The sequence below is a fragment of the Vitis riparia genome, chromosome 17 (assembly GCF_004353265.1).
Source record: "Vitis riparia cultivar Riparia Gloire de Montpellier isolate 1030 chromosome 17, EGFV_Vit.rip_1.0, whole genome shotgun sequence".
Lineage (NCBI taxonomy): Eukaryota > Viridiplantae > Streptophyta > Magnoliopsida > Vitales > Vitaceae > Vitis > Vitis riparia.
In genome coordinates, this window is record NC_048447.1 from 10,628,390 (window position 1) to 10,739,864 (window position 111,475).

Sequence of the window (111,475 nt, forward strand, 5' to 3'; positions counted from 1 at the left end):
AATAATCAAACTAATTGTAATGATAGATCAATAATTTTTATTCAAATATTATTATTATCTAAATCAACGTGCAAAAATTAATTCGTAAATCAAAATTTCAAGAGAATATATCATGATTTAAAGCATCTTGTAATTTTTTCATGTCTCAAAATTTTAATTGAAACACCACAAATCTATCTAAATATAAATATAAAGATATAACAAAATATATTGAAAACAATAGTCGAATTTATTGTGATTGAAAAATTATTCTTGGATAATGAAATTATTGCATTAATAAAAATAACACATATGATAACATGCAATAATATACATTATTTTATATAACTCAAAATTTTCCAATCATAAAAAACGACATGCCTTAAAGAAATATTAATTGACATATAAAAATCAAAATTTTAATCATATGATTGAATCATATATTTCACATTTATCCAAAACAAAATATGTAATAAAAAATTTCAACACATAATTTTAGTATTAAATTCTCAACAAGTAAATTCAAACCTTTTTGACATAAAGAGAAATTCTTATGCATGTTTTTTAAAGCATTAAAAATTGAAATCATATACAACCAAATAAAAAAAAATTATCCAAAAATCTCAACTTTCTATATAAATAACAAACATATTTTACATTAGATATCAAAAAATAAAGATTAAGATTAACCTCAACTATCATATCAAAAGATTATTGTATATTAAACAGTAAGAATAAAAAATATTTGAAAATATCACCTTTAATACAAGAATATTAAAATATAAATATCATACTTTCATGTATCACAAAATTTCACATCTATATGTAAATATTTTTACTAATGATGGTATAACTTCTAATAATAGGAGTTCATAAAAAAATTATCAAACACTTATCTATTTGTATAACTTGATATATAAAATATTAATCATTTGATAATATGTAAATATTATCTACATATTTGTTATTATAGTTTCAGACTATAATATATTTTATTATAACTTTTAGTTATATAAATTTTATAAAGTTGTACAAAATTATTAGTTAATAATTTTGTTTTCTATAACTTCTAATTATAAGAAAATACATATTAACAACTTTGACATAACTTTTGATTACAAGGAATATTAATTTTCTAATTTTCCTAACTTTAAGTTATGAATAATAATATGTATATAACTTACTATATAGTATAATTTTATAAAAAAAACATATTTTTTATATAGCTTCTACCTATATGAGTTTTAATAATTATTAATTTACTAACTTTTTTTTCATAACTTTAGACTATGAATAATTAAAATTTGAGTAATGTTATAATAATTATATTAAAAAAATTGACAATTATGTTATGATATAACTTCTTATTATATAACAAAATTAAAAATTGTCTTTGTACCTTCTAACAACATAATTGTTAATTGACATTTTTGTTTTGTATAACTTCTGATTGTATAAGAAAATTATAAATTGTGTGTAACTTTTGGCTATGAAATAATTGTTAATAAGGATTGTTTTCATAATTTCTAGTTATGAAAAATGTGTGAATATGAAAAAAAAAAAAAAACAATATTTTTCATAGTTTTAGGTTATAATTATTTTGTCAGAACAAAAAATGTGCAAATTTGTACATAGCTTTGGGCTATTATTCATTGTGCAAATTTGTATATAGCTTCAAGCTTTAAACTATTTATCGTGCAAATTCATATATAGTTTCAAACTATGAATTATTCATTTTATAAATTTGTAAATAACTTTAGGCTATGAACTATTTATTGTGCAAATTTGCACATAGCTTCAAGCTATGGACTATTCATTTTATAACTTCTAGTTATATAATGTTGTTTGGTATAACTTCCAATTATATAATATTATTAAAAAGCAATTTGGAATCATATGCATAGCTTCCGATTATGTATTTGTAATTTTGTAATTTACTTCATAACATCTAGTTACGAGAATTGTACATATTTTTCATAACTTCTAATTATGAAATTTTTTTGTATGTAACTTGTGGTTATTCATTAATTAAAATACCTACAATTACAAACTTTTAACTTGATTATATGAACTATGATTTACATAGGTTTTGGCTATGAGATAAAGTAAATAAAAATTATAACAATAAAATACAATGCATAGCATTTTTCATATTTTGTTTGAAGAAAACAAGGCTACATACATATAAAAAAATTTGTAGATGAATTTTTTTTTTTTTTTCTAACTCGAGCATTCTTCTATTTTTTCTATATACTCAGAGTGTTGTGTTGATAACATGTAAAATAAGAGAATGAAAAAAAGAAAAGAGAGAATAAACAAAAATACTCGAAGAAAAATAGAATATAATTTCATTAGCAAATCTTCTCCTTTTATAGGGATTAATGAAGAGATTTACGTCAATATGGATGATCATCTATAAGTTTCCACAATCCAATAAATTCTCATATTTAAAAGCAAAAAAGTATTTTTAGATGCACAATTGATGATAATTAAATATATTAAATCAAGGCCTTACTCCAATGCTTTTGGCTAACATCGACACTTACATGGGTTAATTAAAGAGAATTAACATAGACAAAAATGCTAAAATGTGAGATAAATCTCCCTCATTTTTTATTTTATTTTATTTTTATTTCATCTTCATTTGAAATTACAGCTGAATAAATGTTCCAAAGATTTTTTTTTAAAAAAAAAAACAAAAATGAAATGAAAATAAGACAAAGTAAAATAAAATTTAAGATGTGAAACGGGAAAATTTAAACGCTAACATGATCACATCCTAGAAAGTTCAACCTTGGACGACCTATTCTCTTCATCCTCATCTTTTAGGTTAGATTTGTAATAGATAGCAAAGAAGGTAAACTGAATTGCACCAAACAAAATGCTCAAGGCATTGGGAATCTACCAAAAACATAAGAAAAATGTTGTTAATTATTTTATATTAGTTAGAAATGTATCATTAATTTCCAAAATTCAAACTAATTTTTTTAGAATTACCAAAATGTAGAGATCAAATTCAATAAGTGCATAATCCAACTGAAGAAGTTGTCAAGTGACAAACGACAAGTTAAATGGCACATATTTGATACTTTTCCTCTTGATGATTTAGCGTTGTAGAAAAAAATTTAATAAATAAAATTCCTAGCAATAGTAGAAAACAAAATTTGTAGTCTTGATGCCATGAGAAAAGAAAAAAGAAAATTCCTAGCAATATTCTTCATACATAAACAATAGAAGATATTTGTAGTCTTCAAGCTACAAAAAAAAATTAATAATAAAAAAAAAATTCCAACAATATTCTTCATACATAGACAATAGAATATATTTGCAGTCTTGATGATGCAAAAAAAAAAAAAAAAAAAAAAAAAAAAAAAATCCCAACAATATTCTTCATGCATACATAGGAGAAAGATTTGCAGTATTACCATAATAGTAAGCGGTGCGGTGTACATTGTAATATTGAATACAACACAAAATAATCCAATGAATAGTGATCTCTTAAGGGTTCCATGGAAGAACAACATGGTAATGGTAGCTAGAATGCCAATGAAGATCATTCCAATCACAAGCCACAAAACTATTTTTTTTTTCCTGAAATTAACAAAAAATAAAAAATAAAAAAATAAAGTAAGAAACAATTAAAAAAATATATATTATTCCTTTCGTTTAGATGAAAGAACTTACATGTTTTTGTGCATCGACATATATAAAGAAGATGGTCACATAGATGACCTCAATGACAAAGCCACCACCATTGATTGTGATGATAAGAAGGCTGTTGGGATGGATGAATGGGATATATAATACAAAATCCATATGAGGCAGCTCATTGTGGTGGTGAAGTAAGAGTCAGTTTTAAATTATTCCACAATTTTTTTCTTAATAATTTGTCTAAACCTTAGGCTAGGTGAGGTAGATAGCTCGAATAAGATGACATTTCTTGCGTACACGTAAAGAAAAGAAAAGAAAAGAAAATTATAGATTTAATCGATTGAAATGAGATTGATTGATGATAAGAGATATGTACATGTATGATACCGATAATGCCGATGATAGTTCTTATTGTATCTATGCTCACCATCTTTCTTGCTATGAGAATCAAGAAAAGAAGAGAAATATGTGGGTGAGTAGAAGAACCAACATTAGTAGAAGAAAAACCAATAGTAATAGAAGAAGAACCAACAACAATAGAAGAACCAGCAACAATAGAAAAACTAATAGTAGAAGAAGAACCAACAATAGTAAAGAAGAACCAACAATAGTAGAAGAACCAACAACAATAGAAGAACTAGCAATAAGGAGACAAGGACACAAGTGGGGACATGGTTGAGACTTGAGAGAGATGATTCACAAATATTTTAATTAATTTTATTTTCCAATGTTTAACTTTTTTCTTTGAGAGATATTACAAATAATTTTTGAACTTTTTAAAAATATTTTTCAATTTTTATAAAATGTTTTGATTCTTTTTCAACAATACTACTAAACAAACTCTCAATACCATATCAAATTATCTAGTGATTCTTTACACTTATACTGGACTAGTAGCATTATTGCATTAGGTATAGATTTTTTGAAAATTCTATAGAATTGTGGGCAATACTGTAATGTGTTGCAATTGTTGGATGGAAGATTTTGAATCTCAACCATCCAAATAGTAAGACATATATATAAACTGAAAATTGAAACAGGTAGTTAATTGCTACTTGCACAACATGAATGAGAACGCCATATTCCTATCATTTCTCTCTCTTCTCCATATTTGGTAATTGGTTTAGGAGTTGCATTTCTAGTGAGAAATCGTTTGTTTTACGAGCCTCATTTTCGATGAGAAATCTTTTAGTTTACAAGCTCCATTTTTGGTGAGAAATCCTCTTACCCATTTCCAATAAGAAATTCGTCCATCTTTCCCATGAGAAATCTCTATATTTCTAGTGAGAAATCCCTCTATTTGTATATTAGTGTTATTTTATAGTGTTCTTATGAGAAATTCATCTTCCATTTCGACGACACTTAATCTTTGTGAGGGAAGAGGTGTTGAAGACCTATTTCCAGTTGCGAGGAAGGAGATGTTCAAGACCCGGATTGAAGACGAACCTAGAAGAAGAAGATCCAAAGTGATAATGGAAGAGAAAAAAGAAGAAAACGAGTTAGAGTTAAGATTCCAACGAAACAAGAAGAAGAAAAATACTGAAAGTTTATAATTTGTTGTGAATCCAAAGACACTTGTATTGTAATTATTTGACTAGTTCTATTTTAATAAAAAAAAAAGTGAGTATTATTGATGTTTTTTTTTAAATATCTCCATTGTAACATATATATTTCAAAAAAATAGAATAAGAATACAAATTTACATGGAAAACTCTAGATGGAAAAAACCACGAGCAAATGAGAAAGAAATCCATTATATCAAAAAATTGATACAAATGAGGAAAGTTACGAGCGACTACAATAAAAACATAATCATCATAACCCTAAAACTATATATATATATATATATATATATATATATATATATATATATATATATATATATATATATATATTGTTGTAACAAAGTGGAAGAAGAAGAAAAAAACAAGAAAGAAATGATGGAATGCATGGGAAAACTAAATAGATTTTCATTATGAGTCTCTCCCTTTTATAGAGAGTCACAAAAGATATATGGATGATCATCCACAAGTATTATTCCTTTCATGTAGACATGATCATGATTTCTTCAACTCTTCAATTGGTAGATCTCCCATTCTTCGTATTCCGATGTCATACCTTAACCTTTTCAATGTGGTTGAAGGTAATGTCTTTGTGAATGGATTTGCTAGATTATTGCATGACATATCTATTGAACATCAATTTCACCTTTCTCTTAGAGCTCGTGGGTATAAAATAATTTAGGGAAGATATGCTTAGTTCTATCACCTTTTATGAATTCTCATTTAATTTGTGCAATATAAGCAACATTATTTTTATGTAATTTGGTTGCATTGCCTCTAATGGAAGGTAGTCCACATTTTTATTGAATATATTGAATCTTTGACCTTCATCATACATATTCACAACTTGCTTCATGAATTGCAAAAATTTATGAATGATTTGAAGAAGTGGCTACCATTGTTTACTTGACTAATCTCCAAGATATTGTTGTACTACCATAAGTAAAGATATATCCCATTTGAGATCAAGTTTTATAAGGATCTAAAAGATATCTTGCATCTGCATACTCAATCAATTGCAATTTTGATTCTTTTTAATAATATAACCCTATGTCACTTGTTCCATGAAGGTATTGCAATATATGTTTAATCCCATTCCAATGACTTCAAGATGAGGCAAAATTGTATCTTGCTAGTAAGTTGATAGAAGATGCTATGTCTGGTTTAGTACAATTTGCAAGATACATTAGTGCACCAATTGCACTGAGATATGGTACATTTGGACTAAGCACTTCTTAATTTTTTTAGGACGAAACGGGTCTTTGTTCACTTTATATGAAGGAACAACCATAGGGGAATTGAGAAAATGTGATTTGTCCATATAAAATCGTTTTAATACTTTCTCTATATATGTCGATTGATGGATTAATATACCATTTGAACACTGCTCGATTTGCAAGCCAAGACAATATCTTGTTTTCCCTAAATCTTTCATTTCAAATTCATTCTTTAAATAATTAGCTGTTTTGGGGAGCTTTTTAGGAGTCCCTATAAGGTTCAAATCATTCAAATATATTGTAATTACTGTAAGCCCAATTTCCAATTTCTTGATAAAAACACATAGGCAAATTGGATTATTCACATATCTTTCTTTTAACAAATATTCACTCAAATGATTATACCACATGCATCCAAATTTCTTTAATTCAAATAAAAGTATTTGTAGTTTGATTGAGTACATGTTTCAAAGTTTTGAATTAGTTGCTTCAATCAATTTGAATCCTTTAAGGAGTTTCATATATATATATATATGTCAATATCTATAGCCACATATAAATAAGTTGTACTAATATCCATGAGACGCATATCTAGTTCTTCAAAGACTGTTAAACTTATCAAGTATTGAAATGTAATTGCGTCCATTACAAGGGAATAAGTTGCCTCATAGTCTATATCAGGTCTTTGAAAGAAACCTCAAGAAATAAGTCATGCTTTATATCTTATGATTTCATCATTTTCATTTCGCTTTCTCACAAAGACCCATTTATATCCAACAAGCTTTATGTTTCCAAAGGTTTGAACTACAGGTCCAAATATCTCTCGTTTTGCTAATGAGTTTAACTTTGTTTAGATTATTTTTTTTCCATTTTGGCCAATCATTCTTTTTTCGACATTCATCCACAGTTTATGGTTCTTGATCTTTATAATTTCTCATGATGTCCATAGCCACTTAGAATGTAAATATATTGTCTATGATAATGCCACTATGGTTATTTGTTTCATCCACGTGACTCATTGAGATCTCTTCAATTCTAAATACTGGTATTTGATCAATTTATGCCTCTTTAGGGGCTAACTATTTATCAAGTCGAGTTTCATCGTTTAACCCTTTCATATTTGTAAGCTCTTGAACAAGAGTACCAAGCTTTTCATATGTTGTTCATTTTTTTTCTAAGAATTGAATCATTTTAGCTAATAGGCTTACCACGCTTCAAACGTGTCTTAGATTCACTTGTTATGACATTCTCTAATTGTTCTTTAGGGACATTAATATGTGTTGAGGCATTCACAACTAGTATGTGTAACTTTGTTACTTTCTTTATATCTTTGAAAACATCAAGTAATTGATTTGCAAGTCCTTACAAATGAATAATCCTCTAAACTTCTAGTTCACATTGCCTTGAATGAGGATCAAGATGAGACAAAGAGGATACATACCATGTAATGTCTTGTCATTCTTCTGGAATTGAATTACCTCTCTCTAATGGTAGGAAAACATTTTCATCAAAATGGCAATCTGCAAAGCGGACAGTAAAAATATCACTTGTTAAAGGTTCAAGATAATAGATAATGGATGGAGAATTAAAACCAACATATATACCAAGTTGACATTGAGGACCTAACTTAGAACATTGAGGTGAAACTATGAGAATATTGACAACACAACCAAAAATATGTAAATGTGAAACATTTCGTTAGGAGCCTAAAACAAGCTATAAAGGTGAGCATTCATGATTAGCTATAGGATGAATTCGAATTAAAGTAGTTGTATGAAGAATAACATGCTCCCAAGTAGACAAAGACAATTTTGTTCTTAGGAGTAATGGTCTTTCAATCAGTTACAAACACTTAATAAGAGATTTAGCTAATTCATTCTGAGTGTGGGTATGAACAACAAGATGCTCAACATCAATACCAATTAACATACAATAATCAAGAAATGTTTGAGAGGAGAATTCACCAAGACTATCAAGACAAATTGTCTTCATTGGGTGATTAGGGAATTGTGCCTTGAGTCGAATTATTTGAGAAAATAACCAGACAAAGGCAACATTTCAAGTTAAAAGAAGATAAACATGGGACTAACGAGTAGATGCATCAATTAAAACCATAAAATAACGAAAATGTCCACTAGGTGGATGAATAGGCCCACAAATATCTCTTTGAATGTGTTCTAAGGAGGTTGGAGATTCATATTCAATCTTGGTAAATGACGGTCTAGTAATTAATTTGCCTTGTGAGCAAGCAACACAATTATAATTATTAGGCATCAAAATCTTCTAGTTCTTCAAGGAATGCCTAAAAGAATTGTTGATGATACGACACATCATAGATAACCCTGGATAACCAAGGCATTCATGCCAAATCATAAAAGTTTTTAAGTCACATAACTTCTAGTTCATGACAACATATGACTTAATGGGTTTAATGATTGTTTGATATAATCCCCATGAATAAGAAGAAAGTTTTTCCAAGATATGTTTTTTTTTTTTTTTTTTTCTAGAAATAACTGAAGTAGTGAGAAGGTATTCATTACTACCATTATTCATAGTTTCAATGTGATATTTTTTTTTTATGAATATCCTTGAAACTAAGAAGATTTCACTTGGATTTAGCAGAGTAAAGAGCATCCTTAATGTGAATTTTAGTTTCACTAAATAAAATAATAGTTGTGTTTCTAGAGCCTTGAATCAAGTCTATAGGACCTAATATTGTATTAACATTAAACTTAACTAACGGTAAGTTGGAAAAATATTTTTTATCACAAATGATTGTGTGTGTTGAGGCACAATCTACAAGACATGCATCTACATTGGATGTTATATGATGTATCAAGGTATGAGAGAGATCCATGTATTTTCAAGTATAAATAAAGAAAAGAATTTAGATAAGAAATAATAAAATGTGAAATAAACTATAAAAGATGAATAATAAACAATGTGTAACTACTTGCAAAGAATAACATTTAATCATACAAATGTTTCCATCACCAATTAAATGGTCAATTTTCCCATTAGGATCCTCAATGAAGTCTAAAACATTTAAATAGGTTAAATCTACTAGACCATCACCATCAATGAAGTTCATTTCAAATCCTTTTCCTTTTGCTTTTATTAAGGCTTGATAAAGGTCAACTAAATGTTTTGAAGTATGACAAGTACGTGACCAGTATCCTTTCATACTGCATCTATAACATTCATTCTCACAAACATGTTTACCTTGTGGTTCTAACCCATTTTCAGGTTGTGCCTCTGAATTATTCCACTTTTGATGGTTTGAATTTTTATTTTTACTTTGAAAACCACTACAATGAGAAGAATTATGTCTACCACGACCTCGACTATGATCGCAACCATGTCTTCTACCTCCGCCTCATCCATATCCGTGTTTTTGCCCATGTCTAAGAGTTTAGATAGATGTGGCATTGGCTTTAGGCAATGACATAAGCCTAATAGGATGAGATTGATGGTTTTTCAATAAAAGCTCATTATTTTGTTCAACCACAAGAAGATATGAGATTAATTTTGAATATTTAGTGAAACAATGCTCTCGATATTGCTACTGCAAAAGCACATTCGAAGCATGAAAAGTCATAAATGTTTTTTCAAGCATATTGTTTTCAGTAACTTTTTCTCCACATAATTTTAATCAAGAGCTAATTTTGAATAAAGCCAAGTTGTAGTCACTAACAAACTTAAAATATTGTAATCTCAAGTGCATCCAATCATAGTGTGATTTTGGAAGGATTACAGTTTTTCGATGGTCATATCGTTCCTTTAGATTATTCCAAAAGATGAGGGGATCTTTGACTATAAGGTATTCACCTTTTAATCCTTCATCAATGTGATGACGAAGGAATATTAAAGCTTGGGCACAATCTTGTAGGAATGCTGTATTTCCTTATTTAATCTTATTTTCAAGATTCGTCATATTTAGATGAATTTTAGCATCCAGAACTCAAGATAAGTAATTCTTGCCCATAATATCGAGTACAACAAAGCTTTGCAATGTTTGATATTAATTGAAAAACTATATGTGGAATAATATTAATAAGAAAATATTTCAATTTATTGGAATAAACTATGAATAAATTAATAAAATGTTTTAACATTATTTCAAGTTTATGCCTTGAGTATAGAAAGTATGGCTTATATAGCTTTTGGCTGTGAAAACATTTTCTGTACAGTTTCTACTAACATTCCATGTAACAAGAATGTATAAATTTATACATAACTTCAAGTTATGAAATATTTATTGTATAGCTTCTGCATTTAAAATTTTATTTTGTATAACTTTGAGTTAAATAATCTAATTAAAAGAAATTAAAAGCTAATATCTTTCATGACTTCGAGCTATGATTATTTTATAAGGAAAAAAAAAGTGAAAATTTGTACATATCTTCAGGTTATGAACTATTCATTGTGTAGATTTATACATAGTTTCAAGTTATGAATTTTCATTGTGTAGATTTGTACGTAACTTCAGACTATGGACTATTCATTTTATAGCTTTTGGTTATATAATATTGTTTTGTATAACTTCCAATTATACCGTATAATTAAAAACAAAGCATTAGAAATCATATATATAGCTTTTGGCTATGTATTTGTAATTTTATATTTGTCGCATAATTTCTGGTTGTAAGGATTATACATATTTTTCATAACTTCTGGTTATAGTTTTTTTTTTTTTCATGATTTCTTATTAGAAAGAAAAACATATTCTCTAAATAATATTTGTACACATTTATGTATTCAAATAAGCGAAATGCAAAATCAAAAGGTAATTTTATTACATATATAAATAAAGTAGAAAATCATGATATAAGTTTAAGACATAGATTTTTGTGAAAAAGAAGAGAGAGAAGTCTTTCGATTTCTTTTGTAGAGACTATTTCTATTGATAGCGTGTTATAACAAAGTGAAAGAAGAAGAAAAAAAAAACAAGAAAGAGAAAATGGAATGCACGAGAAAAATTGAATAGATTTTCATTAAGGGTCCCTCCATTTTATAAGGAGTCACAAAAGATATACATAGATGATCATCCACAAGTTACCATAGTGGTATAAAATCTCATATTACATATGCGAGAATAATTAACAAAGTAAGCCCGCATCGCAAGGGCTATGCCCCCACACCCCCAATAGGCTCAATCCTTCTACTACCACCACACACTCTTAAAAAAAATATCATAATTATAGTTTCACCACATAAGTCACACCGCAAACTTTTCGAATTGAACCAAATAAAATTCGGATTACCAAATTCTAACACTTAATTTTGTACTTGCCTATTTAGAAGGCTTCTATTTGATTTATCGTTTCAATTTCTTGTAAAGAATATAACCATTATAGACCCTAAAATCAAATTAAGAATTAGCAATTTCCTTCGCAATTTTAACAAAATAATTAATTGCATCATCAATAATATTGCCTCCATGGGAAGTAACATCATCCTTATTATTATTATCTATAATTTTGTCTTATAAATTGTAAGTCATAGGCTTCCACACTTCCACTCTAAAGAAATTCTAGACTTTGGTTATCTTCTTGTGGCATTAGAACAAGGGGTAGTTGTTCTTATTTGTCTCTATCTTTTCCATTTCTTATTCTCATTTGAAATATATATATATATATATTTCAATATTAGAAGCCCTAGAGGGCCAAACAAATCCATTCACAAGGAGAATAATAATGGTCTAGAAATTGAAACAAAGTTTTTTTTTTTTTTGTTACATGCAACATTTAATATTTTCCTCTAACATTAGAGATCTTAGAGACAAAAAATAAAAATATATCCAACATTACTTTTTGTTTGCTTGGTTAATGATAATTAAGGCCCTTTGGTAAATGTTTTTTATAACTATTTTTTGTTTTCCAAAACAAGAAAATAAGAAAACACATTTGACAAATAAAAAAGGAAAACTATTTTTTGTTCTTAAAAATAAAAAATTATATATAAACTATTTTAAAAGAACATTTTTTAATTTTTTTTTATGATTGTTTTCACTTGTTTTATAACTATTTTAAAAAATAATCATATAAAATATGAAAAATAATTAAAAATAAAATAATACATATAAAAGTTGTTTTTAAATATACTTAAAAATATGGAAAACAAGTTAAGAATATTTTAGTTCTTGTTATAGTTTGGTGATTCGAATTTTATTTGGTCTAACCCAAAAATCTCGCAATGCGACATATGTAATGTAGTTATAATTTTGAGGTCTATGATGTATTATATTCATGTTGTAATATCTCTCAATTCTTTCTTTTTATACCAATTTTTTGATATAATGATTTTTTTTCTTCTCTACTCGTGATTTTTCCCTTTTAAAGTTTTCTACATAAATTTGCATGTTCTTGTTATTTTTTTTTTCATTGCTTATTTTCGTTATTTTGTAATTGTAAACCTTTTGTTCTATAAAGCATTGTAATATGATTTTTTAAAATTATTATCAAATTAAACAAAGCTCTACCACCACGCTTTTGGATGCATACGGGTAGTACGATGCGTCAATTTAAGAGTGTTAACATTCGGACAAAACTACTAAAATAGCAGATTTATCTCCCCCTCCCCCTTTTTTTTTCCTTGTTTTTTTTTTTAAATTTTTTTGTTGTCATTTTCCTTTCAAATCATGGCTGAATACATGCACCAAAGAGGAGAAAAATGAGGAAGAATGAATTGAAAATAAAACAAATCAAAATGAAATACAAGATCCGGAAACTAAAGGCCTGCATGATCACATCCCGGAGAGTTGAACCTCGGGTGGCTTCTTATCGTCCTCGTCCTTTGGGGTGGACTTGTAGTAGGTTGCGTATAGGATCAGTTGGACTGCGCCAGACAAAGATCCCAAGCCATTGGGAATCTACCAAATAACACAACAAAATTGTGGGTAATTATTCTATTTTCATTAGAAATTAGCATTAATTTCCAAAATTCTGGTTAGTTTTTTGAAGATTACCAAGATGTAGGGATCAAATTTAATGAGTGCATAGATAGACCAAACAATCCCATTGGCGAAGTTGGCCAACGACAAGGTGAATGGCATGTACTTGACGCTCTTCGTCCGGATGACTTGACGCTGTAAAATAAAAAATAAAATAAAAGTTCTCAACAATATTCTTCATGCAGACATGGAAGAATAGATTTTCATACTTACCATGACGGTGAGCGGGGAAGCGTACATAATAACATTGAACACAACACACAATAACCCCACGAACAATGATCTATTTTTGGTTCCATGGAAGAGCAGCATGGTAATGGCAGCTATAATGGCCATGAAGATCACTTCAAACAGAAGCCACAAAGCTATCTTTTTCTGAAATTAACCAAAAAAGAAAAAATATATATATATAAAACCCTTTGAAGTGAGAAATAATTGAGGAAAAATGTTCTTCCCTTCATGAGATGAAATAGCTTACGCGCTTTAGTGAATCAGCATACACAAAGAAGATGGTGACGTAGATGAGCTCAATGACAAGACCACCGCCATTGATCGTGATGACCAAAAGGCTGTCTGGACGGACGAATGGGAGGCCGTACAGGACCCACATCATGCAGTTCAGTACAGTTGCTAGGTAGGGATCTGGCTTGAATTCTCCCACGGTTTTTTTCTTAACAATTTGTATGAAAGTTGGGCTGCATTCAAAGTTCAAATATCCATGATGTTATTAACAACTAGGTTGATAATTAATTCACACCATGACAGAATAGGTTTTACTTACATAGGCGAGGCAAATAGCCCGAAAGAGATGACATTTCCTGCATAAACGTAAAGAAAAGAAAGAAATTATATGTGTATATATATATACATGATTGGAGATGACTGAAATGAGATTGATGATAGGGCATGAAGGGGAAGATATAGATATGTATATGATACCAATAATGCCGACGATGGTTCTCATTGTGTCTGGGTTCACCATCTTTCCTAGCTGCTGCAAGAACCAAGAAAAGGAGAGGGTAGAGATGTGGGCGAGAAGAAAAGAAGAACCGCTAACAATGAGAGGAGGCAGGTGGGATCTGGTTGAGAGGGGCCAAGGTGATGTGTTCACAACGAGACCCCTAACGTTCCCAATTCATGATTCCACAATTTATAGTTACTTCCAATGCCTAAATTTGGATATTGACATTTAATTTTTGGATCTGGTCATTGTGGATCGGGAGAAAAAAAGGGCTTCAAATGCTCCCTTTTTCTTGGCTATTCGCTAATTGAGATGCTGCAGTTGCCCGTCCTGGCTTTTCTCTCCATCCACGCATGCATGCGAGAAATTGATGGTTCGTGAAAGTCGGTAGTATAAGACTTGCCCTATTACTTCTATTCCTATTTGATGGATTATCTGTAATTTGATTTTATAAATTGTAAGTTGCAAACTTTCACACTTCCACTTAGGAATGATAACGGGTCGGGACCGTTTATTCAAAATAATTCTCATCCCCGTCTCATTTAAAAAGTTAAAAGAGGTTGGGCAGGAATGATAATTTTTTTATAAAAAATTAAATGTCTCATTTAATTTTTTTTTTTATAAAAAGTTAAATGTCCTGCCCGTTTAACTTTTTTTTTTTTTAATTTTATTTTTTTTAAATTACTTTTAAAATTTTTAATTACATTAACATAAATATATTTTATAAATAATTAAATTATTATATTTTTATAACTTATTTTATTAAAAATATTTTTTATTATTTATATATTAAAAATATAAAAATAAAAAATAAATTAAATTAATTTTAAAAATTAATTTTATATATAATCGGGGCAGGGTTGGGCGGGATGGGGCAGTACCCAAACCCGCCTCGGGTTTAAAAAAAATTTCAAACTCATCTCAAACTCATTTATTAAAATTGAACCCTGTCTCATTTAGGAATGACAACGGGGCAAGTTCGGGACGGATCGCCCCCATCCCAACCCCGCCCCGTTTAGCAAAAACAATTCTCATCCTCGTCCCGTTTAAAAAATTAAACGGGATGGGTATAGGAAATTCTCATACCCGCCCCGCCCCGCCCCGTTTAGCATTTTTTTTTAAAAAAAAATTAAATTACTTTAAAAAATTTTAATTACATTAAAATAAATATATTTTATAAATAATAAAATTATTATATTTTTTATAACTTATTTTATTAAAAAAATTATTATTAACTATATATTAAAAATAGTAAAATAAACTTTTAAATTAAATTAATTTTAAAATTAATTTTATATGTAAACGGAGTGGGGCAGGATGGGGCAATACCTGAACCCGCCTTGGGTTTAAAAAAAAAAAATCCTATACCCGTCTCAAACCTGTTTAATAAATTTAAACCCCGTCCCATTAGGGGCGGGGCGGGACGGGATGGGTAGCCGAAAAAATCTGCCTCATTACCATCCCTACTTCCACTCTTAAGAAATTCTAGACTTTGGTCATCTCCTTATGGGCACCGCAGATAATTGTTCTTTATTTGTCTCTCTTTTCCATTTCCTAATGTTATTGGGTTTCATTAATCTTCAATTTATACAAGTTATCTTTCAAATCTATTTCATCACCAACCTTTACGCCTTCTAGAAGATTCAATTAATCACATAACATGAATCTATTCCTCCACTAAGAGTTCTTTTATCGATATCTCCCTTATAAGGGTTCTTTTATTGAAAATTCTATGAGTCATGTTAGAAGATGAATAATCAAGAGATAAATTCTAATATCTAATTATAAGAAAAATATTTATAAATTACTTTGGTGTTAAAGATAAAATATTTGTACTCAAAGACATTAAAATAACTAATGTTTTATTATTTTGCTTTTCTAGAACTCTTATAAAGTTCCTTTTAGAGTATGATGCATCAATACTCTATTTAAAACATAACATATGCATTAACTACTTCAATCCAAAAATATTTTGGCAATTCATTAATTTTCATTAAGCATACTTCTTTCCATTTTTGCTAAAGTCATATTTTCCCTCTCAATAGCTTTATTTTGTTGAAGTGTGCTAGTAGTCAAAACATTGTGTTCAATTCCATACTTATTGTAAAATATTTTAAACTTGTCATAATTTTTAATTTCTCTTTCATGATTAATTTTAATAGAAGTGGTAATAAACTTTTTTTATATATATAAAACTTTCAAAATTCAAGCAATGTTTCATTCTTGTGACTTAAGAAGAGAACTCAAGTAGATCTAGAGTAGTTATCCACAATTACATAAATAGAATGTTTTTCTCTAAGACTAAAAGTCTTAAGAGGGGCCAAACAAATCCACATGGAGAAGTACTAATAGCTTAGAAATTGAGAAGATGTTTTTGTTATATGCAACAAAATAGCTTAAAAATCAATTTAGAACCTTAATCACAAAGTAATGCTAAGATATTATACTTAAAACCACCAACTAATAAACCATCACATGGACCGATTGCTTATAAAGAAAATTTTTGTTTGTAAGTATTATTCAAATGTTTGATGACCAAGGGTATTATTCAATATTTTATATCTTATGCGTCAACAACACACAATATATGGCTTTTAGCCCATTAGCAGGTTCATCTCTCTCTCTTTATATCTAGTCTTATTTGTTTGTACCATTTTACTTTGATCCCATTCATTTATGCTCTTGTTTAATAACTTAAATCTCATAATCTATATTCAATAGTTTGGATTAAGAGTTGAGTAGGTACAAGTATGGTATTTTAGCATTTTCCATATCATACTAAATTTTTTTTGTTTTATCAAAAAAGAAAAAGCATTCTTATCAATAGAGTAAAACTAAGAAGGACAATAAAATCAACCTCATGATACAATTGGTTTAATTCTTAGTTGTTCAAAATAAAAATCCTACTCAATTATGTAAATTGTACTTGAATTATAAAATCATTTATTGGGGCTGAAATTTTGGATCAAATTAAAAAATCTCCTAATCAACCAACCTAATTCTTTAATTTTCTTTTCTAAAATCATTCACCCTATATATTTTTTGACACAAAAATGATAGCCCTAAGAAGATAGTCCATCTCTCCCACATGCCCCCAGCCAACTTATCTCTCTAAATAATTCATCAAAATGGGCAGGCTTGAAAAAAATTAAAGCAATACCATCATTGTCACCATAAAATTCTCAATAAATCTAACACTTGCAACTCCACTTGTACTTATATATGACAAACATTTAGGCGCACAAAAGATGAATTTATACAACAATAATCCATTAATCTCAACCATCCAAATTTCCATTTACTCCAATCACAAGCCATATGATTTGATGGCCCATCACATCAAATGGCTCATATTTGTGGAATCATCTAGGGTTCATGGAATTACTTTATCATAGTTCCATATTCAAATGTTTAATACAGCTGGACTTCTTAAACACTGTGCTATATTCCTTACAAGTTGTACTTTGACATTTTGGGTTTAGACAAAAGAATAAATTTATGAATGATGTTGATCTATCATCCTCCCATCTCCATAAAAGAAACATGTCTTATCTTCTTTTTGCATAATTAAAGTTTGTTCTTCTAGTCAATTTACAAATTTATTATAGTATTTAAGAATTATTAGATGTAATAATAATTTTTTACCAAAAATAAAATAAATTTGAAATAAAAACCTATAATTTGCCAGACAATTATAGAATTCCAGGCTAAATCCAGGTGTTTTTTCTTTTTTTTTTCTCTCTCTCGTACTTTCCCGAGAATCAAAAAGCCATGAACCACGAGGGTTCACTTGTAATTTTTCCAGGTTTCTTCGATATCATTAGGCAGGCATGATAGATGCTTTCAGAAGTTTAATAATAGAAAAAGACAAAGCAGGCATGCCATAGCTTCAATTTCTGTTTACCCCACCCACCAAACTCCTCATGCAGAGACCACCAAGAATTCATCTAAGTACAGTTTTTTTCCCCAAAGATTCTTCTGTTTCAGCTTTTTTTTTGAAAGCTGAAGACAACTGCAACAACTGGGTTTTGGTGAAATCAATGATCTGAAGCGTCCATGCATTACTATTGCCTGCACAACCGTTTCAGCTTCTGGGTTTGTTTGTGTTACTGGAAAAGGAGGAGAGTTCTGTGATTTGATTTTGGGGTGTTTGGCATGCTAGAAAATCCGGGTATTTTTCAGAAAACTGTTTCTGGGTTTTTTCAGCGCAGATTATGGTCATGGAAATTGTGGTATCTTTGGTATTGTTGTTTGTGGGTATTGCTGTTTTGATCGTAATTCATGTGTGTATTGTTGGGAGGGCTTTTAGGAGAGCGTATGGAAATGGGGCTATGGTTCAAAGGGGTGGCAGTGGAGGCCTAGGGATGTCCCAAGATGAACTGAAGAAGCTTCCTTGCTTTGAATACAAGGCGGTAGCACTAGAGAAAGCGAGTAACAGCCCAGTGGATTGTGCCGTTTGCTTAGAGAATTTCAGGAAGGGGGATAAGTGCAGGTTATTGCCAAACTGTAAGCACTTCTTCCATTCTCAATGCATAGATTCATGGCTGTTGAAGACACCCATTTGCCCTATCTGTCGAACATGCGCTAGCACTCCCAAGATCAGCACGTTTTCGGGCCAGGGGAGTGGCATTTCGAGAGATGTTGGAGCTGAATTGACATAAGAGTTCAGCGCTTCTCTTCATGGCTGATTTCATCTCTGCTTGCTTTTTCTGGCCCTCTCCCTCTGTTTTTCCCCTCCCCATTTTTGAACCTGTGGTTTAAGTTTTCTTTTATGTGAAATTTAGTAATGTTTTTGTTTGTCCTCCACCATACAATTACATAGAAGGAGAAAGTTTTCTCTTCCTTTTTCTTGTTCTGAATATTTCTCAAGCTCAAGTAATTGAGATTACAGGGCTTTGTTGAATATTGCGCATTACTTATTTTTATATGCATATATTCGTAGAAATGACTGTTTCTGTTAAACAGCTGAGCATAACCTCATTCCAGAATCAAAGATACAAATGTTGAAATATGGACTCACATATTTAACAATGATTCATGATTAAGCTATTCAAATTATGGACATTTTGATTTAATGTTCATTTTAAGAGTATGGGCCACCTTATGTGTAGAGCCCAACGCAATCACGGGCTTTAGATGATGGGCCTAAGGCCCGTGAGGCCCAATAACCAATGGGTATGGTCCCTAAGGCAGGAGGGTATAAAAGGTGAGGCTTATGTCTTTTCAATGCATCACATCTTTTGAAAGAACTGAACCGCTCTCTCTCCCGCTCCCATTGCCTGAGAGAATCAGAGAAAGGTGGTGCCCTCCATCAGCCTTAGAAGATCCATACTGTCTTCAAATTCACACATGGATTCAGGTTGGTACAATTTTAATAGTAATTATGGCATAATTTCTTCATGTGATTCAACATACGATCCTGTATGATCATTAAATATATAAATTGAAATCTCACAACAAACCCTTGCAATTCATTGGGATTCAGGTTTACTGCATCTGCATTTGGTTGGTGGGATAAAAGTTATAGGATTGAGATCTGATCCAAGGAAATACTATTCCCTAGAAAAGCATGGTTGGCGATTTGAATTTCAGCAGTTGGGCAATAGTCCTGGAATGGAGTTCTCTGCTGACTGAAGACTTCACCAAGGGACCCTTTCCAACAAGGTTGTCTAATTTTTCCACAATGGGGTCCTTGCGTCTCTGGTTCAAATAATGAATTTTGAGAAATGGTGCTGTGGACAGGGTGTCTTGGATTCTACTCAATCACATTAGAATTGAACTGTATACCTTTTACGTATGAATGATGGGGTTTCGGTGTCTCTAGCCGGTGGGGCTTGTGGATGGAGGGGAAGGAACCTGTACCTGCCCCCTGTATACTGAATGTGTCCAAAAGTAGATATCAGTCTCCATCAGTCATTTTGTGCATAATTAGATCACTGGATGTGGTGACGAGAAAGTTGTTCCAGTTCAACATGCTGACTAGTTCGGGAAGTTTTATGGGATTGTTTGTGTGAAGTATGAAGCTGAAAAAGTCATTGTAGAACAATATAATTGTTACTACCGCTTGGATCTCGGAATAGTATTCTTGTTGTCAACTAGTTCCCAAGCTCAAGGACTTGAAAATTATAATACCTGGAAAGTATCCCAATAGTTAAACCCAAAGGAAGTGACCGATGAATTAGTTCAAGAAGGAGATGAAAGGGGAGTTCTTTATATTTTTTACATTGAATTTGAAAGGTATGAGAGCTGAAAATTCAAGAAATTAAATAAATAGAAAATGGCTAAAGTTTGAGTTTATTTTATGCAATTTTCCCTTATGACCCTGTCTTAGATAGGTACCACACCATAGAGCTTTTGCTCTCTCCGCCCATTTTTCTTTCAAAACACTAAAACCTAATTTGAGCTAAGTTTTGTGTTTACAAAGTTTGTGGCCCATGCCTATGACTAATGCCACTAGAAGAGTTCCCACCCCTTCGCTTAATCCTACGACACAAGATTGATAAAGTCTTATGAGGGCTCTACAGTACTATAGTCATCACTCCACCAACTATCGTTTGCTTAAGACATTTTCAAGTAATGATAACAAGTGGTGACAATAATGAAGGTGTTGATCTTTGCCCTAACTTGCCTTAACTAACATTTGATGAATTGAATGGGAGCCTAAGCTAGACAAAATAATAAAATTGAAAATTAAACATTTGAAAACATAAATAAAGATGTAAGATTACAACTACACTTTGAAGAAATAGAGTTCTTCCCCTTTATTTTTCACATTCACTTACTCCTACATTGTTCTCGACCATGCTTCTCCTTTCCACTTCTTTTATAGTTGACTATTTATAAAAGGTGAAGTGATATTCAAAAGCCTTCAACTTGGAGGCAAATGGAATGTCTCTTCGTTGAACAACTTGTAAAATGAGGTGACTTCCTAAGATTATTAGGTAATGATAGCTTTGAATCACCTCCTAAGGCATTGACGATGGTTCTAGAGAGCTTTGGTGAAGGGTGAGAATGGGAAGAAGTGAGTGAGATTTGGCGATTTTAAGTTCAAGTCTCCACTAAAGAGAAGAGATGAAGAGTAATAAATGAAGAAAGAGGGATTCGGGAAGGTCACAGGATTGCTTGGGCTTGAAAAATAGCTTAAAATTACAAAGAAGGGTTGTCCTAGCTACTAGGCCTCCAACCTAGTGAGCCCAATGTTTGCTAGGCTACCCTAGTGGGCAGCCTAAAGAGCCTTTAAGGTTGCTAGGCTAAACCTACGAGGTTGACCTGTTTTATGCATTTTTTTTTCTTTTGTAGTTTCTTAAAAGGAATCATTAGAGCATCACATCATTTTCCTTCTAAGGTTACTAGCCCTTCCAAAGTGCTCTGTTTAAGTCAATTTTTGCGTTTTATTTTTGTTTTTTGTTTTTTGTTTTTTTTGCAAAACTCATAAAATGATCCAAGCACCTTATATGAGAAAACATGATACATTGAGTGTTATTGTGCGTGCAGTGTCATGAGTTTGCATTATTTAATTATGATAATAATGAGCAATTCCACACTGCTCGCCTATTTTAAAATGACATTAACAAATAGGGGAAAAAGTTTTTGGGTAATCACGGCTAAAAAGAGATTGATACTTCTTAGCCATGAACACTAAGGGCACTAGCTTGTTAATTGCAAATATGCCATTTTGTCTAGAAGTTGCACTTGAGCATGAGCCAAGTTGACCCTAAGTATGGTTATCTAGATGAATTCCCTAAATTGATGAGCTCTCATGCGCCACACTCTTTGTATTTGGATAAGCCCCAATATCTAGGCCTTTTTATGCCCAAGCTTGCGCGAAAGTCAATCTCAAGTACAATGGGTTAGGCACACGATTCGATCTTACCAATCTCCCTTAAACAATAAAGTTAGCCTAGTTAGCACCTATCAGGCTTGACATTCCTAAGATGCCACCATTGCTAGTATAAATGTCATCACTATAGAGGTTGTTGGTCATTTGCCCTTATGTAGTACTATATAAGGGGCATAGTAATCAAGGTGAAAGGAAAGTGCTACTACTCCCAAAAACCCTATTACATTTTTTTCTTCCCAATTAGACATTAACTTCACTATTGGAAGGCAATCTCTAGGAACCTCCTTTAAATATTCCTTAATTTGCAGGTCACCATAAAAAATGGAAAGAATGAGATATTGTTTGAACTAAGGTAGTTGTGAAGCATCTAGATTGTAACTTTAACTCAAATTATTTAATTATTTTCAAGAACGTCTTATTTATAGAGTTTAGGTTTGGATAAATTACCTTTTTAAGTTTGAGTAGGATTGGAAAACTTATTATTTATGGTCAGCTTTGAAGACTCTATATACTTGGTTTTGTAAAGGATTTTATGAGATAGTGAAAAAGTGAATGGTCAAAAAAGTGACAGGAAATAAGCAAATGGGGAATTGGGCTTTGGATAGAAAGAGGATGAGAGAGTTTGTGTCTCTATTTCTATATATATTTTTGAAGTTTATTAGTGAATTTTATCTCTTTCTTTGATAAGCATAGTTAATTGCATCGAATCACATAAATATTTTGTTTTCTTTATTTCACTTTTTTTGTACTATGTTTGGATGTTGTGATTTCCAAAAAATTGTTTCAAAGTTGTGATGTGAAGATCCTAGGAAAAAATTTTTGAAGATGATTTGGTGTAAAATATGATATTAAACATTTTGATGAGAAAAATAATTTCAATTTCCAATAAATATTATTAAAATGTTTTGATGGAATAAAGACTTCTCAAAACATTATAAAACAAGAAACCAGAGAGCATGAAGGATGAAAATTAGAGAAAATTATATGCAAGAGCAGTAAGCACTATTCGTTTAAGTTTAACTCATATAGTAAAATACATTGTTCTAAATGTTAAATCTCTTTTTGATTTATAAAAGAAAAGTTTAGAAAAATTTATACAATCAAAATTTTTTACAAATAGATTATATTTGAAAAAACAATTATATAAGTTGAAGATGGATAAAGGAACTAATGCTAGAGATCATGTAAGTAAATTTAATATGTGCATAACTCAATTATTGGGTGTAGAAATCAAGATTGATGAAGAAGATCAAACGCTTATTTTATTAACATCCTTATCAAAATCATATGAGACATTGATGACTATACTTTCAGTTGAAAGATAATGTTAGAAATCATATAAGTAAATTTAATAAGTGCATAACTCAATTATTATTGTAGAGATCAAGACGGATGAAGAAAATGAAATGATTATTTTATTGACATCCCTATCGAAATCATATGAGACATTGATGACTACACTTTTAGTTGAAATATGACATTGACCATAGATAAGGGGCCAATTGCTTTTTTAGAAATAGAATATATTAAGCAACCAAATAATTTATTTCATATTGAACAAGTTCCTATGGTGAAGTTTGAATCATGTCATGGTAAGAGTTTGCAAGAGATATATTATGATAAGAGATTATTGTTCTCAATCACATTTTGGAGGGATGTATAGAGTTGTTACTATTGCCACAAAAAATGACTTATTAGAAAGTATTGTGAGGCTACTAGAAACAAAGAAAAAACTTGAATCTTAAAAGACTTCATATTCTACTAATGATATTAATATTGGAATTGTGAAAGTGAAGATGTTTGATAGTGTTGGGAGGATATTAACTAATATTAAGTATGTTTCTGAATTGAGGAGTTTAATTTCTTTCTAGGCTGTGATTTTTCTATGAATGACAATATTATGAATGTTAACAAAGGTGCTTTAATAGTTATAGAAGGGGAAAATGCAAAAATTGTACATTTTGATTGAGAAGATAATTTTAGGTCAAACTATGATGGTAAAGTCATGCCATAAAGAGTTATATGCTAGTGTTAAAGAAGTTGCTAGAATAGAAGAAGGAAAAGATTTTGATATTAGATGAAACATATAAAGATAAGATGATCAAAACTTTGCTTTCAACTAAGAGGAACCATTAGCAAAATGATGAGACTAATCACAAAAGGAACAAAGTTGTAAATAAGACAAAGATGATTTCTCTACATGTTTATTCTTATTGATTATAAGATGATGACAACCTACCCTTAAGGGATGCAAAAGTGTGGATATAAAGGAGAAATAACCACACATATGAATTGAGGAAATTTGAGTGACTCAAATTATTATTTTTATATTTTTTGGAAAAGTCGATATTTATAGAGTTTAGGTATGAGTAAAAGCTCAAAAGGCTCTATATATATGTGGCTTTATATAAGAATATATGAAAGATTCAAAAAGTGGATAGTTAGAGAGATAGGCAAAAGGTATGTCAATTTTGGATAAAAAGAGGTTGAGAGATCTGAAATTTATGAGTGAATTTGATCTCTTCCATGTACGTAAGCAATTATGTCTAACTACATAAATATTGTTTTCTTAATTCATTTTTTTTTTAAGTTGGGCTTAGGTATTGCAATTTTCATGAACAAACCATTAGTTGTTGCCCCCAAGGTTCTAAGTATTGACTAAGTCCAATACAATTCAATCAACTTGGACATTTAAACCAAATACCATCTTCAACATAGACTTAACACAAAAATTGATTGAACTCAATTGACTGAGTCAAGATTCCTAATTAACTTAGTTGAATTGTTTGAGTTATTAAAATATTCTCTAATTAAATCCAAAAAATATTTTATTCCCCTTTTAAATCATAACAAAGAGCAACCAAAACCAAGAAATCTCTAAAAATCAAAGATTCTCTTCAAAATGATTTTTTTTTTTTTTTTGGAGACCATGACTTTACCCATGATGAAGAAGAAAAGAAAGAAACATCCTTCATGCCAACAATGATGTTGTAGTGGCTTCCTTACTGGTGAGATACATCATATGTTTCCATTGGTGGCAATCTTCGCATGTTGGTGTTGCCTCTTCTCCTCCATCTCTGTAGTATTTGTGGTGTGTGCTGTAAAGGAGGCTCTTTGCCTCTGCAAACTGGGTACCCTCTCTTGCAGTGTAGGTAAGTGGTGTTTGGGATTGGGAATTTGGAAAAAATGGCCAAATCTATTGTTTTATATGTGAATGATTTTTACTTCACATGATCATGTATGTGCATCAATTTTCCTTATATGCCAATAGTGTTCGGGATTGTGAATTTCAAAACTATTATTTTATATGTTAAGTATGGTATGAATTGTTTTAATTTAGTTAATATATTGTTTTATAAGGTAATGATATTATGTATGGTGTATTATTTTATATGCTAATTTATTATTAACAATTTAATAAATCATATCATTTATTATTATGTTAATATATTTTAAAATTTATTAGTTTCTTAATTTATTTAATTATATTATTTTTAAAAATCATTTTTTTAACTTTATTAACTTCTTAACTATCTTACTTTGCGCATTGGCCAATACCAACCAACCTAAGATGCCGAGTCTGATGTGTCTCAAAACCCTACAAGTCAATAATTGATACCGCAATTTTGAACCATGGTTGCCCGAACAAACACCAACCCATGAGTCATCAGATACGAAGGCCCACACTGAAGCCTGAAGCAGCTGTTCCTTCTGGGCTTATCAGATATGTTCTCTTTGTTTAGAAGGTTCAATTATTGTCCGATTACAATGTGCCAAGCCCAAACTTAAAATGGGCTCAGGAATGCAAGTAGAAGCAGAAGAAGAAATGAGACTGAGGCTTCCCAGGCTTCCAGCAGTGGAGAAGATGCACCACTCAAAGTGCCCAAGGGTGCTGCATCTCTGCTGCTATGAAGAAAGTTTCCAAATGAATGCATATTTGAAATGTCTATAACAGAAAATGGCTGCTGGTAAAGTCTTTGGAAGCTCTCCTGTAGGGATGGGTTGGAGTCCCATCAAATATTTATTTGTAACTTTTCTTTAATATTTTCTTTTTACTATTTTTAATCTGAAATATTTAATTAGAGTCATATCTCTCTAAAGAGAACTGCCTCAAGCATCCTAGATGGCACCATTGTTGTTACGTCTGCAACTTCTAATTCTCTTGTCTAAGGGTATGATCTAATTGATTATGTAGACGGCTAACTTTCTTGTTCTCCAACCACTTTCCAGGCCACAGCAACATCACCACCCGAACCAAACCCGACTTACAAGTTGTGGATAAGAGAAGATTATCTCCTCTGCCTTGCAACTATTTGGTCTGTTGATCCCAACATTGTTCCCCTTGTCACAGGAACTAAATCCTTTATAGAAGCTTGGTCTTGTCTTGAAAGGACCTATGCTAATGCCTCAAGAAGCCATGAACTCAACCTAAAAACCACTCTTGCAAGGATCAACATGGACATTATGTCAGTCAATGATTATTTACTAACCCATCAAGTACATGGTTAATGACCTTGCATTGATTGGTTCTCTGGTTAGTGAAGATGAACTCCTCCTCCATGTCCTCAGTGATCTCAATCTTGAATTCAAAAAACTAGGTGTTGTCATGTGTGCAAAGGAAAATCCTATTTCTTTTAGGCTATGTTTGTTCTCATAAAATTTGAAAGAAAATACAAAGGAAAAATAGGAAAAAAGAAAAAGTTAAAAAAAATAAAAAAAATAGATTAAAAGTCGATTAATTATTTTTTTTGTTACTCAAACAATTTTCTTTATTTTAACTTATCAATATAAATATTAAATAATTTAAAAATATATAAAAATTTTAATTAGTTTTAATTATATTTGATTTTCTTTGATATTTTTCATAGGACAACCCAACATAAAAAAATTATTTTCCTTTACATTTTTTTTTCTTTTTTTAGTATTTTTCGGGAACCAAACATAAGCTTAAGAAATTACACCACAAGTTGATTCATCATGATATCTCAAGAGAAATAAAGGAAGGCAAGAAAGTTTTTGATGCTACTTCACAACATAAGTTCCAAAACTTCCTTAAGTCTCAAACAAATAACAAAAATTATAATTATGGAAGTAACTCCAACAACAATAGGAACTACAACCCATAAGCCAATCACCCTTCATCCAATCAGCCATGAGTGTAGTGCCAACTATGTGATCGTGTAAGTCATAGTGCCAAAACTTGTCGTTCAAGACCTCCAACCAGTTTGTTGACACCACATTACTCAAATTTGCAATTAAAACTTGGCTATTCATTCAGAATGTGGTGGCAATGAAGACATAACCATGTGTGATAGTAATGGTATACCCATCACCCACGTGAATTGTACTACTCTCTCTACACCTACTCATAACTTTATATTGAATGATGTTTTATGTGCACCGTCCATTCATAAAAATCTTCTATCTATTTCTCAATTTTGCAAACATAATCAAGCTTTTATTGAATTTTTTCCATTCATTTTCTTGTGAAGAACTTGAACACAAGGGCATCAATTGCACAAGGACAAAGTAGTGGCAACGTATATGAATGGCCATCACCAACCATTTGATCAACATCTTCTCCACACACTCTCATTACTACCAAAGTATCTCTTAACCATTAGAATCAACATTTGGGTCATCATGCTCTGAAAATTCTAAAATATGTTGTGTTTTTGGATTATTTCATAAAATACACTTGGTATTACAATCTTAAATTTAAATCTGAAATTCCACAAGTCTTTGACTGTTGAGATATTAGGAATGCTTTCCTTATATCATTATTTCCTTATATCATTTAGTGTTGAGATATTAGGAATGTTTAGATATTAGGAAAGTTGAGATATTATGAATATTGAGATATTAGGAATATTGAGATACTAGGAATATTAAGATATTAGGAATATTGAGATATTAGGAAAGTTGAGATATTAGGATATTAGTTGTTATTTCCTTATATCATTATTTCCTTGTATCATTCTTTCCCATTCTTAGAATGGTGATTACCCTCTATATATACTCTGTACATGAACGAATGAAAAAATGAATGAAAAAACTACAATTTATCAATTTGAAGATGGTATCAGAGCCATGGAACTGAAATCCTGGATATTTTGTCGCTATGGTAGTCCGACAGCGATCAACCATCCTAAGACAAGCCCTAATATTGATAAGTCAACCTTCAAATGCACTCACTGCAATAAGACTGGTCCCACCAGTCTGGATATCCCACAATTTCAAAGCAACGACTCTTGGTATGACCAGGAAAACAATAAGGAACCGAGGGTTTGAACCATGGACCTTTAGACCATGTTTAGGCTATCAACACTTTGTTATTAATTATAATAATCGTGATCAACGGAAGAAGGATTCCAAGAAAACCTCGACTGCAATTGTTGCCGAAATAAAACAGAGGCTAATGTTGCTGAGAAAGCCTCTGCATTGGTAGCTGCTACTGATCATGGTGGTAAGTTTTTAAATACTTTTACACCTGTTATTAATAGTACATGGATAATTGATTTTGGTGCTACAGATCATATGACTTTTGATTCTAGACAGGTTTCACCCCTTAGACCTTCCTCACAAAAAATTGTTTCCACAGCCAATGGTAACACAACCCCAGTTATTGGGGAAGGATCCTTAACTCTTACTGATACTTTGAATTTGGATTCTGTTTTAGTTGTTCCATCTTTAGATTATAATCTTTTGTCAGTTTCTCAAATCACTACAGCCTTATCTTGTATTGTCATTTTTTGGCCTGAATTTTGTGTGATTAAGGACATCCAAACAAGACAGACGATTGGTTGTGGTATTAAACGGGGAAAACTCTATTACTTGGACTTGCAGTCAAAGGATTCAAATAAGTTGCAACAAGCCTTGATGGCAGATGGATCTGAGGGGGAGAAGAAAAAGTCTGAAATTTGGTTGTGGCATCGACGTCTGGGACATGCTTCCTTTGGTTATTTAAAAAAATTGTTTCCTAGTTTGTTTGCAAAGAGTGATATTTCTGGTTTCCGTTGTGATATTTGTGAATTGGCTAAAAGTCATCATGCTTCGTTTCCATTAATTTTGAATAAAAGTCCGTTTCCTTTTATGGTTATACATTCTGATGTTTGGGGCCCATCCAAAGTCCCAACTTTGAGTGGCTCACGTTGGTTTGTTACTTTTATTGATGATTGTACCAGAATGACATGGTTATGCTTGATAAAGACCAAAGATGAAGTGAACTTGTTGTTTCAAAAATTTCATAAAATGATTGAAACTCAATACAATGCAAAGGTTCGGGTTTTGCGTAGTGATAATGGTGGAGAATATCAAAGTTCTGATCTTCAAAAGTATTTGGAAGGACATGGCATCATTCATCAGACTACTTGTTCCAATACACCCCAGCAAAATGGAGTCGCTGAACGAAAAAATCGACACTTGTTAGAGGTTGTTCGTGCTTCCTTGATAGCAGCAAAAACACCAATATCTTATTGGGGAGAAGCAATCACATCTGCCGCATACTTGATCAATCGGGTACCTTCTAGCTCAATTAACTTTCAAACACCTCTCCAAGCTCTTACTAATGCCGTAGTTGCCCCAACCGTCCCAAATCTACCTCCTCGTGTTTTTGGTTGCGTGGCATTTGTGCATCTACACAAGCACCAACGCACCAAGTTAACTTCCCATGCATTGCAATGTGTGTTTGTTGGATATGCATTGCACAAAAAGGGATATCGATGTTACCATCCTCCAACTCAACATATGTATATTACAATGGATGTGGTGTTTCATGAAGATTCAATGTATTTTTCATCCGAGTCTGAACTTCAGGGGGAGTACCATAAGGAAATTCAGACTCTCGATTATGATTATCATATTTCTGAGGAAGATGAATCTGGACAATCTGAACTAGTGAACCAAGAAGTGGGTGAGTTGGATATGAGTGGTCAACAATTTGGGTCCGAAGATGTCTTCATTGAAATACCAAACCAATCGTCGTCTGTTGAGGGTGTTCTTAATTTGGAGCCTGATCCATTCATGAAACGGTTACCACATCGTCATAATAGAGGTATTCCTAAACCCACATATGAACCTGAATTGTCTACTAAAGTCAAATAACCCATGAGCAACTATGTGTCTACCCATCGTTTGTCTGAATCAAATAAGTCATTTGTAAATCAATTATCTACTGTAGCTATTCCTAACAGTGTGCAGGAAGCCTTAGCTGATCCAAGGTGGAAAGCAGCCATGAATGAAGAGATGAAATCATTGCAGAAGAATGAAACATGGGAACTCGTAGAATGTCCACCAGGAAAGAAGCCAGTTGGGTGTCATTGGATCTATACTGTGAAGTACAAGGCAGATGGTAGTATTGAACGATTTAAAGCAAGACTGGTAGCAAAAGGGTACACTCAAACTTATGGAATTGACTACACAGAGACATTTGCACCTGTAGCTAAGATCAACACAATTCGAGTATTACTGTCTTTAGCTGCAAACCTAGATTGGCCATTACAACAATTTGATGTGAAAAATGCCTTTTTGCATGGCGAGTTATCTGAAGAAGTATATATGTATCTTCCACCAGGACGCATGGTGTCAGAAAAGCAATGTTAGAAGGTGTGCAAATTGAAGAAGTCATTGTATGGGTTGAAGCAATCCCCGAGAGCATGGTTTGGAAGGTTCACAAAGTCAATGAGAGCTTTTGGCTATCGTCAAAGTAATTCAGATCACACTTTGTTCCTAAAAAAACAACATGGTAAGATTACGGCACTCATCGTATATGTGGATGACATGGTAGTTACAGGAAATGATCCTGAAGAAAGAAAAGCTCTACAAAATTATCTATCTAGAGAATTCGAAATGAAAGATCTAGGTCCTCTGAAATACTTTCTTGGGATTGAAGTTTCTCGATCAAGTGAAGGAATTTTTATGTCTCAAAGAAAGTATGCCTTAGATCTTTTACAGGAGACTGGAATGTCGGGATGTCAACCTATTAATACACCAATAGAAGAAGGTCTGAAATTGTGTGTTGAGCCTAATCAAGTATCAACCGATAAGGAAGATACCAAAGACTTGTGGGGAGATTAATGTACTTAGCTCATACAAGACCAGATCTTGCTTATGCATTGAGTGTAGTGAGTCAATACATGCATAATCCTGGAGAACAACATATGAATGCAATCATGCGTATTTTGAGGTATTTGAAGAATGCTCCTGGGAAGGGAATTTTATTCGCAAAAAATGTTGATCATCAGAATATAGAAGTATATACTGATGCTGATTGGGCTGGTGCAGTGGATGATAGGCGATCTACATCTGGTTACTTTACCTTTGTAGGTGGTAATCTTGTGACATGGAAAAGTAAGAAACAGAATGTCGTCGCTCGTTCAAGTGCAGAAGTGGAATTTAGAGGTATGGCTCTAGGACTTTGTGAGGCATTATGGCTAAGACTCCTCTTACAGGATTTAGGTTACCTATCTAGGCAACCAATCCGATTGTTTTGTGACAATAAAACCGCATGTGATATTGCTCATAATCCAGTACAACATGATCGTACAAAGCATGTCGAGGTGGATAGATTCTTCATTAAGGAAAAGTTGGATGATAAGATTGTGGAATTGCCTAAGATTCGATCAGAAGATCAATTGGCCGATATCCTTACCAAAGCTGTCTCAAGTCAAGTGTTCTCAAAATTTTTAGACAAGTTGGGCATGTGTGACATCTATGCACCAACTTGAGGGGAGTGTTGAGATATTAGGAATGCTTTCCTTATATCATTATTTCCTTATATCATTTAGTGTTGAGATATTAGGAATGTTTAGATATTAGGAAAGTTGAGATATTATGAATATTGAGATATTAGGAATATTGAGATACTAGGAATATTAAGATATTAGGAATATTGAGATATTAGGAAAGTTGAGATATTAGGATATTAGTTGTTATTTCCTTATATCATTATTTCCTTGTATCATTCTTTCTCATTCTTAGAATGGTGATTACCCTCTATATATACTCTGTACATGAACGAATGAAAAAATGAATGAAAAAACTACAATTTATCAATTTGAAGATTGACAATTTTAAAAAATTGGTTGAGCTTTTTTTTTTTTTAATTATACAATTTATTTTGATAGAGTGGTTGACTATCAAGCTTTTCATTCCCTTTTAGTTGATTATTGTATTCAACATTTCACCTCACCACTTCATACTCCACAACTTGTTGGGATGGTTGAACGTAGACATTAGTGCATTATCAAAATTGATCTCATACTGTTGCATTAAGCCCTTATTCCTCTTAGTTATTGGTCTTCTACCTTTTTTTTTTATTGTAGTTTACCTTATCAACTATTTCCCAATTCCAATCCTCCAACACTAATCCCTATTTTCCAAGTTGTTTTCTACTAATCTTAATTATCTTAAGTTTAGGATTTTTGGTTCATTGTGTTATTTATGGCTAAAACCCTACACAACTCATAAGCTAGACCCCAAGTCACGACCATGTGTTTTCATTGGCTATTCCATTGTTCCTAATACTTATCATTGCCTTAATTTTCACACCATAAAGGTTTTCACATCCAAACATGTAGTGTTTGTTGAGAGTAAGTTTCCTTTTTAAAAAAATCAAGTCCAAGAATTAAGGGTAACTAAAAATGGGTACATTGATTGGTTAGGCATGAACCCTTCGACACATTCCTCACTTCCCTTAAATCAAGGGACTTCTACTCTAAATCCTTCATCAACTCCTTCTTCCTTCAATTCTCTTGTAAACATGTCATTTCCATCCCTTTTTTGTTAACATCAACATCCTAATCCTCGCCTGCTTCCTTAGTAGACCAAGGAATTATGCAACCATCTAGTATGAGAAACATTCATGCACCAACCTCATCTATGTGCTCTCTAGTGATGGCTCTCAATCTCAAGTAAATGAACTCTTTCCTTCATCTACCTCACCATCCAATCTAATATATATCTTCAATTGGAGAAATATTGACCAATATATATATATATATATATATATATATATATATATATATAAATTGCTTGATCAGAACTCTATGGAGGTAGATAAATGGAGTTCGGCATTCTCCAACCACAGCCTCGGAGGGAATCAAAGGATGGAAACCGTTTTTCCTAGACACTTTGTCATGTTTCCTTTCATGTAACAAGGCCAAACCATCCCCATCCTCCACCACCGCCTCCTCTCTGTCACTATAACGACCCGCACCCAACCATGTAGATATTGTCTGCTTTGGGCCCAAAGGGGCCCTCACGGCATTAAAATGCATATACTTGGTTAAAATGAGTCTCTACATATATAGCGTCAGGAACTTTTTCCCCTATCTAATGTGGGATGTCACAAACACCCCTCATGTAAACACAACGTCCTCGTTGTATCCCATAGGATTGTGGGGCCAAACAGACAAATACCCCTTACAGGGTTAAACAAACCCCCACACCAGGGTCGGGGATAAACTTTAATGTCATTTATAACGACCTGCACCCAACTATGTAGATATTGTCCACTTTTGGCCCAAAGGGGTCCTCACGGCCTTAAAACACGTTTACTTGGTTAAGAGAAGCCTCTACATATATAGCGTCAAAAACTTTCTCCTCTATCCAATGTGGTATGTCACATCACTGTCCTTACTACTCCCGCTAACTCTCCTTCAATCTGTTCCTCTCTCCTTGACACCACCATCTCCGTTGTTGATCTCCCCTTCTCGGTGAACATCCCTAGTGTTCCTCCTGGGATCGAAAGCACTGATAAACTACCTTCCATGTATTTCTTTGTTCCCTTTGTCAACGCCACCAAGCTCATCCAACCCCACTTCAAATAGGTAATCGAGTATCTCCCGATTGTTCACTACATCATCTGGGATGGGTTTCTAGGCTGGACTCAGCAGTCTGTGGACAAACTAGGAATTCCTAGACTCCTTTTTTATGGTAAGAGCAACTATGCTTTGACCTTGTCTTCAATAATGCATCGAGAAAAGCCACATGCGATGGTGAGTTCGGTTGACGAGGTCTTCTCTGTTCTGAGGCTCCCTTGGGTGAAGCTCACAACCAACGACTTTGAGCGGCCCCTCAGTGAACTTGAACCCAAAGGTGCACTCTTCGACTTAGTGGTGGAAACAAGCGCAACTGCGTTTAAGAGTCATGGCATACTGGTCAACGGCTTCTACGAGCTAGAACCAAGGTTCAACGATTACCGAAACCAAAATATTAGACCTAAAGCTTGGTGCATCAGACCACTCTGCCTAGCAGAGCCACCAAGAGTCCAGACCCTATAAAAGCCGACGTGAGTGCAGTGGTTGGATGAGAAGTCGGCTCAATGGAAGTCGGTGTTGTACATGGCCTTCGGATCTCAAGCGGAGATGGCACTTGAGCAGTTGCATGAAATTGTGATGGGCTTGAAAAGATCAGACGTGGAATTTTAGGGGTTTCGAGATCAAAAGTGTTGGACAAACACATATTTGTAAAAGGGTTTGAAGAGAGGCTGAAAAAGAGAGCACTGATAGTGATAGAATGGGTGGACCAAAGGGAGTTACTGGCACACCAGAGCGTCAAGGGGTTTCTTAGTCACTGTGGGTGGAACTTAGTGATGGAGATGTTAAAGTATTCGTTTTAGGTAGTTTGTTAGTGATTTGTTAGTATTTCCTATTGATAAGGGATGTGTTGTTTAGGTTGATCTATTCTTTAGTTATAAACCACGAGGACCGTTACCTGGATTACTTTTAATTCTATTTGAGTTATCTTGTAAGGCTATCTATAAGTCAGTAAGTTTCTTATTCAATAACAAAATTTATTAACATTTGGTATCAGAGCAGAAGGAGCAGATACCAGCAATCATTGGGCCTGATCAATACCTAAGAAGCAATAGTCTTCTAAGAGTGTAGCAGTCAGGATGGCAACTGAAAGTAACTTTGTGCAACCAACAATTCCAAAACTTGATGCACACTATGATCACTGGTGTATGCTTATAGAGAATTTTCTGCTCGAAGGAATATTGGAACCTGATAGAACAAGGGATCCCTACAGTAGAAACAGGGGCAGAACTCACTGAAGGACAAAAAAAGATGATTGAAGATGCAAAACTGAAGGATTTGAAAGTTAAAAATTATCTCTTCTGAGCCATTGATCGATCAGTCCTAGAAACCATTCTGAACAAAGATACAACAAAGAGCATTAAGGTTCTTAGATATCTTAAAAATACACTTCTTCATGGCTTACTCATTCATCATTATTCTACTTCCACTCGATTTGCATGCATTCTCAGATGTGCTTAGAACCCGAATCATAGAACCTTAACTTCTACTTACATTGTTTTCCTTGGCTCCAATCCTATTAGTTAAAATTCAAAAGAACAACAAATCATTAATCGATCATTAATAGAAGCTAAATACAAGTTAGATGCATCTACTGTTATTGAACTGAATTAGGTGCACAACCTATTTTGCGAGCTTCAATACTCATTAATAATGCCTTCAATCATCTATTGTGATAGTATAAGTGCTACCTACATTTGTGCAAATCCTATTTGTCACTCTAGAATGAAGCATATCATAATAAATTTTCACTTTATTAGAGATCAGGTTGCCAAGAAAGAGTTATGTGTTGCCCATGTTCACGCCTCTGATCAACTCATTGATTCACTTACAAAGCCTTTAACTTGTGCCACATTCCAAGCTTGGTGTTATCAACAAAACCCCAATCTTGTGGGGACATAAAAATGAAAGAACATCTTCCCACCATTTGACATAATCAATAAGTGAATTCATTCCCTTGACAACTATGATTGTTTGCATATTTTTGGAATGCATTATACAACTTAGACTTAGCTCACAATTTTATTAGAATATTTGATTTTATTTCCTTACTCCATTATTTTGTAACTTGATTTTATTTTTTTATTTTGTTCTATAACTTGTATATATTACACAAGTTATACATAAATCAAAGATAATTTTTCTCTTTTATCTCTCAATATGATGAACCAGAGGTGACACAAGAACACATAAACAATTTGGTGAATTATAGAAAAAATAAATAAATAAAGGCTTATTTTTACATCTATCAATCGCTAGAACTACCTACTTTTGAGAAGATTACAAACTCAACCACATAAAAGGTGCATTAAAGATCCTAATGAAAACTCTTACAAAGGAGTAAAAGAGGTGTAATAGAGATCCTAATAAACACTTACAAAGAAGTAAAAAAAATAAATAAATAAGGAAGATTCAAGCTACAACTTTAAGAAAACAATTTGAGTTTTCTTGTATTGAAAAAATGGAAGAAGTTTCCCATTATTTTTTTTGTGAACGTTAGTTTTTATCAATTAGACGAAATCTAATGATTAAAACATTTCAAATCTCCAAGTTATGAATAAAATTCTTAAAAGTTAATGTCCTTAAAATATGCTCAAAACTCTTTCCATTTTCTCTATTTGAAGAAACTCAAATTGACCTCTTAAAATTTATAGTCAAATTTTCTTCACCTTTTCTACTCCTTTAAAAGCATTTATCAAAATGTTTTAGGTACCTTTCCTCTTCTTTTTTTTTTTTTGGCTATCATTTTAAAATAAGCTAGCCTAGAAGAATTCTTATGTTCTGTATAGGATTTATAGTTTTTACATGCTAACATTTAGTAATTGGGTAAGCAATCTAAAGAAATAAAAAATTACTTTAGGTTTTACATTTATCCATGATTCGAGAGTTTTTTCTTTATCATCAAAATAATACGACTACTACCATTAGTCTACTCAAACAATATGAATGCATCAAATATCTTTCCATTTAAATATATCATGAGTTTCTAAAAAAATAAAAAAATTACCCAAATTAAATTACAAAATATCTTAATATCTTTATAGAACCAATCAAGGTCAATTTAAAGAGCGTAGTTTAAGGAAGCCGACATAGGATTTGAAATCTTAATTTTATTAAGAGTTTAGTATGTGTTAGAATAAAGTTTTTATAATTAGTACAAACTTTTTTCACATTTTCTTTCTATAGAAAATGTACATGGGAATTTTTCTTATCATTTACACGTAAACTTAAAAAAGACAGAGTTGGAATTGTACACAGGATTGTCTCCCACTTTTTGAACTCGATGACAAAAAGATAAATGTGATTAGTGTCCTGAAAATGTCCCACAAGAAAGAAAGTCTCCATCAACATCGGCGGCCTGCTTTGTCGATACCTTGGCCGTCTAAAGAAGTCACTAAGTTGACATTGCTATCTTAATATTAGAAAATACTAAGATGTTGACTGGGTGACATCCGAATTTTAAATCCATGATTAACAATAAATCGTCCCACCCCAAGACACAGAAAGAAATAAATGAATTAAATGAACGTTGCATATAATATGATCCAATAAAACTTGGACATAAAATATGAAACTATTCAATTGTTAATATCTTTTTATAAATATTTAAAAATTATAACAACAATTTTTAATATTATTATGGAGAAGCAATTCATATCTATATAGGTTAACCTTTAGAAGAATATTTAAAAAAAAAAAAAAAGTTTTTCTTCTTTAATATCCCATGTCCATATACCAAGATAATAATTGAGAATAAAGTAACTTTATTGCATTTTTTTTTTATTCATATTTCCGAGAATAAGGTAATTTCCAAAATTGTAAAATATTATAATTAGAATAAACCCCACCCAAGAAGGTATATTTTTTAAAAAATAAAATTATATAAATAAAGAAATTTTAAAAAAAAATAAATTATTCTTTTTATATATTAAATATAATTAAATATCTTGAATTGAAGAAATATTGACCAAACTATAAAAAATAAATAAAAAATAAAAAAAATACTAAATTGCTTTATGAGCTGTATGGAGGTAGATAAATGGAGTTCTGAAGCAGGCATTCTCCAACCACAGCCTCGGAGGGAATTAAAGGATGGGAACCGTTTCGCCTAGACACTTCGTCCTATTTCCTTTCATGTCACGAGGCCACACCATCCCCATCCTCCACCTTGCTCGTCTCCTCCACCGCCGCCTCCTCTCCGTCACTGTCCTCACCACTCCCGCTAACTCTCCTTCAATCCGTTCCTCTCTCCTTGACACTACCATCTCCGTTGTTGATCTCCCCTTCCCGGTGAACATCCCTGGTGTTCCTCCTGGGATCGAAAGCACTGATAAACTGCCCTCCATGTCTTTCTTTATTCCCTTTGTCACCGCCACCAAGCTCATCCAACCCCACTTCGAACAGGTAATCGCGTCCCTCCCCACTGTTCACTGCATCATCTCGGATGGGTTTCTAGGCTGGACTCAGCAGTCCGCGGACAAACTAGGAATTCCTAGAGTTCTTTTTTATGGTATGAGCAACTATGCTATGACCTTGTCTTCAATCATGCTTCGAGAAAAGCCACATGCGATGGTGAATTCGGTCGACGAGGTCTTCTCTGTTCCGGGGCTCCCTTGGGTGAAGCTCACAACCAACGACTTTGAGCCGCCCTTCAGTGAACTTGAACCCAAGGGTGCACATTTCGACTTCGTGGCGGAAACAGGCGCGGCTGCATTTAAGAGTCATGGCATGCTGGTCAACAGCTTCTACGATCTGGAACCAAGGTTCAACGATTACTGGAACCAGAAGATTGGACCTAGAGCTTGGTGCGTCGGACCACTCTGCCTGGCGGAGCCACCAAGAATCCAGACCCTACAAAAGCCGACGTGGGTGCAGTGGCTGGACGAGAAGTTGGCTCAAGGGAAGTCGGTGCTGTACGTGGCCTTCGGATCTCAGGCGGAGATGGCACCTGAGCAATTGCATGAAATTGCGATGGGCTTGGAAAGATCAGAGGTGGCATTTTTGTGGGTTTTGAGTTCAAAAGTACAGGAGAAACACGAGTTTGTAAAAGGGTTTGAAGAGAGGCTGAAAAAGAGAGCACTGATAGTGAAAGAATGGGTGGACCAAAGGGAGCTACTGGCACACCAGAGCGTGAAGGGGTTTATGAGTCACTGTGGGTGGAACTCAGTGATGGAGAGTGTGTGTGCGAGTGTGCCCATCTTGGCTTTGCCTCTAATGGCAGAGCAGCACCTGAATGCGAGGATGGTGGTGGACGAGTTGGGCGTAGGACTAAGAATCCTGGCCAGCAACGGCTCCGTGCGAGGGTTTGTGGAGTCCAAGGATGTGGAGAGGATGGTAAGAGAGTTGATGGAGAGTGGGGAGAAAGGGAAGGAGGTGAGGAAGAAGGTGAAGGAGGTGGGAGAAGCTGCAAGAGCTGCCATGGGGGATGGCGGTCCCTCTTCCCGCACCTTAGACCTTTTCATTGATGAGGTGTGTAATAAGAAACTGAATTTACTCCCTTCACCAGCTTAATCCCTTTCCTTGGATTTTCTTCTTCCGTTTTTATGTGAAGTCTTCTAATTGCATACCTCATCATCTATATATCATGTACTATGATCGTCCGCCCAGAATTAAATTTAGTTATCTCAGCTTTTTCTTTTTGTCTATGGATCTCAATGGAATAAATTTACGAAAATGGCAAAAGAAAGTCTTGATTTTGAACAGAAGACAGCCAAGTCTGTGTTCAAATGGTCAGCGTAATTCGTGGCAACACCGACAATAACATGTTTTAAAAAGGTAAGAAAGATTATTATAATGAGAAAAACCAAAAGAAGGAAAGTCATGTTCAACGTTATTAGGGACGTCACGTATGGTTCTCCAGAAACAAATGAACGAAAGAAAAGAGAAATCAAAGTTCACAATTCTCATTTCTCTTTCTTTTAAAACTCTTTCCTTTTCCAACATACGCAGGCACACGGATTTTGTTCCTTGGGGAGTTAATTTCCTATTTCCCACTCCCTATCCCTATCCCCTCCTAGAGAATCGCAATCCCTTTGCCCAAAAATTAAAATAAAATAAATATATCAATTTAAAATTAATAAATTAATTTTACATACTTATTCAAACTCATTTTATTTATTTTTTATCATATATTTCTTTTTTTCCTTTTTCTTTTTTATGATGAATCAAACATAGAAAATTTTATTTCTCTTTCACTCTTTTCTGAATATTTTCGAGGCAAACATAGCCTTAGAATCATTGACTCTGAATTTCTCGTCTTAAACAGCAATCGGTCAATATTCAACTGAGACCACAGAAAACAAATTTCGAAATCATTGAAATCAGCTTTTCTTGATGTTATTCTCCAGTTCCTTCCTTAGCTGCTGAGAAAAATCATCATGGACATCATCATCGTCCCAATCATCTTCCCATTGCTCTGCTACTTTTTCTTCAGCCCTATCCTCCCACTCTGCCATTCAATTATATTATTAAAACAACAGGGTAAAACAGAGACACTTGCTGCTCCTACAAATTAACCAGCAAAAATACATAACACCAAGAAATACAATCCAGTTTTTTCAGGCATGCGGTCAAATATGCAAAATATGAATTCCCTCATTATCTTTTGGTACACATAAATACTGACTCCAATAATAAAGCAAAGCAAGTACTAGGAAGAAAAATGTTTTCATGACACCCTTGGGGTCTAGCTCAGCTGCAGTACCCTCCTGCAATGCACCAAAGGTCCTGAGTTCAAGTCTCCCTAGTATTTAAGTGATCTAGGGTAGAGGGATGCCCCCAAAATATTTCACGCTCAAAATCAGCAGTTTGATTGATGCCCTCAAAAGATTTCATCACTCGAAGAGTGGGAGGAGAGGTAGATGTGGATTAGTTGAAGATTTCAGTAGGAAGCTCCCTCCCCTGGGATTGATGCCCCAAAAGCTTTCATGGCTAAAAGAGTGGCAGCTGTGGGTTGGTCAAAGAATATAGTAGAGAGCTTCCCCATCCATTTAAGCATACATTATGACATATGACAATCAAGGTCCATCCTCCCAATAATAATTTTCAAACTGTGGAAGCACAAGCTTCAGCACAAGGTGAGAACTTGGCCACCTCACTATTCTTCGTGAACTTAGTAAACTGACAAGAACAATTTCAGGACAATGAGAATTGAAAAGAAATTGATTAAAATTATTATTCTTCTTGGGTTTTACAAGTAGCTCACTCCTTGTCCAAGCTTTAGTATATGGAACAAATTTAAATACTCAGGTCCAAGAAGATGAGAGCACCACAAAAGAAGTTAGGATGATATTCAGGTACCTTGAGCACAGGGTGAGAATTTGGCCACCTAACTATTCTACATGAACATAGTAGACCGATAAGAACAATTCCAGGATAATGGGAATTCAAAAGAAATTGATTAAAATGATTATTCTACTTGAGTTCTACATAGGGCTCACTCCTTGTCATGGCCAGCCTCTTAACTTAATTGGTGACACCCATCATAGGTGTTTATAATTTAGAAATGTTTATATTCTTGAGAGGGAAAGCTTCCCACTCTTGAGAGTGAATCTCATTGTGGACTTGGCAACATCAGAATTTAGATTACCAATTAAGGTTCAGACTTGTGAACTGAAAAGGTCATTCATATTGCAAAGAGAATGGACAAAATAATTTAAGAAATAAATATAAACTTTGCAGATATATAATGACATAGTAACAAGCCTCACATAATATCCGAACATTTATCTGATTTACAGATTAGTTTCTAATGACTACTCCAAATCCATGACAAAGATTCCGAAAAGAATAAATAGCGAACACAATGTTCAAATTAAAGATTATTAGAGAAACAAACACATGAATGCAAATTGAAAATAGTAACAGGAAATTACAATAAATCACAAGGTACCGATAGGGAAAAAAATAACATGAACTAAAAATAGGTAAAAAAGGAAAAACCTAACCCTATAGTCATATTATGTGACGAGCATAAAATAGCTTGGTCACGACCAGCGAGAGCTAAAGTTCCATTAAAGAGCGTTTCCACGGGGTAGAACCTTCTCAAGGAGTGGCCAAGTGATAAGGCAACGGGTTTTGGTCCCGCTATTCAGAGGTTCAAATACTTCCATCCCAGTGCATTAAATCTGGAAATTTATCCATCCTCCATAAAGGAGCCGAATGAAACCAAAGTTTCATGTTCGGTTTTGAATTAGAGACGTTAAAAATAAAATGAATCGACGTCGACTATAACCCCTAGCCTTCCAAGCTAATGATGCGGGTTTTTTTATATATTCATATTAATTATGAATAGCTAAGATACCAGCAATTTACTGAATTTCTATGCATGTACAATTTCTGGAGATGGCTAATTGGACTAAAGTGGAGGATTGCTAATCCGTTGTACGAGTTATTTGTACCATAGAGATGATAAATCTTTCGCCTGTAATGTAAATTCAATGGGATGAATTACATCTCGATGATATTGAAATTTCCTCATAAACAACACCCCCAGTTGTTTCTCAATACCAGTGTTAGAAAGAGTTGAAAGGGATTCGCCCATATAGAAAACATGTCAAAAGTATTACCCTCAAACAAAAACTTCAACAATTTTATAGGCTTTAGAGATTAATATAAGATTTTAGACTCAATTTTTTTTTCTTATTGCCTTCCAAAATTTGATAAAAAGTTGTGATTTCTAAGCACTTAGAATCAAACCATGAAGAATAAAATGTGCAAAATGATCAATCACCTTAACCAAAAAAATAAAATAAAATGATCAGAATTTTGTAGTATCCACTTAAAAGCCAACTCTAAATGTTATTCTTGGATTTGAAAATCCATAAGTTCATATCAAAACTGATAGATGCAATCTCAAAGAAGCAAAGGATTAGTTTAACAATGGATAAAATTTGACCTTTGATGACCCTCACACCAATTGATCTAGTCATAGAAAACAGCAGAGGATTTTCCCCACCAATTGATCTAGTAATATAAATATCTTATAGTATCAGGCCAATTGAACTGATTTCAATCTATCAGGAACCAAGAAGCTATAATTCCAATTAGCAAACTCATATATTTGAACATTGATGGGATACTGGCAGTCAATCACAATTCCAACTGATCAAAACAACTTCCCAATCAACAAAACCAATTGCATTTTCTCCCTAAAGAAAAGATCTCAACCCTAGACCAACAGTGCACAAGCACATTGTCAAAACAAATTTACCTAAGTCGTAAGTTAGGATTAAAAAATTAACCGCGAATCAATCATAAATCGCAAATCAAAACTGAAATTGAATAAATGTGTTGCACACCTTCATTGATTTCAAACTCATCATCATCTTCGAATAGGTCAATTTTCACATTCTCAGCCGCTGCCTTAGGTTCCGTTGCCATTTCGAACCTCACCAAAACCTGCAGTTATTCTCAAACCAGTGAAGCGCCAATGAGCTACTACTCCAGAACAAGAAAATTTACAAGAAAAAAAATTCGCATAAATTGAGTTTAGTGCTCCATTTTTTGGCAGAGAGAAGAAAAAGACAGAAATCAAGAAAACAAAAACCTAACAGTACCTAGTGAGATTATTTAGCTAAGGGCTTTTTGTTTTTTTTTTTTTTTTCTACTTGAGCCAATCCAACAATAATATAATACAAATAACGGAAATTCTCGTACCTTCCTCGGGCTTGTTTTCTCAGCCGCCAAACGGAGGACGGACTCGTAACTACTGGGGACGTCAAGAATCGCTTTCCTAGAATAATCTGGACCTTCCCAGTGAGCGTGCATATGTTGGGAAATTTTCAGTATAACGACGTCGTTTTGTTGAAAAATAAATGTAATACTGAATAAAAATTTAATTCCTTCTATTTACATTTAATTTATACTTCACGCATTGAAGCACAAAGATCCCGCTCCATTTAACAAATTAGAATATGAATACGAGTCCTTTCTTTTGTTGCATCCATGGAACATGTAGCTGAGGTGCTAACAAAGGTGATGGCTTCGGATCGATTTTGTTACATCAAAGGACAAACCTAATTACGTGAAGAAATCATCAATCTATGTTGTGGGGCATGATAAGGATTTTAGCCAAGAAGTTGAAACATGATCTCGTCGAACAAAATATCATTATTGTGGGTCCCTCACTATAAGGTCGTTCCCTCATCCGTCCACCTGGTTAGTCATCTAGAAGAAGGGTTTAAGGTCGAATGGATAATCCATCTATATTTAGAAGGAAGACAAACACTCCTAAACGGAGACAGTGAGAATGACATCTAACTAACCTCCACACATTTACTCACCTTCAAGCGTTGATTGTGCACCAGGCACTTTCCATAATTGATGTAACTATTACTATGATAAATTCCATTATTTACGGCTTATCAATGCAATACGATCATTATGTCCTAACAATTAATGTCATAATAATACACAATCAAACACAATTAAGGTGTTGTTAAGATATCTGCAATGATATTACACATGAATAAGGATAAATAGTCATGTACAATCCAAGAAAGGTATGTTGCTTTCTTTCTAAAAAAAAAAAACCTTTACTTGTTCAAACCAACTCTCTACTTAAGCTTTGGAGGAGTGTCCTTGGACAACCCATCCAGACATACATCCTTTTATACAAGAAACATATCTGCCTACTTATCGAGTAGTCTAGGTAAAAGACACGATGACCATTCCATCTATCTCTTGAGCTTAGACGGGCACATTTTTTTGGATTGTGCACCAACAATTATTGTCATTATATTTATCCTTGTGTTTATTATAGGTTTCTTTACTTATCTCTTGTAAAGTCTTGTACTATGAATGCATAAGCCCGTAAAGAATACATGTGTTGAGCTACCAACGAAGTAATAACCCCTAAAAAGTTAGAGCAAGGCCTAATTAAAAATAAATTGAATTCAACACTACACTTCAATTATGCCCTTTTGAAAGGAACATTGGGTTTAACAATTCTGTCTCTGTCTACCAAAATGACTACCTTAAATCTTAAAGTAAGATAATAAAAAAACATGATGAATGGTGAAAATTAATCTTTTTCAATTTGTTATTTTTTGTAATGTGAATAATTTTTTTCGCTATCATTTTTATGAGCACCGACTAAAGTTTCAACTAAAAAGATGAAATGATTTTTCATTATCTCAATTGAAGTAATGAGCCCCCCAATAGCCTACATGTGTGCCAAAAAAAAAAAAAAAAAAGACTCTTATTTGATATGAGTAAATTATACAAACGATAATTAGGATTAAGAATAATTTAATTCTTTTGATTTATTACTTTAGGTTCTTTTTAACTTTAAGTCATAACATTAAGTTATTTTATCAAGTATGTTTAATTATTTAATGACTTAAATGAAGGTATAAAGAGAACATTTGATAAATTAACTTTTTAACTTAGTGATTCAATTTAAATTATTAAGCATAATAAGAGAGTGTTTGGTAAATCAATTTTAATGGCTTAATATGATTTAATAACTTAATTTAAGTCATTAAGTTGATTAAGCATATTTGATTAAAATGACTTAATATCATAACTTCAAAATCAAAAATAACTTTAAGTGTTAAGTCAATATAGTTAATTTATTTTTAATTCCAAATCTTATTTGTCTAACTTATTCATATTTAGTGAGAGTATATTTCACAAGTATAATTCCACATTCACAACTCATTTTTTAATAATAAATATTTTATTATTATCTTATGCATTTCTAGTACTTTAAATACAGATGTTTAACAAATAAGTTTATTGTTTAAGATTAAAAAAAAAAGAGTAAATATTAGTTAAAAATAATAAAAGTAAATATATCAATTTGAAAATTTAGAATAAATTTTAAATTAATTTTATAAAACAACTTTAACACCTAAAATGAAAATCAAGTAATAAGTTTTAAATTAACAACTTAACATTAATAATTTAACTTTAAGTCAATCAAAGATATTAAAAAATAAGTATTAAATTTTACTAAACATCCTTTAAGTCATAATAAGTCAATAAGTTCATTTATTAAAAGTCTTCTTAAAGAGCATTTGGTAATACCTAATAATACATAGAAGATGTTTAGTAAATCAACTCTATGACTTACTATGACTTAATAACTTAATGTAAGTTATTAAATAAATTAAGCATGTTTGGTAAAATAATATAATATCGCAATTTAAAGTTAAAAATAATTTTAAGTATGAAGTTAAAATAGTTAACTTCAGTGGATATTGATAAAATTTAATACTAATGACTTAAGTTGACTTTAAATTAAATTATTCTTAAGTTATAGACTTAAAACTTATTATTTATTTTTACTTTAAATATTAAAGTTGTTTGGGAAAATTAACTTCAAATTTATTTTAAATTATCAAATTGACATATTTACCTTTGTGTAATTAACTTTTATCATCATTAATTTTAACTAATATTTATTTTTATTAATTTTAAGCAATAATTTTATTTTTTAAACATTTATATTTAAATTTAAAGTATTGTAGATATATAAGATAACCCTAAAATATTAACTATAAAAAATGAGCCATGATTGTGAAGTTATGGTTATTAAATATTTCTCATTAGATGTGGGCAAATAAGATAAAAAATATTTTATATTAAAAATAAGTTAACTATTTTGTAGGTGTTTAGTAAACGAACTTAATAACTTAAAGTGACTTAATAACTTAATTTAAGTCATTAAGTAAATTAAGTATATTTGATAAAATAACTTAATAGTATGACTTAAAGTAAAAAAACAACTTCAAGTAATAAGTTAACTTTTACCTAACAATCTTAATACTTAAAAGTTAAAATTAAATAATAAGTTTTAAATTAACAACTCAAAATTTATTACTTATTTAATATTTTAAGAATATGTTGGATAGTAATTGTAGGAAGCATTTATAACATTTCTAACACTTAAATTTTTTTTATCTTTTATGTATTAGAAAGGTTAGAAGCGCTTCCTAAAATAATTACCAAAAAGTCTCTAAATATGGATATTTAATGAACAAATTTATTATTTAAGATTAAATGAAAATACAAATTTATTAAAATTAATGAAGACAAATGTATAAATTTGATTATGTAGAATAAATTTGTAGTTAACTTTACTAAAAAAAAAAAAACCTTAATACTTGAAGTAAAAATTAAGTAATAAGTTTTAAGTTAACAACTTATAACTTATAATTTATTTTTAAATATTAAAGTTATTTGATAAAATTAAATTTTATTCTAAATCATCAATCCACATATTTACCCTCACTAATTTTAACTAATATTTATATTTTTTTCTAATTTTAAGCCATAAATTTATTTGTTAAATATTTATATTTAAAGTATTATAAATATACAAGATTACAAAAATATTTATCATAAAAGATAAATTATGAATGTATCATTGTTGTAAATTATACTTTTAGGTGGTGTTTGTTTTTTCACTTAAATATAAATAGAATTTAATTTAATTTAACTTTAAATATAATTTAATAGTATTTAGTAAGTTAAATATTTTTACTTAATACTTAAAATCATTTTTTATTTTACATTATAATATTAAATTATTTTATCAAACATATTTAATCTACTTAATGACTTAAATTAGACTTAAATTAAATCATTAAGTGATATTAAGTCAATAAATTGCCTTACCAAATAAGCAAAGCATTCATTACCAAACATGCAACGTATTTCATTAAGTAATAAATATTAAGTTTTACAAAACAACCTCTTAATATATAATAATAGAATTTAAATTGTGTTTAAATTGTTAAGTCATATTAAGTCCTTAATTTATAAAATTTATTTTAAACTTTAAGTTGCGAAATTAAATTATTTTATCAAACATATGCTTAATAGGTTATAAATGTTTTATCAAACCCAAATTTTAACAATATTCTAAAGTGGGATTGAGATCATAGAATGTTTCAAGCTTACCTGTAACCATTTTTAAGAAGAAATTGACCAAAAAGAGAAAAGTATGCAGAGGGCTTTGAAGGAAAAAAATCATCAAGCTTTGTTTCATTGCCACAAAAACAGGGGATAAGCACCTATAGCTCTTCAAAAAACTGAGCTAATACAGTTTACTTCAATCTGCAAAAATAAATTGGAAAGACGAGTTTGAGCACACCGGTATGTATCTATTTACATGGGGAGATGTTAGAAAATAATGTGTGGCAGTGTGGCTACCGGACGCGAAGGAACCTTTCTTGTGGAACTCGTGAACTCCTCAAACCAGAAGAGTCTGTTTCCCGAAATTTATGTATGATTTTGAGGAGCGAGCAGGCCTTCTTGCTGCCATGTGAGGTGCCTTCAGTCACAAGGGAGTATAGGGAAGTCATTAGTGTTGGGTCTTTTGCTAAATCAACAGTCACTTCTATGCTGCCATTGGTGCAAAGAGACAGCAAAATTGAAACACAGTACTCTTTTCCTGTTCGGGATGGAGAAGATTGCAGAATTCTTGTAATTAGAGGTAAGCCCGAGGCCTTTAGGATCGCCAGTGATCCGTCTATATGCTCTGAAAGTTTTGCCAGAGCTGCTAATGAGTCTGTTGCCAGATCTTCCTTCACTGAAGAAGCTAAAAGATGCACCAGCAATGGAACGGTTCCAGCTGCGAGCACTCTGGGGCAATTCTCCCGGCATAGGAGCAGTCCAAATATTGCGACAACTGCATGCATTTTCCCAATAGTTGTTCCAGTTTTTATCAGTTCAACTAGAGATGGGATTGCCTCCGGTGTTTCTCCGATCAATGCTCGGTACTTGTCCACTGAAGCTAGATAAAACAGAGTCGCAGCTGCTATCTGCCGGGACTCTAACCTGGGTCCCGCCTTGAGAACTTTAAGTATCAACTTCAGTCCTCCACTGTCCATGATCACTTTCTTGCCTTTGACATGCTTGGAGAGCTTCAGTAAAGCTGCAATGGCGTTCTCCTGCGTGGGTGGGTCTGTGGAAGAGAGGAGATTCAAGAGAGGTGGGACAGTGCCGGCCTCGATCAAGCAACACCTATTGAAGACACTTGATTTTGCAAGCAAACGAATCTCGTAAGCAGCCTTGTTTTTCTGTTCGCCTGTTCCAGATACTAGTCTTCTGGCAAGAAATTTTGAAAGAAATCTTGTAGCTTCTGCGGCTGCTGGACTGTTTACGGAAATGGTCCTTTCTGTGTTACTATTCTGGGTTTCTGTTTTTGCTAGTGAAACGCCATGATCTTCACAGAATTGTTGGATAAGCTTTCGGAGAGCAGAATTAGGCACCAATTCTTTGTTGATCAGCTTCTCACCTGTTTTGGGACAGATGATGTTCCCAGCTCTGAGCCATTTCTGAATCGAGGACCGATCATAAGTCTGGCCCGTAGATACCGTCACTGGATCAGTCATTAGCTCGAGAGAAATGGGGCATCGAAAATCTTCAGGATTCAAGCAACTAAGCATCTCCACGCTGCACCTCCCCTCCGTTTGATCAGTGCCGCTAGACTCTATTTCTTCGAACATCACTCCTCTGCAGTAGCTCATCAACCCCATTAAACTTTTCAATAATGTAACCTCTCTTTCATCACATTCCAAGCTCAGTTCCTCCATAAATCTTATCTCCTTGTTACATTCACTCCAGCTTCGAATCTCAAGGTGATCAAGAACCCTCTTCACAACACTCATATCCGGCTCAATTATCTTCTCGAATTGATTCAAAATCCATATAACATCCTTGGCAGCGCATTCGTCGTTAGCGTCGAGGTCAAATCTCGCCTTCCTGGCTTGCTTGGCCACCAGTTCAACCAACTCCTTCACTTCACTCGTCACATCAATGCAATTCAATGGCAAAACCTCAAGAGCCGTCGCAAACGCCCGAATCAAGACCCGGAACTGAGTCGCAACGAATTGAGACTTCATCAGAATCCAAAGCCGAGCTCCCTCTCGACTGCAGTCTTCCAACAGGAACTGGATTTTCTGGAAAGCGAGATGGAGCTCGGAAAAGCAGAGGACAACGGAGTCCGGCAGAACCGACCGGCGGTCCTGGATTTCTTCGAAAAAGATTGACAGAATTCCGACTTGGCGAAGTGTTTCCCGCGCATTTCGCTTCTGGGTTGGGAAGAATTTTGATTGGTAATTCAGTATGCTGGTGGAGAGAGCGACGAGAGAGCCTAAAAGGGTCACTGGAGAAATGCTTTCGCAGGGGTGAACCGCCGGAAAACTGAGAATACGGCGGTTGGACCGGTTAAAACTTTGAAACATTGAAGAAGAAATAGGAAAAAACACAGGAGCTCTGTATTTCGAACTGAAAATAGAGGAGATTCAACCGATCAGTATCTATATATAGAAAAGGGATTCTTCAGAGTATCTGCAGGACACGTGGCAGACGATTATGCGTAGTTCCCAAGACGCGTGTCAGTGACACGTGGGAAACTGCAGTTGGGTGACGCTGCTTCCTAGATACCGCGGAGGTACGGGTGGGATGGTCTTGATGGAGACTGATTTGTGGTTCCCACTGACCGACCGGACACGTGGAGTTGCATTCAGTTGACGCGTACCCTGAAGAACGGGGAAGAGTCCTGTGTGGGCGTAAGCAGAGAGCAATCGAAGCAACTTAGCCGACAGAGTATTGGAAAAAAAAAAAGACTTACGTGCATTAATAAATTTAATTACGTGTCTTTACTATGATTTAAAAAATTGGTTCGGAATATGCAAATTTACTATTAATCTCACGTGAAAGTATTATCATAAAGTCACATTGATTAAAAAGAAATCGATAATTCACATGTTACATAATGACGTGGAACTAAAAACCTTTTCCAGCATGTTATCCAAAATTATATTACTTTTTAATAGATGACGATTTTTGAAATCCAATTATAAAAACAATACCTTTTCTAAGAATATTTTTTAATTATTTTAATTTATATTTTTTAAATATCATAAATAATTAAAAATATATATTAATATAAAGAGCATGTGGTTAATTTCTAATTTTGTGCGCAAAAATCTGGCAGGCACTGAAGGCAGTTAGTGTTGATTGAGCGCCAGAAGTTGGTCAAATGTAAACAGTAAACACATCATTTAATGGACCAAAAAAGGCTGTCACTTAATAGACGAAAGGGAAAGGAGTATGCCCTGCCCACCATGCCATGGATTTCTAGATTCTTCCAAACAAATATCTTTGAATCTTGAGCTGCATCACCTCCTGGTGGCCACACATTCTATTAACTGCCACTGATTTTTGTTTGTGTACACATGAGATTAGATTGAAAATGTTGACTCTACATACAAGTATGCATCATGGAATGGGATTGGAAAAAGAAAACAATTAAATTTAAAATAAATAAAAAATGGTTTAGGCCTAAGCCTAAGCCATAAGATGGACGTGGACCAACCAATTTGTGACTGCTATCACGCGCTTAATCCTTACACGTCACAATAATGCAATGCGTGTCATGGTGACTCATTCATCTGACTATTTCTGAATTGAGAGGTTTCGTTACTATGAAGTCTCTTCTTTATTTCATTTTTTGTAAGTATTCACATAAATTATCATAAGTGTAGCACTCAACTTTGGTCCAATCTGGCACTACGAGAAACGGGTTTTGGTCGTTTTGAATTTGGATCTAGCCATCTCTGTTTTGGTTGGTTTGCCTGTGATTGGTCCTGCTCTCGAGGGTTCTTCGGAAGATCAACCATATTTGTGTAATTGTTTAGTATTTATGTTCTAATATTAAGATAAAGGTTGAGTCAATACATTCCTGCAAAGGTTTGGTTTTCAAGCAGTCACAGAGCATACAAAGTTCAAAAAACCCCTTGGTCTTGTGGGGGTGCTCACAACCCACTCCTAATCGCCTTTCTGCCAAAATGCATGAGTGCACAAGAGCCATGTGACTTTGTTCATTTGGCCATGAGATAGCAGGTGAACATAAAACCAATCGGATACGGCACACATAAGCATTAACTGTAACAGACATTAAATGTCATGATTGACGCGATTGTTATAAGGCTAAAATACCAAATTTCATGGCTTAAAGACATAATAGTCATTATGAGCTGATTATTATTAGCATTAAAGATAATAACACGCAATCAAAAGCATCATTAAGACATCTAAAAAAACGTTATAATTAAGTAAGAATAAATAATCACTCATAAAAACAAGAAAGGTATACCGTCATATCTCCAAAAAAATCATATCTTACTCAAGTGTTCAGTCTCTAACTTAAGTTTCAGAAGGACATGCTCGAAAAACTCATCCGGTCATTCCTTTGTACAGGTTGTCGTCTAAGAGGCTAGCCGGCCATTCCTTGATGGCCATGCACCAACATGCCTTACCTTGGGTTCTTTTACGGGCTTGCAACTATAATTTATCGCCCTTCAGTTCCTTGATTAAATGCACAACCATTATTAGATATTGATGAGTAAAGTATGCGCGCTAACTTCCCAGAAACACTTTTCTGAAACAGTTATGCTCATAAATGTGAGCTTACTTTCAGATCAACCCAGACGGCCAGCGTGACTCTCGCTTCTCATGGTTTCTTGTCCAGATGAGATCTTTTACCCGGGCATGAGGCTGTTGTACCACATTTTCTATCCCTCATATTGTCAAAAATAGATTCACATGACCATTGACTCCCCTTTTGACCCTCATCCTTGTCAACTCAAAATTTTAATCAGCACCTTTATGTATTAAAAGCTAAAAATGGATGCATTTTTCATTGAAGGAAACCTTTTAAATTTGAATTTAGCTCAATTTAATCCCATCAAAACAACTTTTTCTTTTCTTGTTTTGTCATGTTTCAAATACTATTTTCAAATGAATATTTTATATTTTTTTTTTCAGCACATTTACCTAAAAAAACCATCATTTGTTTTATAAACTTCAATTATGACATTAGAGTGGAAATTATTAAAGTATGGTTTGAAATTGAAAATTATTAGATTGGTACTTCGAAATAAAGAATATAAAATAAAAAATTAATCTCGTTCTCATATATTAATGTACAATGAAACCCTTATAAAATAATTTTTTAAAGATTTGGAAAAATTATTATCTTGACAGTATGTTGATTTATCAATAAATTAATAAATTATTAATTATTCTATGAATAAATATTTAAATAATTTAGATAAAGTATTATATTTTTATTGTAAGGCACTTGTACATGTATAATCTATACATGTAAAAACAATGAATATGGTCAAAAGTTAATTTATAAAAGCTTAAAATACCCTCAAAAACTTTTAAAATATGGTCATTAATAGTAAAAGATAGAAAACCTCTTAAAAAAAAATAGATATAATGTTAAATGTTTAGAATGTGTGATAAGAGATACGGTATATGATTTTGAGAAAGAATTGAATTAAAAAAAAAAATAGTAATAAAAAGTCACTCAATATTGTATTATAAATTTTTATTTGCTATTTTCTTATGAACTTCGTCAATTAATAATTTATATTTACTTAGGGCTTAGGAATTTTTAAAAAAATTATTATCTTATACATTATGTTATTAATTTAGTATACTGGGTTAAGTTATAACCAAAAGATTTTATTATTTAAGGGATGTTATTATTTCATCAAACATTTATTTATTAAGGTTTTACTATGTTTGGATTTAATTAATTTTAAAAAAAAAATTGCTAATTTTATTTTTTATTCCCAAAAAGTATTAAGGGAAGACAAAAATTAAGAAACTTTTTTTTTTTATTGTCTTGTACAAAATATCAAACTATATATATATATAATTAAAATTTTATACATTTTTAAATTATTTAATTTTTATATAAAGAGTTGTATGAATTTAAAGTCGTATACAAAAACAATTTACTAATTTTGAAACCATTTTTTTTTATTTAAATAAACATTTTCTTTCATTTTACTTTTCCTCTATACTTTTTTTTTTTTTCCTATCATCCTCAAATTCTCGGAACCAAACAAAACCTTAGTTTTAAATTTTTTTTCTCCTGAAAAAACCTAACCTAAAAGACTCATAATGCCACAACATAATACCAATCAGATGTTTATTTGCGCAAATTCTAAAATAAAATAAAAGAGGTTGGCAGAAAAATAGACTTCACTCATCAAGAAAATATCATATGCAAACCACTTGATAACAAGGCAGGAGGCAGAGCTGAAGTTTGATAAGAGTTGGTGATATATCCTCTGGAGTCTGGAGGCAGTCAAAGTGAAAACAAGCAAAGGGGGTCTGATGATATGGGCGCAATAACAGATTGATGCATCTATGATCATCTTTATTTGTAATGGGCGACACTGGGACAGGCTCACAACCAAGCTGGATTCTTCAGTGGAGTAATCACAGCCTTCACCTGCAAGTAGTTATTGAGGCTGTAGATTCCCTTTTCCCTTCCTACTCCACTCATCTTGTACCCACCAAATGGGATTGCAGCATCAAACACATCGAAGCAATTCACCCATACAGTCCCCACTCTCAATGCTCTTGTCAAGGTGTTGGCAGTGTTGATGTTCTTTGTGAACACCCCTGCTGCTAGACCGTATCGCGTTGAATTTGCCCTCCTAATCACTTCATCAAGGTCCCTGCCATGGAAGAAAAACAGCAGAAGAAGAAAGGAACACTGTTCAATTCATTTCATTTTAAATCATCTTCATTCTCTGTGACCCAATTATGAATCTAAATGATATCAAAATCGAAATTGAAGTAGTGTGTGAGGAAGTTCTTAACTTACTTGTATTTCAAGATGGATTGTACAGGGCCAAAGATCTCATCCTTTGCAATCAGCATATCATCCTGAACAGTTGATGAAAATGTTGAGTTATGTACTTTGGAGATTTTGAGTTAGAGCAGTCAGATGGGTGGAATGAATAGTACCTGAACATTTGAGAAAACAGTGGGTTGGACAAAGTAGCCTTTTGAGCCAATTCTTCCACCTCCACATTCAAGGGTGGCATTGCTTTCAATACCAGATCTTATGTATCTGAGAACCTTCGCAAATTGCTCTGGGTCGATCTGGAATTTTTACAACAACCATAAAACATCACTTAACTCTTTGAACTTTATATAGTCTTAGCCACAAGCATCAGATTTGCATTCCAAAATGATGACCACAATGAGATGGGATAGCACATTTGATGTCCCAGGAAAAAAAAACCTAGGATCTTTTGGTTTTAAATGTTTTGTTTTAATAATTTTAGTGAAACAAACAGCCCAACGCTCTGTGCCTTGTTGTCTTGCAGTGTGGTTGTAAAACAAACTGATCCATAAATCAAATACCAGAAATAATACGAGCCTACTTCAGTGAGGGTGTTGATGAATTTGACAGATGACTTTGGAATGAGTAAAATGTATGAAAATCAAGCAATGTTTATATCAGTGAGTGTACCTGAGGACCTTGCTCGATGCCCTTCTTGAAAGGATCACCGACCGTGCGACTCAGAGCACGTGCCTTTGCTTTCTCAATAAACTCATCGTATACACTCTCATGAACAAATGTCCGAGACCCAGCACAGCAGCATTGTCCCTGCAGAGAGCCTCACGGTTATAATCAGTGTGCTCAAATCCTCCTACTCTAGCATTGGGGAAGTTCATGAAACGAACCTGATTAAAGAACAGAGCAAAGTGTGCTAGCTCTACAGCTTGATCAATGTCAGCATCCTCACATACAATGAAAGGTGATTTACCTCCAAGCTCTAGCGTTACTGGTTTAAGATTGCTTTTTGAAGCCAATTCTTGTACAATCTTACCAGTATCAGTCGACCCCGTGAAAGCAATCTGCAAAGATAGGAGTGACGGTCTCAAGAGTGAACATGCCCAAAATAAGACTAAAAGGTAAATGTCCCCAGTATTCAAAGATACTGAGAAATGGTATCCTAGATGATCAAGCATATTTAGAGTGAAAATTCAGCTAAACAACATAAATTGGATCCTTTATTTCCCTACAAATGTTTGTATATTCCAGAATTCTGATCACACTGTATTTATCATACCAACTTCTTACATTGTGTGAAGTCAGAGATCTTATACCAGATAAGAGGAGTTCTTGAAAAAAGGATAAATCATCTCGAGTATAATTCAAATTCCATAAAAAGACCAAATCAGGGAATTAAAGCTCTTAAATAACCTTGTCCACATCCATATGACTAGCAAGAGCAGCACCAGCAGTCGGACCATAGCCAGACACGATATTTAAAACACCGGGAGGAAGACCAGCCTGCCACAAAGAGCAAAAATAAGATTAAAATATGATCGTCAGGGAAGAGTTGTGGATGTATCATCCACATACTGCAAAAGAATAAACAATTTTGAGGAAACTGCAACATCAAAGTACATAATTGAAGTGGGATCAGAGATGTATTGCATTATAATCATTTATAATTCAACACACTTCTTTGTTTCTGTTTGATTGCTTGAGTTCATTGGACCATAACCTGATTGGAATTCAAGAAATTATCTAACAGTAGAGAACAACTATTCGGTCCTGCTATACTATTAGGTTTGCTATAGATGTACACCATACCCAAACTGGATCTACCATCAAAAAGTTATTCATGGTCATTAACATCTCATTCTTTCTTCGTTTACTCTTATTAACATATGCTAAAATAAATGTCTTAGACCATTTCAGGAGAAGATTTGGAGTGATTCAATGGCCCCCACAAACTTACCTCATGAAATAGCTTTGCCGCAAAGAAAGCAGTCAAAGGTGTTTGCTCTGCTGTCTTTAGGACAATGGTATTACCACATGCTAGTGCAGGTCCAACTTTCCAAGCAAACATCATAAGAGGAAAATTCCAGGGAATAATCTGTCCCGCAACACCAATTGGCTCGTGCAATATCTGAACATGGTGTGGGCCATCAGCCTGAACTGTTAAACCATGGATTTTATCTGCCCAACCTGGATAATTATGGTATGATTTGTTAAAAATTTCATCAATATGTGTAGGATATTGAAGAATGACTTAAATGTAAAAGCAGCAAGGGAACATGGACATCAATTCGTCTTCATGCTTTCACCTGCATAATAGCGAAATAGACGAACAAACAGTGGCAATTCAGCTTTGGCAGCCTGTTCATATGGCTTCCCATTATTCCATGTCTCTAGAGCTGCAAGCTCATCATTGTGTTTCTCGGCTAAATCAGCAAACCGCAACAATATCCGTGACCTTTCCTGAAGCAAAATTATAAGACACGAACAAATCAGAAACTATTCACATACCAAGGCAATAGAAAAATGGACAAAAAAGGGGTGGTTTTTTACATAGGGGCTCATCCTTGGCCATGGTCCTTCATCAAACGCCTTTCGAGCAGCAGACACTGCCCGATTGATATCTTCTGCGTCACCTTCTGCAACATTAGCAATCACTTCTCCCGTGCGAGGGTCAAAGGTTGGGAATGTTTTTCCTGTAATGATACCGACATTGGTTTCATACATGATTTATTAATGATGGAAACATTGCCTGCACAAAAATGATTACCCGATGCTGCATCTACAAATTGCCCATTAATTAGAAGTTGAGTGTAATTTATCTGAACAGTTGGAGTGATGAGTTCTTCAACTGCTGCTGCTGCAGTGCTAAAGCGATGGATGCTTTTCCCTCTGTTGAAATTTTTGCCTGAAAATTATAATTGACAGAGGCTAATCGAAGTAAATAAATCGGCCAATCCAATACAATGTGGAACTTTCGAAGAAAAAAATACATGGGAAAATTAATGTAGCCCGATTCCAAGGAAACATAGAGAGAAAACAGGAAAAGAATCAAGGATTTGTTTGGATGATGGAAATTGGATTTGATCTAGAAATCCCTTAGTCGAAATTCAACACTCCTGCTTTGACTTTTGAATTGTTTTTCTAGACTTGGGTTTGCCATTCAAAGCATCCAAATTTTCGAGTTAAGCTTGTGCCCTCCCAACTTCAATTCCAATTCAAAAGGGCCCAGTTCCTTGCTACCAAACACACCCCGCGAGAAAATGGAAGGAAAATGATTTATGTATTTTCGAATAAAACGAATTTTCCTCAAAAGGGATCCAATCAACAGTAATTTATACCGTTCCTGCAGCTGTTTGACTGTTTCTGCTTTCAAATGAATATCAGAATCAGAAACAAGGAGCAGGAAAAAGGAAAAAAAAAATTAAAAGGAAAATTCTCTTCACAAACAAATAAAGTTTTGGTAGCTCAATAGGAAAACACATTTAGTCACCGAATCAGGTTCTTTAAAGATCACCCACTCAATATTTTACAGTTTTTTTTTCTTTTTTCCATAAATTCTTCCTTTATTTCAATTTCATGGACACAACTCAAAGATTGACTCATGACATACAAACAAACCCAACAAAGGAAAACAACCAAAACCCAGAAACAGAAGAGCACAACCATCATCACCATCGGCCAAAAAAGAAAGAAAGAAAGAAGAACAATGAAGAAGAGTGAGTGAAGTCACCTAGAGAAAGAGAAAAAGCAGAAGAGACAGAGAGAGAACGAGAGAGCAACGAGGAGATCCTCCTAGCCGCCATGGCTAGATGCAGAGATGAGCTCCAAAACTTATGATAAACAGTAGCTTCTCCACCACAGATTTGTTAAAACCACCCACCACCACCACTAGACGAAGTAGCAAGCAAACAACGCTCTCTACATCACCCTACAACTTCCCGTGCATAAATTTATTCATTTCCTGTGAGCCGATGCTTATCCCTACAATCCTTTTTGGAACTTTTTTTCAGCACAAAATACAACCTTTTGGCTTTTTCTCCTTTTCAATCTTCTTCAAGTATTAACACTTTCTGTGACCAGAATTTCGGAAGAATTGTCATTAAGCTTTTAAACATATTCACTATTTTTATTTATTTTAATTAATATAAATAAATAATATTATAATATATAAATTTATTTTATTAAATCATATTCAAGTAAACAAAAATAAATAATTTTAATTTTAATTTTAATTTAAAATTTAACTAAAAAAACTAATATAATAATAATAAAGTTTTCTTGTTGTCTTCCTCGTCCAAATATGTATACATCAAAGTGAGATTGAAATGATAGCATCAAGGCCTTCCACGTCATTGTTGTCCACGTGTCAAAAGGATATTTAATACTATCGTCATATGGACCCAAGATTCGACCGTAAAATATTACAGAGGATAAAATAAAGAAAGAAATTTAAAGATGATGATGATGGGTCATTCCTTAGGTCGATACAAATGGCCCTACAAAGGGCGGCCACCTGGGTATCTGTTGGGCTCAATTGTCCTACGTGGAGGGCATTCTGTGCTGCATCTATAATTTGTTTTATATTAATATTATTGTATCCGTCTTTGTAGGCATGGAGGATGGGATGATATGGAGAGAGTTCAAAAATGTGCTATCAAATATTTTTGGAAATTGAGTACCACATTCGGAATTAGGTGCGGTCGTAGGTTTTTTTTTTTTTTAATTATTTATAAATTATTCAATATAAGAAAAAATCGTCTCAAATCAAATAAAAGGTGAGAAAAGGGTGGTTGGAAATTTGGAATGTCAAACCCTTACCAAATGCAATAATTCGGACTAACAATAATAATAATAATTATTATTATTATAATGATGATGATGATAAATGAATGTGAACTATAAAATTTATTTTTTATTTTAATATATTCTCAATTTTTATTTAAAGAAAATGGAAAATAAAAATAGATATTTAAATTATGTTTGTTTCTTAAAAAGTTTTTGAAAAAATGTAAAAAAGAAAAAAAAAATTTAAGTTAAGAAATTATTTTTATATATTACTTCAAAAATTATATAATTTAAAAACATACAAATTTTTTTAATAATTTTAATTATATTTCACTTTTTATGTATTTTTATACAAAATTAAATATAATAAAATTATTTTTTAAATATTTTTTTATTTTTATAGTAGTTTTTGAAACGAAACACAATTTTAAAAGATAAAATTAAATTTTGTTAGCCAAGTACGATGGTAATAATGGTTTCAAACTACTTTTTGAATAAATTAAAATCTCCCCATCCAAAATCATTAATTATTTAGTTTAATTGGTAGGAACCATGACAAAGAATTAGGTAACGGCAAGTAGAGATTTTATTCATTGATCCAATCAATTTTATACATGGGATCTGGACAAAAGAAAAAATGTTCCTTTCTCGAAGAAGAGGGCACATGGAGTAGGAATATGCCATGTGGGTCAACCATCAAGGGGAAATACCTTTCTAGTTGAGAAAAAAAAAACCTTAAATATTCTTAATCAAATTAAGAAGGTTGAGACAATTTTTTCGGTTCGGATTGGTAGGCTACTTTTGTTCCAGAAAATATTAAAGAAAAAAATTATTAAGAAAAATGATTTTCTTATATTTGATTTGATGAAGATGTAAAATAAATAAAATAAAATTATAATTAATTTAAAATTTGTATATTTTTAAATTATTTAATTTTACTATAATAAAGAAATAAATAAAATGAATTTAAAAAATATATAAATTTAATTTATTAAATTTAAACTTATTTTTTATTCTCCTTTACTTTTTTCTTTTTTTCAATTTTTCTTTTCTATTTTCTTTTATTCGCATTTTTTCTCAAATTTTTCAGAACCAACATGGCCTTAGGATTTCATTTTTTGTTTATAAAAATTTCTCAAATATTAAAAATAGTTTTTAAAGGTCAAATATGATTTGTAAGAGTAAATAAAGTTCTCATTCATGAATACCTTGAAAGGTGATTTATTCTAATATAGAGATTGATATTTTTTTTGTTAAATATTGACTGAGAAATAAATATTTATTTAATTAAAATTTTTAAAAATACCAAAATTATTATTTTATCTTTAATAAAATCATTTTTAAATTAGAATTTCAAATATAAAATTTAATCATATAATTTAAATTTTTTTCTACTTTTTGTAGTACTAAATGAATAGTACCTACAAAAAATCTTAAAATAGTGTCTATTTTATTTTAAGAAATGATAATTTTTTTTCATATGTTAAAATGAGAAGCATGTTAGGTTTGGTGACTCAAATTCTTTGAAAAGTTCATGGTGGTAAAGAAAAATTATGGATTTTTTCGGGGGATTTGTGGTGGTAGTAGAGGGATTGGGCCAATAGGATTTCTTGGTGTATAAAATTTCATGTTATGCAGTAGTCACTTAATACCCTCTCATTTTGAACCAATTTTTTATATAGTAGATTTTCTTTTCATTTTCCGTCTAGAGTTTTCCATGTAAATCTATACATTCTTTTTTTGTCATGTTGTCTATTCTCATTTTTCCATAACAAGCAAAAATTGGAAATAATAAAAATTAGTTCACAATTTCTAAATTTAAAAGCCTACTAATAAAAAAGGTAATAAAAATAACAATAAATATATATTATATGACCAACATTTTCCTTGAATAAAATATAAAATTGATCATTTTTTTTATCTAAATTCAAAATGGTCTAAATTTCTCTCAAATTTTAATATAAATCAATATAAAAGTGTTATTTATTAAATTATAAGTAAAAACTAAGGTTATGTTTAGTTTCTAAAAAGTATTAAGAAAAATGATTTTCTCATATTTGGATTCAATATAAAAAATATGAAAGAAAATTAAATATAATTAAAATTAGTTATAAATAAATAAATAAATATATGTATATTTAAATTATTTAATATTTATATAAAGAAAAAAATAAGTGAAATGAGTTTGAAGTAGTATATAAAATAATTTATTAATTTTAAATTTATTTTTTATTTTTCTTTCAACTTTTTCTCAATATTTTCTTTCCCTTACATTTTCTCTCATATTTTTTAGGAACCAAATATAGCCTAAAATTTTTAAATTTTTATATTTAAATAAAACATTTGAAAGTGAGATTTAAAAACCATAGTTGAATGTATAAAACCTTTACTAAAGACTTTGAAAGGGCAAAAAGAAAAAAAAATGGTTGAAGTTTTCTCCTTTTACATTTGAAGAATGCAATATTTCAACATTTCATAGGCATGTGCCTTAGACTTCAATTTTTTTTTTTTATCTTGCTCAAATATAACTTAGCCAATTTTTTTAGATGTATTGACTAGGCTCACCAAAAAAAATTCAAAATAAAGATCCTTCACCCAACCCATATATATATATTTTTTTTCTTATGTTGTCATGGTCAAAAATCATAACTCACACCCCACGTCATGGCCTTGACTAAAAGTTAAAAGTTTGTCTCATCTAGAAGGGTACCACCATCATCCATGTTGCCACCTAAATGTTGTAATAACAGATAAATATTTCAAAATATAAAATATGGTGTGACTCCTTGAATTTTAATTAAATATCATTATAATTAATCATTCATATAGGAAGCTAGGATGTCCATTTGAAATTGAATGTTGTGGCACTCTTCTCTTTGATTCTCTTGCGTTCAAGTTAAGGGAACATATGGGTGTTCACAAGGGTCGGGGCCTAAGAGGGGAATTTGGCCTTTTTAGTGTGAACTTTTCCATTTTTGGCTTTAGAGTGAGGTGGATTTCACTCTTTTTTTTGGCTAGTGAAATAGGATTGATGTCAACGACTCCCAAAAATACAAAAATGGACCAACCCATGAAAATACTCATGCTTGTTGTCACAAGATATGTGCAAATGGTGGGGTGGGTAGAGATGACAATAAGATGAATTTTTTCAAATACTTATCTCGTCTCATCTTTAATGGGGCAAGTTTTAATTTTAACAAAACATGTTTGATAATTTTTTTCTTGAGATAGGTTCAAATATTGTCTTGTCTAGTCTGAATATATATATATATAAATTTTATTTTATTATTTTTAATATATAGATGATAATAAAATATTTTTTAATAAAATAAATTATAAAAAATATAATAGTTTAATTATTTATAAAATATATTTATTTAATGTAATTAAAAAAATTTAAAGTATTTTTAAAAAAAATTAAAATTTTCAAAAAAAAAGTTAAATAGAGCGGGTATGAGATTTCTCATATCCGCCCTACCCCATTTAATTTTTTAAATGGAACAAAGATAAAAATTATCTTGAATAAACAAAACGGAGTTTTGATGGGGAAGACCGATTCCGAACCCATCCCGTTGCCATCCTGGGTGGGGGGTCATTTCCTTGCTAAAATTGCTAATCCAAATGAAAAGGTACATGCATATGTGGAATTTGGTAAAAATAAAAAATAAAAATTAATCATTTATTTGTTGTGACATATAAAAAAAAAACATATGTATAATATAAAATATCCGTATGATATTTAATCGTTCGTTATATACTATCAAATATGAATAATTGAATAAAGATAAAAATATAATAAAAAGTAAAAAAATAAAATCAAACCTAGATATTAAGAATGGGATTATTGGTAACGCATGAAAAGACTAGCTTATGCGTTTATTATTATTTTCACTTTCTTATTAGAAAGTTACCTTTTTAATTTAAATTTTCCAAGCTTTCAAATATGTAAATGGGTGAAATATTGTTGACCGACCCACTCCTCAAGGCAATGCAAAATGGGGAAAAGGGTTAAAAAAAGGGGGGGGAAACCGAAAAGTGAAGTCATATCACTTGTCATCAAAATAAGACATAGTCTAGATGGGGACCAAACAAGCACAATAGGACATAGTCTAAATGGGGACCATGTAACGCCCAACATTTTCTTTTAAGGGTAATTTAGGAAATTACTAATAATAATTAATTTAGTTAATTAATTAATTAATAAAAAGGAAGAGGGGTAAAAAGGTAATTTTACGAATAATACCCTAGGTATAAATAGAAAATTCTCTTCTTCCTGTTCTTTTTTTGAATCGTATTTCTGTTCGCAGAGAGTTTCCAGAGAACGTGAAGTCGAGGTCAGATTTCAAGGTTTGAAGAACAAACCTCTATAGGTAAGTTTCTAACCCCTAGATTATTATTTTAGATTCATTAGTTAATTTCTAGCACATTAGATATATTTTTTTGGAAAACCCCGAATCTAGATTAGGGTTAGATTATTTTTTTTTAATTTGTTTTAATATCAAATAGTGAAAATTTAAGATTTTGATTTATTATTGGAATTGGGGAGATCTTAAGTTTTTTTATTAGAAAAAAAAAAAATTCCTATGAAGATTTTGATTTAGATTAGGGTTAGTTCATTATTATTATTATTATATTTTATTTCATTTTAATATCAAAATAGTGAAAATTTAAGATTTGGATTTATTGTTGGAAATTGGAAATTCTTTAAGCTTTTAGGGAAAAATAAAAATAAAAATTGGAAGATGCGTGTGCACATTGTGGAATTGAAGAATGACTTAAGGATTAAAAATAAAAATAAAAATGGAGTACGCGTGTACACTGGTGGAAGAATTGGAGAATGAAAAAAAAAAATATAATATATATATGGGGTGTGAGTGTGTGTACGGATGGATGAAGAGTGTTGTTAGTTAATATATATATATATATATATATATATATATATATGTGTGTGTGTGTGTGTCTATTGGTTGTTGGCAATAATGGAGTATTGTTGGGAATAAAGTTTATGTTTAAAAAATAAAAATGAAAATTAGAAAATAGAAGTTTTAAATAAAAAGGAAGTAAAGTTTTTTTTTTGATATTATAATTATGAGCATAAGTTAATAAATAACATAGAAATTAATTATTGAAATAAATTATAGTTTAATTAAGTTGTGTCCCAAGAAATAAATTTTAAAATAAATAAATAAATTCAATTTTATATGAATTAGAAATTTATTAATTTTTAAAATATGAATAGATTAAATTACCTTTCATAAATATATAAAAAAAAAAATAATAATTGGAATAGCTAAAATTTTAGGATTGTCAAACCTATAATTTTAGATAAATAGTAATAATTATTCCTCTTATATTTTGTTAGGTGAAGAATAGATTTTCAAGATTTTTCTCTCCAAAGTTTTGAGGAATTCTTTTGAGGTAAGGAAGTTAATGCAATATTTATAAAATTAAATTATCTTATATGTTATTTTGAATTGTGGAAAAGAAAATGATATTTGGTTACCATGCATGGATCAAACTGTTTTGCACTAAATATTATGTTGGAATATTTTGTTTTATTTATGACACAAAATATGGAGATATTATGTTGTGTAAATTTGAATACTTGAACAAAAACATCACTCTGGTTTATTTGGCCCTTGTCAACGGGATATAATAGTTGACTATTCGGCCCTGTCAACGAGATATAATAGTTGACCTTTACATTTCATGGTGGGAATGTAATTGATTTGGACCCCAGCCTCTAGGGTTTGGTTAGAGGTTACTAGTACTAGTAGTGTTTGGTTCCGTCCACCAGGAACAATTTGAGGCTAGCCACCCATTTGAAAAGTCCCGCCTAACTGGGCATTTGATATTGATAACCAGAGTAATGAAAATTGAATGGATTTGATTGAATCTTATGTGAAAGTGTTTGAATTTGATATGAAAATGGTTGGTTGAATTTTGAATATATTAGTATTGTTGAAACTCTAATATTTGATGAAAAAAAAAAATGATATCTCCTATTTGAAATGAAAATATTTGATCCATGAATTGCATTAATATTTCTTATTGGGCTGTGAGCTCATTCCCAATTGTTGAAAATTTTTCAGGTACTCTTAGTTCGGGTGAGGAGTGATGGCTAGGCTGAGGAATAGTCATCATTAGAATTTGACTTAGGATTTTATGTTGGATTTTGTTTTAACTGTTAGTTATGTTCATTTGGATCATTTGATATTTGGAAGTTATTGGAAATTAATTTGAGGATTTTAGATTTTGTTCTACTACTCTGAACAGGTATTTGGTAATTGGTAACATCCAGTTACAATATGATTGTTTGGGTCAGATTATACTTTAAGCCTTCGGGTTTGAGGTGTGAAATGACCGTCACGCCCTTGGAGTGAGTCTTGGGGCGTGACAGAGTGGTATCAGAGCACTAGGTTTTGATCTTGATGGGAATTTGAATTGGTTTAGATTAGGATAGATGAGTGACGCATTTGTTTAAGTTTTAGTTTCATTTAGTATAAATTTCAATTCTTCTTATTTGGAAATTTCTAATTGGTTCTTTAGTGACTAATTTAGTTATCTCTTATTATTTTAGGACATCATGCCACCAAGAAGAGCAGCTTCTTCACAAAACAGTCAGGCTAATGATGATGTACCTCCAGTTGAGGGTTTGCCTCCTGTGAGTGCAGAAGGATCTATAGGTATCTTGGGACACTAGCTGGTTTAGGTTGAACGCCAAGCTCGAGCTGCTGGGACTAATGTTCAGGGACAGTCTTCATCTTCTAGGGGTAGCTCTTTTGATGACTTCAAGAAATTGGGTCCTCCTTACTTTTCTGGTGCTACAGATCCCACAGAGGCAGAGGCTTGGATCCTTAAGATGGAGAAATTCTTTGGTGTAATAGATTGCTCTGAGGAGCAAAAAGCCTCTTATGCAGCTTTTATGTTAGATAAAGAGGCAGATCATTGGTGGCGTATGACTAGGAGACTTTTGGAGGATCAGGGACCCATAACATGGAGACAATTTCGGGAGGCTTTCTACAAGAAGTATTTCCCTGACAGTGTTAGGCGGCAGAAGGTGGGAGAGTTTATTCGTTTGGAACAGGGGGATATGACTGTGGCTCAGTATGAGGCCAAATTTACAGAGTTATCACGTTTTTCCCCACAGTTGATTGCTACAGAGGAGGAAAAGGCATTAAAGTTTCAGGATGGATTGAAGCCTTATTTGAAGAACAAGATATCTATTCTGAAGCTTGGTGTCTATTCAGAGGTTGTTGATAGAGCCCTTATAGCAGAGAAAGATAATGAGGAGCTTCATCAGTATAGGGAACAGCAAAGGAAGCGAAATAGAAGTGATGGTGCTCATGGTAATCAAGCACAGCGAAGGGCTACATCAGGAAGAAATCAGAATAAAGGGAAGCAGCGCAGAATTTGGATGGGATTTGTCCTACTTGTGGCAAGAAGCATGGGGGTAGGCCATGCTATAGAGAGACTGGAGCTTGCTTTGGTTGTGGGAAGCAAGGACATTTGATCAGAGATTGTCCAGAGAATAGGAAGTTCATCACTGGGAAGCCTAAAGAGGAAAATAAGGAGGATAAACAGAAACCCAAAGCCCAAGGGCGGGTGTTTGCAATGACTCATCGAGATGCTCAGGCCACTTCTGATGTGGTGACAGGTACTCTCCGAATCCACACCTTATTTGCTAGAGTCTTGATTGATCTTGGATCAACACACTCTTTTGTTTCAGTATCTTTTGCTGGTTTGTTGGGTTGCCTGTTGCTAGCATGGACTTTGATTTGATTGTTGCTACTCCTGTGGGAGATTCTGTTGTGGCCAGTAGAATGCTTAGAAATTGTATTGTGATGATTGGTTATAGGGAAATGCCAGTTGACTTAGTACTCCTTGACCTTCAGGATTTTGATGTGATTTTGGGGATGGATTGGTTAGCTTCCTACCATGCCTCTGTTGACTGTTTTGAGAAAAGGGTGACGTTTAGTATTCCTGGTCAGCCTAAGTTTAGCTTTGAAGGGAAGCATGTGGACAGACCACTGCGTATGATCTCAGCCTTGCGAGCTAGTAGCTTGCTCAAGAAGGGTTGCCAAGGATTTTTGGCTAGTGTGATGAGTAATGAAAGTGATTTGAAGTTGGAAGACATACCCATAGTAAGGGAGTATCCTGATGTCTTTCCAGAGGATTTGCCTGGCTTGCCACCAGAGAGAGAGGTGGAGTTCACCATCGATCTGGTACCAGGAACAGGTCCTATGTCTAAGGCCCCATACAGGATGGCACCTGTGGAGCTTAAGGAGTTGAAAGTTCAGCTTCAGGAGTTATTAGACAAGGGTTTTATCAGGCCCAGTGTTTCACCTTGGGGAGCTCCTGTTCTATTTGTGAAAAAGAAAGATGGCTCAATGAGACTTTGCATTGACTATAGGGAGTTGAATAAGGTGACAGTGAGGAACAAGTATCCCCTTCCTCGGATTGATGATTTGTTTGATCAGCTACAAGGTGCTTGTGTGTTCTCTAAGATTGATCTTCGTCTGGTTATCATCAGTTAAGGGTTAGAAGTGAAGATGTACCCAAGACTGCTTTTCGAACTAGATACGGGCATTATGAGTTTTTGGTTATGCCTTTTGGTTTGACTAATGCACCTGCTGCTTTTATGGACTTAATGAATAGGGTATTCAAGCCCTATCTAGATCAGTTTGTGGTGGTTTTTATAGATGACATCTTGGTATACTCAAGAAGTAGAGAGGAGCATGAGGGCCATTTGAGTATTGTATTACAGACCCTCAGAGATAAGCAGTTGTATGCTAAACTGAAGAAGTGTGAGTTTTGGTTAGACCGAATTTCTTTCCTTGGGCATGTGGTAAGCAATGATGGCATCTCAGTTGACCCTGGAAAGGTAGATGTTGTAGCTAATTGGAGAAGACCTAGTACTGTGACTAAGATTCGAAGTTTCTTGGGACTTGCTGGTTACTATAGGCGCTTTATAGAAGGGTTCTCTAAGATTGCCCTACCTTTAACTAAGTTGACACAGAAGGGAGTTAAGTTTGAGTGGTCTGATGATTGTGAATGTAGCTTCCAAGAGTTGAAGAATAGATTAGTGTCAGCTCCTATTTTGACTATTCCTTCAGGTTCAGGAGGATTTGTGGTGTATAGTGATGCCTCTCATCAGGGTTTGGGTTGTGTTCTTATGTGCACATGGGAGAGTGTAGCTTATGCTTCTAGACAGTTGAAGCCTTATGAAAGGAACTACCCTACTCATGATTTGGAGTTAGCTGCTGTGGTTTTTGCACTTAAGATTTGGAGACATTTTCTTTTGGTGAAACTTGTGAGATATTCACAGATCATAAGAGTTTGAAGTATCTATTTTCCCAAAAGGAGTTGAACATGAGACAGAGAAGATGGATAGAACTACTTAAGGACTATGATTGTATTATTCAGTATCATCCTGGGAAGGCGAATGTTGTAGCTGATGCCTTGAGTAGGAAGTCAGTTGGTTCTCTAGCAGCTATTAGAGGCTGTCAAAGGCAGTTTACTTGAAGAGTTGAGGAGTCTACAAGTCCATTTTCGAGTTATGGGCTTAGGCGCACTTGTAGCAAATTTCAGAGTACAACCAGACTTAGTTGGGAGAATTAAGACCCTACAAAGAGAATGATCCCGATTAGTACAAGTTATGGAGGAAGTTAAGAGGGGCAGTAAGCCTGATTTTGTTTTGTCAGATGATGAGGTCTTGAGATTTGGACTAGACTTTGTGTCCCAAATGATGAAGACTTAAGGAGAGAGCTTTTAGAGGAAGCTCATTGTTCCAAGTTTGCAATCCACCCAGGAGGGACAAAGATGTACAAGGATTTGAGGCAAAACTATTGGTGGTCAGGTATGAAGCGTGATATTGCACAATTTGTGGCTCAGTGTTTAGTGTGTCAACAGGTGAAGGCTGAGCATCAGCGACCAGCAGGGTCTTTGCAGCCACTTGCTATTCCTGAGTGGAAGTGGGAGCATATTACCATGGATTTTGTGATAGAATTTCCAAGAACCTCAGGGGGAAATAATGCTGTTTGGGTGATTGTTGATCGGTTGACAAAGTCTGCTCACTTTTTGCCTATGAAAGTCAACTTTTCTTTAGATCGTTTAGCTTCTCTTTATGTGAAGGAGATTGTGAGAATGCATGGAGTACCAGTTTCTATAGTGTCTGACAGAGATCCTCGTTTCACTTCTAGATTCTGGCATAGTCTACAAAAAGCTTTGGGGCACTAAGTTGAGTTTTAGTACTGCTTTCCATCCTCAAACTGATGGCCAATCAGAAAGGGTAATTCAGGTTTTGGAAGACTTGTTGAGAGCTTGTATTTTGGACCTGCAAGGTAATTGGGATGATCATTTACCTTTAGTAGAGTTTGCCTATAACAATAGTTTTCAAGCTAGCATTGGGATGGCACCTTTTGAAGCATTGTATGGTAGAAAATGCCGATCTCCGATCTGTTGGAATGATGTTGGAGAAAGGAAACTTTTGGGGCCTGAACTTGTGCAGTTGACTGTGAAAAAGTTGCTTTGATTAAAGAAAGATTAAAGGCAGCTCAAAGTAGACATAAGAGTTATGCTGATAATCGTAGGCGAGATTTGGAGTTTGAGGTGGGTGATCATGTGTTCTTGAAAGTTTCACCTATGAAGTCTGTGATGAGATTTGGGAGAAAAGGAAAACTTAGTCCTCGTTTTGTGGGTCCGTTTGAAATATTAGAAAGAGTAGGCACTTTGGCATATAAAGTAGCCTTGCCCCAAGTCTATCTAAGATTCATAATGTTTTCCATGTTTCAACCTTGAGGAAGTATAATTATGATCCCTCTCATGTTGTGGAGTTGGAGCCTATTCAAATTTCTGAGGACTTGACATATGAAGAAGTGCCCGTTCAGATTGTAGATGTAATGGATAAAGTACTACGTCATGCTGTTGTCAAATTGGTAAAGGTTCAATGGAGCAACCATAGTGTTCGTGAAGCTACTTGGGAGTTAGAAGAAGAGATGAGAGAAAAACATCCTCAATTATTTCAAGACTCAGGTATGTCAAGTTTAGAGGACTAAACTTTTGTTAAGGAGGGGAGGATGTAACGCCCAACATTTTCTTTTAAGGGTAATTTAGGAAATTACTAATAATAATTAATTTAGTTAATTAATTAATTTAATAAAAAGGAAGAGGGGTAAAAAGTAATTTTACGAATAATACCCTAGGTATTAAATAGAAAATTCTCTTCTTCCTGTTCTTTTTTTGAATCGTATTCCTGTTCGCAGAGAGTTTCCAGAGAACGTGAAGTCGAGGTCAGATTTCAAGGTTTGAAGAACAAACCTCTATAGGTAAGTTTCTAACCCCTAGATTATTATTTTAGATTCATTAGTTAATTTCTAGCACATTTAGATATATTTTTTTGGAAAACCCCAAATCTAGATTAGCGGTTAGATTATTTTTTTTTTAATTTGTTTTAATATCAAATAGTGAAAATTTAAGATTTTGATTTATTATTGGAATTGGGGAGATCTTAAGTTTTTTTATTAGAAAAAAAAAAATTCCTATGAAGATTTTGATTTAGATTAGGGTTAGTTCATTATTATTATTATTATTATTATTTTATTTCATTTTAATATCAAAATAGTGAAAATTTAAGATTTGGATTTATTGTTGGAAATTGGAAATTCTTTAAGCTTTTAGGGAAAAATAAAAATAAAAATTGGAAGATGCGTGTGCACATTGTGGAATTGGAGAATGACTTAAGGATTAAAAATAAAAATAAAAATGGAGTACGCGTGTACACTGGTGGAAGAATTGGAGAATGAAAAAAAAAAATATAATATATATATGGGGTGTGAGTGTGTGTACGGATGGATGAAGAGTGTTGTTAGTTAATATATATATATATATATATATGTGTGTGTGTGTGTGTCTATTGGTTGTTGGCAATAATGGAGTATTGTTGGGAATAAAGTTTATGTTTAAAAAATAAAAATGAAAATTAGAAAATAGAAGTTTTAAATAAAAAGGAAGTAAAGTTTTTTTTTTGATATTATAATTATGAGCATAAGTTAATAAATAACATAGAAATTAATTATTGAAATAAATTATAGTTTAATTAAGTTGTGTCCCAAGAAATAAATTTTAAAATAAATAAATAAATTCAATTTTATATGAATTAGAAATTTATTAATTTTTAAAATATGAATAGATTAAATTACCTTTCATAAATATATAAAAAAAATAATAATAATTGGAATAGCTAAAATTTTAGGATTGTCAAACCTATAATTTTAGATAAATAGTAATAATTATTCCTCTTATATTTTGTTAGGTGAAGAATAGATTTTCAAGATTTTTCTCTCCAAAGTTTTTGAGGAATTCTTTTGAGGTAAGGGAAGTTAATGCAATATTTATAAAATTAAATTATCTTATATGTTATTTTGAATTGTGGAAAGAAAATGATATTTGGTTACCATGCATGGATCAAACTGTTTTGCACTAAATATTATGTTGGAATATTTTGTTTTATTTATGACACAAAATATGGAGATATTATGTTGTGTAAATTTGAATACTTGAACAAAAACATCACTCTGGTTTATTTGGCCCTTGTCAACGGGATATAATAGTTGACTATTCGGCCCTGTCAACGAGATATAATAGTTGACCTTTACATTTCATGGTGGGAATGTAATTGATTTGGACCCCAGCCTCTAGGGGTTTGGTTAGAGGTTACTAGTACTAGTAGTGTTTGGTTCCGTCCACCAGGAACAATTTGAGGCTAGCCACCCATTTGAAAAGTCCCGCCTAACTGGGCATTTGATATTTGATAACCAGAGTAATGAAAATTGAATGGATTTGATTGAATCTTATGTGAAAGTGTTTGAATTTGATATGAAATGGTTGGTTGAATTTGAATATATTAGTATTGTTGAAACTCTAATATTTGATGAAAAAAAAAAAATGATATCTCCTATTTGAAATGAAAATATTTGATCCATGAATTGCATTAATATTTCTTATTGGGCTGTGAGCTCATTCCCAATTGTTGAAAATTTTTCAGGTACTCTTAGTTCGGGTGAGGAGTGATGGCTAGGCTGAGGAATAGTCATCATTAGAATTTGACTTAGGATTTTATGTTGGATTTTGTTTTAACTGTTAGTTATGTTCATTTGGATCATTTGATATTTGGAAGTTATTTGGAAATTAAATTTGAGGATTTTAGATTTTGTTCTACTACTCTGAACAGGTATTTGGTAATTGGTAACATCCAGTTACAATATGATTGTTTGGGTCAGATTATACTTTAAGCCTTCGGGTTTGAGGTGTGAAATGACCGTCACGCCCTTGGAGTGAGTCTTGGGGCGTGACAGACCATACGACAAGCACACGGCATTGAAGTTACTAACCAAATAAAGGAAAAACAATTTCTAGAAAACTGCAATACAATGTTTAAAGTTTCCTAATAAAATCAAGATGGTTGAGACATTTTCTCTGTCATTCCATGGAAACTCTTCATACCCTTTTGGTATCATCTTTTAATATGTGCAGTTGATCTGTATAAATCTAAATGGTTGGATACAAGTAAAAGCAAGAAAGACCTAAATAAGAGTGTATACAATAGGAAAGAAAAAAACATGAGAATATTGTACAACTCTAACTAGTTTTAGACTTTTAGTTAATTCTCACTTTTTCATACTGGCATCACAAAAAGTGGCTTTTGGGTGGGGATGAGCAAGGCAGCGCATGCTTGTCGATGGTTACACGAGGATTGTCTAGTTCTAGTTGTCGACGGCGAGAAAACTGTGATTTTTCTGTATCCTCTCAAAGTTTATCCAGCTTGAGTTCTGTTCTGTCAGATCACATGTTCCGCCACTTGTTCAGGTATCTGTCTGCATGAGTCCGTGGTTAATGCACTTGAGACCCAACAAACTATGATGAATTTGTATCATGAATTGTCCATCTGTAGCTGCACTTGCATTTGAGTCGAATTTTCTAATGAAAGATTCAACAATCAACACTACTTTCGGGTAATTCATAGATCGAGAGGGAAGAATACCACTAGTTTATAGGATAGATCACTGATGCCTATTCAATGAATGCAGTTCAAATTAAGTTTGTAAGAGATTATGGTACATATATAAAGTTCAAAAAAAAAAAATTTGTGTATCTATATGACCAAAGGGGAAAAAAAAATTCATAGTTAGCATATATTAGAGTTTACATAAATTTTTACAAGAAATCTAGCTGATCAAACATTGGATTATCTTTCCATTAAGCATCTAATTGGGTCTTGTACAAGTACAACTCAACTATTTTCATGGTCTGAGGAGAAATCAGGCTCCTCCGGCTTAAACAGTTTGGGCATCTTCAAGCTAGTGGCAGGAGATGTTACCACTTTGAACTTGGCCTTCTGTTGAATTCCTTTTCTAGCGTTTGCAGCAAACCTTGAAGCTAAAACTGTGGCTCCAATTTGCTGGCCCCCATGTGAATTTTCCATTGATGAGGTCTCAGCACTGCTAGTTTGGTAATCTGCATCTGTCATTTCACTCAAGTAACCTTCTTGGTCTGAAATTTGCATGTAGTACAGGCTCTCTTGTCTGGCCAACTCCTTTGCCAGCTTTCTTCTTTTAAGCCTTCTCCATGCAACTTGTATAAAGCAAGCTCCCCAGGTCCTCCACTGATGGGAATAGTACCTGAAAGCATGCTGAAGTTTCTTGCTATGGAGGCGTTTAAACTGGTTTGCCACAAACTTGAGGTCTTCAGCTCGAAGTGCAAATGCTTCGACTTTGGTAGTGGACCTGACGGTTCGAGTTGAGGATGGTAGGTTTAGGCTTGAAGTGGGCATTAAGGCCCAAGTCAACAACTCTTCCCCACAGAAGTCACCAGGCCTGAGAGTGATGGAGTTGAAGAAACCTGACCGACCCCCATTAGTCGTTGAGCTCTCTAGTTGGCCCCTAATGATGAAAAACATCTCATTCACTGGATCACCTTCCCGAACAATATATGCATCTTGAGTGCTTAAGGATGACACAAGACGTTCACATATGGCATCTAAGAGCTGATCATCCATTTGTGAGAAGAAAGGAACCTGGAAAATGTAACAATTTGTCAATCAAGCGGATTTAGATTAGGCAATATTCTTAGACCATTTCAACTGTTTTATATATCAAGTACTGGCCTATGATAGAAATATCCAATAGCTAAATCGAGGGAAGGGTAATGTATCAAACTAATTATCTTCAGAATCAGACAATTAAGAGGTCACTCATCAACATTGATTTATAGATACATGACTGGTATATAGCATTACAAACGACACTTGATGCACCCTATTTTTACAATCAAGAATAATATAACCTGAATACCCCTAAAATTCAAAATTTAAATTTGATATAAATTTCTTTGATAGGATCCATAACTAACCTTTTAAAATATCTCTCATCTTGGAACAACATAAATAGTGTAAATGATTGATAAGAGTTTTCTGATAGTGAAGATGAGTATGGGTCAAAACTATAATTTCTCTCATATTAGAAGTGTTGGTTATGGCTGCTACAAGATATGGCATAATCATCAAAATGTTCTCTCTTCCATTGGGTAGCCATCTCCATTACTAAGTAGACAATATTAGGCATGTTTAGCACATATCCTACATTTGAGGTGTAATTCCTTTGTCTGAGTTGTAATTTGGACAAGGGAATTATTCCGCCACCCCCCATCTGGAAAAAAAAAAAAGAAAAAGAAAAAATTCCTGGACAGTTGGTTAAACTCTTCACATGGTACGATACAAAATTGCATACAAATATGTTGTTGAGGAGAACTCCTTTTTCCTTGAGATTGTTTATTAGATGCTTCTGTGAGACTCGCTACTAGAAATAACCCATAGAAAGTTTTTCATCCTTTATGGTCTAATACTTGGAAAGTTTGCTTATATTTTTTTGAAATCTAGACAATCTTTTAGTTGAACTAAATAAAGGGCATGCCTAATTACCATGTTTCCTTGGTCTAATTCATGCAAGTCATAGAAAGATGTTGATCACAGAATGGAATCCCATAAAAAAGGCTTACACGGCGGACAAGGGCCAAACAAAGATGCCTTTGAATTTCACGACGGATGTCCAAAGGTAAGGCACGCAAAATGGCTTCTTCATCTACTCCTCTTGTGGCAATCCATTTATATTGAACAAAACGGCGAACACGCTCTTGCAAATCTAGAGGCAGTTGACGATGCCTCATCCACTCCTCTGTATCTCTTCTTCTTATTCTCCATTCTTCAAGTCTAATTCCCATGTTTTGTAGATAGGTCTTCAAACAAAATTTTGTCAAAATAATACACACAAATAAAAATAGATATTATTATAAATAATAAGAGAAGTAGTAGTAGTAGTAATAATAATGATATAAAAATCACTATCAGAGTCACAGACTGGAAAATTGTTTCTCAATCTCAGTAAACCATGCTCAAATTCTAGAGTTGCACCCATATGTAATACACAAATCATGGAACATCGAACAAGAATTTATTTTGAAATATACCAATTTCCAGCTAGCAGAATGCAAGCTTACAAAGCTCAGAAGGTTCATTTTAAGCAATTTACATTAATATTAAAATTTTACTGCAGATTAAGCTAATTGATTTGATTCTGGTAAGTGGAATGTTGTGAAGTAAAATACAGTCTTTCATTAAGGTCATTCTGAAGCTAACATAAGTACATAACATGATATAAACAATAATAAAAAACTTTCTTGCTCCTTTATAGGTGGCCTCAAAAGTTGACATGGAGCAAAAAGCTCTACTCTCGACAACTCTGGAACAAGACAATTTAACAGTAATATCCTTGAGAGAAACAGAAAAAAATGTTTCTAGGTCTGGCATGATAGTACATGAATATAAAGGCAGGTGACAACCACATATTAGGTTACTTTCACAATGCATGTTCTGGAACTAAAATCCTTCTTGCTAGTTTGATCATGGTAATATCCATTGTCTTCTTGTGTCAGAGAAAAGGAGTATCTTTTTTTTTTTTTTCTTCTCATCTTTATAGGAGTTGTCTTAAAATTAATCAATATATCCTCCCAGGGTGTGTTTGATCATCTTAAAATCTCTAGAATATACAAGGCTTGTTTTTCATTTAAATAAAGGCTAATTCTTTTCATGTCATGAATCAACATTTTTCTAGACAATATCACAAACATTTTTTCACAATTTATGAAACTCAATGAATGTTAAATTGAAGTACTAGAGGTGTTCCAATCATGGGTAACTATTATATAAAATTGTCATGCATGTGTACACATACAAACAGGGAACTCTCTGTGGAGCACATAATAATCAAGCATCAATCAAGTTGATACCACAATAAAAAAAATAGGCATAAAAGCACCACAAAAATCTAAGTATTTTACTACAGAGGTAAGGAATTTCAAATTCCCTCTTCCTTTGAAATCAATTTTTATCATTTTGAGTACATTGAAATATGTTGGAAATAGAAAAAATAAAAAACTTACATATCCATACATATTACACACACACATATATATAGATATATAAAGCGCAAGTAGTACCTGCATGTTGCCTATGAGATGTGAGAATAGAACTAGACCCCCAATGCAAATAACAATGCAAAATAATGTTTCACTAGTGAAAGTACTTGTCACCACACTCTGTCCATATGAGCTGCATGTCACAAAAAGATTGGAGATCATATAAGCATAAGAAGAAAAGGGTATCTCAACAATGTTCCATTGAAAAATATTATATGCAATTTAGTAATGGATCCAAAAGGAAAATAACCAATATTTCCAATCAAATATTTACTTAGAAAAATTATTGATTGATAGTTTTTATAAGAGTGCAAAATAACAAATTTAAGCCACAAAAACTCCAGGATTGAGTAAGATAAAATGTTGACTTTGAGAAACACAAAAACAGGGTTGGAAGAGGGAGTGGGAGGGAGAATAGAAACGGGAGTTGATAGCTCATGTTTTAGGAATAGAAATCGCCCAAAATATATGCCAGATCACACAAAAAATAATTTTTTTATTGTCATAAATGTAAGAATGAGTTTGTAATCTCTATAAGAAAATTAAACAAAGAAAGTGCACCATTCATTTAGTATGATTTCATGTTCACAGGACATAGTGACATAGTTGAGATTCAGGACCTTATTGTTCAAGGAAAGAAATAACAAAGGGATTACCAGGAGAGGATGTAACTAAAAATTTTTATCTATCAGTCACAACACAGAATTTAACAAGGATTTTGGAAATAATTTGAGAAATACTAAAGCATACTATAATTTTGATTGTATTGATTGACGCTTGAACTTTTTATAGTTCTTAGAATTTTTATAAAAGTTGAAAATACCACTTAATGTTACCTATCAAAAAAAAATAAAAATACTACTTAATGTTGCATTAAGAGATCAAAATGTGTGATGGTTGCTAGCTGCATGACTCATGATAGTTCACAACCCTTCAATAGTTTGTGTGTAGGATTTAAGAATGATTTGTGAGAGTTACAGATATAATGTAACTGCCGCAAGTGTTTCTAGCCTGACTCTTGTGGGTCAAGCATGTAATTCATAAATCAATACTTCTTTTGTGATTTATTTAAGTTAAACCTAAATTCACTTTTTTAAATGCAGCATGAGAATTCTTTTCCCTTCTGAGTTCCTTTAAGATGCAAGATGGACAAAAAGGTACAAAAAATAACTGTATGGATTCAATTAGAATAAAACATATGAACTCAAATAAGCCATACCTTAGACCCTTCAAACCCCACCAAAAGCAGTAAAAGTATTTCTCAAGGAAAGTTGAGGAAGCAACTTCATTAATAAAAGCATCAGAATACATGCCATACTCAAACCCAATACTATTTTCAGGACGACAATTGGTGAGCACATGACTGAAGTTCAGCCAAACTCGGCGGTCAGGCTGCTCCAAAGTGCTACAATCAAGAAATGAAGAATGACAAGTTGGGAAATGCATGGAATTTGCCTCCTTCTGACATTCTTTGCTCCAGCATGAGTGCTGCCGCTCAATGGATAACAAATACCATGAAGCTCCTAAAACCTGCACTGACAATTTACAAAAATAACAGATTAGCACTTGACTAGAATTTTACAAGGACTAGGTCATGCTGTTGCCATTAGGTTCCCTCCTTCCACAAAGTGAGTGACTAAACAATATAACAGATAGTAGGTGAAAATGGAGCATGGTCCCTTACATGACTTGCTAACATATAGAGAAGAAGATTGTATGCTGCCCCTAGCCAAGCAGTTCTTGCCACAACCCCAGTAATTTTAACAATCCGCCGGTACAGAGGAAAAATGAGAAACAATCGAGGAATATATTGAATGAGAACAATCAATGAAAGAATATGATTAGCATGATCAGTTATAGGGTCTTTCACTGCTGGAATTATGTACCAGATGACCGTCTGCAAAAACAACAACAACAACAACAACAACAATATTATTAACAAAAATGATGAGGATGACAATGATATACTATGTTAGGGTATCAACTCTAAAAATGACTTGCTGTGATAACATCCCACATCTTCAAATTGTTAGGAACCAAATCACTGGCCAAATTAAGCATGACACAAGATATAAATGGAAGTTCATAAATTAAAATCAAAGAAAATTACCAAAATATAAGTCAAATCAATATATCCTTCAAGTTCAAAAAACCAAATTATGCTTTAGTGCTCAATGTAGAAAAGAATAAAACCCAAGAAGAAAATAATGTTGAAATTCAATTTTCTTAACACAAACTCAAAACTAGGAATTATAATGTATTTTCATGGCATTGAATTTTCATGTTGTACTTCTATTAGTCAACATGTGCTCCAGTAATTCCACCATTTTTTTTTTCAGCTTCCTTTAAACTAAGAAAGGTCATTACCCAGTGTTGGGCCTGCCAAAGCTGGGTCTTGGGAAAGTGAGTTGGATATGCCCCTACAATCTAGCACTTTTGCACAACTGACCACTCTCAGGACTCAAACTTGCACATTCATGCTTGGCAGCCTCAGTCATCTACCATCAGACAGTGGTTGCTATGATCAGTTTAAGTATAATCAAATATAATCCAAGAGACATAAGTACTTAATTTTCCATGTCCTTGAGTCTTTACAAGTTTAACAAAAAGAAGTGCAAGGAAAACAAAATCCCCTGATAAAGGTGATAGTCAAGACTGATTAACAGAAGGCACCATGAATTGTCATTGTCATTATCATTGATACAAGGAGTATCTGAGGAAAATGTTGCCCAGGGGCTTACAGCAGAAAAGTGTTTTTGGTTATTTAATCCCATTATACATATCAAATCAAAGAGGGAGAACTTAAGATAGCATAAGACCAGCCATGCTATATGACTAAAAATAAGAAGGAATAAAGAGGCATCATCTCAGTAGCAAAATCTTCATTAATATTAGGATGTTGAGATGGATTATGTCTTAGGGGTTTAACAAAATGTATTTCTCCAAAAACCCAAAAACTGCACAAAATAATTTGGAAAGCCTACAACTGTAGCAGAGACCCCCAAAAAAGAGACGTTTTCGAGATGATAAACATCAGAGTCTACATTTAGCATTAACAGATTAGAGTTCTCTGGACCACAATATGAATTCGTGACTTGTCTCCTTCAATATTCATTCATTCAATGGTTTAAGACATATCATCGTGAGGTCTGCTCGAAATGAAAAATAAGTACAACCCCAATCTGGTTCCAATTTCCAGAAAACAGAACAAAGAACTGAATCATAAAAATTCCCCTTTGGTATGTCAGAGAAACACGACTCACCTGGGGGAGAGGCAGTGTTGCAGCGAAATCAATTATAAAGTCAGACTTCAAGTACCGCAGCGCAATCTGCTGCGGATCCATCACAAGCTCTCCCCGCCCAAAAACCCGAGAGCTGGGAGCCACAAAAGCCATCCGAAACTTCATGATCATATGGGTCAGGTAGAACATATCAGCCACCGTCCGAAAAAACGTGACGACAATCCCCAAACCCAGGTCGATCCGAAAACAGGCCGGGCCGTCGATCACCGGAAGATAGAAATAGAGAGGATCCAAAAAGAGAGCTAGCAAACAGGAGATGAGGAAAATGTGGTTCCATTGAGTGACAAGACGGCCACCGGGGTCGAGGATTTGGGTCCACCAGGACTTCTGGCGAAAGGAGACGGGGCGGATGTTATTATTCATCGTCCATGGCGGTAAGGAGGGTGGAGTGTGGTAGTGGTGGAAGACGGAAAAACCCTAGAAGAGAAAGAGAAAGCGTTGGAGAGTGGTGGTTTTGAGAAATTCGCGGGAAGCCAAAAGGAAGGTTGGGGGGCCTTGGGCCTATGATGGCCGTTGGTGCTTGAAACTGAAAAACGTGGGAAAAGGGAAATGGTAGTTGGCCAATGCGGAGTGTGAAGCGTGGGTGTTTTAGTCATTTGGGCTTACCAGTCAGGGCTGTTTTAGTAATTCATGTGAAAAAACCAGAACTTCAGCACAATTATTTTTATTTTTATTTTTTTACTTTATTTATTTATCTAATGAATCCGAGATTATTTTAAATTAAATTAATTTTGTTTGTTTTCTTACTTAAATAGGTAAACAATTGCTTTGTAAAAATAGTTTTTGGCATGGTTTATTTTATATAATTTTATATTTTGTCCTTATTTAAATTCACTAATTAATATGATAATTATTTTAAATTAAGGGTTTGTTTGTTTGTATTTCATATAAGTAATCAATTAGTTTAAAAATAAATTTACCCATAATTTATTTCATATCAAATTGATTTATTTTTGTTTGATTAAATTTCTCTAATTTTATTTTAGATAAATGTTTTCTTTTTTTAAAAAAAAATGGGTATGTTAGATTTGTTGTTTGTGAATATTATTAACCACTTTTGTTATTGTTCTTTCAATAATTTCCATAATTAAATGTAATATCTTGACATAATTAACAATATTAAATTATTGTTTTTTAAATATATTAATGGACTTGTGCCCTCCTAGAAGGTGCTATTTAGGCTTTCGCAATAACAACTTTGGGGGTCGGTCCATACCCTTCTCATTTTATATGTTTTAACGATGTATATAGATGTTTTGTTTGGATGGTATAGTGCACAACCCATGGATAGGAATGACAAATAAATATATTTTATAAATAATTAAATTATTATATTTTTTATAATTTATTTTATTACAAATATTTTATTATTATCTATATATTAAAAATAATAAAATAAAAATTAATTTTATATATAATCTGGGCAGGCGGGCGGGTGGGACAGGGCGGGGTAATACCTGAACCCACCCTTGGTTTTTTAAAAAAATCTCAAACTCATTTATTAAAATTGAACCCTGTCATATTAAGGGTGGGACGGGACGGGTACTCGAAAAAAACTCGTCCCATTGTCATCCCTATCCATGGACATTATTTGCCCATGCCCTCCTAGAATGTGTTGTGAAGGCTTTTGGCATATATTTTGTTACATGCACATAATGCCTAATATAGAAGCAACATTTCCTTTGATATATATTCCATTACATGTATAGGTAACTTATTACATGCATACTTAGTATCGATTCTTTTTATTATAAATGATGTACATAGGATAATGAATAGGTACAAATCATTCTCTTTTACTCCTTAAGCATCATGCCATAGGTGACAAAATTACAACATCACTTTTGGTTGTCTTATTCTATTGGCTAGCTTTAACTTTACACGACAAGTTCTTTTTTCTAATTATAAGATTTTTAAGAGTGTATTTGATAGTGATTTTAAGAAGTATTTTCATAATTTTTAACACTTGAAAAATTTTATTTATAATTAAGTATTAAAAATGATAGAAATACTTACTAAAATCACTTTCAAACATGCTCTTATAATGTATTTGGAAGTAATTCTAAAAAGTGTTTTTAATATTTTTAATATTTTAATGATAAAATTTTTTAAGTAATAAAAATATTAAAAGCATTTTTTTAAAATCACTATCAAATAGAAACTTTTAGAGTCCGTATGGATCTGAGTAAATTGCATGATAAAATTTTTTTAGGACATGATGTAGTAAATTGCATGCAACTCCTAACTTCAACGTATGGATCTTGAGTGAACGAGAGAGAAGGAAAAAGGTCTTCTACATTTGCACATGGGTAGAGCATCCTTTGGTATTCAAGATGTCTATGCTATGTTTAAACCCAAGAGAAAAAAAAAACAATTAAAAGCCTTATGTCAATAGTCAAATCATTTTGTCACTGCTTCAAAGACTATTAATGTCACGCCCCAAAATCCACTCCAAGGGTACGACGGTTATTTCATACCTCAAGCCCGAAGGCTCAAAGTAGAAACAACACAAACATTCGTATTGTAACTGGAAATTTACCAATTACCAAATTCTTGTTCAGAGTAGTAGGACAAGATTCTAAAATCTCCAAGTATCAACTTTTAAAAAAACTAACACATCAACCAAAGTGTTATTATCCAAATAACTCCAAATTCAAATAATTTAAATGAGAATTAAATTTTAACATCTAAACAATGTCCAAAAATAAAGTTTGAACCAAAATCCTAACAAAGAAAAAAAAATTTCAAGTCTAAACATCACTCCTCGTCCGAACTGAAAGTACCTAAAAAATTATCAACAAAGGGGCATGAGCTTAAAGCTCAATAAGGAATATCAATGCAGTTTCATGGATTAAACATTTTCAATCGTGCTTGCAAATAAGAGATATAACATATACTTATTTTCTTAAAAACTTTTGAGTTCAAAATACTAATACATTCAAACTTTTCAACAAACTTTCTCATATCCATTTCAAAACAATTTCTCATCAAAACCAAATCAAATGCATTCAAAATATTTTTACTCTGGTTATCAAATAACAAATGATACCCAATTAGGTGGGACTTTACAAATAAGTGACTAGTTTCAAATTTATTCTAGTTAAGGTGAACAAAACCAAATGTCAACAATTATAACCAGTTGACTAGGGCCATAAAGTCAACTATTATAACTCGTTGACTAGGGTCATAAGGTCAACTATTATAACCCGTTGACCAGGGCCATATAATATCAACTATTATAACCCATTGATTAGGGTCAAATATGTCAACAATTATAACCCGTTGACTAGGACCATATAATCTAGAGTCAAACACTTTATTTTATTAATTCAAACTTGCAAAACAAAATATCATATCTTCAAAAAATTTCATTTTTCATAAACAAAAAAAGATTCTCAAATATACTTTCCATACAAAACACATATTTGATCCATGTGAAAAGATAAAAATAATATTTTCACATTTCAAAATATAATATAAAAAGGAAATTATTTTTTTTTTTATAAAAATCTGCATTAATTTCCCTTACCTTGAAAAAGCACTCAAAATCTTGAAGTTTATAACTCTGAATAATTTCCTCATCACCTAACATAATATCATACACAATATTATTGATTATTTATCCAAACATATAAATTTGAAAATCCTAAAAATATTTTATTTAGTATTAGGGATCCTAATTAATTTCTCATGCTAATATTATTACTACCCAATATTATTTTTCAACTTACTAAACAATAATAAATTAATTTAGTGAGTTTCAAATTATTATAAAATTCATTTTTTTTTTTCCTAATCTTACCCTCACTATTTATTTCTTTATATATTTAACTTAAATTAAAACCTATATAGGAAACTATTATTATTATTAATATTTCGTATGTTAGCTTAAAACTAAATATTATAATTTTTATTAATTTTCAAATTCAATATATAACCAACCCATCACCCTCCTATCTTCATTATAGGCACAAAGCTCTAAGAATAAAACAGTAAGCCTTATATTTCTTCTCATTATTTAATATTATTAAAATATATTTACATATCCAATTTTTTCCAATGCCTAAGTCAACACCTTGGCAACACATGCGTATTCCAATTTTATTTTTATTTTTTCAAATTTAAAGCCTACACAAACAATTTATTTATTTATTTTCTAAATCTAAAATTTTTTTTCTTCCATTGATTTTTCATTGATTTTATTTTCTATTTAATAGAAAATTTCTGAATTTTCCTATTTTCATCACAAATTACTTCACATTCATAAATTTCCAGTCTTTTGATTTAAAAATTAATTTAACAAACCCTAATCTAGATTGAGATCTTTCAAAGAATATCTAAAGTTTTTTTTTTAAAACTAATTAACGAATATAAAATATTAATTTAAGGATTAAAATCTTTACCTAAAAAATTGATTTTCAAACCCTAAACCTCCAAATCTTCAGCCCTATGCTCTCTGATCTTTCTGATCTCTGTGTAAAATGGTTTTCTGAATAGAGAAGATAGGAAAAATATGATTTATATCTAGGGATTTTAAATACGAAAAGACATTTTTACCTTTATTAAATTACTTTAACTAATTATTTATTTCTAAATTTCGATTTTACCCCTAAATTGGGTTTGGGGCATTACAATTAATTTTCAAGCTCTTCTCCCAACTCCACCCAGATGATGACAATGGTAGGAAGGAGGATGATGGAGTTGATGGAAATGATAGCGAGGATTGAGAAGATGTCAATGTTGGAGACGAGGGTTTGAGAGTAACATTACTAGTGATGATCATTTGGACGTTATTTTATGCATTTTTGTTGGTTTACTAGTATGGTATTGTTTGACTAATATTTGATGTTTAATAATATTGCTCCAATATGCTTTTATTTGGGTATTTTTGTATTAAGGATTTGATGCATATGGTTGATAATATTAAGGAGTAAGACATTTCTTTTAATATATATTTCAATACATATGCATGGTTTGATCAAACATCATACACATGATCAGAGATGTTTAATTAATGTTTTAGCTACATTGGTATGGAGGTATTTTTTCTTAAAGCAATCAAGTGAGCCATCTTCCTTATAAAACCAGTGAATTTCATACAAAAATACCCATGGTTTCTTGATATTTTGAACTCATCATAATCCATCACTTCTGCAAAAATATAGAGTGCTCTATAAACAATGAAGGAAAACAGATAGGAGATGCTAAAGGTACGTACCTTCGTATAAGTATCCATATCTGGAACTAGCATAATTGTTGTTTGCTTCTCCCTTCTGCTTACCTCCATCCTAGTCTCTTCACAAGGAGAAAACAAACTAATTTCATCATTGTTACACACTGGTGGGGTGTCCAGAACTACAAGAAGTAGGAATGCAAGTGTACATATCAAAGCAGTTGTAAGCAAAGGATGAAAACTCAGAAGTTCATTGGGTTTTCTTCTCTTATAAATTTGATATTCTTTTTGTGACCAATGTAGAGAACCTTAATAGACTTGTCTAGATTCCCAGAGAGTGTTAATAACAAGGAGGTCTTCCCGCATCCCCTGGGGCCCAACCATTGAGTCATCTTGCAAACATGGATAAGCCAAGTGGGGTGAAGCAAACTTGGACAAAGTTCACATATATCAAGCTTCAAGTGATATGACCTTCTAGGCTTTATGGTACCACTGGCACCATTAATGATGCTTATATGGGCTGCAATTGTTAAACCCTTTATCCCTTTTAAATTCATTGACACGAACTTGAAAATCCTTAAAACCCTAAAAGGCAAAGAGAGTATTCCACTTCATCTATTATTATTATTATTATTATTATTATTAGTTTTGACCTTTTTTTTTTTTCAAGCTTTCACTTTTGCTATGGAAAACTCTTCATGGCCTTTTGGTATATCTTTTAATATGAGCTGTTGATGGGTGTAAATCTAAATGGTTGGATCAAAGTAAAGCAAAAAAATACCTAAATAAGACTATACAATTGGAATAGGAAAGAATAAAAATGAGAATATCATGACAACTCTAACCGGTTTTAGTCAAGTGTCACTTTTTCACTGTGGCACCACAAAAAGTGGCTTTTGGGTACGACCCAGAATTCATGGATGAGCTAGTAGGTAACATGTTTGACGGTGGTTTCATGAGGATTGCCTTATACCACTTTTTGGGAGCAAGCAAACTGTGATTTTTCTGTTTCCTCTCAAAGTTCTATTAAATCACATGCTCCACCACCTATTCAGGTACCTGTCTCCAGAAGTCCATGGTTAATGCACTTGAGACACAACAAACTTCGATGAATTCGCATCTTGAATTGTTCATCTGTAGCACCACTTGCATTTGAGTTGAGTTTTCTAATGAAAGATTCCACAGTCAACACTATTTTCAAGTAATACATAGATTGAGAGGGAAAAATATCATTGGTTTACAAAATGGATCACTGATGCCTAGTTAGTGAATGTAGTGTTCAAATTAAGTTTTGTCATAGATTTTGGTACACATATGAAGTTCAAAATTTGTGTATCTATATGACCAAAAGGGAAAAAATTCATAGAATATATAGGAGTTTACATAAATTTTACAAGAAATCTAGCTAATCAAGTATTGGATTATCTCTCCATTTAGCATCTAATTTGGGTCTTGAACAAGTATAAGTCAACTATTTTCAAGGTCTGAGGAGAAATCGGGCTCCTCTGGTGTCAACAGTTTAGGCATCTTCAAGCTAGTGACAAGAAATGTTACCACTAGCGTTCAAAAACTCGGTCGAGTCCGGTACGACTTGGTCGAGTCGTATCCGCCTTGAAGTTGACCGCGACGAGTCCGATACCAGATACCTAGACTCGACCTAAATCGGTTGGACTCGAATGAGTTGACCGATATTCCGAGTTAACTCGGTCAACTCGGGGAAAAAAAATCAACAGATTCTCTACAAAAAAAGCCCCATCACAACAAGTCTTGATTTTTCAGAGAAATCAGAGATTCCTCTGCAAAAGAAAACCTATGAAAATTTTAAACAAACCCGTGAAGATTTGAAACAAACCCGTGACCCTTTCAAAAGCCTTTAAAAAGAGGCTCGGTTGAAGAATAACTTACCTAACTCTAAATCCACCATTGCCGGAGTCTAGAATCTTCATCTTTGGTGCGGTGCTTGGTAGGAAGGTAGCATATCGTGGTCCGATAGTCTGAGAATGGGAGGCTGCGTCTTCGTGGTTTGGGGAAGAAGCATGGTTCAAAGTCGCAGTATTGGTCACTAACTTAAAGGGTCCCGAGGCATATCGGTCTCAGTGTATCGGTCTGATATCGGGCGATACGTAAAATAAGCTAATTAGAAAATTCAAAAAAATATAAAAATATCATGTAAATTATCAGAAAAATATATACAATTAAATAAGCTCAAAAAATTAATAAAATAAAATTGTCTCACATTTAACATTATTTAAATAGTTATAAAAGTATCTGCTCAAAGTTATTTATGATAATGCTAATAAAAGAAAGTTATTTTATTTCAAATATAATAACATTTTTACTAACAACACATACAATACAACAAACAATTCCATGTTGAATGATGAGGAGGTTCAAAATCATCATCATTGTCCTACGACGAGCATACAAATTGGGATGACAATTCCCGTAGTGAGGATATGATTGAAAAAGTTGTTCATAACTCGAATATGGTGGGTGAGATGATTGGCTTGATGATCCATAATCAGGAAAATATGGTTTCGAAGGCTGTTTGGGATCAACACCAGCTTGATAGTATCTAAAACCTCGATAAGCAATGCTACTACTACTAGAAGATTGATCATATCCGTATGAGTCACTAGCTCGTGTTCCAGTATTTTGATATTCCTCTGGATGCGTCATTGGAAATTGATTAAAATCATTTCTACTAAAAGTACTGGAAGAGCTATCACGATCTCTAAAGTTGTGATATGATCTATCATCTACCCCTTTGAAATACGACCTTGATCCTATACCCAAATTTTGTAAGTGCTCATCACTACGGTGATGATTTGATCTATGATAATCATGCCCACTAGAATAATCATCATCGTTGGGAAATGTAGTTAGTCTTTCCAAATGCTTTCGTTGTTCCCATATCCCTGGTCGATATCCATGATCTGTATCTTGTGTGGCATAGTAATTTTCAACTCCTTGTGCCCATGACATGCTAGGATCTACTTGACTAACATAACCGCCCCCAATGCTACCATCTCCTCCAGTACCCTCACTAGTGCCACCAACTCCTCTATTGCCCCCACTAGTGCCACCACCCCGCCTACTGCCCCTATTGTCACCATCATCACTACTAGAACTTGAAGAAATTGTTCTAGAAGCCTTACCTTTAAGACGGGAATCAACATCTCTTTCTCTACCTTCTTCATTAGTGGGAAGACCTTTATCCAACCAATCCAAATTATCGATGATAAAATAGGCTCCTCTCCTTCTCGTATCCACTCATCTAATATATCATCATCATTAAAGATATGATTCAGATCAATTGGATTGTATAAATCTTCATTGCTTCACTTTTGCATCAAATTCTTAACTCGAAGTCGCATATTGTAGTGCACATAAACTAACTTATGCAACTTTTTCATTGCTAAACAGTTGCGCAACTTTATGTGAATCAATGACCATGTGCTCCAATTTCTTTCACAACCTGATGAAGAACAAGTTTGGCTTAAAATTTTAACAGCAATCTTTTGTAGATGTGGACCTTCGTCGCCATAGTTGTTCCACCATTCAACTATAATAAAGAAAATGCGTACTTATTAATGACTATGATATATTTAACAAAAAATGATGATAATTTCTTATTTTTAATAGACATAAATGTATTGAGTACCTGGAAGAAATTGATTTATTGTTTTCTTTGTGAGTACACTTCCAAATTCTCTTTGGCCGTCAACAAATAATTTCACCTACATCATTAACAGTTTTTTTTTTTTTTTTGTTAATGCACATTACATATACAAAATGCATTATATAAAGGTCACAAACTATTATTATACCTCGTTAATAGCTTTTGCTTGTCTATCCAAATCTGGCTCTAATTTCTTGATAACCTCCTTTAATCCAACTTTAATTTCCGGATGGTTGGAGAAATGCTTTGAATATTGGAACATTGGATTTAAAAAAATATGTTGTCATAAGTTAATTAATGATCAGTTTATAATAATTTGTACTTAAAAAAAATAAAAAATAAAAAATAAAAAATATATAAAGAATTTTTTTATTACCTACAGCATGAAAATGTCTATGCAATTGACCTTCCCACCTTCTATCAATGACTTCCCAATACTTTTTCCATTGCTTGACCGGTGCCTTGATAACCAATTTAGTTCTATCCATTGCTTCATAAATGATTGATAGTGTGGGCTTTTTATCTTGATCAACCAATTTCAATACTTTGACGAGAGGTTCCATGATGGTTTGAACTTCTCCTGCCTTCTTCCAAAATTGATCAGTTAAGATAAGGTATGATAAGGTTGGATACCATATCTCTTACACTTTTTCTGCTCCCATCTTTATTAAATTCACGTCACTCATTTGTTGTGCACATTCTCTTCAAATCAGCCTCATAAAGTATAAGACTCTCAAGTGAAATAAATTCAGTGGCAAAACGGGTTATTCCTGGCCTTAACAGATCTCTATCCTTGGTGAACACTTTCATCAAATTCACTACTTTCAAGTTATTATAAATAAATTATGTGATCATCTTAGTTTGATCTAATGTTTCCTTAATCTGTTTCATGCTTCCAATATCTTCAAGCATTAAATCAATACAGTGGGCTGCACAAGGAGACCAAAACAAATGCTTCCACTTCTCCATCAACAACATACCGGCTGCTTTAAAACTTGCCTCATTATCAGTGACTACTTGAACAACATTTTCCTCCCCAACCTCCTCTACAACTTTATCCATAAGGGAAAAGATGTAGTCTGTTGTCTTAGGTATGTTGGTAGTGTCAACTGAAGAATGGTATATCATACTTCTATCACAATAAATTATGAAATTGATGATAGGCTTTCTAGTCCTAGAACTCCAACCATCACACATGATTGTGCACCCATATATAAGTCATTTAGTCTTCAATGTTGTTATGTATACCTCAAGCTCTTGCACCTCCTCTTTGAAATATGTATTTCCAATTTGGTATCCCATGGGACCCTTGATGTCTGGACCTGCTTCTGCTATGGTATCAATCATTGATTGATAGTAAGGCCCACTGTTAGCTGCATTAAAGGGTATTGCATTAAAGAAAAAGAATTTAGAAATAGTTTTACCCACTTTCTTCACGCCTTTAGTAGAAAACAAGTTTTTTATTGATTTCTGCTTTGATGGGAACATGTAGGGATCAATTCATTTTGGAGGTATGCTAGCTCCTTCTCTTACACTGAAGCTACGTGTCAGTCTGCACTTAATCCTAGCATTAGAAGGTTGTGAGGAACTACCACCCTTCTGATGCTCTTGTCCACCTTCTTCAAAAATTCGATGACTTTCTTTCATTGCTTGTTTCACTTGTCTTCTTTCAAAATCAACCATAGCAACTTCCTCAATTTCATCATCAGAATCACCCTCATCAATTTCATAGAAATTTTCTTTATTTAAGGAATTCAAAAGTCATTCTTTTTTTTTTCTTTAATTTTGTTTTTTCTTTTGAAGTATTAGACATATGTTGTCTAACACTATGTGACACTTCTACCGGTACACGTGGACATCCTTCCACTTGTCCAGATATATGTGTGATGTGTTGCTTTAATCTTGTTATACCGTCATGTATAACTTTCCGACAATATTTACACTTTGTGGTTCTTCTACTACCACCAACAGGTTCTGCATGCTCCCAACCAATATCATGTTTTAAAGCAATTTTGAAATTTTTACATAACCATGTATAAAAGGAAAACAATTTACTTTTCAAATTAAATATATATAAACACATTTATATAAGAATTATAATATTCAATTTTCCACTCACTTATATGTTTCATATTGTTACCATATAAAAATAAATTGGACTAAAAAAGCAATAAACACGATCTCACCTAAGTTCATCATCTTTTGTTTTCCACTTATTTACATGTTTTTTTAATTAAAATCAATGTAATTGACCATGTAAATGCATACCCTTCATTCCGTATTATTAAATCATTTATGATTATTTGAAGAAAAAAAATTCAATAATTATTAATTTTGTATAGTAATTTAATTTTGCAATATAGTATTAATGTAATTGAGTAATAGGGAAATTTTTTGTCACTAATATAATGTAAATTTATTTATACTAATAGAAAATTGAGTGATATTTTTAAAGTATTCAAGACAATTTCTTGTACATTATATTTTGTACCATTATACAAAATTTTATATAATCCTTATACTTGAAGAGTAACTCAATTTATTAAAACCTAATTAGTTAAAAATGATGAAAATAATCTTTATATTTGAAGAGTAACTCATTATATATATATATATATATACCCTTGATTATTTTAAGTATTTACATGTATGCTTTAAAAGAAATAATTATTTTTATAAGGAAAAAGTGAGAGTGTTTTTTTAAAATGATGCCAAAAAAATAATGAAAGGTTAGATTTACAAAATTGGGTTTTCAATAACCTTTTTAATTAAATAAGTCATTTACTAATGCTATATTTGGTTTATGAATATTAGAGGGAAAAAAAAGAAAACTAAACAAATTTAAGGTTAATAAATTATTTTTTTATGGCTCTTTTAATTCATTTTATTTATTTATTTTTCTATATAAAGATTATATAACTTAAAAATATATATAGCAACAATATTAAACCATATACAGAGAGTATATATATTAATTTGAAAAGGAATAACATATTATATATATGATATTATAATAAAATCATAGGTTAATTTTATTTTATTTTTATAAAAAAAAATACTATTTTAGTATATGTTAGAAACATAAAAATATTAACATCTTGATCATTTTTTGGGTTAAAAATTAATAATAAATATTTAAAGTAATAATTTTTCATAATATTTTATTTAAATTGAATAATTAATAAAGTTTAACTTTTTAAAAATAAGTCAAAATTTTCATTCCATGTACTCATTTAGAATTGAATTATGAACATAATATTATAAAATTTTTGGTTTTATATGTAATTAATTAGATTGGTTTTTTGAATTCAAAATTATTTTTAAAAATTAAAAAATTCATGAAATAATTTAAAATGATTAATTATGTCTTATTTAGTTTATAAGACATATAGCAACAATATTTGAAAAGAAATAATAGATTATATATAGTAACAATATTAAACCATATACAGAGAGTATATATATTAATTTGAAAAGGAATAACAGATTATATATATGATATTATAATAAAATCATAGGTTAATTTTATTTTATTTATATAAAAAATACTATTTTAGTATATGTTAGAAACATAAAAATATTAACATCTTCATCATTTTTTGGGTTACAAATTAATAATAAATATTTAAAGTAATAATTTTTCATAATAGTTTATTTAAATTGAATAATTAATAAAGTTTAACTTTTTAAAAATGAGTCAAAATTTTCATTCTATGTACTCATTTAGAATTGAATTATGAACATAATATTATAAAATTTTTGGTTTTATATGTAATTAATTAGATTGGTTTTTTGAATTCAAAATTATTTTTAAAAATTAAAAAATTCATGAAATAATTTAAAATTATTAATTATGTCTTATTTAGTTTATAAGACATATAGCAACAATATTTGAAAATGAATAACAGAGTATATATAGCAACAATATTCAACCATATACAGAGATTACATATATTAAATTGAAAAGGAATAACATATTATATATAGCAACAATATTAAACAATATTTGAAAAGGAATTCATTTATTAATTTATTACCTGCCCCTGTCCTCTGTTTCTTCATCTTCCCTACCATAGCAACACCACGAAGACCTTTTGCCCTCGGTCTTCTTCTTCTTCCCTAAAAGAACAACACCCCCAACACAGCAACATTACGAAGACGTTTTGCCCTCTGTCTTCTTCTTCTTCCCCAACACAGCAAGACCATGAAGATGCAGTCCTCTGTCTTCTTCCCAACGTTCAAAAAATCGACCGAGTCCGATACAACTTGGCCGAGTCGTATCCGCCTCGAAGCTAACCGTGATGAGTCCGATACCAGATACCTAGACTCGGCCTGAATCGGTTGGACTCGAATGAGTCGACCGATATTCCGAGTTAACTCGGTCAACTCGGGGAAAAAAAATCAATAGATTCTCTACAAAAAATCCCCATCACAACAAGTCTTGATTTTTTAGAGAAATCAGAGATTCTTCTACAAAAGAAAACCTATGAAAACTTTAAACAAACCTGTGAAGATTTGAAACAAACCCGTGACTCTTTCAAAAGCCTTTAAAAAGAGGCTCGATTGAAGAATAACTTACCTAACCCTAAATCCACCATTGCAGGAGTCTAGAATCTTCATCTTTGGTGCGGTGCTTGGTGAGAAGGTAGCAGATCGTGGTCCGATAGTCTGAGAGCGAGAGGCTACGTCTTCGTGGTTTGGGGAAGAAGATAGAGGGCTGCATCTTCGTGGTGTTGCTGTGTTGGGGGTGTTGCTGTTTTGGGGAAGAAAAAGAAAACCGGGGGCAAAACGTCTTCGTGGTGTTGTTGTGTTGGGGAAGAAGAAGAAACAGATGGCAGGGGGTTTGAAAGTAATCGGCAGGTAATAAATTAATAAATGAATTCCTTTTCAAATATTGTTTAATATTGTTGCTATATATAATATGTTATTCCTTTTCAATTTAATATATGTAATCTCTGTATATGGTTGAATATTGTTGCTATATATAATATGTTATTCATTTTCAAATATTGTTGTTATATGTCTTATAAACTAAATAAAAGATAATTAATAATTTTAAATTATTTCATGAATTTTTTAATTTTTAAAAAGAATTTTGAATTCAAAAAACCAATCTAATTAATTACATATAAAATAAATTTTTTTTTTATAATATTATGTTCATAATTCAATTCTAAATGAGTACATGGAATGAAAATTTTGACTCATTTTTAAAAAGTTAAACTTTATTAATTATTCAATTTAAATAAAATATTATGAAATTTTATTACTTTAAATATTTATTATTAATTTTTAACCCAAAAAATGATGAAGATGTTAATATTTTTATGTTTCTAACATATACTAAAATAGTATTTTTTTTATAAAAATAAAATAAAATTAACCTATGATTTTATTATAATATCATATATATAATATGTTATTCATTTTCAAATTAATATGTATACTCTCAATATATGGTTTAATATTGTTGCTATGTATAATCTATTATTTCTTTTAAAATATTGTTGCTATATGTCTTATAAACTAAATAAGACATAATTAATCATTTTAAATTATTTCATGAACTTTTTAATTTTTAAAAATAATTTTGAATTCAAAAAACCAATCTAATTAATTACATATAAAACCAAAAATTTTATAATATTATGTTCATAATTCAATTCTAAATGAGTACATGGAATGAAAATTTTGACTCATTTTTAAAAAGTTAAACTTTATTAATTATTCAATTTAAATAAAATATTATGAAATTTTATTACTTTAAATATTTATTATTAATTTTTAACCCAAAAAATGATGAAGATGTTAATATTTTTATGTTTCTAACATATACTAAAATAGTATTTTTTTTATAAAAATAAAATAAAATTAACCTATGATTTTATTATAATATCATATATATAATCTGTTATTCCTTTTCAAATTAATATATATACTCTCTGTATGTGGTTTAATATTGTTGCTATATATATTTTTAAATTATATAATCTTTATATAGAAAAATACATAAATAAAATGAACTAAAAGAGCCATAAAAAAATAATTTATTAACCTTAAATTTGTTTAGTTTTCTTTTTTTTTACTCTAATATTCATAAACCAAATATAGCATTAGTAAATGACTTATTTAATTAAAAAGGTTATTGAAAAACCCAATTTTGTAAATCTAACCCTTTATTATTTTTTTGGCATCATTTTAAAAAATCACTCTCATTTTTTCCTTATAAAAATAATTATTTCTTTTAAAGCATACTTGTAAATACTTAAAATAATCAAGGGTATTTATATATATATATATATATATAATGAGTTACTCTTCAAATATAAGGATTATTTTCATCATTTTTAACTAATTAGGTTTTAATAAATTGAGTTACTCTTCAAGTATAAGGATTATATAAAATTTTGTATAATGGTACAAAATATAATGTACAAGAAATTGTCTTGAATACTTTAAAAATATCACTCAATTTTCTATTTTTATAAATAAATTTACATTATATTAGTGACAAAAAATTTCCCTATTACTCTATACATTAATACTATATTGCAAAATTAAATTACTATACAAAATTAATAATTATTGAATTTTTTTTTCTTCAAATAATCATAAATGATTTAATAATACGAAATGAAGGGTATGCATTTACATGGTCAATTACATTGATTTTAATTAAAAAAAAACATATAAATAAGTGGAAAACAAAATATGATGAACTTAGGTGAGATCGTGTTTATTGTTTTTTTAGTACAAATTATTTTTATATGGTAACAATATGAAACATGTAAGTGAGTGGAAAATTGAATATTATGATTTTTATATAAATGTGTTTATATATATTTAATTTGAAAAGTAAATTGTTTTCCTTTTATACATGGTTAGGTTAAAATTTCAAAATGGCTTCAAAACATGATATTGGTTGAGAGCATGCAGAACCTATTGGTGGTAATAGAAGAACCATAAAGTGTAAATATTGTGGGAAAGTTATACATGACGGTATAACAAGATTAAAGCAACACATCACACATATATCTGGACAAGTGGAAGGATGTCCACGTGTACCGATAGAAGTGTCACATAGTGTTAGACAACATATGTCTAATACTTCAAAAGAAAAAACACAATTAAAGAAAAAAAAAAGAACGACTTTTGAATTCCTTAAATAGAGAAAATTTCTATGAAATTGATGAGGGTGATTCTGATGATGAAATTGAGGAAGTTGTTATGGTTGATTTTGAAAGAAGACAAGTGAAACAAGCAATGAAAGAAAGTCATCGAATTTTTGAAGAAGGTGGACAAGAGCATCAGAAGGGTGGCAGTTCCTCACAACCTTCTAATGCTAGGATTAAGTGCAGACTGACACGTAGCTTCAGTGAAAGAGAATGAGCTAGCATACCTCCAAAAGGAATTGATCCCTACATGTTCCCATCAAAGCAGAAATCAATAAAAAGCTTGTTTTCTACTAAATGTGTGAAGAAAGTGGGTAAAGCTATTTCTAAATTCTCTCTTTAATGAAATACCCTTTAATGCAGTTGACAATGGGCCTTACTATCAATCAACGATTGATACCATAGAAGAAGCAGGTCCAGGCATCAAGGGTCCCACGGGATACCAAATTGAAAATACATATTTGAAAGAGGAGGTGCAAGAGCTTGAGGTATACATAACAACATTGAAGGTTAATTGGCCTATATATGGGTGCACAATCATGTGTGATGGTTGGAGTTCTAGGACTAGAAAGCCTATCATCAATTTCATGATTTATTGTGATAGAAGTATGATATACCATTCTTCAGTTGACACTACCAACATACCTAAGACAGCAGACTACATCTTTTCCCTTATGGATAAAGTTGTAGAGGAGGTTGGGGAGGAAAATGTTGTTCAAGTAGTCACTGATAATGAGGCAAGTTTTAAAGCAGTCGGTATGTTGTTGATGGACAAGCGGAAACATTTGTTTTGGTCTCCTTGTGTAGCCCACTGTATTGATTTAATGCTTGAAGATATTGGAAGCATGAAGCAAATTAAGGAGACATTAGATCAAGCTAAGATGATCACAGGATTTATTTATAATAGCTTGAAAGTAGTGAATTTGATGAAAGTGTTCACTAATGATAGAGATCTGTTAAGGCCAGGAATAACCCGTTTTGCCACTGAATTCATTTCACTTGAGAGTCTTATACGTTATGAGGCTGATTTGAAGAGAATGTGCACAACAAATGAGTGGCGTGATTCAATAAAGATAGGAGCAGAAAAAGTGTAAGAGATAAGGTATCCAACATTATCTTAACTAATCGATTTTGGAAGAAGGTAGGAGAAGTTCAAACCATCATGGAACCTCTCGTCAAAGTATTGAAATTGGTTGATCAAGATAAAAAGCTCACACTATCAATCATTTATGAAGCAATGGATAGAGCTAAATTGGCTATCAAGGTATCGGTCAAACAATGGGAAAAGTATTGGGAAGTCATTGATAGAAGGTGGGAAGGTCAATTGCACAGACATTTGTATGCTACAGGTAATAAAATAATTCTTTATATATTTTTTATTATTTTTTTCAAGTACAAATTATTATAAATTGATCATTATTTAACTTATGGCAGCATATTTTTTAAATCCAATGTTCCAATATTCAAAGCATTTCTCCAACCATCCGTAAATTAAAGTTAGATTAAAGGAGGTTATCAAGATATTAGAGCCAGATTTGGATAGACAAGCAAAAGCTATTAACGAGGTATAATAATAGTTTGTGACCTTTATATAATGCATTTTGTATATGTAATGTGCATTAACAAAAAAAAAATGTTAATGATGTAGGTGAAATTATTTGTTGACAGCCAAGGAGAATTTGTAAGTGCACTCACAAAGAAAGCAATAAATCAATTTCTTCCAGATACTCAATACATTTATGTCTATTACAAATAAGAAATTATCATCATTTTTTGTTAAATATATCAGAGTGATTAATAAGTATACATTTTCTTTATTATAGTTGAATGGTGGAACAACTATGGCAACGAAAGTCCACATCTACAAAAGATTGTTGTTAAAATTTTAAGTCAAACTTGTTCTTCATCAGGTTGTGAAAGAAATTGGAGCACATGGTCATTGATTCACACAAAGTTGCGCAACCGTTTGGCAATGAAAAAGTTGCATAAGTTAGTTTATGTGCACTACAATATGCGACTTCGAGTTAAGAATTTGATGCAAGAGCAAAGCAATGAAGATTTATACAATCCAATTGATCCGAATCATATCTTTAATGATGATGATATATTAGATGAGTGGATACGAGAAGGAGAAGAGCCTATTTTATCATATGATAATTTGGATTGGTTGGATAAAGGTCTTCCCACTAATTAAGAAGGTAGAGAAAGAGATGTTGATTCCCGTCGTAAAGGTAAGGCTTCTAGAACAATTTCTTCAAGTTCTAGTAGTGATGATGGTGACAGTAGGGGCAGTAGGCGGGGTGGTGGCACTAGTGGGGGCAATAGAGGAGTTGGTGGCACTAGTGAGGGTACTGAAGGAGATGGTAGCACTAGGGCGGTTATGTTAGTCAAGTAGATCTTGGCATGTCATGGGCACAAGGAGGTGAAAATTACTATGCCACACAAGATACAGATCATGGATATCGACCAAGGATATGGGAACAACGAAAGCATTTGGAAAGACTAACTACATTTCCCAGCGATGATGATTATTCTAATGGGCATGATTATCATAGATCAAATCATCATCGTATTGATAAGCACTTACAAAATTTGGGTATAGGATCAAGGCCGTATTTCAGAGGGGTAGATGATAGATATCACAACTTTAGAGACCGTGATAGCTCTTCCAATACTTTTAGTAGAAATGATTTTAATCAATTTCCAATGATGCATCCAGAGGGATATTCAAATACTGGAACACGAGCTAGTGACTCATACGGATATGATCAATCTTCTAGTAGCAGTGGCATTGCTTATCGAGGTTTTGGATACTATCAAGCTGGTGTTGATCCCGAATAGCCTTCGAAACCATATTTTCCTGATTATGAATCATCAAGCTAATCATCTCACCCACCATATTCGAGTTATGAACAACTTTTTTAATCATATCCTCACTACGAGAATTGCCACCCCAATTTATATGCTCATCGTAGGACTGATGATGATGATTTTGAATCCCCTTGTCATTCAACATGGAATTGAGTGTTGTATTATATGTGTTGTTAGTAAAAATGTTATTATATTTGAAATAAAATAACTTTCTTTTATTAGCATTATCATAAATAACTTTGAGCATATATTTTTATAACTATTTAAATAATGTTAAATGTGAGACAATTTTATTTTATTAATTTTTTGAGCTTATTTAATTGTATATATTTTTCTGATGATTTACATAATATTTTTATATTTTTTTGAATTTTCTAATTAGCTTATTTTACGTATCGCCCGATACCAGACCGATACGCCGAGACCGATATACCTCGGGACCCTCCGAGTCAATGACCGATACCACAACTTTGAACCATGTTCACTAGTGAAAGTACTGGTGACCACACTATGTTCATATGAGCTGCATGTCACAAAATGATTGGAAATAATCTGAGCATAAGAAGAAAAGGCATCTCAATAATGTTTCATTGAAAAATTTTATATGCAAATTAAATTATCAATGGATCTAATATTTCCAATCAAGTATTTACTTAGAAAAATTATTGATAAAAAAATTTTACAAGAGTGCAAAATAACAAATATAAGTCACAAAAACTCTAGGATTGACTAAGATCAAAGGTTAAGTTTTAGGAACAAAAAGTAGGGTTGGAAGAGGGAGTGGGAGTGAGGATGGATGTAACTTAAAAATTTTATTTATCAATCACAACACAGAATTCAACAAGGATTTTGGAAATAATTTGAGAAATACTAAAGCAAAGTATAATTTCGATTATAACGATTGACGCTTGAATTTTTTTTATAGTTCTTAGAATTTTTATAAGACTCATGAATAGTTCTTAGAAATTTGATTATTTATCAATCATCATGAAGTCTGCTCGAAAAGAAAAAAAAAACAATACAACCCTAATCTGGTTCCAATTTCCAATAAATATAACAAAGAACTAGATCATGAAATTTCTTGTTTGGTATGTCACAGAAACAAGGCTCACCTGGGGGGAGAGGCAGTGTTGCAGCGAAATCAATTATAAAGTCAAGACTTCCAAGTACCGCAGCGCAATCTGCTGCAGATCCATCACAAGCTCGTCTCTCCCAAAAATCGAAGAGTTGGGAGCCACAAAAGCCACCCGAAACTTCGTGATCATTTGGATCAAGTATAACATATCAGCCACCGTCCAAAAAAACGTGACGACAATCCCCAAACCCAGGTCGATCCGCATACAGGTCGGACCGACGATCATAGGAAGATAGAAATAGAGAGAGTCCAAAAAGAGAGCTAGCAATCAAGAGATGAGGAAAATGTGGTTCCATTGAGTGACGAGGCGGCCGCCGGGGTCGAGGACTTGGGTCCACCAGGACTTTTGGCAGAAGAAGAAGAGGCGGATATTGTTGTGATGGATAAAAATAATCTAAACATGTTGTAACAATCATTAAATAGCAATTAGATCATACATATAAAAAACATACCTCCCGTCATTGCTATTCTACATTTTAAAACATGTTTTTCAAATTTTCAGGTTTCCGGTGCTTCTAAACCTTTCTCAACTTCCACTTAGATGGTGTTTTAAAAAACTGATAGTGTTCTGCCCCTTTTTAAAGACTCTCCGTCACCAAGTCTGTTTGGAGTGTGCACAGAACATGGGGTAGTGATACGAACATGGTTCCGAGCATGAATCCTCGTTCCTAAATTGATGGAATGATGTGGACCACATTCCGAATTACGTCTTCGGTTTATTATCAAAGATCCAGGAGAAATATAATCTCAACATTCTCCCACTTGGTCCATATATTCCATCATTCATCATAGCAAGAAACAAAACACATGAATCATGGTGATAAGTGCTCTAAAATCGAGTATTATCTTCCATGTATCACAATGCATCATGTCTGTTAAACACTAAACCATATAGCTTAATGAATAAACCCTAAGTTTATTCTAGGTCCAAACATTAATGATATTTATCAATAAATGAATAAAAGTGTACACAAAGAAAATCAAATATGAGAAAACATAACAAATAGAGTTTCATTGAAAATAACATTCGTTCTTACAACGAAAAATCACACAAAGAAATCAAATCCCAATCTATCTACATGATCCTTAAATTTCAACGGTGGCATGCCTTTAGTCAAAAGATCAACAATCATCAATTCAGTGTTAACGTGTTCAATAACCATTGTTTTCTCTTTAACACGTTCTCTTATGGCTAAATACTTGATGTCGATGTGCTTGTTTCGACTACTGCTTTTATTATTTTTAACCATAAAAACTGCAGCTGAATTGTCACAATATATCTTCAATGGCCTAGAAATTGAATCCACTATTCTAAGCCTAGAAATGAAACTCTTTAACCATACACCATGCGAGATAGCCTCAAAACAAGACACAAACTCAGCCTCCATAGTGGAATTTGAAGTCAAAGTTTGTTTTGCGCTTCTCCAAGAAACAACTCCACCGACTAGCATAAAGACATATCCTAAAGTTGATTTTCGCGAATCAATGCAGCCAACGTAATCCGAATCAGAGTAGCCAGTCACTTCCAAATTATCAGTTCATCTATACATAAGCATGTAGTCTTTGGTTCCTTGAAGGTACCTCATCACTTTCTTTGCAGCTTTCCAACGGTCTATACTTGGATTACTCTAATATCTTCCTAACATCCCAACAGCAAATGCAATGTCAGGTTTTGTGCAGACCTAAGCATACATCAAACTTCCAACAGCAGAAACATAAGGAATGTTCTTCATTTGTTCCCGCTCAAGATCATTCTTCGAGCATTGGTCCAAATTGAACCTATCACCCTTCACAATGGGAGTTATACTTGGTGAACAATCTTTCATCCGAAATCTCTCTAAAACTTTGTTCATATAGGTCTCTTGAGATAGACCTAAAAGGCCTAAAAATCTGTCTCTATGTATCTTAATGTCAATGACATAAGTCGCATCACCTATATCCTTCATGTCAAAGTTTTTAGATAGAAACTGTTTCACCTCATGTAGCAAACTCTTATCATTGGTTGCTAGAAAAAATGTCATCCACATACAAAACAAGGAAACAAATCTTACTCTCATTGACTTTCTGATATATACATTGATCCATAATGTTCTCCACGAAACCAGATGAAAAGATAATATCATGAAACTTCAAATACCATTGACGGGATGCTTGTTTCAATCCATATATGGATTTCTTAAGCTTGCATACCAAATGGTCACCACCACTAGAGGAAAATCCTTCTAGTTGTTTCATGTAAACCTTTTCCTCTATATTTCCATTGAGAAATGTCATTTTCACATCCATTTGTTGCAACTCTAAGTTAAAATGTGCAACTAATGTGATAATGATACGAAGATAATCTTTCTTAGATACAGGAGAAAAAATCTCTTTGTAGTAAATTCCTTCCTTTTGTAGTCAATTCGTCCATGGCAGTAAGGAGGGTGGAGGATGGTTGTGGTGGAAAGATAGCAAAACCATAGGAGAGAGAGCGTTGAAGGGTGGTGGTTTTGAGAAACTCGCAGGAAACCAAGAGGAAGGTTGGGGGCTTTGGGGCCAAGGGAAATGGAAATGGTAGTTGGCCAATGCGGAGTGAGAAGTGTGAGTGTTTTGGTCATTTAGGCTTACCAGTCAAGATTGTTTTAGCAATTCACTTGAAAATTTTAACCCAAAATTTTCTATACAAATAGTTTTAACTCTTCCGTATGGACAAAAATTTTCCTAAGCTTTTATCTCCTTTGTGAAAATGAAAGTTTGGAAATATATATATATATATATTAAATGATTTTTATATATTTTATTTTATTTTATGTTTACTCCTCTTTGTAAAATATTATTTTTTTGCATAAAATGAAAAAAAAAATCCTTGACCTCCATTATTCTAAATATTTCCCATCAAATTGTAAGAAAAAAAAATATACAAGTTAGCTAATGTTATTTTCAAAATTAGAATCTATTTGACTGTGTAATCTAAAAACAATTTTTTGTTTTGAAAAACAAAAAAATGTTTTTAAAATTTTCTAATATTGTTTGGTTGTCATTTAAAAAAATAAAATAAAGAATCATTTTTAGAGAACAAATAAGAGTTGGTTTTATCGATTTTTTAAAACAAAAGAAAAATATGAGTTCATCTAACCATGTTTTCTAAAACTTGTTTTTTAAAATTATTTTTAAATTAAAAAATAAAAAATAGTTTTTGAAATTTCAAAAAGCATGACCAAATACACCCTTAAGTTAAAAGTTTTTAAAACGAAAGTACACCAAACGCGACCTAAATGATTTTATCATAAATAAATTTATATCATTTTTACGAAGCAATCTATAATCTATCTTAAAATTTTCAAAAATATTTATATCCAAAATTACTGCATTATAAATTTATATATATATATATATATATGATTAAGATTTATAACCAATCCAGCTACCTTGAATTTTCTTTCTTTTATTTGCTTTTTACTCTTTTTCTTTGTTGGGGTAGTGGTGAGGGTTTTGGACCATGGGCCTACTCTATCCACCTAGTGGGCCTGGCCCAAAGGCTTCTAAAAATATTATTGGGTCACATAATTCCTTGAATTTTCTTTCTTTTATTTGCTTTTTACTCTTTTTCTTTGTTGGGGTAGTGGTGAGGGTTTTGGACCATGGGCCTACTCTATCCACCTAGTGGGCCTGGCCCAAAGGCTTCTAAAAATATTATTGGGTCACATAATTTTTATGATGAAATCCAGTTCATTAAGGGCCTGTTTGGTTACTAAACAAACAGGCCCTAATCTTCTTGTCCTTAAAAAAAGATATCCTCCATGAGGCCCACTCCAAGGTGCTAACAAATCAAAACTCTCAATCCTGAAACTCAATTAATTATTGATTAACCCTTCTAAAATTTTGCTATCATACAATGAAGTTTCGAGAATTAAGTTTATTTGCATAAATGTCATGGTATAATTAAATGAGTTAATAATATAATTATTATAGTTTTTGAATTAAATACCGAGGAATTCTCTTTAACAATGTTTTTAATTAATAAATACATTTTTTGTATATAAAAAAAATACTACTAAAAAAAGCACAATAAATTAAAAATTATTTAATTATAATCACGGCTAAATGGGTTCTAAATAATCCATATAAAACAAGCTTATTTAAACAATCATCACGATATAACAACTGATAACATAGTTAATCACATAATAAATTTTTTAAAAATCTACTAACATGGTTAATATGACCTCTAGATATTAGGATTGGGAATGTAATTCCCAATTTTCTAAAGTTTATATTAATATTATTATGATGAGAAATGAGCTTATTTGTTCAATTCTCAATTAAAAAAAAAATTATTTGGACTTAATTACAAAAAATAATAATAAGAAGAAGTTATTAACACTTTTAACATAAAATTTAAATTATACTTAAGTTGTTAACTTAAAATTTATTGTTTAATTCTTACTTTAAATATTAAGATTGTCAGATAAAATTAATTTAAAAATTATTCTAAATTATCAAATTTATATATATATATATATATATATAGGCAAAGAAGGTTCAATAACAATGGAAGTCATGAAATAGTAAAAGAGATCGTAAACATTACTAAGATAAATGAAAAAAAAAAAAGGTAAAATAAAAAGGTGAACTTAAGAATAAGTTAATTATTTTTATCTATCACTTAAAATTATTTTTTATTTTAATTCATACTATGAAATTCAATTGTTTTATCAAGTCACTAAATATTGAGTGGGTAATGAATTTGATGGTGATAAATTTGTTCAAAGTAGTTATGAATCTTGTGATTCCACATGTGCTTTTGATCCAAAAATAATATATATATATATATATATATATATATATATATATATATATATATATATATATATATATATATATATATATATATATATATATATATATATTTAATGTTCCTCACTCCACTAATTTCGACTTTATCTTTTATTATTTTTCTTTATTTAGACAATAATAATATCCTTATATTTGATATTAATTGTTCGTTCAACAGAAGGGTTTGAGCATGGAATGCGTGGATCAAAAGGTGGTGGGCATGGATAGAGGCTCTATCCAAAATAGGACCATTTTATGTGTTACACATTTCAAAAGTTTAAAATATGAAACTTTAAATTCTTGTGGTCTTTTGGACCATGGCCCCACTCATCTATAAAATTCAATTTCCTAGAAAAAGATGGTGAATTAAATTCACACTACTCCTCATCCATAAAGGAAATAGATTAAAAATTATAATTCACAAGGTAAAAATAAGTTGAAAAATGAAATAAATATAAGATGGTGTTCCGTGTTTTATTATCTTTTTTTGTTGGCTTATTACTTATTTTTTAATGTTTTATTGAATAAAATAAATAAATATTAATGTTATTAGTAACATACTAATTAACACTATTAAATACTATTTAATTTTAAGTTGTATTTAGAATTATGTCAAAAATAAGTTATATTTGAATTAAGTACAAAAAAAAAAAAAACCAATATTAAAAGTGGGTTGTCAGATATAAAAGAAACATTTACCAGTGGTAAAAAAATAATTCTACTCTCCTCTTTTGCATTTTGGGTACTTTCTTAACCTACTTCGTTTGCCATAAATGGTCTCATGTGTTATCATCTTTTTATTTTATTTATTTATTTATTTATTATTATTATTATTATTATTATTATTTTCAATCTTTATTTTTTTACTTTTATTTTCTCATCTTTTTTTTTTTTTTTCGGACTGTATGTCTAATATTTTCATCCGACTTTTGCTATGTATTTGAAGCCTATTTTTACTCTATTATGCCAACGAAAACTTCTTTTTTTTCTTTACATGATTATTTCATTCAATTTTATTCACTCATCAATCATATCTCCCATTTTATTAATTCAATCAAATTATCTAAATTTTTTTAAAATTTTCTCTAAATTTTAGAGTATCGAAATGGCATCTACTTACTTAACATGTAATTCTAGTCATCAAACATGCATAATCAAATCTTGGTTAATAAATAAAAAAATAATAATAAAATCAATGTACTAAAAAAATGATTTGATACAAATAATAAGACCAAGATAAAAATAAAAAAATAAAAAATAAAAAATAGGATGGAGATATAATACAAAAAAATAATAATACTTAAATGCAAATATAGTAAAACCTAATTAATCAATTATCAATATATATAACATCTGATCAATTGTTTTTGTGATCTAATATCGAAGTGGGCATCATAATGAGCCAAAAGGGTAACAGTCTCACGATACCAACACAAGTTAATTTTATAGTGGTTATGTTTTTGAGAATACAACCATATAGTCGTTTTCACAATAACACAATTACATGATTGTGTTCTCGATAACACAATAACATAGTTTCAAAGAATATTTTTTTATTATAAACAATTATCATCCCAAGCGATCAATAGGCGACACGTGGATCCAAATAAAAACCAAAAAAATGTTCCAAAAACATTTTAAGTGAAAATTCAATGTATTACTAACCTCTCAAATTTTATTTTTTTTATTTGTAAGACTTTGTTGATTGATTGTTTCTCAAAGCGCAATCAAACCCTTCCAAGAAATTTTTTTTAAGAGCCGCAAAAGGTGTGTCATTACATTGTTGTATTTTTTTTTTTTTTTTTTTTTGGAGCTTTTCATGGAGTACAATAATTTTTACATTCCACATGGTTGTCAGAAGATGAGATAGTCCATAGTTTGTATAAGTTAAATTTGTGATACCGCATGTTCGCAAAATAAAGGTAAGATTCCTCTCCTGAAAAAGTCTTAAAAGGTAAAGTGCTTTCATGTCGGAGGAGAAAATTAAAAGCCCTTCGCGCTTGGTAGGTGAATGATATTGGGCACGTTTTATTTCCTTGCTCCTTTGCTCTGCACAACCTTCCACCACTCGGGTGCCCTAAACATCGATCACCCCAATTTTATTTTTTATTTTTTAATTTTAAATTTCCAAAATGGGAAATAACACCCACGACTCGAATGTCTTTTTTTTTTTTTTTCTTTTCTTTTTTTATTTAATGAGGTAAAAGAATTATTTTTTATTATATATTTAGTATTTTATAAAAATTGAAAACTTTAATGTTTGGTAGTTGTGTGTGTACATGAGTGGCAGTTGTGTTTGGTAACGTAGGATTCAGACATGAATGCGAAGGGTTCACGTGACTTTGTGGTGTCTGACATTGGTCATTGTCACTGTCGCTGTCAGTTAAATGACCCAGAAATCATTGGCTCTAATAACTGTTGCCATCGGAGAATTCTAGGGTTTCGTATATCTACCAACTCTTTGATTCAGGTATCGGATAAATTAAGGTAAAAAAAAATTAAGTCCTTAATGACATTAATTACCAATAAATCAAATCAAGATATAAAAAGATACTAAAGCGACTTGATGTCGGCTCAAAAATAATCAAATAATATTTTCTATCTATTGAATGTGTAATAAGATTTAAACTATTCAATAAGAATACAAACAAATAAAATAAGATATAATGATAAAAAAATGATATAAAAAAAAATCGTATTCAATCTTTTCAATAAGTATTAAAAAAGTATGTTCATATCATAACCAAACTTTTAAAATTTATATGTACAAGATATCTTTTAATATTATAATATGAATGATTAAAATATGAAAGTAACATTTGATTATGTAAGTTCCACTTCTTTATTTATCTAAAATTTTCAATTACGATCTTAATTGCAATCATAAGATATATTTGATAATGTTTTGATCAAACCCCGTAAAGTAAAAATGTTTTATCTAAAAATGTATTTAAGAAAATCAATTATTATTCTATATGTTAATCCTAAACTATTCTATCCCAAATTTTATTTTTCTTTTTATTTATTTTCTATTATTATTTATTATAATTAAATCATAAAATATCAATATATGAATGATGAAATGAGTTTATTGTTAGATAAACATTTATTAAGTATAAAATGAAACTTAAATTATATATATATATATATATATATATATATATATATATATATATATATATATATATATATATATATATATATATATATATATTAATTGATCAAAATAATATTTTCAAAAGGATGAAATGATGGTTCTAAAGCAATAAGATATTTAATAAATATTTTTGCCACCAAAATTTTCTTTTAATAAAAGTATAAATAAGAAGATACTTCAAATAAGTTTTATTGAATTAAGGAATAAATAGGATTAGCAAATTGATGTTCTCAAATGAATTAATTTTTTGAATCCAAAAACATTTGATGTACATTTTCAAATGACTTAGAATTGATAGTGTTAAGATAATGAGTCGATATTGTATGTTGGCAATTTTGTTTCAATTATCTTATATTTTTTAAAAAAAAATTATATAGTGACTTACATTGAATTCTGTTAATCTTTGATATCTCGCAAATTTGATTAGGTTAAAAACTCTACTTCCTATTTAAATTGGGTTATTAATTTTCAATCCTTATTTTACAATTTTTAATTACACTCATTCACCCCAGTGTTACCCTACTCAACTATAATTTTTTCGATAAATACGATACATAGCTTTAAAAGAGTCACGACAATTATAAAAATAAAATAAAATAAGCTTAAACCTTTATGATAAAATTACAACAAGCTAATCTTAACTCCCTTGATAATGAATATTTTTTATTCATATTATCATTTCTAATAAATTATTCAAACACAATAAATCATGAAAACTAAATATTTAGATGTCTTACTTCTATTTCCATTTTAATTAACATGTAAAATTGCAATCAAATTTGTGAAAAAGTAAAATTTTGTTAATAGTATTAATATAGAAATCCATTTTTCTATTCCATCAACATCAATTAAATTTAAGTATTTTTAAAGATTATTCGGTATATAGGAATAAGAATAGAATGTGAATGTGAATGAAAGTATAAATGATAATATAGAAAAGATAAATGAAACTCTTACCAAGAATGAGATTTCCTATTTCTGATTCTAACATTTTAAATATGAACGTAATTTTATGATACCGTGTGTGGACCAAATGTAACAGGTTAAAGTTGTATGCTTTTATATAAAGTTTAAAATCCGAATGACCTTATTCATAGTTTAATCTTTTAATTTATTATGATTCAAATATAAGAAAAATTGAGAGAACAAGAATGAAAGTATAAATGATGATGTAGAAAAGAGAAATGAAATTCTTACCGAGAATCAGATTTTCCCTTTTTGATTCTAACATTTTAAATATGATCATAATTTCATGATATCGTGTACGGACCAAATGTAAAAGGTTAAAGTTGTATGCTCTAATCTAAAGTTAAAAATCCAAATGACCCTATTCATAGTTTAATATTTTAATTCATTATGATTCAAATATATAAAAAAAAAAATTGAGAGAACGAAAATAAAGGTATAAATGATGATGTAGAAAAGATAAATTAAATTCTTATCGAAAATGAGATTTCCTTTTTAGATTCTAACATTTTAAATATGATCGTAATTTCATGATATCGTGTGCGGACCAGATGTAAAAGTTAAAATCGTATGTTTTAATGTAAAGTTTGAAATCCAAATGACTTTATTCATAGCTTAATCTTTTAATTTATTTCTATTCAAATGTACGCGTTCACACCGGCATTGAGAAGAAACAAATGCGGAGTAATGGACCTTTTACAAACCCCTTTGTGTGTGAAAAAAACACTTGTTTGATCTTTAAGACCATCGGAAATCTCATCTTTTGGAGATGCCATTTGGAAAGTTATAATAAGACAAGTTGGAAATCCAAATCAAATGATGAACCCCATTACTTGAAACTTGAAATGAACCAAATTTGAAGAAAATTCAGTGGCTTTTCACACTTGGCGACACCACTCAGTGATTATTGGACAGTTGAAAACTCGTCTCTAACACAAATCACATTGTTTGAGTGGGAATGGGCATTGGGCATCCTGATTCTCTGGACCAATTAAATTATCTCACCATGGAAGAAAAAGGTCACAAATAATTAGATTTGAGTCACGGGTTCTTACTATAATAATAATAATAATAATATGTCTCACTGAAACCCTAGATAAAAATGAATGCAAAATTCCACCTACCATGTTTCTTTGCACTTGGCCCTCTTGTGGTTTAGTGCATTTAAAGCCAAGCAAGTTCAATGGATGGCTTCTTTGGTAGGAAAATTTGAAATTTTTTGGTCCTTGATTTGGAGGCACAAGTGGTCCATCTGAATACTTGCTCTCAATTGAAATACAACAAGCCCCTCTTACTCAAGCTTGTGATTCAAATACTATTGCAAATTTATAACCCAAGCTATGTGAAATTATTATTATGGAAGCTTCTATTAAATCTTCTTTGTGATTCAAGAATACTATATTTGGTCATAACTTTGAAGTTTTCTTTTTCCTTTTTTACCTTTCTGTTTTTGTCACCTTGTTCTTTTATTTTATCTTAATGTGAAAGCTATGAATGAACTTTTTGAGAATTGGGAGGGCCAATTTTTGGTCGTTGATTTGAAGGCATAAGTAGTCTTGAATGAAAGGAAAAAGGTTTTCAATCAACCTTTAAACTAAATTTTGGGATTCGATCAACATTATATTGATACTTTTAATTTTTCTTTAAAATTTTCAAGTGATTCAAGAATGTCGTATTCAAGAGAGAGTCGAGTATAAACTTTAGGTTTTCTTCTTCAATTTTTTTTATTTTTTATTTTTATCTCTGCCTTTTTTGAATGTGACAAACAATATGATGAATAACATTGAAATCGAATTGTTAAGTTTTTGAGTAATAATAGTAGAAAAAACATGAATCATGTGTGGAAGGGAAGGAAAAGGTAAAAATAATTTATTTTTAAAATAATTTAATGGCAAAAGTACAAGACATATATTAGAGGAAAGTGATGATTAAAAAAATTAAAATAATTAGGGGCCCGTTTTGCCATGTTTTGTGAAATTTATTTTTAGATACTAGTTTTTATTTTTTTTAACTTAAAAATGATTTTTAAAAATAAGTTTAAGAAAACATGGTAAATGACTTATGTTTTCCTTTTATTTTTAAAAATCGGTGAAAACAACTTCTACTTATTTCTTAAAAATTGTTTTTAAAAAACAATGATCAAATAATGTTAAAAGTTTTTAAAAATAATTTTCTATTTAAAAAAAATATATTTTTAAATCAAACGGTCAAATAGACTATAACTTACTTTTTTTCATCCATGTATTTAAATAAAAATAAATCTAAATATAACAACCCTTTTTAT

The 111,475-nt window shown here is 31.8% G+C and overlaps 8 protein-coding genes and 1 pseudogene across 8 annotated transcripts; 4 read left to right on the forward strand and 5 right to left on the reverse strand.

Annotated features, from left to right (window-relative positions):
- Window positions 1-13,073: 13,073 nt before the first annotated feature.
- Window positions 13,074-14,487, reverse strand: LOC117905074 (bidirectional sugar transporter SWEET5-like). Its single transcript, XM_034817960.1, has 6 exons — window positions 14,301-14,487; window positions 14,143-14,179; window positions 13,840-14,056; window positions 13,575-13,736; window positions 13,377-13,496; window positions 13,074-13,280 (listed from the first exon to the last, which is right to left on the reverse strand). The coding sequence occupies exons 1-6, from the start codon at window positions 14,341-14,343 to the stop codon at window positions 13,155-13,157; spliced, it is 705 nt and encodes a 234-aa protein (XP_034673851.1). The 5' UTR covers window positions 14,344-14,487; the 3' UTR covers window positions 13,074-13,154.
- A 3,620-nt stretch (window positions 14,488-18,107) lies between these two features.
- LOC117904908 (RING-H2 finger protein ATL56-like) lies at window positions 18,108-19,249 on the forward strand. Its single transcript, XM_034817719.1, has one exon. The coding sequence runs from the start codon at window positions 18,537-18,539 to the stop codon at window positions 18,981-18,983; it is 447 nt and encodes a 148-aa protein (XP_034673610.1). The 5' UTR covers window positions 18,108-18,536; the 3' UTR covers window positions 18,984-19,249.
- An 18,816-nt stretch (window positions 19,250-38,065) lies between these two features.
- On the forward strand, window positions 38,066-39,621 carry LOC117904385 (UDP-glycosyltransferase 90A1-like). The gene has a single exon (XM_034816971.1). The coding sequence runs from the start codon at window positions 38,071-38,073 to the stop codon at window positions 39,487-39,489; it is 1,419 nt and encodes a 472-aa protein (XP_034672862.1). The 5' UTR covers window positions 38,066-38,070; the 3' UTR covers window positions 39,490-39,621.
- Window positions 39,622-40,138: 517 nt separating this feature from the next.
- LOC117904907 (protein DSS1 HOMOLOG ON CHROMOSOME V-like) lies at window positions 40,139-43,758 on the reverse strand. The gene is made up of 3 exons (XM_034817718.1): window positions 43,636-43,758; window positions 43,278-43,377; window positions 40,139-40,426 (listed from the first exon to the last, which is right to left on the reverse strand). The coding sequence occupies exons 1-3, from the start codon at window positions 43,744-43,746 to the stop codon at window positions 40,299-40,301; spliced, it is 339 nt and encodes a 112-aa protein (XP_034673609.1). The 5' UTR covers window positions 43,747-43,758; the 3' UTR covers window positions 40,139-40,298.
- Window positions 43,759-47,940: 4,182 nt separating this feature from the next.
- LOC117934431 (U-box domain-containing protein 19-like) lies at window positions 47,941-50,207 on the reverse strand. Its single transcript, XM_034856106.1, has one exon. It carries the CDS (start codon window positions 50,172-50,174, stop codon window positions 48,135-48,137), a length of 2,040 nt encoding a protein of 679 aa, XP_034711997.1. The 5' UTR covers window positions 50,175-50,207; the 3' UTR covers window positions 47,941-48,134.
- A 3,753-nt stretch (window positions 50,208-53,960) lies between these two features.
- On the reverse strand, window positions 53,961-58,612 carry LOC117904975 (aldehyde dehydrogenase family 2 member B4, mitochondrial-like). Its single transcript, XM_034817815.1, has 11 exons — window positions 58,335-58,612; window positions 57,372-57,509; window positions 57,155-57,297; window positions 56,911-57,064; window positions 56,562-56,791; window positions 56,018-56,107; window positions 55,495-55,668; window positions 55,280-55,417; window positions 54,769-54,906; window positions 54,626-54,687; window positions 53,961-54,476 (listed from the first exon to the last, which is right to left on the reverse strand). Exons 1-11 carry the CDS (start codon window positions 58,405-58,407, stop codon window positions 54,203-54,205), a joined length of 1,614 nt encoding a protein of 537 aa, XP_034673706.1. The 5' UTR covers window positions 58,408-58,612; the 3' UTR covers window positions 53,961-54,202.
- A 4,890-nt stretch (window positions 58,613-63,502) lies between these two features.
- LOC117904079 lies at window positions 63,503-67,171 on the forward strand. The gene is made up of 6 exons (XM_034816602.1): window positions 63,503-63,513; window positions 63,697-63,736; window positions 65,970-66,053; window positions 66,102-66,827; window positions 66,890-67,046; window positions 67,119-67,171. Exons 1-6 carry the CDS (start codon window positions 63,503-63,505, stop codon window positions 67,169-67,171), a joined length of 1,071 nt encoding a protein of 356 aa, XP_034672493.1.
- Window positions 67,172-67,179: 8 nt separating this feature from the next.
- On the forward strand, window positions 67,180-73,356 carry LOC117904080 (annotated as a pseudogene).
- A 265-nt stretch (window positions 73,357-73,621) lies between these two features.
- Window positions 73,622-80,673, reverse strand: LOC117904353 (cyclic nucleotide-gated ion channel 18-like). Its single transcript, XM_034816930.1, has 6 exons — window positions 80,182-80,673; window positions 78,603-78,815; window positions 78,138-78,448; window positions 76,940-77,051; window positions 75,443-75,679; window positions 73,622-74,462 (listed from the first exon to the last, which is right to left on the reverse strand). Exons 1-6 carry the CDS (start codon window positions 80,581-80,583, stop codon window positions 73,680-73,682), a joined length of 2,058 nt encoding a protein of 685 aa, XP_034672821.1. The 5' UTR covers window positions 80,584-80,673; the 3' UTR covers window positions 73,622-73,679.
- Window positions 80,674-111,475: the final 30,802 nt, after the last annotated feature.

Bases quoted from the DNA above. Each gene is read 5' to 3' on its own strand.
- LOC117905074 (XM_034817960.1), bottom strand. From the start codon at position 14,343: ATGGTGAACCCAGACACAATGAGAACCATCGTCGGCATTATTG. The intron at 14,180-14,300 runs GTATCATATACA...ACGTTTATGCAG, and splicing joins AACCATCGTCGGCATTATTG to GAAATGTCATCTCTTTCGGG. The intron at 13,497-13,574 runs GTAAGTATGAAA...TTTATTTTACAG, and splicing joins CTTCCCCGCTCACCGTCATG to CGTCAAGTCATCCGGACGAA.
- LOC117904908 (XM_034817719.1), top strand. From the start codon at position 18,537: ATGGTCATGGAAATTGTGGTATCTTTGGTATTGTTGTTTGTGGGTATT.
- LOC117904385 (XM_034816971.1), top strand. From the start codon at position 38,071: ATGGGAACCGTTTCGCCTAGACACTTCGTCCTATTTCCTTTCATGTCA.
- LOC117904907 (XM_034817718.1), bottom strand. From the start codon at position 43,746: ATGCACGCTCACTGGGAAGGTCCAGATTATTCTAGGAAAGCGATTCTT. The intron at 43,378-43,635 runs GTACGAGAATTT...GAATAACTGCAG, and splicing joins AGAAAACAAGCCCGAGGAAG to GTTTTGGTGAGGTTCGAAAT. The intron at 40,427-43,277 runs GTGTGCAACACA...ATTGAATGGCAG, and splicing joins TGAGTTTGAAATCAATGAAG to AGTGGGAGGATAGGGCTGAA.
- LOC117934431 (XM_034856106.1), bottom strand. From the start codon at position 50,174: ATGTTTCAAAGTTTTAACCGGTCCAACCGCCGTATTCTCAGTTTTCCG.
- LOC117904975 (XM_034817815.1), bottom strand. From the start codon at position 58,407: ATGGCGGCTAGGAGGATCTCCTCGTTGCTCTCTCGTTCTCTCTCTGTC. The intron at 57,298-57,371 runs GTAATCATTTTT...GTATCATTACAG, and splicing joins ATTTGTAGATGCAGCATCGG to GAAAAACATTCCCAACCTTT. The intron at 55,669-56,017 runs GTTATTTAAGAG...CTATCTTTGCAG, and splicing joins GTCATATGGATGTGGACAAG to ATTGCTTTCACGGGGTCGAC.
- LOC117904079 (XM_034816602.1), top strand. The intron at 63,737-65,969 runs GTTTGAAGAACA...TTATTATTTTAG, and splicing joins AGTCGAGGTCAGATTTCAAG to GACATCATGCCACCAAGAAG. The intron at 66,828-66,889 runs GCAAGAAGCATG...GGTTGTGGGAAG, and splicing joins TGGGATTTGTCCTACTTGTG to CAAGGACATTTGATCAGAGA.
- LOC117904353 (XM_034816930.1), bottom strand. From the start codon at position 80,583: ATGAATAATAACATCCGCCCCGTCTCCTTTCGCCAGAAGTCCTGGTGG. The intron at 78,449-78,602 runs GTAAGGGACCAT...TTGTCAGTGCAG, and splicing joins TCTATATGTTAGCAAGTCAT to GTTTTAGGAGCTTCATGGTA. The intron at 74,463-75,442 runs GTAAGCCTTTTT...TACATTTTCCAG, and splicing joins GTTTGGCCCTTGTCCGCCGT to GTTCCTTTCTTCTCACAAAT.